This window comes from Eumetopias jubatus, unplaced genomic scaffold, assembly GCF_037043125.1.
Source record: "Eumetopias jubatus isolate StellerSeaLion01/CBP00866 unplaced genomic scaffold, mEumJub1_p1.0 scaffold_12, whole genome shotgun sequence".
NCBI lineage: Eukaryota > Metazoa > Chordata > Mammalia > Carnivora > Otariidae > Eumetopias > Eumetopias jubatus.
Window position 1 is genome coordinate 104,863,001 of NW_028274818.1, and position 141,574 is coordinate 105,004,574.

The 141,574-nt window shown below is 44.2% G+C and overlaps 7 protein-coding genes across 25 annotated transcripts in view; 2 read left to right on the forward strand and 5 right to left on the reverse strand.

Moving 5' to 3' along the window:
- Nucleotides 1-9,213: 9,213 nt before the first annotated feature.
- On the reverse strand, nt 9,214-21,661 carry ZSCAN25 (zinc finger and SCAN domain containing 25). 3 transcript variants are annotated; one of them, XM_028088516.1, is made up of 7 exons: nt 21,606-21,661; nt 20,020-20,129; nt 18,515-18,930; nt 17,134-17,335; nt 16,445-16,536; nt 14,833-14,959; nt 9,214-10,944 (listed from the first exon to the last, which is right to left on the reverse strand). In XM_028088516.1, exons 3-7 carry the CDS (start codon nt 18,899-18,901, stop codon nt 10,112-10,114), a joined length of 1,641 nt encoding a protein of 546 aa, XP_027944317.1. In that variant the 5' UTR covers nt 18,902-18,930; nt 20,020-20,129; nt 21,606-21,661; the 3' UTR covers nt 9,214-10,111. The 3 variants fall into 3 exon arrangements, with proteins under 3 accessions (XP_027944317.1, XP_027944318.1, XP_027944319.1); XM_028088517.1 differs by having other exon boundaries at nt 18,515-18,964; XM_028088518.2 differs by lacking the exons at nt 20,020-20,129; nt 21,606-21,661 and having other exon boundaries at nt 18,511-18,592.
- A 9,242-nt stretch (nt 21,662-30,903) lies between these two features.
- Nucleotides 30,904-62,790, reverse strand: TMEM225B (transmembrane protein 225B). Of its 3 annotated transcripts, XM_028088512.2 has the most exons (9): nt 62,382-62,790; nt 62,019-62,180; nt 44,886-45,079; nt 42,987-43,065; nt 41,466-41,676; nt 39,822-39,968; nt 39,328-39,399; nt 38,864-39,001; nt 30,904-31,256 (listed from the first exon to the last, which is right to left on the reverse strand). In XM_028088512.2, the coding sequence occupies exons 4-9, from the start codon at nt 42,996-42,998 to the stop codon at nt 31,084-31,086; spliced, it is 753 nt and encodes a 250-aa protein (XP_027944313.1). In that variant the 5' UTR covers nt 42,999-43,065; nt 44,886-45,079; nt 62,019-62,180; nt 62,382-62,790; the 3' UTR covers nt 30,904-31,083. The 3 variants fall into 3 exon arrangements, with proteins under 3 accessions (XP_027944313.1, XP_027944316.1, XP_027944315.1); XM_028088515.2 differs by lacking the exon at nt 39,328-39,399 and having other exon boundaries at nt 62,382-62,785; XM_028088514.2 differs by lacking the exons at nt 62,019-62,180; nt 62,382-62,790 and adding an exon at nt 45,976-46,052.
- A 3,166-nt stretch (nt 62,791-65,956) lies between these two features.
- On the reverse strand, nt 65,957-81,272 carry ZNF655 (zinc finger protein 655). 4 transcript variants are annotated; one of them, XM_028088505.2, is made up of 6 exons: nt 81,081-81,272; nt 79,502-79,639; nt 78,223-78,308; nt 77,690-77,816; nt 70,144-70,248; nt 65,957-69,636 (listed from the first exon to the last, which is right to left on the reverse strand). In XM_028088505.2, the coding sequence occupies exons 2-6, from the start codon at nt 79,635-79,637 to the stop codon at nt 68,246-68,248; spliced, it is 1,845 nt and encodes a 614-aa protein (XP_027944306.1). In that variant the 5' UTR covers nt 79,638-79,639; nt 81,081-81,272; the 3' UTR covers nt 65,957-68,245. The 4 variants fall into 4 exon arrangements, with proteins under 4 accessions (XP_027944306.1, XP_027944307.1, XP_027944308.1 ...); XM_028088507.2 differs by lacking the exons at nt 65,957-69,636; nt 70,144-70,248 and adding an exon at nt 75,882-76,706 and having other exon boundaries at nt 81,081-81,270; XM_028088506.2 differs by lacking the exons at nt 77,690-77,816; nt 78,223-78,308.
- A 4,071-nt stretch (nt 81,273-85,343) lies between these two features.
- ZBED8L (ZBED8 like) lies at nt 85,344-90,257 on the forward strand. Of its 2 annotated transcripts, XM_028088509.2 has the most exons (3): nt 85,344-85,449; nt 86,415-86,599; nt 88,340-90,257. In XM_028088509.2, exon 3 carries the CDS (start codon nt 88,490-88,492, stop codon nt 90,158-90,160), a length of 1,671 nt encoding a protein of 556 aa, XP_027944310.1. In that variant the 5' UTR covers nt 85,344-85,449; nt 86,415-86,599; nt 88,340-88,489; the 3' UTR covers nt 90,161-90,257. The 2 variants fall into 2 exon arrangements, with proteins under 2 accessions (XP_027944310.1, XP_027944312.1); XM_028088511.2 differs by lacking the exon at nt 86,415-86,599.
- Nucleotides 90,258-96,400: 6,143 nt separating this feature from the next.
- Nucleotides 96,401-118,775, reverse strand: ZKSCAN5 (zinc finger with KRAB and SCAN domains 5). 6 transcript variants are annotated; one of them, XM_028088499.1, is made up of 7 exons: nt 118,735-118,775; nt 116,996-117,511; nt 112,644-112,782; nt 108,147-108,229; nt 107,731-107,866; nt 101,976-102,584; nt 96,401-98,712 (listed from the first exon to the last, which is right to left on the reverse strand). In XM_028088499.1, exons 2-7 carry the CDS (start codon nt 117,407-117,409, stop codon nt 97,586-97,588), a joined length of 2,508 nt encoding a protein of 835 aa, XP_027944300.1. In that variant the 5' UTR covers nt 117,410-117,511; nt 118,735-118,775; the 3' UTR covers nt 96,401-97,585. The 6 variants fall into 6 exon arrangements, with proteins under 6 accessions (XP_027944300.1, XP_027944301.1, XP_027944303.1 ...); XM_028088500.1 differs by having other exon boundaries at nt 116,996-117,508; nt 118,735-118,774; XM_028088502.2 differs by lacking the exon at nt 118,735-118,775 and adding an exon at nt 117,771-118,278 and having other exon boundaries at nt 107,731-107,863.
- Nucleotides 118,776-124,152: 5,377 nt separating this feature from the next.
- ZNF394 (zinc finger protein 394) lies at nt 124,153-133,727 on the forward strand. The gene is made up of 3 exons (XM_028088543.2): nt 124,153-124,779; nt 127,171-127,306; nt 132,644-133,727. The coding sequence occupies exons 1-3, from the start codon at nt 124,327-124,329 to the stop codon at nt 133,723-133,725; spliced, it is 1,671 nt and encodes a 556-aa protein (XP_027944344.2). The 5' UTR covers nt 124,153-124,326; the 3' UTR covers nt 133,726-133,727.
- Nucleotides 133,728-135,866: 2,139 nt separating this feature from the next.
- The window catches only part of ZNF789 (zinc finger protein 789), a 15,253-nt gene continuing 9,545 nt past the window's right edge, over nt 135,867-141,574 (reverse strand). For all 6 annotated transcript variants that reach the window (XM_028088541.2, XM_028088535.2, XM_028088540.2 and 3 more), the window contains one exon: nt 135,867-140,343. In XM_028088541.2, coding sequence (XP_027944342.1) covers nt 139,340-140,343 — 1,004 coding nt within the window. In that variant the 3' untranslated portion in view covers nt 135,867-139,339. The remainder of the gene's footprint in view (nt 140,344-141,574) is intronic.

Genomic DNA, 141,574 nt, shown 5'->3' on the forward strand with positions numbered 1-141,574 from the left:
GGGTCCTGGGATGGAGCACCAGCTTTGGGGCTCCCTGCTCAGCAGGGAGACTGCTTCTCCCTCTCCCTCTGCCCCTCCCCCTGCTCCTTCTGTCTCTCTCTCAAATAGATAAAATCATTAGCCATCAGGGAAATTCAAATCAAAACCACACTGAGATATCACCTTATACCAGTTAGAATAGCAAAAATTGACAAGGCAAGAAACAACAAATGTTGGAGAGGTTGTGGAGAAAGGGGAACCCTCTCACACTGTTGATGGGAATGCAAGTTGGTATAGACACTTTGGAAAACAGTGTGGATGTTCCTCAAAAAGTTAAAAATAGAGTTACCCTATGACCCAGCAATTGCACTATTGGGTATTTACCCCACAGATACAGATGTAGTGAAAAGAAGGGCCACACGCACCCCAATGTTCATAGCAGCAATGTCCATGATGGCCAAACTGTGGAAGGAGCCGAGATGCCCTTCAACAGACGAATGGATAAAGAAGATGTGGTCCATATATACAATGGAATATTACTCAGCCATCAGAAAGGATGAACACCCAACTTTTGCATCAACAAGAACGGAACTGGAGGAGATTATGCTAAATGAAATAAGTCAAGTAGAGAAAGTCACTTATCATATGGTTTCACTTATTTGCAGAACATAAGGAATAGCATGGAGGATATTAGAAGGAAGGGAAAAATGAAAGGGGGAGTAATCAGAGGGGGAGATGAACCATGAGAGACTATGGACTCCAGGAAACAAACTGAGGGAAGGGGTGTGGGGGGATGGGTGAGCCCAGTGATGGGGATTAAGGAGGGCACATATTGAATGGAGCACTGGGTGTTATACACAAACAATGAATCATGGAACTCATCAAAAACTAATGATGTACTGTACGGTGACTAACATAAATAAATAATCTTTTTTAAAAATAAAATAATTAATAAATAAATCTCTGCCCAGTGATCTGAGATTCCATCTTTAATACGCACTAGATTTCTGTACAGAGCTGGGGCTATTCTCAACCTTTTCTGTTATCCCATTGGTCTATTCATGCGCAAGTCCCACACTGTTTTACCTGCTGGGGTTTTTCCCCAACACTTATTTCCCATTCCTTCCATCAGTGCCTTAGTCCAGGCAGCAGGAACCCTTCGAAATAAAGGCTGGAAAAACCTCGTGAGTATTGAAGTACAGTTAATCAGGCTGCAGGTAACATTCATGCCATACATTTTGAAAAAGCAAATGTTAAAGTAATAACTCCCCAGGACAGACCTTGGGCAGAAAGTTATCTGGTTTTATCACCACCCAAAGGATAAGGACGGGTTTCTCTTACAAAGGTCATACCCCCTTGGCACTCTTCATTATCACATGCAGCCAGCCCTGAAAGTGCACTGTTGGGCGAAGAAATTGCAGACACCCAATCACACATGATGAGGGCTATAAGCAAAGTGACCAAATATCCCCGTTTGTCCTGGAGTCCCAGTTTACAATACTGTCCTGGCATAATTAATAGGACTTCCCCTCACTGTCAAAAGGAGCAGGAAATGTATGAGATGTGCTTGCAACATCTTGTCATACCAGAAAGCAAAGAAGCTATCAAAGATGATTTAGGGTTATGTAAAAGGAATCAGGTGCCAAGTTGAAAAGGCTCCTACTGACCAAAGGTGAAATGATCTGAGCATCAATAAGAAGAACTGCAGCAGACTGGTTTAAATCCATGAATGCACTTTGATTGAAAAAATTGATCAGTTACAGGAAGCAAAGCAACCAGATCGTTATTGTGAAAACAGGCAAAGGAGAGAACCAAGCATTTTCTTTTCTGTATGAACTGTATCTAAAGGTAATTATTAGTTAATGAGGGGAAATTTCTGATACAAGAATCCCAGTTAATAAACGAAGAATCATTTATAGAATTAATGAAATAAATAGATCTAGGCTCTTAACATCATATATAAACAATCAGACATGCCACCATCTCTTTAAATTTTTTATTGTTATGTTAATCACCATACATTACATCATTACTTTTTGATGTAGTGTTCTATGATTCATTGTTCGTGCATAACACCCAGTGTTCCACGCAGAACGTGCCCTCTTTAACACCCATCACCAAGCTAACCCATCCCCCCACCCCTCCCCTCTAGAACCCCCAGTTTGTTTTTCAGAGTCCATCATCTCTCATGGTTCGTCTCCCCCTCCAATTTACCCCCCTTCATTCTTCCCCTCCTTTTTTTTTCTTAACATATATTGCATTACTTGTTTCAGAGGTACAGATCTGTGATTCAAGTCCTGCACAATTCACAGCGCTCACCATAGCACATACCCTCCCCAATGTCTATCACCCAGCTACCCCATCCCTCCCACCCCCCACCACTCCAACAACCCTCGCTTTGTTTCCTGAGATTAAGAATTCCTCATCTCAGTGAGGTCATATGATACATGTCTTTCTCTGATTGACTTATTTCACTCAGCATAACACCCTCCACTTCCATCCACGTTGTTGCAAATGGCAAGATCTCATTCCTTTTGATGGCTGCATAACATTCCATTGTGTATATATACCACCTCTTCTTTATCCATTCATCTGTCGATGGACATCTTGGCTCTTTCCACAGTTTGGCTATTGTGGACATTGCTGCTATAAACATTGGGGTGCACGTACCCCTTCGGATCCCTACATCGGTATCTTTGTGGTAAATACCCAGTAGTGCAATTGCTGGATCGGATGGTAGCTCTATTTTCAACTGTTTGAGGAACCTCCATACTGTTTTCCAGACTGGTTGCACCAGCTTGCATTCCCACCAACAGTGTGGGAGGGTTCCCCTTTCTCCACATCCCCGCCAACATCTGTCATTTCCTGACTTGTTAATTTTAGCCATTCTGACTGGTGTGAGGTGGTATCTCATTGAGGTTTTGATTTGGATTTCCCTGATGCCGAGCGATGTGGAGCACTTTTTCACGTGTCTGTTGGCCATTTGGATGTCTTCTTTGGAAAAATGTCTGTTCATGTCTTCTGCCCATTTCTTGATTGGATTATTTGTTCTTTGGGTGTTGAGTTTGAGAAGTTCTTTATACATTTTGGATACTAGCCCTTTATCTGATATGTCATTTGCAAATATTTTCTCCCATCCTGTCGGTTGTCTTTGGGTTTTGTGGACTGTTTCTTCTGCTGTGCAAAAGCTTTTTATCTTGATGAAATCCCAATAGTTCATTTTTGCCCTGGCTTCCCTTGCCTTTGGCGATGTTTCTAGGAAGAAGTTGCTGCGGCTGAGGTCGAAGAGGTTGCTGCCTGTGTTCTCCTTTAGGATTTCGATGGACTCCGGTCTCACGTTTAGGTCTTTCAACCATTTGGAGTCTATTTTTGTGTGTGGTGTGAGGAAATGGTCCAGTTTCATTCTTCTGCAGGTGGCTGTCCAATTTTCCCAACACCATTTGTTGAAGAGACTGTCTTTTTTCCATTGGACATTCTTTCCTGCTTTGTCAAAGATAAGTTGACCATAGAGTTGAGGGTCCATTTCTGGGGTCTCTATTCTGTTCCATTGATCTATGTGTCTGTTTTTGTGCCAGTACCATACTGTCTTGATGATGACTGCTTTGTAATAGAGCTGGAAGTCCGGAATTGTGATGCCGCCAGCTTTGCTTTTCTTTTTCAACATTCCTCTGGCTATTCGGGGTCTTTTCTGGTTCCATACAAATTTTAGGATTATCTGTTCCTTTTTTTTTTTTAAGATTTTATTTATTTGAGAGAGAGAGAATGAGAGAGAGCATGAGAGGGAAGAGGGTCAGTGGGAGAAGCAAACTCCCTGCTGAGCAGGAAGCCCGATGCGGGACTCGACCCCAGGACTCCGGGATCATGACCCGAGCCAAAGGCAGTTGCTCAACAATCTGAGCCACCCAGGCGCCCCTTTTTTCTGTTCCATTTCTTTGAAAAAAGTGGATGGTATTTTGATGGGGATTGCATTGAATGTGTAGATTGCTCTAGGTAGCATTGACATCTTCACAATATTTGTTCTTCCAATCCATGAGCATGGAATGTTTTTCCATTTCTTTGTGTCTTCCTCAATTTCTTTCATGAGTATTTTATAGTTTTCTGAGTACAGATCCTTTGCCTCTTTGGTTAGATTTATTCCTAGGTATCTTATGGTTTTGGGTGCAATTGTAAATGGGATCGACTCCTTAATTTCTCTCTCTTCTGTCTTGTTCTTGGTGTGTAGGAATGCCACTGATTTCTGTGCATTGATTTTATATCCTGCCACTTTACTGAATTCCCATATGAGTTCTAACAGTTTTGGGGTGGAGTCTTTTGGGTTTTCCACATACAGTACCATATCATCTGCAAAGAGTGAGAGTTTGACTTCCTCTTTGCCGATTTGGATGCCTTTGATTTCTTTTTGTTGTCTGATTGCTGTGGCTAGGACTTCTAATACTATGTTGAATAGCAGTGGTGAGAGTGGACATCCCTGCCACGTTCCTGACCTTAGGGGGAGAGCTCTCAGCTTTTCCCCATTGAGAATGATATTCGCTGTAGATTTTTCATAGATGGCTTTTATGATATTGAGGTATGTACCCTCTATCCCTATACTCTGAAGAGTTTTGATCAAGAAAGGATGCTGTACTTTGTCAAATGCTTTTTCTGCATCTATTGAGAGGATCATATGATTCTTGTTCTTTCTTTTAATATATTGTATCACATTGATTGATTTGCGGATGTTGAACCAACCTTGCAGCCCAGGGATAAATCCCACTTGGTCATAGTGAATAATCCTTTTAATGCACTGTTGGATCCTATTGGCTAGTATTTAGGTGAGAATTTTTGCACCCATGTTCATCAAGGATATTGGTCTGTAATTCTCCTTTTTGATGGGGTCTTTGTCTGGTTTTGGGATCAAGGTAATGGTGGCCTCATAAAAGGAGTTTGGAAGTTTTCCTTCCATTTCTATTTTTTGGAACAGTTTCAGAATAGGTATTGACTCTTCTTTAAATGTTTGGTAGAATTCCCCTGGGAAGCCATCTGGCCCTGGGCTTTTTTTTGTTGGGAGATTTTTGATGACTGCTTCAATCTCCTTAGTGGTTATAGGTCTGTTCAGGTTTTCTATTTCTTCCTTGTTCAATTTTGGTAGTTGATACATCTCTAGGAATGCATCCATTTCTTCCAGGTTATCTAATTTGCTGGCATAGAGTTGCTCATAATATGTTCTTATAATTGTTTGTATTTCTTTGGTGTTGGTTGTGATCTCTCCTCTTTCATTCATGATTTTGTTGATTTGGGTCATTTCTCTTTTCTTTTTGATCAGTCTGGCCAGGGGTTTATCAATCTCGTTAATTCTTTCAAAGAACCAGCTCCTAGTTTCGTTGATCTGTTCTACTGTTCTTTTGGTTTCTAGTTCATTGATTTCTGCTCTGATCTTTATTATTTCTCTTCTCCTGCTGGGTTTAGGCTTTATTTGCTGTTTTTTCTCTAGCTCCTTTAGGTGTAGGGTTAGGGTGTGTATTTGAGACCTTTCTTGTTTCTTGAGAAAGGCTTGTATTGCTATATACTTTCCTCTCAGGACTGCCTTTGCTGTATCCCAAAGATTTTGAACAGTTGTGTTTTCATTTTCATTGGTTTCCATGAATTTTTTTAATTCTTCTTTAATTTCCTGGTTGATCCATTCATTCTTTAGTACGGTGCTCTTTAGCCTCCACGTATTTGAGTTCTTTCCGACTTTCCTCTTGTGATTGAGTTCTAGTTTCAAAGCATTGTGGTCTGAAAATATGCAGGGAGTGATCCCAATCTTTTGGTACCGGTTGAGACCTGATTTGTGACCTAGGATGTGATCAATTCTGGAGAATGTTCCATGGGCACTAGAGAAGAATGTGTATTCCGTTGCTTTGGGATGGAATGTTCTGAATATGTCTGTGAAGTCCATTTGGTCCAGTGTGTCATTTAAAGTCTTTATTCCCTTGTTGATCTTTTGCTTAGATGATCTGTCCATTTCAGTCAGGGGGGTGTTAAAGTCCTCCACTATTATTGTATTGTTGTCAATGTGTTTCTTTGCTTTTGTTATTAATTGCCTTATATAATTGGCTGCTCCCATGTTCGGGGCATAGATATTTACAATTGTTAGATCTTCTTGTTGGATAGACCCTTTAAGTAGGATATAGTGTCCTTCCTCATCTCTTATAAATGTCTTTGGTTTAAAATCTAATTTGTCTGATATAAGGATTGCCACCCCAGCTTTCTTTTGGTGTCCATTAGCATGGTAAATGGTTTTCCACCCTCTCACTTTCAATGCAGGGGTGTCTTTGGGTCTAAAATGAGTCTCTTGCAGACAGCATATTGATGGGTCTTGTTTTTTAATCCAATCTGATAGCTTGTGTCTTTTGATTGGGGCATTTAGCCCATTTACATTCAGGGTAACTATTGAAAGATATGAATTTAGTGTCATTGTATTGCCTGTAAGGTGACTGTTACTGTGTATTGTCTGTGTTCCTTTCTGGTCTTTTAGGCCAGCTGCTTTTAGGCGCTCTCTTTACTTAGAGGACCCCTTGCAATATTTCTTGTAGGGCTGGTTTCGTGTTTGCCAATTCCTTTAGTTTTTGTTTGTTCTGGAAGCTTTTTATCTCTCCTTGTATTTTCAATGACAGCCTAGCTGGATATAGTATTCTTGGACATGCCACCATCTCTAATGTGTTCTTACCAAAATATGAGAAGTGAATCTTGTTACACCTCTAAACTTGTAAGTTTTTAGTTAATACAGAGGGCAGAGAACTATATTAAATAATGTCATGGGTATGCAAACAGCAAAATTCAAAGACAAGAAATTCTACAGGATGAATAATGCAGTTGTTTCAATGAATGAATTTCAAGAGAAAAAGAATAGGAACTAGAGATTATAAGACTTAGAAGACAAAGCAACCAATTGCAACTTACGGATCTTATTTGGACTGTAACTCAAAGACGCTTTTAAAAACGTATGTAGTTGGGGCACCTGGGTGGCTCAGTTGTTAAGCGTCTGCCTTCGGCTCAGGTCATGATCCCAGGGTTCTGGGATCAAGCCCCGCATCAGGCTCTCTGCTCAGCAGGAAGCCTGCTTCTCCCTCTCCACTCACCCTGCTTATGTTCCCTCTCTCGCTGTGTCTGTGTCAAATAAATAAAATCCTAAAAAAATAAAATAAAAAATAAAAAGTACATGGTTTTTAAGAAAACATTAATTACAAATTAAGGAATTATTCCTTTTTATTGGTATGATAATAGTATTGTGGGTTTTCTTTTTCAAAGAGTTCTTACCTTTCAGAGGTACACACTTAAATATTTATAGACAACATTTGGGAGTTGTTTCAAAATACTTCAGTAGGGGTGGAAGACAGGGAGGGGGGGTTGAAAAAAACCAAGACTGGCTATGAGTTTATGATGGGTAAAGCCAAATAATACATGGGGATTCATTATATATGTTTGAAATTTTCTATTATAAAAAAATTTCTAAATAGAAAAACATAGAAAATAAAATATTTAACATTTGAATAAGTAACAAAAGTATTACTAAAATTCCATGGAAATATTTTTTCTTTTGAGGCTTTTTCGAGGCATCATCCATAAATTTTGGTCTCAAAGCAGATAGGGGAACCTAAAAGAAAAAGCCAGCAAGGCCTAGCTCCTACCAAAGCTTCTCTGAAGAGATTCCAACTGGCTGAAAACCTTAAGTCCTATTTGACTAAGGATATGATCAAAGAGAATCTACAAATTTAATTTAGGTAAACAGAAAGACCACTGATGAGCAACTCCCAGCCTGTAGCGGCCCCAGACTCCTTGACTAATTTTGGAATATAGACCTCCTAGAGAAGACCAAACTCAGGCCACATCAGCCCCAGGTCCTACAGACCACAAGCCAGAGACTTAGGGAAAGCCTTCCCCTGGGTTTGGCTGCAAGGTGGCTGTAAGCTTAGCCAAGCTTGTCTGGGAAGTGGGAAAAAAAAAGCTGATTTTACATCTGGACCTCAATATTGCTAGGTAGCAGAAGCCTAGTGTCTCAGACAGTGCATGACATCTCTAATACACTCATGCCCTGACTACTGCAGGCTCATGGGGACGGCTGAGAGGCCAGGAAGTCATCTGCTAAATTAAAATGAAACATCATGGCTATCTACCATGGCTATCTAAGAAACATGTGATAAAATAATGTGTTTCAAAGTAGACTGAGTAATGCAACTCTGTGTTGAAGTCATCATTTATCTTAATTTACAATGAAAAAATGGGGAGAAAAATACTCAGGAAAAGAATCTAATACTAAAAGGCACCACAAAGGACACCTGGATGGCTCAGTCAGGCATCTACCTTCGGCTCAGGTCATGATCCCGGGGTTCTGGGATCAGCCACCATCGGGCTCCCCCTGCTCAGCAGGCAGTCTGCTTCTCCCTCTCCCTCTGACCTTCCCCCTTGCTCGTGCTCCGTGCACACGCTCTCTCTCTCTCTCAAATAAACTTTTAAAAAATAAATCAATAAAAATAAAAACAAAAGGCACCAGAAGGCAAATCACATCTTGTAATTATAGTACTCAGACTCTCTCACTCGGCAGCCAGCATTTGAAGGCACAGCACTACAATGCTGCTGTGTGGTCCACGTTCATTACACAGAATTTTAAGCAGAATATTCCGGAATTTTAAACAGAAAGGAAACTTTTTAGTGATGGCAAAATAAGAAAGCATAAACAGTTACAAATACTATACCTTCTCATTATTATGTATTTTTAAATGCCTACAGACATCTTTATTTTTCCTGAACTGGCACTCATGCAAAACAGATCACTACCACCTCATCATCCATAGTTGGCGACCAAGATCCTCTCAGATGACAAGGAGATGTATCAACAGAGACTATTTAGTAACAAGGGGTAGGTGACGAATGCATTTCAAGGCAAGACACTGACAGGACCAAGAACAAAGGCACAGATCCCAGATCCAGTGTTTATGGGAGTATCCACAGGTTCTACCTTAGATGATTCTGAAGATCAAATATATTCACTAAAATGTAAGCTCTACAAGGTCAAGGATCTTTTCCCCCTATTTTATTAACTGATGTATGGCAAACACCTAGCCGAGTTCCTGTTGGGCCTCAACAAATATGTGTGGAATGAATAAAGAATAGAAAAAAAGGCACCTTATATACTGTAAAATACCATCAAATATAGGGTATTAATACCAGTTCATCTTTTGGATTCATTTAATTAGATCTTTATATAGAACTGAATGTTTTTTAAAATACTTTCATGTTTATTCAGTGATCAATAACAAAATATTAATTTACTAATGGATGGGTGAACAGTTGTTACAGTACAAGGAATAATGGGGAAACTTTACAGATGAGGGTACAATTGTACAGAGACAAAGGGGGTTACAAATAAAGTAAAATCAACAAAGCTGCCTGAGAGATCCCAACTGGGGAGGGAAAGATCCAGGCACCTGAGCAGCAGGGCAGAACAAGTGAGCACCAGAAGACTATCCTCTCACACAGCACTTAGCACAAACATAACTTGGAACGCCTGGATTTATTAATGGTTCTGTGTTTTTCCATTGCTAAATCACAAGCTCCGGGAGGTTCAGGGCTCATGTGTCTTGTTCACCACTGTGTTCCCAGCACCAAGCACAGAGTAGCTGTTCAATAAATATTTGTTAAATGGAAAAGAAGGAAGGCAAAGTCTGAACTAATGATCTTGCAGGTAGATACAGCCCTCGTAACAATGAGGTTTAAGTTTCCAACGTGGGAGAAAATTTTGCTTTAACTACCAGACTTAAGAGGTGGATATGAACATTCCACCAAAGGAGGCTCTGAAATTCAGGATATCCTTTCCCCAAAAGACGGTGAGAAACTGTTCACATCACTTGGATAAAAGACATGAGGAGCTGTGCTCTCTGGAAACTCAAAATAAATCAGGTCTTCCCCTGGTTCTGTTTTCAACAAATGGGAAGAAAATGGGTCAAAGTGCCTTTCTGCACCCCATCACTCTTCAGCCCCCACTTCAAAGCCCTTCAGTGAGTAAAGACGAATGCATCCTCCAATGAGGTCTGCCTCCATTTGTGGTCCTGAAAGGTCCTGCACCTTCCAGGACCTTCCATTCACAAAAAAGGTGCATTTCAGCATGGCACCCTTACTGCACCAGGGTCTCCTGGCGATGCTGAGTTTTCTGGTGCCGATTGAGGATGGACCTCTGGTTAAAGCTCCTCCCGCAGGCAGGACAGTGGTAGGGCTTTTCCCCAGTATGGATCCTCTGGTGTCTGACCAGCCGCTCCCCTTTACTGAACCGCTTCCCACACACCTGGCACCCGTACGGCTTCTCGCCTGTGTGGGCTCGCCGGTGCACAGCCAGGTTTGCGTTCCTGCTGAAGCTCTTGCCACACTCACAGGTGTAGGGCTTTTCCCCCGTGTGAGTTCTCCGATGCACCTGCAGATGCTGCCTCCGGCTGAAGCTTTTCCAGCAGTCACCACACTTGTAGGGCTTCTCCCCCGTGTGACTCCTCTGGTGGACCTCGAGGTGGTGCCTCTGGCTGAAGGTTTTCCAGCATTCACTGCACACATAGGGTCTCTTTCCCAGGTGTGTTCTCTGGTGCTTCATGAGGTACTCTCTCAAGGTGAACCCCTTCCCACACTCGACACACCCATAGGATTTCTCTTCTTCATGAGTTCTCTGGTGTCTGACAAGATTTGAGCTCCGACTGAAGCCTTTTCCACACTCGGGGCACTGAAAAGGCTTCCAGAAGGAGCTGTGGGTCTTGAGGTCATCCGGCAGGGGTATGACGCCATGCTGCTGAGGCGGCGGCCCTGGCATGTTTCCCACAGAACTGCTGGGCTCCTGCTCACAGCTTCTTCCCAGCTCAGGGCTCTGAAGCGTGGCTTCCCCAAACCTCTCTGACGTCACCCGAGCAAGCGCCCCCTGGAGGTCTGCCTGCTGGGTTTTAGACTCCTTTTCCTTGCTCCCAATGCCTACAGGACAAAGGAGATACAGGCTGATTCTACAGCAACTATGAAAGTAAATTTATACGTTAGAATTTGGCTCCTAACGTATCCCCCTAACAATTCCTTCTTTTTCCCTTTGACTGACAACCTCAAAACAGTTTCCTTTCACTGACTCTAAAACCAGACTTTGCTCTACTTCTCTCCATCTCTGTTACTGACTGAATGTTTGTGTCCCCAACCCCCCAAATTCATAGGTTGAAGCCCTATGCCCTAATGTGATGCTATCAGGAGATGGGGTGTTTGAGAAGTAATTAGGTACAGTCATAAGGGTGGAGCCCCCCAAATGGGATTAGTGTCCTTATAAGAAAAGGAAGAGAAATCAGAGCACTTTGCACACACAGGTCATGTGAGCATGATTCCTCATGATAGGATTATTGCCCTCGTGGAAGAGGCAGAGACACAGATGGATCCCTCCATTGTCTGCCATGTGAAGACACAGGGAGGTGGCAGCCAGGTGCAAGAAGAGGAAGAGGGTGTTCTCCAGACAATGAATCTACAGGAACCTTCATCTTGAACTTCCAGAACTCTGAGAAATAAATGTCTGTTGTTTAATCCACACAGTCTATAATATTCTATTGTAGCAACCCCAAGCTAAGACAATCTCTGTACCTTTTAACAGAACAGTCTGCCAAATTTTAACAACCATTCACTTAATGTTCTACTAACTCGGACTTTCATTTCCTTCTAAATCTAACTCAATGATTTCCTTGAAGAAACCAGCCCTGCTTGCTCTCTTCAGTGACTATATACTGAATTAGCACTTTGCTTATCCTGCACTTATTTACACACAATCTTGTTGAAAATGCTATTTTACATTCATCAAGGTGTTCTGCCTTCCCTAGAGATTACAAACCTATTCCAGGGATGGTGAACTACTTGGGAGTTCTCCATATCCTCCCTACACTTGCTCAGCAAGTGGTCCCTGCTCATGCTGCTCCCTCCGCCTAACCAGGTTTTATCAATCTGGGTCTCCTGGAAGCCTGGCATAGGCTTACTGGCTGCTGGATGAATGAACAAACCCACTCTGTCACTGACTTCTACCAGACTGAAATGCCCGTGAATGCTACTGAAATGCCCCAACCTGTCTAGACGTCCTTCCTCTGATCCCTCTTTCATTCTCTCTAAATTAACACAACAATTATTTACAGAACAGGAGGAAGGCGGGAAAAAAAGGGAAGGCTCTAGGGAGCAAAATAGCCAAGACAAAAAAAAAGAGAAACAAGGGGTGCCTGGCTGGCTCAGTCCGTGGAGCATGCGACTCTTAATCTCAGATTGTAAGTTCGCGCCCCAGGTTGGGTATATAGATTACTTAAAAATAAAATTTTTAAAAAACGAGAGAGAGACAACAAGCAGCACTTAAGGATGGAAAGGGTCCTTTCAGGTGACATTGCTAAAATGCAAAAAGAAAAACATGACATGCCTCCTGACCTAAACAAAGATGAAGGACTCTCACCTCTGATGGATTCTTTTGTAAATTTCCCAGGAAAGTAAAACTGCACAAAACATTAAGTATAGAGTTCAAAGAATTTTCATAATGAACACAACCATGTAAACAGCATCCAGCTCAAGAAACATGACCAGCATCCAGAAAGCCCTCCCCCATGCCCTCCAGTGACTATATCCTGCCCCCCTAGGCAAACATGCTACCCGGACTTCTATCGCCATAAAGTGCTTTTGCCTGGTCTTGAACTTTATGCATTGGATTCAGAAATTGTTTATGGCTGCTTCTGCTCATTATTATGCTTTTAAGATTCACCCCCATTGTGGAATATACTATAATTACACTATGTTCTTTTTTGTTAGTGTACGGTATTACACTGTAAGGATGTATTGGAACCTATTTGTTAACTTGGTTGACGTTCATTTGGGTAGTTTCCAGTTTTGAGGTGTTATGAATAGTAAAACTGAAACTAAATGTAAAGCACGAGCTTTACCTAGACCCTGAGGAGATATGAGTATGTGCTAGGTATTACATGTCATGGAATTCTGGTTTCTCAGGCCCAATCCTACACAGCTGTCAATGCAGGAGCCACACATTCATGGGACTAAATCCCAGGATGATCTGAAGGTTGAGACAGCCAGTAGAAAGTATGCGTGGGAAACGGACCTCAGCCCACCAAGACAGCATAAACACTTAGGGAAGTGCTTAGGTTTTTTGAAACAATGAGAAAAGGACAAACATACAGCCAGACTCCCTAGCACAGTCAGAATGGCCAAGGGCATGTAAAAACCCTCTAGCAGTAGGAGGGCAGAATCTTCCAGCACACAGCAGCGTTGGTGGCAGAATTTTGTCCCTGAGGGGAACCAAGGTGCAGGAATGCTAATACCACCACCTGGGGCACACTGCAGGAGCTCCTGCGCTGCACAGTTATGTCCGAGGGTTTCCACGTCCTCTGCCATTACAGAAGTCTTACATCTCTTTGTAACATATGTTGGCAGCCTTTGGCCACTCACATCACTGCCATGGCATGACAACCCTGTCCTGGACCCAGTTCTCCTAATTCCCTCCTCTAAGTGCCCCTTACACTACTCCATAATGACCATTATCACATACACTTGGGCTCTTCATCCGAGCTGCTAAGATCGTAGAGGCAAGGACCTTTAAGACTTCATAGTCACCGGCAGAATGTTGGTCACATAGTAAGTGCCAAATAAATATTTTGGAATGATAAATAAATGAATGTTGACTGACTCACAAAGAAATAATATTTGTAGAGCTAATATATAACACTACTATATTCGCCAAACATTAATCCTCACAACGCCATGAGATTTCCCATTTTGCAACTGAGAAACCAGAGCCCTAAAAAGGTCACCTGTGGTGTCCAAGGTCACAATCAGTAAGTGATGGAACCAGGATGGATTCTCATGTGCTAAAGGCAGTATAGTGATACTCTCACTCATCCCTCAACATGTTTCAAGATGAAAATGGGCCAGATGGGGTGGGGTCAGTAGATGAGCAGTCAGTACATAGAAAGTTATGAAAGGGAAAGAAGCAGAAGGAACAAAGGAGAGAGCCATTCCCAACCACGTTTCTTTTCCTCCCTCCCTCCAGCCCGCAGAGATTCCTCTCCACTCTGGCAGTCCCTAGCCCCCTCCTCCCCGGCTTTCCTACCAGGGCCTCTCCTTGTACTTCCCTGGGCTCGCTCTTCCCTCCTCTCTTGCTGCTCCTCCTCCTGTGGGCTCTTTTCATTTGCATCATGGTCTCACCCTTCCAGCTCCAACCCCAGGTAAAACCTGGCCACCACCTGAGATAGGCCCAGCCCAGGCTCTGCTCGCTCTGTGACATGGGAGCACATGGACCTCTCCGGTTTTTAACATCCTTCTGTCCATCCTCCTGCCATCCTCTGTACACACACCTCATGCTCTGAAGGCTTCCCTGCCATTAGTCCTGCCCCAACACAAAACTGCCAAGGTGGGGCCAGCACCCAGAGGGCACTCAATAAATCCCTACTGAATGAACAAGATCAGAGGATCATCTTTTGCCGCTCTTTTGCTCTCGAGCCTGGGTACTCTTCAGTCACAAACAGAGTAGGTGCTCCAGGAATCCTAATGACCGACCTGTCTCTTCACAGCCTGGTGTTTTCTTGCCCCTTGTCTGCTCCTCTCCTGACAGGAAAGCACATGGCCAGCTCCTTAAACCTGGATCCACGCTCTTTCCTTGGACCCATTTACTCATCTTCTTTTGTCAGTAGTACCAGGTTCTGAAATCTGGGGCAAGGGCAAGAACTCTGACCTGGTCTAGCTAAAACTTTGGGCAAGGTTTATGCCTGTGTCATTTCCTATTCCTGTTTTCAAAATTCCAAAATTGCAAAATTCCTCAGTTTCTTACCTTTGGGATGGAAACAGTCTTACCTGGAGCTGAGACCCCACAGTCCCGGGGTTCCACGTATTCCCCAAAGCAGTCTATCTGAGCTGGGGTCACATGCCTCCACTCCTCCTCGGGGAAGGCCAGGGCCATATCTTTAAATGGCCCCAACCCCTGAAACAATAGGAGATTACTATAGATAGAAAAATAATCCTAAGGTAGGAAGAGTCTAAAAGCAGGACAACAGGGGACAACATTTTATGGAAGAATGGAGCAAGAAAATGGAAGGAACTGAGTCGTTAGTGGTCTTGGGGGCAGAAGGGCCTACCTCTTGACAGTTTAATGACAGGGAAGTAATGGATTCATCTGAGCCCCTGTATTTCCGAGACTTTGCTGCAGCCACCGAGCTGATACCCTCACAACCACAGAACCCAATTCCCATTTTTCAAGTGCCTCCATTCAAGCCTCAGAGCAGATCCACTCAACTAAAACTGATTTTTCCCTCAGAGGTAAGTAAATATTTGGGCAGGCCTTGTCTTAAGAACAATGTTGTGTTAAAATAAATTCAGTATCATTCAACACCATGAAGAACTATTATAGGAGAAGGGGAGGGTCTGGCAAAATTAAAACATGTTGTCATCCTTTATCTCCATCCTAGGAAAACAGGAATAGGAAATGACACAGGCATAAACCTTGCCCAAAATTTTAGTTAGACCAGCCCTGATTCATTTTTTTTTCCTGCCAAATGACAGCTTTCCTTCTACAAGAACTCTTCACTTTAAAACCACTTCCCCGGGGCGCCTGGGTGGCTCAGTCATTAAGCGTCTGCCTTCAGCTCAGGTCATGATCCCAGGGTCCTGGGATCGAACCCCGCATTGGGCTCCCTGCTCGGCGGGAGGCCTGCTTCTCCCTCTCCCACTCCCCCTGCTTGTGTTCTCTCTCTCGCTGTCTCTGTCAAATAAATAAATAAAAAAATCTTAAAAAATAAATAAATAAATAAATAAATAAATAAATAAATAAATAAATAAATAAAACCACTGTCCCCTTCAGAAAGTGCCTTGCTGGAAATCCCCCACCTCCCTGGTAACAGCACCCAGTGGACATGGCAAGAGTGCCCCATCTGTGCTCTTCACCCCCATCTGTGGCAGGCAAAGAAGTGCAAACAAGGCCAAAACTCCTGGTGTAGCCAGGATAGGGGCCAGTGGGACCACTCTGCTCAGTGCTCCAGGGAATCCCGAACGGAGGGTTCAGAGGAAGAGTAGCAGCAGAAGTATCCATAAAGGCTATCTGCAAAGGGTTACTGACCAAATGCCACAGCCTAGATCAAGCCTAGGGGGTTTCTATCGATAAGGTCTTCTTCCTCACAATTAAAAGAGTAATCCTGAGTCAAACAAAAAAAAAAAAAAAAAAAAAGACAGAGCAATAAAAACGAGTGTATTGAGCCTTATGCCTGGACCCTTAGGGTTGACCCATAAGGCTCAACTCAAGTTAACTGAGGATGATAAAGTGGAGAAAACAAAGCTGTCATATCCATCAGAACAAGAAAGGTGGAATAATTCAACCTGTGGATGGCACTTCGTTGTGCAGAGAAACCTTAGGAAAAGTGAACCTCATTCAAAACAATGTCATGGTCCCCAGAAGGACAGAGGTACAGCTCACCTGGGATCCAGCGGTAAGGAACCCAGCTGCCATCTCGTGGTCCCTGGTGTTCACTGGAGGGAGGCCAGGACCAGCCTGAAGACCCGGCAGAGCTAAGCAAAGGGAGAAAAGCATGAGCAAGATTAGCGCTGTCTTGCAGTTAGCTTGTTCAAAGGTGTCCATTGCCTGACAAATAGAACCCTAAGAACCTTAAGGAGACTCCATAAAGATGGGGTTTGGGTACAGCCTACCCTGTTCTCAACCAAGAAGACAATCCCAACCCAATATGTCCTGCCCCTTGAAGACCAGCCATGCTCCCTGGTCACACTCTGGAAATAACCCCCTTTGAGATTCAGTAACACAATGAAGTCACATATTACTTTTAGGGATATGGTTTGTCTGCCCACTTACAAAATATCTCCTACATGTCACCTGCATATTTCCAGGAGGTTTCTAGAAAGGGATGTGAGGGAAAAGAAAAGAAAAGAAACGGAAAGAGAGCATAATCCCAGGCATCCCCTGCAGAAATCAGAGTCAAGATATAGAAAACAATTTCATTTCATCTGTTTCCTACTGAAGTCAAGGAAGTAACCAGGAAAACTCATAATTACAACCCACAGGTCATTTAATTTATCAACTGCTGGACTTGTAAAGGACGGAGTCACAAAGCAGTTTTCTGTGTCCTTACTTCTTTACTGTTTGCATCTTACCCTGCTCCTGGAAGGCTTGGGTCCCAGCTCCAGGATCCTGACTGAGTTGCTCCTCAGTGCCTTGGTCTAGGCCTTGAACTCCTTCCCCATGAGGCATCCCCCACTCGGGCTTGATCTCCACTGGCCCCAGGTGGACACCTGGTTCCCAAGGGCCTCTGCCAAGTGCTGTCTCCTGTTGTTCTCCCTGCACGTGGCATGGAACCTAAGGACAATCCCCAACACCTATTAGAATGAGGCCTGGGTGAGGGATTTGAATTAAAACCTAAAAAGAGAACCAAGAAAAGAACTATTCCAGCTGCAAGGGAGGGGAAGAAAAAGCTGGCTAGGTTCTTCCCCAGGATGTCAGTGGGAAGGTGACAAAGAGGCTAACCTCTTTTTATCAGGCTCTATGCAACTGTTATGTGTCCATGTCATTTTGTAAGGGTCCCTTCAGCCTGACCGAATTCCACCATGAATAATATCACAAAGAGGCTAAATACTGTTTGGTTGAGAACTTTAGCCCAAAACACTCCCTACTAGGAAAAAAAATCCCCCAATTATAAATGCTAAAAGTAAAAAATACAAACCTTGATTCCGTAGCGTATTAGCTAGTGAGAAAAACTTGCTCTAAAAATAGCAAGGAAAATCAGGACAACTCACATTGAGACACAGTCACAAAAACAGGCCCTTTTTGGTCTACTTTAAAGCTCCTGGGTTGGGAGTAAAAAAAAATTCTTAGGGTTATGGAGGAAGTCAGGGGTAACTACAGGAGGAAAAGGAAGGATGAAGTGAAGAAAGATGGTTACTTGCAAGCAAAACAGTTATGTTAAGTCCTGCTCTCTTCCTTCCCAGCCAACAATCAGGTGACTGTACCAAAGAGTCACAGACATGTTGCCAAAGTCCCAAGGAAGCATCTGAGATGCAACTACCTGGTATTACCAGACCACCACCACAGAATCGCTAACGTGAGCCACTTGAGCACTGTGCAGACCATGCTTCTTAGTAAGAACATTCACCCAAGTGGAATTCTCTGCATGGCCCTCAAGAAGCCCTGAGCCCATGCATCTCTGCCCAAAGAGGAATGAGTCTATGAGGGACCTTAAAACTGGTCACAACTGCCTTCTTTAGGCCTGAGGCTCACAAGGGAAATATGGCCAGGCCTCTGTCCTGATGACCAAAAAGGAAGCTAACAGCCCTTCTACAGGCCCTGCACCTTCCCTGAGAATGATTTTTCTTCCTGAAAACTCCACTGCCCTCCAAACAGTACCTCAGGGAGTCTGGGAGCAGATGAAGGAGACTGTCTACCTCATCTACTCCCCCTGCTTCCTCAAACTTTTCAATTCTTTACATCTCCCCTTCCCACACCAATGAAATAAGACCCAGATACCCCCTTCTCACCCACCGCCTTGGCCTCCAATGTTCTCTCTGTGAAGTCCTCCACCATGGCCACAAGAGCCTTGCCACTCTCCAGGCCATGCTCCCGAATCCAGGCATAGAACTCCCGTGGCAGGATGGTTAGGAACTGCTCCAGCACCAGCAACTCCATGATCTGCTCCTTGGTGTGCAGCTCAGGCCTCAGCCACTGGCGACAGAGTTCCTGGAGTTCCCTGAGGGCTTCCTGAGGACCAGCTGCCTCCTGGTAGCGGAACTGCCGAAACCTCAGACGAAAAGTCTCCGGACTAGGGTCCTCCCTTCCCCTGCCCCACGGCAACTCTTTCTCTAGCTTCACCACAGGAACACCCATCTGCTGCTGAGGGTCTTCTGCCATCCTTGGACGCTCCTTAAGCATCTTCACACCCCTCTCAGAAGACTGAAGGTCTGTTGGGAAGACCAGACAAACAAAAATGGCAGCCTAAATGAGACAAAGGAAAAGTCAGTCCATCCCAGTTCTGTGTCTACATCAATGGATATTCTGCTAGAGAACATGACAATTACTTTCAGAAGACTGAACGTATATCCTGAAAATCACGTCAATTCAATTCAGTAAGTATATGTTAACCAGCTAGTATGTGCAAAAAAATGTATAGGATTTACTTTATACCCACAAACACTGCAGGATCTCATTAGGGAGGTAACACTAATACCAGAGAATATAAAATCGGTTATAATTAGATCAGTCATGCCAGCCTACTCTTCCAAAGGTATAATATACCTTCAATAAACACATATGCCAGACCTGCAGAAGCTAGAAATATAACACAGATTGGATGCCTGGGTGGCTCAGTCGGTTGAGCATCTGCTTTTGGCTTGGGTCATGATCTTGGGGTCCTGGGATCAAGCCCCACATCTGGCTCTCTGCTCAGTGGGGAGTCTGCTTCTCCCTCTCCCTCTGTGCTCTCTCTCTCTCTCTCTTGCTCTCTCTCAAATAAAGAAATAAAATCCTTTAAAAAAAACAAGGAAATATAATACAGAACAAAACAAACAAGGCACTTACCCTTTGATACTTATATACTAGTGCAGCAGAGAAAAAATATATAAGCAAATAAATTAATATTATAAATGGAGATAAGTTCTAGAAAGTAAATATGTAGGTAGCTCTATTAATGGATGAACAGCTTGAAAAACCATTTTCTGAAAAGATGACACGTAGGCTGAAACCCAAAGGATGAGAATGAGCCAGTCATTCAGATTTTTCCAGGCACAAGGATTGAGGCCAGAAATTACTCTGTGTATCTGAGAACAAGCCAAAGTGCAGTATGGCTTCTGCAGAGTTAAGTGAGGGACAGAGCTGCACGAGAAGAGGTGGCAGAAGCAGGCAGAACCAGATTATCCAGGAACTGGGACACACTAAAAATTACAGCTTAACCTTACTTCGGCGGGAAGCCACCTATTTTACAAAGGTCATTTTGCCTGTGTTGTGTCAAGGGACTACAGGTTAGAGGGGATAAGAAGGGAAGCAGCACTTACAGTGGTCCAAGCAGGAGAGGCTCGGGATGGTGGCAAAGCAGAGTCAAGACATATTTTGGAGGTAAAACCAATAGACTTGCCAGTGGCTTGGATGTGCCCGTGTGCTCAGCCTAAAGAAAACAAAAGAGTGACACATATGTCATTATAACTGATCAAAAGATTTTTAACCTGTGGGGTGCCTGGATGGCTCAGTCGGTTAAGGGCAGACTCTTCATTTCCCTCAGGTCACGATCTCAGTGTCCTGGGATCCAGCCCGTCTTTGTGTTCCACACTCAGTATGGAGTCCGCTTCAGGATTCTCTCCTTCTCCCTCTGCCCCTCCACCCCCTGCTCTTGCTCTCAAATAAAAAAAAAATTTTTTTTACAGATTTTTAACTTGTGTAGGCTCTACCAGTTAGAAAGCCTTTGAGCACACACTCTCATTTGATACTTAATAACCATTCTGGGGGCACCTGGGTGGCTCAGTCGTTAAGCGTCTGCCTTCAGCTCAGGTCACGATCCCAGGGTCCTGGGATCGAGTCCCGCATCGGGCCCCCTGCTCGGCGGGGAGTCTGCTTCTCCCTCTGACCCTCCCCCCCTCCTGTGCTCTCTCTCTCTCAAATAAATAAATAAAATCTTAAAAAAAAATAACCATTCTGTATAAGGAGTATTACTCCCCCTACTTTTCAAACGAAGAAACTGGAGATGGAAGAGATTAGTGGCCAAGGTCCGCAGCCTAAAGGATATGGCACAGATACAGCCACAGGGGGAGCCAAAATGAGAGAAAGGTTAATGTCGGTGCAAGTACTCATGAAAGAAGGGGCTTACGCTAGACTGGAGGATGAGTACTATTTAATTTCATGCCGGGTTCAGGTTGGGGGTGCAGGGTAGGCTGGGGAGACGGACCTAGGAGTCCAAAGTGGGGAAGGGGCTCAGTTTTTAGAGGAGGGAAAGATCACGCTTAATGCCACAGAGCATAAACTGGCAGGAGGTACTTCCGAAGCTCCTACTTAATATTCTACTGGGCGTTTGTGTACTTATATAACCTTCCTAAACCTATTTTACGTTTTCAGTCGATTCATTTTCTCTGCTGCACCAACTGAGATTTCTCTTTCATGACTTCCCAGCTACTGCATTTATTCACTCCCCTGTTGCACTGAGGGCACTACGGCGCCGATGTTTACCAATGTGTCTCCGACTACCAGATTCCCCGAAGGCGCGAAAGGTCCTCACTCATCTCTCATCCCTGGCACTTGACGAAGAGAAGGCTTAAAGAGAAGCCGTTCTCTCCGTGAGTGTCCCACGTCTTGCTCTAAAATGGCTACTTTCAATTTTGTGAGAGATCCGCGCTGGTTCCAGGTCTCGAGTTCGTGGACGCCCCCGGCGCTGAAGTAACCCTGGCCGGGCCGGCCCAACCCCGCTCCCACCTGAGCCCCCGCGTCCCGCCCCGCCATGGCCTCCGTGCCGCGGGAGGCAGCTCCGGGGAGACGCGCCGCCCGCTGCCGCAGCCCCGCCGCCAGCCCCGCCACCGCAGCGGCCCGCAGCGGCCCCGAAGCCCGGCCCGCCGCCGCCTCCGCCTCGACCTAGCCACCCCAACCCGCCTCTCACCCGCAGTCCCTCAGCAGCTCCCGCCTGGCCCGAGCCCTCAGCGGATCGGAAGTGGGCCACGGATGCTGTCAGACAGGTGCGTGAGGAAAGAGCCCCTTCCGCTTCCTCTCTAGGACTCCCGGAGGTCGGTGTGTCTCTATGGTCGCTGGTCCCCTGGGCCTCTCCCCGGAGACCGAGTGCCTCTTCCCGGGCTAACTCGTCCCTTAGAGGCTCGCGGTCCTCGCGATCGTCAGGCCCTTTGGCGCCTCTGTGGCTTTGCATCTGCTTTGCCTCCGTGAGAAGGTCCCTCCAGACATACTACCCGACGCGAAGCCTGTGTCAGTGGGCTTTAGAGTCCAATCGGTCAACACGTGCTTATTCCGCGCTTCTTGTACTTTGTGCAAGGCGCAGGGGCCGAGGGTGACAGAGGGAAGCACCGAATGCTATAGGTTCGCATAAGAGGGGCCTCCACCCGGGTAGTTGGGAGGAGGGAGTCAGGGAAGGCTTCCTGGAGGAGCCGGCACCTCAGCTCAGATTTGAAGGGTGGACCTTTTAAAAAGTGAGGTGAGTGTCCCTAGTGAGTGTGGAGGGACTGACCTTATTCCCACACCACCCAGGCCACTTGAGCAGACGGTTAAACTAAGTATTTCGGTTGATAAGCTAAAGGCAATGGGAAGCCATGGAAAGGTTTAAAGGTGGGAAGGGACACATTTTGGAAAGATGTTGCTGAGAACCCTTCGAGAAAGACGGAGCAAGAAGGGAGGGAGGTGGAGAAATGAGACGGCTGATTGTCGCATAAAAAGAGGCTTAAAGAGGCAGTCCAAGAGAGAGAGGGTCAGACAGACCTGGGGCATTCGGTGAGAACAGAGATTGCAAGGAGTGATTCAATAGGAAACTTACTGAGGAAGTAAAATTGCCAAGGTTTGAGGACTGATTGGGTCTGAAGGATGAGAGAGAGAAGGTGGAATAATTTAGTAAATGACCAAGGCCACATTTATCGATAAGGATGAACATTTAAAAAGCAGACAACTGATCGGTCGTCTGGAAAGAGATAATGTTGGCCTTATACTGCATCCAGGACCAAGTCCAGCTGGGCTCACGGGATCTCAGATTCTTTTATATTACAAATTACATGATCAATCCACCTTGGGAATAGTGTCGGATAGCCACCAACCACTAACATGCACTCACATCTGAGAGGTATGAGACAACCTTGTCATCTGGGGCCAAATGAAACTGCCCAATTGGCTCAATCTGTCTGGGAAAACTGAACTATTCCTAGTGATATCAAAAACCTTCCTTCAGTTTGTCATGGAGAAGACACAGGGAAGAGAGCATTCTGGCAAAGGCAGGAGGAGATTGGATCAGATCACGGGTTTCCAGGGCAGCTTTGGAGAGGAAAGGGGACTCCTCTGAATTGGAAAGAAAAGATTCAAAGATGAGTGATGGTCTAGGTCGGGGCTCAGCAAACTTTTTCTATGAAAGGCCAGAAAGTAACTATCCTAGGTTTTGCTGGACACATTTTCACATATTCATTTTTGCAATCCTGTAAAAATGTCAAAGCCATGTTTAGCTCACAGCCAGCACTAGATTTGACACAAGGGCTGTAGTTGGCTGACCTCTGAAGTAGATGGTTTTAAAATCGTACTACGGAGGTGTTTGAGGAGTTCTTTCTTGGCCTCTTGCCCCAGTGATATTGCCTGCTGAGAATGCGTGGGACAGTGATAGGCTTAAATAATGGAGTAAAAACTGAAATATCTATTGTGAGGAATGATGTAAGAAAAAATTATATGGGCGCCTAGGTGGCTCAGGCATTAAGCATCTGCCTTCCACTCAGGTCATGATCTCAGGGTCCTGGGATCGAGCCCCAAGTTGGGTTCCCTGCTCAGCAGAGAGCCTGCTTGTCCCTCTCCCTCTGCCTTCCCACCCCCCACTCGTGCTCTCTCCCTCTCTCTCTCAAATAAATTTTTTTACTTTTTTTTAAAGATTTTATTTATTTATTTGACAGAGCGAGAGACAGCGAGAGAGGGAACACAAGCAGGGGGAGTGGGAGAGACTCCCACTGATCACAGAGCCCAACTCGAGACTCAATCCCAGGACCCTGAGATCATGACCTGAGCTGAAACCAAGAGCCAGACGCCTAACCAACTGTGCTACCCAGGCGCCCCCCTATTTGTCTTTCTTAAGGAACTTCATGCACGGCAAAAGATTGTATGTTTTACGTATTCAAATTCATTCATCCTTTTTTATTTTTTTTAAGATTTTATTTATTTATTTGAGAGAGAGAGCATACGCATGCACGCGCGCGCACACACACACACACACAAGCCCAGAGTAGGGGGGTTGGAGAGGAAGGGGCAGAGGGAGAGGGAGAAGCAGACTCCCCGCTGAGCAGGGAGCTCAATGCAGGGCTCAATCCCAGGACCCTGAGATCATGACCTGAGCGGAAGGCAGATGCTTAAGCGACTGAGCCACCCAGGCACCCTTCATTCACTCTTTTTTAAAAATCTCTGTGCCTTCAGAACCCCTCTCAAAATCAATAATAATAGGTCAACACCCCGACATCTAATAGTAAAACTTACGAGTCTCAGAGACAAAGAGAAAATCCTGAAAGCAGCTCGGGAGAAGAGATATGTAACCTACAATGGTAGAAACATTAGATTGGCAACAGACCTATCCACAGAGACCTGGCAGGCCAGAAAGGACTGGCAAGATATCTTCAGAGCACTAAACGAGAAAAATATGCAGCCAAGAATACTATATCCAGCTAGGCTATCATTGAAAATAGAAGGAGAGATAAAAAGCTTCCAGAACAAACAAAAACTAAAGGAATTTGCAAACACGAAACCAGCCCTCCAAGAAATATTGAGAGGGGTCCTCTAAGCAAAGAGAGAACCTAAAAGCAGCAAAGAGCAGAAACGAACACAGACAACAGACAGTTAGCAGTCACCTTACAGGTAATACAATGGCACTAAATTCATACCTTTCAATAGTTACCCTGAATGTAAATGGGCTAAATGCCCCAATCAAAAGACACAGGCTATCAGATTGGATTAAAAAACAAGACCCATCAATATGCTGTCTGCAAGAGACTCATTCTAGACCCAAAGACACCCCCAGATTGAAAGTGAGGGGGTGGAAAACCATTTACCATGCTAATGGACACCAAAAGAAAGCTGGGGTGGCAATTCTTATATCAGACAAACTAGATTTTAAACCAAAGACTGTAATAAGAGATGAGGAAGGACACTATATCCTACTTAAAGGGTCTATCCAACAAGAAGATCTAACAATTGTAAATATCTATGCCCCGAACATGGGAGCAGCCAATTATATAAGGCAATTAATAACAAAAGCAAAGAAACACATTGACAACAATACAATAATAGTGGGGGACTATAACACCCCCCTGACTGAAATGGACAGATCATCTAAGCAAAAGATCAACAAGGAAATAAAGACTTTAAATGACACACTGGACCAAATGGACTTCACAGACATATTCAGAACATTCCATCCCAAAGCAACGGAATACACATTCTTCTCTAGTGCCCATGGAACATTCTCCAGAATTGATCACATCCTAGGTCACAAATCAGGTCTCAATCGGTACCAAAAGATTGGGATCATTCCCTGCATATTTTCAGACCACAATGCTTTGAAACTAGAACTCAACCACAAGAGGAAAGTCGGAAAGAACTCAAATACATGGAGGCTAAAGAGCATCCTACTAAAGAATGAATGGGTCAACCAAGAAATTAAAGAAGAATTAAAAAAATTCATGGAAACCAATGAAAATGAAAACACAACTGTTCAAAATCTTTGGGATACAGCAAAGGCAGTCCTGAGAGGAAAGTATATAGCAATACAAGCCTTTCTCAAGAAACAAGAAAGGTCTCAAATACACAACCTAACCCTACACCTAAAGGAGCTGGAGAAAGAACAGCAAAGAAAGCCTAAACCCAGCAGGAGAAGAGAAATCATAAAGATCAGAGCAGAAATCAATGAACTAGAAACCAAAAGAACAGTAGAACAGATCCACGAAACTAGGAGCTGGTTCTTTGAAAGAATTAACAAGATTGATAAACCCCTGGCCAGACTGATCAAAAAGAAAAGAGAAATGACCCAAATCAACAAAATCATGAATGAAAGAGGAGAGATCACAACCAACACCAAAGAAATACAAACAATTATAAGAACATATTATGAGCAACTCTATGGCAGCAAATTAGATAACCTGGAAGAAATGGGTGCATTCCTAGAGATGTATCAACTACCAAAATTGAACGAGGAAGAAATAGAAAACCTGAACAGACCTATAACCACTAAGGAAATTGAAACAGTCATCAAAAATCTCCCAAGAAACAAAAGCCCAGGGCCAGATGGCTTCCCAAGGGAATTCTATCAGACATTTCAAGAAGAATTAATACCTATTCTCCTGAAACTGTTCCAAAAAATAGAAATGGAAGGGAAACTTCCAAACTCATTTTATGAGGCCAGCATTACCTTGATCCCAAAACCAGACAAAGACCCCATCGAAAAAGAGAATTACAGACCAATATCCTTGATGAACAAGGATGCAAAAATTCTCACCAAAATACTAGCCAATAGGATCCAACAGTACATTAAAAGGATTATTCACCACGACCAAGTGGGATTTATTCCTGGGCTGCAAGGCTGGTTCAACATCCGCAAATCAATCAACGTGATACAATACATTAACAAAAGAAAGAGCAAGAATCATATGATCCTCTCAATAGATGCAGAAAAAGCATTTGACAAACTACAACATCCTTTCTTGATCAAAACTCTTCAGAGTATAGGGATAGAGGGTACATACCTCAATATCATAAAAGCCATCTATGAAAAACCTACAGCGAATATCATTCTCAATGGGGAAAGGCTGAGAGCTTTTCCCCTAAGGTCAGGAACGCGGCAGGGATGTCCACTCTCACCACTGCTATTCAACATAGTATTAGAAGTCCTAGCCACAGCAATCAGACAACAAAAAGAAATCAAAGGCATCCAAATCGGCGAAGAGGAAGTCAAACTCTCACTCTTTGCAGATGATATGATACTGTATGTGGAAAACCCAAAAGACTCCACCCCAAAACTGCTAGAACTCATACAGGAATTCAGTAAAGTAGCAGGATATAAAATCAATGCACAGAAATCAGTGGCATTCCTATACACCAAGAACAAGACAGAAGAGAGACAAATCAAGGAGTCGATCCCATTTACAATTGCACCCGAAACCATTAGATACCTAGGAATAAATCTAACCAAAGAGGCAAAGGATCTGTACTCAGAAAACTATAAAATACTCAGGAAAGAAATTGAAGAAGACACAAAGAAATGGAAAAACGTTCCATGCTTATGGATTGGGAGAATCAACATTGTGAAGATGTCAATGCTACCTAGAGCAATCTACACATTCAATGCAATCCCCATCAAAATACCATCCACTTTTTTCAAAGAAATGGAACAAATAATCCTAAAATTTGTATGGAACCAGAAGAGACCCAGAATAGCCAGGGGAATACTGAAAAAGAAAAGCAAAGCTGGCGGCATCACAATTCCGGACTTCCAGCTCTATTACAAAGCTGTCATCATCAAGACAGTATGGTACTGGCACAAAAACAGACACATAGATCAATGGAACGGAATCGAGAGCCCAGAAATGGACCCTCAACTCTATGGTCAACTTATCTTTGACAAAGCAGGAAAGAATGTCCAATGGCAAAAAGAGAGTCTCTTCAACAAATGGTGTTGGGAAAATTGGACAGCCACCTGCAGAAGAATGAAACTGGACCATTTCCTTACACCACACACAAAAATAGACTCCAAATGGTTGAAAGACCTAAACGTGAGACAGGAGTCCATCAAAATCCTAAAGGAGAACACAGGTAGCAACCTTTTCGACCTTAGCCGCAGCAACTTCTTCCTAAAAACATCGCCAAAGGCACAGGAAGCCAGGGCAAAAATGAACTATTGGGATTTCATCAAGATAAAAAGCTTTTGCACAGCAAAAGAAACAGTCCACAAAACCAAAAGACAACCGACAGGATGGGAGAAAATATTTGCAAAGGACATATCAGATAAAGGGCTAGTATCCAAAATCTATAAAGAACTTCTCAAACTCAACACTCAAAGAACAAATAATCCAATCAAGAAATGGGCAGAAGACATGAACAGACATTTCTCCAAAGAAGACATCCAAATGGCCAACAGGCACATGAAAAAGTGCTCAACATCGCTCGGCATCAGGGAAATCCAAATCAAAACCTCAATGAGATACCACCTCACACCAGTCAGAATGGCTAAAATTAACAAGTCAGGGAACGACAGATGTTGGCGGGGATGTGCAGAAAGGGGAACCCTCCTACACTGTTGGTGGGAATGCAAGCTGGTGCAACCCCTCTGGAAAACAGTATGGAGGTTCCTCAAACAGTTGAAATTAGAGCTACCGTTCGATCCAGCAATTGCACTACTGGGTATTTACCACAAAGATACAAATGTAGGGACCCGAAGGGGTACGTGTACCCCAATGTTTATAGCAGCAATGTCCACAATAGCCAAACTGTGGAAAGAGCCAAGATGCCCATCGACAGATGAATGGATAAAGAAGAGGTGGTATATATACACAATGGAATATTATGCAGCCATCAAAAGGAATGAGATCTTGCCATTTGCAACGACGTGGATGGAACTGGAGGGTGTTATGCTGAGTGAAATAAGTCAATCAGAGAAAGACATGTATCACATGACCTCACTGATATGAGGAATTCTTAATCTCAGGAAAGAAACTGAGTGTTACTGGAGTGGTTGGGGGTGGGAGGAATGGGGTGGCTGGGTGATAGACATTGGGGAGGGTATGTGCTACGGTGAGCGCTGTGAATTGTGCAAGACTGTTGAATCACAGTTCTGTACTTCTGAAACAAATAACGCAACATATTTTAAGAAAAAAGAAAAAGAAGAAGATAACAGGAGAGGAAGAAAAGGGGGGTATGTCAGAGGGGGAGACGAACCATGAGAGATGATGGACTCTGAAAAACAAACTGAGGGTTCTAGAGGGGAGGGGGGTAGGGGGATGGGTTAGCCTGGTGATGGGTATTGAGGAGGGCACGTTCTGCATGGAGCACTGGGTGTTATGAACAAACAATGAATCATGGAACACTGCACCAAAAACTAATGATGTAATATATGGTGATTAACATAACAATAAAAAATTAAAAAAAAAAAATCTCTGTGCCTTCCAGGGGCCCCTGAGTGGCTCAGTCCGTTAAGAGTCTGCCTTCGGCTCAGGTCATGATCTCAGGGTCCTGGGATCGAGCCCCACATCAGGCTCCCTGCTCAGTGGGGAACCTGTTTCTCCCACTCCCTCTGCTCCTCCCCCTGCTCATGCTCTCTCTCTCTCAAATAAATAAATAAAATCTTTATAAAAAAATATCTGTGCCTTCCATAGTCCCAATGGCTAGCAAGTTTTCCTCAACACCATTTGTTGAAGGCTCTATTTTTCCTTGTATAAAGTTGCCTCTATATTTGCACTCCAATTCTGTAATCTACCTGGATCCTATGTCAAGACCTGCCAAATTGTTTAATAACCACAGTTTTATACTTATCTTTTATATTTGGAAGAGCTTTTCTACATCACTGGCCCTTCTTTCCCATGATATAAAGAGAAGATTTTTGAAGAAAAATTAAGAACAGTAGTCTAAAAACTGCAAAGGAAACCAGACAAATTCCAACCTCATGCTCCTGGCCCTGAGAGATCAGAATATAACCAAAGGAATGCTAGGGAAACGGCAATGTCAAAAAGAAGACAGATTTTCAGGGATGCTGAGCAAATGAAGGCACTTCTTCCTAGCAAGGAACATGGTACTAAATGAGTCGAGAGCATCGTGAGGTCCTGAGAGAAAAGAAGGGGAAAAGGGAGGAAGGAAAGAGGGAAAGAGACAGAGGGGCAGAAGGAGAGAGAAAGAAAATTATCTGATAGAAGACATCACCTCTCTGGTTCTTTAATAAGAAAAATGGGTAGAATTATACCTGGCCTATCTTTAGCAGGATAAAGTAAAATGGCAGATATAAGAGTTGCTTTGGCATTAACTATAGAAATGAAGGTTATAGGGGGCACCTAGTGGCTCAGTCAGTTGAGCAACTGACTCTTGATTTCAGCTCAGGACCTGAGATCGGGCTCCCCATACCTGTTTCTGAAGTTGCACTCCTCAAGTTATGATAGCTTTCCCCCCGCTTTGTGTTCCTTACAGAGCAAAGTGGGGAAGCATTGCTGGTGGGTATTGTTCAGATGAAGGGTGGATATGAAGTCTGCAGAGCGCTTGGATCACTGTTCTAGCTGCACCCCCCCCCCCAAGCATTCCTACTTCCCAGCCACACCCATCCTAGCTGTGGGGCTGAGAGCTCCCCAGTCTGTAAGCACCATCAGGACACGTTAGAGATGCCCCTGGCTTTAGTGAGAGGATGGAACACCCATATGTTAGTTGGCTAACTTGCCTCTGCTTGCCCCCAGGGGGTTACAGACCCATTAGGCTCAGACTTCCAGACCTGGGGGCTTAATCCTGAGAAGCATTCACCTTTAACCACTCCCAACCCTTCCCTCCAACACATACTTAAGTTTCCTGTACTGAGTCACACCTTTGTCTGGGGACATCACTTTCTTTTTTTTTTTAAGATTTTATTTATTTGAGAGAGAGAGAGAGAGACACAGCAAGAGAGGGAACACAAACAAGGGGAGTGGGAGAGGGAGAAGCAGGCTTCCCAAGGAGCAGGGAGCCCGATGCGGGGCTCGATCCCAGGACCCTGGGACCACGACCTGAGCTGAAGGCGGACGCTCAAGTGGCTGAGCCACCCGGGTGCCCCCATCACTTTTTCTTTTTAATGTCACTAACTCAAACACCCTCTGTTGGGGTTATATTCTGTTCGGTTTTTGTTTTACAAAAGCTCACTTCACTTGATCTTTTTGTCATATTCCTTCCTCCCCTCCTGTCCTCCAGGCTGGTTTTCTTGAGGTTTGGATTAACATTCAGTAGTCCTTTTATTGAAAACACCTGCAAAACAAAACAAAACACACACACACATTGGGGCGCCTGGGTGGCTCAGTCGGTTAAGCGTCTGCCTTCGGCTCGGGTTGTGATCCCAGGGTCCTTGGATCGAGCCCCGCATCGGGCTCCCTGCTCAGCGGGAAGCCTGCTTCTCCCTCTCCCACTCCCCCTGCTTGTGTTCCCTCTCTCGCTTTCTCTCTGTTAAATAAATAGATAAAATCTTTAAACACACACACACACAAACCACTCAGGAAACAGAATAATTCAAAAAACTTTTAATAAATTGCAAAGACAAGCAAGACAGAATCACTGTGAGTACGGGGAAGGGGAGCACTGATCTGACTCAGGAAGCTTATCAGAAGCCGCAGAGACTGGCTGCCCCTAAGGCCCCCACGCGGGCACTCACAGAGCTGAGGCTGGGTGGAGGACACTCTCCCGGACTAGGTAATCGTTTCTTCCTTCAGCAGTGTCTCCTTTTGTATTGAGCTCAGGTCTCCTCCCAAACTCTCCAGATTCTCCAGGTGGGGGACCCCTTGGGTTTCCTCGATACTCCGGGAATTGGGCAACCGATGGCAGCTAAGGCAGGCTGTTTCTTGAAAGAGGCAGATGGCACCTGGGTAACAGCGAAAGTTTGGGTCAGGCTGGAGAGTGAGGTCAGGAACTCCCTCCTCGAATGTGACCCCCTTGTCTGCACCCGCCCTCCCTAGTTCTCCCCTCCAATATAGAGTATTACAGAGACAGACAGAAAACATAATGCATCACAAGACAAGGCATACAAAAAGATGGATAAAACTCACAGAACCATAGCCAGTGCTGGAAGGCATCTTAGCAACCAGCTAACTATTAATAGGTAAGAAAACAAGGTTTAAGAGGAAGGTCAAACACAAAACCCAGGCCTCTTGATGCCCAACTCAAGACCCCCAGTAAAGTAAAAGAACAGAAAAAGAGAATTAATGTCATAAAACAAATGTAGACTTCTTGAGTGAATAATAAATGCTGTATTAAGGTTAAGGCTAAGAGAAAGAATAACTTCTATGTTCAGCATGATAGCAGACTACATACTCTCCCAATAAAAACAACTAAAATTCTATATAAGATATTTCTTCAGGGGGGAAATCAGAGGGGGAGACGAACCATGAGAGACGATGGACTCTGAGAAACAAACTGAGGGTTCTAGACGGGAGGCGGGTGGGAGGATGGGTTAGCCTGGTGATGGGTATTAAAGAGGGCACGTTCTGCGTGGAGCACTGGGTGTTATAGGCAAACAATGAATCATGGAACACTACATCAAAAACTAATGATGTACTGTATGGTGACTAACATAACATAATAAAAAAAAAAGATATTTCTTCAAACACCTATTTGTAAATACATCATCAAACTGGCATCAGGGTAAGGCATTTTTAGGAACAAAACCCTAGTGAAAACAGAAACCTAGAGAGTTTAAGCAAGCACACAATTAGCCTTCATGTGGGAGACATGCAGTCAACCCAGGTAACTCTGAGTTTCCATTCTGTTGGCCATTTGGGACACAAAATGAGAGGAAAAGCTCGGGGCCTGCTCAAGATGAGCAATCTAAGAAGGGTCTGCCATATGAAGCTAGAACTTTCAAGTTACCTGTATTGACTGAGAATTCATAAACAGAGGCTAGCTGTTCTGTGGGTCTGCAACTAAAATTCACAATACCTGTTGTGATTCTTGGCTAGCTGTGCACCCAAGCACCAAGCAGAAGCAAATGCAAATCCCTTTCTGAAAAAACACTTTAAATACAGGCCTCAAAGAATTTCTACCCAAAAAAAAAAAAAAAAAATCCAAGGAAAATGAATTCACAAACATACCAAGAAACAAGGCACCAGAAGCAAAAGCCTGAAAAACAGCAGCCGATGGACTCAGACCAGCATATCATATCATTCAGTTGTTAAACTTAAAGGACACAGAATGCAAGGTATGCTTAACATGTATAATAAAAATATGTTTAGAGAACAGATTAAAAATATAAGTGAGGGGGCGCCTGGGTGGCTCAGTCATTAAGCATCTGCCCTCGGCTCAGGTCATGATTCCAGGGTCCTGGGATCAAGCCCCACATCGGGCTCCCTGCTCGGCGGGAAGCCTGCTTCTCCCTCTCCCACTCCCCCTGCTTGTGTTCCCTCTCTCGCTGTGTCTCTCTCCGTCAAATAAATGAAATCTTTTTTAAAAAAAATCAGAATAAGAAAGTAAGAGGATAAATTAAACAGCAAATTAGATACAGCAAGAGATAAAATTACTGGATGAGCCTAAGACGGATCCAGAGATATGATTAGAATGCAGCATGGAAACACAGAGGTGAAAAATATGAAGGAAAAAAAAATCAAACATAAAAGACAGAAGGGTGGATGCGTCTAATAATATGAACTTCAGAAAGAAAGACTGAAAAAATGGGGAAGAAGCAGTATTTGAAGAGACAATAGGTAAGAATTTTCCAGTACAGGGGCGCCTGGGTGGCTCAGTCAGTAAGCGTCTGCCTTCGGCTCAGGTCATGATCCCAGGGTCCTGGGATCGAGCCCCGCATCGGGCTCCCTGCTCGGCGGGAAGCCTGCTTCTTCCCTCTCCCACTCCCCTGCTTGTGTTCCCTCTCACTGTGTCTCCCTCTGTCAAATAAATAAATAAAATCTTTAAAAACTATATATGTGAGGGAAAAGAGTATAAAAATACATGAATTAAGGGGAAATATAATTTCCAGTTATAAAAACAGATTGAAATAAAAATTTAATAGGTGAAGCAGCCAACTAGACACAGCTGAAAAGTGAATGGATGAAACTGAAGATACATCTATATGAGTTATTCAGAATGCAGCCCAGAAAGACAAAGAGATGGAAAGCATGAAAAGAGAGAGAGAGACATAGGATAGAGTGACAAAGTCTAACAGATGTCTTCCTGGAGTTCACAAAGGAAAGAAAAGAGAAGGAAAGAACATAGAGATATAAAAGAGATTAAAATGATCGAGAAATTTTGAAAGACATCATTCCTCAGACAGTTCATACCACAAGTCATGATACAAATATCCACACCCAGTACCTAAAGTACCAAAGAAAGTCTGAGAAAAAACAAAGATTGCTTCAAAAAGAATGATATTTTTAGAGTCAACAACAATGGAAGTGGTAAAATAATAATAATAAATAATAATAACAGAATAATATCTTGAATGCTTGGGGATACTGACAACTTAAAAATGTAAGTTCAGCAAAACTAATTTTCATAAACAAAAATGAAAGGAAGATAATTTCATACAAACAAAATATGAGAGAGTGTATCTCTAACTGACCCTAACTAAAACCCATTATAAAGGATGTATTTCAGGGGGCGCCTGGGTGGCTCAGCCGTTAAGCGTTTGCCTTCGGCTCAGGTCATGATCCCAGGGTCCCGGAATCGAGTCCCACATCGGGCTCCCTGCTCAGCGGGAAGCCTGCTTCTCCCTCTCCCACGCCCCCTGCTTGTATCCCTCTCTCGCTGTGTCTCTCTCTGTCAAATAAAGAAAATCTTTAAAAATAAATAAATAATAAAGGATGTATTTCAGGCAGAAGGACAGAAGGTTTGATAAGCAACTAAATTGGTAAATATGTGGGTAAATTTAAATAACCAACAAATATCAAATGCATAAAATAACAATACAATCAAATATATAGAATTAAAAAGAAAAGAGAAGAAACTAAAACGTGCAAAATAGCATATAAATTGGGAAGGCTTTACCTTGTATTATTTATAAAGAAAATAAATATGTTGATGAACTTTCAACTTTGTTTAGTAAGCATGTTAAAATATCAAGAGTAGCTACTACAAGAATACAAATAGACTACATAACTTCCAAACTAAAGAGGGGGAAAATATAATGAGAACTGTATTGATAAAAGTCAATCAATTCAAAGCAATGCAAGAGAGCTTGGGGGGGTGGGGAGCAGAAAAAACTGAAAACAAAAAGTAAGGTGGTAGGAAAAAATAGAAATATATCAGTAGTCACAATAAATGTAAGTCAATAATAAATACTCCAGTTAAAAGACAACAATTATAAAACTGGATGAAAAAAATATAATCATCAGCTATATGATTACATATAAGTAAAAGATTAGAAAGATATATAACAGGCAAATACTAACCTAAAGAATGTAGAAGTAGCTAGAGTAATATCAGATAAAACAGACTTTAGCAAAAGGGATTACTAGAAATAAAAAGGATCACAGCATGCATAATGATTAAAAGTTCAAGTCACCAGTAAAACAGAACAATTCTTTTTTTTTTGCCTTTAAAATCATTTTATACACAATTTTCCCAACTTGTTCCCCCCCCAAGTTAACAGAGCATGAACGGCCCTCCACATCAATACATAAAGACTTACTATACTTTTTAACAGCTACATAGTACTTCGTTACATGAATGTAACATAATTTTATATATTTCCCTTCCTTAGATAATGCTGCTGAGAACATTCTTGTATTTTCCCATACTTGTGCTAGTATTTCCATTTCATTGGGTTTTCAAAGGCTTGTTCTACAGCTATAACTGGTAGACTTTCCTTCTTCATGTTGAACTGAAAATCTGTCAACCTGTGAATTTCTCTGCGGCTGCCACTCCTTTGATGTGGTTTTCTACTTCGCTGTGAGCACGAGTCCAGGCTTATAAAAAATTGTGAATACAATTTCATTATACATATATTTGTCTCTTTTACTGGTAAACTTGAACACATGTGTTTTCTTGCTTTATCCTTGAAGCAAGTATGATGCAATTAAAACGTGAGTTAACTTTGTTAATAACTGAATTTCTGGACAGGTATGCTTTTACAGGAGACTGTGATTTTGTGGATCTTTCCACGTTGCTTCAACTCTGTTTCTTGGCCTGAGTGATGCCAACCACATCTGTGCATTCTGTGGTAGAGCAAGGTCAATTGTTAGGCTGTCATTAAGCTGCTTATGAAGACAGTTTAGAAGAGTTTTGCAGGCAAAAATCAAGAGGAAAGTTTCCATATATGTGTAAGCTCTGCCCCTCTGAAACTGGCATCTGAATTGCCAGGAATAGTTCCTATCCTGTTAAGTTGGAAGTAATGAGAAAGGAAAACAGGGCATATAAGTGAATGAGATTGAGAACTGCCTATAGGAAGTAGGCCCTATGGTACTTTTATTTTTTTTCAGCTTTTTAAAATTAATGTAATTTTCTTTATTAGAAAAATATACTTGGATATCTTTACCATTTCCATTTTTTTGAAAAACAAATTCATTATTTTCAGCTATTGTTTTAATTTTTTTTATTGTGGTAAGAATGCTTAACATGAGATCTACCTACCTAACAAATTTGCGAGTGTACAGTTAGTATTCTTAACTATAGGCATTATGTTGCGCAGCACATCTTTAGAACTTACTTATCTTGAATAACTAAGACATTATATCCATCGAACAACATTTCATCTCACCCTCCTAGGCCCTGGCAACTACCATTCTACTCTGCTTCTACAACTTCAACTATTTTGGTCATCTCATATTGTGCAGTCATGCAGTATTTGTCCTTCTGTGACTAGCCTAAAATAGGACAATTCTAAATCAAGATTAGAACAATATAATGAATAAGCTTGATCTAATGTTTATAAAAGTTGCACTCAACATAAAACATGAAAATGGACCTCAAACTAGGCTATAAAACAAGTCTCAATAAATCTGAACACATTAGGATTATATAGACCATGATCTCTCATCACATTGAAATCAAGTCAAAATCATTTAACACAAAGATACAATAAAAAATTATATGCTTGGAAATGTAAAAGTATAGTTTAAAATAATTCATGGATCAAAAAAATCATAAGGGGAACTAGAAAATATTTGAAATAGAACAGTAACATAAAATACTGCATATGAAAATGGGAGCTACAAATGAAGCAATTCCTACAGGGAAATTGAAGCTTTAATTGCCTACTTAGAAAAGAAGAAGTAGGGGCGCCTGGGTGGCTCAGTCAGTTAAGCGTCTACCTTCGGCTCGGTCATGATCCTGGAGTCCCAGAATAGAGCCCTGCATTGGGCTCCCTGCTCAGCGGGAAGTCTACTTCTCCCTATGCCCCTCAACCCTCTCATGCTCTCTCTCTCTCATCCTCTCTCTCTCAATTAAATAAATAAAATGTTAAAAAAAGAAAAGAAGTAAGCAATGAGTTTAGATCCTGACTTAAGAAGCTGGAAAAGGAATAGCAGAATAAATGCAAAAATGTAGTAGCGAGGGAGGTTCAAAATAAGAAGGAAGAATTAATTAAATAGGAAACAAACACAAAATATGAAGGTTCAAGAAAGCTAAACGTGGGCGCCTGAGTGGCTCAGTTGGTTAAGCGACTGTCTTCGGCTCAGGTCATGATCCTGCAGTCCCGGGATCGAGTCCCGCATCGGACTCCCTGCTCAGCAGGGAGTCTGCTTCTCCCTCGGACCTTCCCCCCTCTCATGCTCTCTATCTCATTCTCTCTCTCAAATAAATAAATAAAATCTTTAAAAAAATTTAAAAAAAAAAAGAAAGCTAAACGCCAGTCCTTTGGAAAGACTAAAAATGTGGTAAACCTCTGACAAGTCTGGCAATGAAAAAAGAAAAAATTAAGTATGAAAAATGAAGCACGTAACTACAGATGCACCACAAAATAAAGTTAAAAAAGAAAACATTTCGAGTAGCTTTATGTCAATAAATTTCAAAATTTAGCAAAATATATAAACTTATAGAAATATATATAAATTACCAAAACTAACTCAAGGAGAAATCAAATACCTCAATAGTCCTATAGTCATTAAAAGAAACTGAATCATGAGCTTAAAATTCTCCCACAGAGAAATACCATGCTCCTTCTACAAACAAGCTTAGTTGTACAATTAAATACTTAAGATGGTAAAAATGAATGAACCCTGATGTAATGTATGGTGATTAACATAACGATAAAACAATTAAAAAAATGAATGAACCCTAGAGTTCCTTGTATTAACATGGAGGTTATACTGTTGTATAAACACAGTATGATCATACAAAGTTTTAAAACAAGTAAAACAAAGTAATAAGTTGTTTAAGGATAAATACACATGTAGTAAATATGATTATCACAAACTTCAGAATAATCGGTTCCTGAGGGGAGACAAGAGAATCAGATCAGGAAGAGCCACAGGGTTGAGGGGGGAAAGACTTCAAAGATACTTAATATTCTACCATATTTCATCAATGTTGACAAGCCCATTCTTTTCACGTTTCTGAAATGAGGATGTGCCTTACGAGCTACAACACCTTATAATTAATTATTCTTGGCATCCTTTTTTCTTTCTCGGTGATACATAAATAAGAATGTAACTTACAAACAGTGGATTCCATGAAAATATGGCTAGTTCTTAAACTAAATGGTGGAAATGGGCAGACAGTTTATTTTTAATTACCTAGCTCATATATTATAAATATTTTTATATATTCAGTGTATAATAAAATCAGGTTAAAATAGATTATGTTATGGGTCAGGTTAATATAGCAGGAAGATGGGGTGCCTGGGTGGCTCAGTTGGTTAAGCGACTGCCTTCGGCTCAGGTCATGATCCTAGAGTCCCGGGATCGAGTCCCACATCGGGCTCCCTGCTCAGCGGGGAGTCTGCTTCTCCCTCTGACCCTCTTCCCTCTTGTGCGCTCTCTCTCTCATTCTCTCTCTCTCAAATAAATAAATAAAATCTTTAAAAAAAAATATAGCAGGAAGATTAGGAAAAAGGACAAAATTAGAGAGTATTGAGGGCTTAGATGGTGATGGTATATAAAGATAAGACAGTAAGGTGAAGGTGAGGTGAATAAGATCATAGATTCCAAGAGAGAGAGATAGGCACCGAAACCTGTAGGAGTCAGGACAGAATAAGATAGAATATGAAACCTGGAGGTTGGTTCTAAAGTCAAGGGGGACAAGGATGAGAGATAGGGCTGAGCTCTAGAGCAGTGCTGTTCAGTAGAGCTTTCTGCAATGACGGGAATTTCTATATCGGCACCACTAAATATGGCAGCTACCAGATACATCATAATGTTACCAAACACCTGAAATGTGGCTAGCATGGCTGAAGAACTGAATTTCTATTTACTTCACTTTAATTAATTAAATAGCCACAAGTAGCTAGTGACTACAGTTTTGGACAGCACCACTCTAGAGCGTCCATGGCTCTTGAATCCAGACAGAGGACAGGGAGAAGGGCACCAGCCCCAGGACACTCACCAGCCACTATGAACAGAACGATGGCAAAGCCAAGGACGTAGTAAGGCCACTGCACGGAGATCTGGGGGGGGGTGGGCTTCATCCTCAGATTCTGGATCTCCAGGGCATGCAGCAACAAGGCCAGGAAGGCACAGACCCCTGCAGGGTCACAGGGAGGCACTCTTGCTCTCTTCCCATGGTTCCCACCTTTGCCCTTAATCAGACAGAGTCACGTGGCCCACAACCAGTGTGGCTCCTGTGTGGAGGCTCTTTTCCCCAGCCCACATCTGTGCCCTCTCAGAGCCCGTAACCTCTACCCCACATGCCTGTCTTTCCCTCCATCCCAGCTCATTTCAAAGCCCATGTGCCTCACCTCCCAGGGGCCCCAAAACCAGAAATCCCTTTCCCGGGTCCCCTCTGTGCCCATGCCATTGGCTGACTCCAGATGGGGCCCCCTGGGTGTGATGCTTTGGGTACAACTCAACCTGATCTTCCCACTGTGAGCGTTCCACCTCCTTCATGTGATGGGAGCCTCCCAGGGTAGGGCCATGGCCAGCCTTTTAAAGTCAAAAGGTTCCAAAGGGCAGAGATGGAGTCTTCCAACCATTTGTCCAAGAAACACTTATATTCCACTTATATTATATATTTCACTTCCGTATTATCATTGTGTGCCAGATTCTGTGACAGTTGCTGGGATAGAGGTTATGGTAAAAAGACCCCCAGACAAATGGCCCCAAGCCAACACAGTGAGTGCTGTGCTAGTTGGAAGTGCAGGGTGTCAAGCGACCCCCGGGAAGAGCGACTGTCATCCTGGAGGGCAGGCTGCCTCAGAGAAGGCAGCAGGAGAGAGGGGCCCTAAAAATTCCCGCTCTCCTGACATCACAGAAACCAACCATCTCCCTGCCTTTGGGTGCCCCTCTCAAACCCTCCCCAAAGCTGAGGCTTGCCTGAGGACAAGGCTTGCCTGCCTGTTCCACACCTGTGAGGAAGCTGATGAAGGCTGACACCAAATTGCGCTTCCGGGTCCTCGGAAAGAGCTGAGATGCAAAGGACACCAGGATGAAGGTGGTGAGGAAAGACAGGATGACTGCAGACAGCAGGAAAACGCGGCCGAGAATGATGTGCACTGTGGGGGAGGGAGGCTGGGCTGCAGCTGGGCACCCTGACCCGTGACAGGGGACAGAGCCCCGCAGAGCCTGCACAGAGAAGGCCCCCGGAGCTCGGCACCCTCAGTCCCACAGTGCGGCCTGGGACCATGGCTCCAACCCCACCACTTTGCCTCCAAGAGTGCTCTGGTCCCAACATTTTGTTCCCTGTGACATGGAAGGGTATGGGGAAAAAAAATTAGATGGGCAAACGGTCATTTTAATAAACAATAAAAATTATAAAATTTGCATGTGAAAACGTGAAGAATTGCATCAGTACTCGTCACACTGAAAAAAGCCGCAGGTGGAAAATCAGAACTTGTGAGGTTAAGATGTTCTGAACTCTGGGGGGAATGCTTGTTTAATTATCCTGGTTCACAGAAGTAATGAAACACACCCAAAATAGCAGAGCCAGGGTCTTGATGATCCCCTACTATTGGCGTGACTCAGACCCATGTTAAAACAAGTTTGTATACCCTCCTAAGCATGCAGAGATGGACAGCTGGTCGTAGGACAAAAAGACAAAGGTGTTGCTAAAGACCCAAATGTTCTAGATTCTACTCTTGGGTTAAACCAATGGTTCTCAATCGGGGGCAGTTTTACACCCCCACCAGGGATATTTGGCAGTGCTAAGAGGTAATTCTGGTTGTCGCAACTGAGGGCATCAATCGGGTAATAGAGGGTAAGGGTGCTGTTAACTGTCCTGCAAGGAACAGGAAAACCCCCACAAGAAAGATTACCCAGCCAAAGTGTCAGTAGTGCCAAGGCTGAGGAACTCCAGATCAAAGAGCGCACACAGTGTGGCCCATCTTCCCCAAAGAGGTTTCTCCTCTTCTATTACCAGGAGAGAGCCCCTAAAGGCTCTTCCCCAAAGAGGCTCACCTCTTTTCCAAGACAGACATCCTCCTGACCCTCCCAAGTCCCTTGTAAAACACGGCCTCGGGTGCGTCCACAGTCCATTGAGCTCATATTCATGTGCATTCCCTTGAAAACGCGGTACTCGGGCCTAAGCACCTTATCTGCAGAGCTGCCACCCAGAGTTGGACAGGTGTTTGGCAGAGGGGACAAGTGGGGGCTGAAATCCAGCCTGCGCTCTACTAACAAGGTTGTTCCCCAGCTGGGAGCTGTGCCCACACAAAAAGGTCCCATGTCGGGGAGCTAACTGCAGCCCTGAGAGGTGATGGGGCCTCACACAGTAGGGCAGGACCCCCACCCCTCCATCCTAGGTGGAGCCACTCCTACCCCAGAAATAAACTTTGTTGCTGACACATTTGCTGCTGACCCTGGTGGTCAACTTGATACTATTAACCTTTTGCTAGCCATATATTTTCCTCTAACCTCCAGAGCAGAGACTCAGAAAATGCCCTTATGGGCTTATTAAATTCTGTCCTCTCTGACTCCATCCAGTCCTCTGTCACCCAAGTCCCTACGCTGGCCCCATCTACCCCTCTCCTGTGCCTACCTCCATCCCTCCTTACCTGATAAGGGTCGAGGCTTCCAGCATTTGATATGGAAGCAGTTCTCAAACAGGCCACTGAAAAACACCTCGTGGGACTCCTCGTTTACAAGCCGCACCCAGAAGGGAAAGATGGAGACCAGCAGTATGAGCAGGTAGCCCAAGGAGGTCAAGGCGGGGGCTATGGCCCACGTGAATCCCTTTACGTCTTTGTCCTCTAAAGTCAGCATCACCTGTTCAAGGGAAAAGGGAGGGGCGAGGAGATGACGCCTGCAGAAATGTTAGCACATACACGAGCCTCAGGAAATGTTGATTTCTCTGCGTGGATAAATTTTACAACCTCTTCAGCAGACCTAAAAAATGCATAAGACATTTTCTGCTGCTAAGTCACCGGGGGATCTTGGGCAAGTAGGGTCCCTTCTCTGAGCCCCAATTTCAGCCTCAATAAAATGAGGTTTAGGTTGGACTAGGCCATCCCCAAACCTCCGCCAACTCTAAAGTTCTCGCCACTGGATTCTGTTAACAATCACCCCACCTACAAAGACCCTCCACACTGTGCTCCACAGGCAGCTAACAGCCAATAGCCCTGGGGTTTCAGGATGACCATAGGGGTGGTAATTAGGCCAGGGTCTGAAGTGTAGAAGACAAGGCCCTCAGAGTGAGTCAGCTGCTCTCTCTGGTCCACACCCTGTGCAAACATCTGTGCTCATGCCCAGGCACTGTGGCCTCTCTCGGTCCTGAGGCAGACCCCCTCACTGCAGCCGGGGCAGGGAGTGTCTCTGAGGTTGTGGGACTTGCAGAGGGCAGAGTGTGGGTGCACTCTTGCAACCCCCCTCCCAAATCTGCTGTTTATAAACACGTGAACAGCTATTCCTCTCTGAGTGCCGTCAGACTGGTTTGCAAACATCCTCATGGGCTCTCACCTCCTTCCTGTCACTAGCTTCTCTTCTTCCCACCTGAATAATCCTTCCCTCCGTCCAAAGCTCCCCTTAGATCTTCCCTCCACCCTCCAGGCCACACTGATGAGTCACCTCAACTGCCAGGTCTGTTTCCTTTGCTCTAAAATGATGGAGTCGGTCAGCCCCGAGAGCAGTCCTAGCTCTAAAACTCTCTGGTAGGAGAGTTCATGGCTCCATCCTGACTCCCATGCTCCAGATGGGACGGAGTTCGCTAGACACTGTCAGCAGATGGTCTGTGCCCCTGTCTGTCCTCCCACAACCTCAACTTGTCTAAAACGGGCCTTCGTGTTTTCCCCCATTTCGGCCATGATCTGTCACCATGCACTGGCCTGGAGCTCACGCTGGCCTCTCTCTCTCTCACCACACCTCCATCTCATCGGCCTTCCTCCCAGGAAGCCCCCAAGCCCCCACCCTTCCTGCCTGACGCCCACAGGTCTCCTTTCCAAGCACCTCCAGCCTCCACACGGGCCTTCCTTCCCTGGGGGTGCCCTCTCTGCCTTCCCTGTAAAGCTCAGCTTGGCCCCGTAAACCACATGCAGCCCTCCCAGCCACTAGCCACTGTCCGTCATTCCCTCCACACTTACTGGACGCCCCATGCCCAGCTCAGGCCAGCGGCAGCGATTCAGGGATGAAAAAAGACAGGAACTCACAGGCTCTTGGTAACTATGGGGGAGAAAGACACATAAACAGGTCACTGGGTACAATGCTTTCCTTCCCCCTGCCTGGGTGACTTCAGGGCCAGGTGCACCCCAGCGCACCACATCCTGTCTGTCATTGTCCCCCTCCTCCACCCCCCTACCACCCCGCGGCTCTCCAGCGAGGAAGACCTTGCCAGCCTTTTGGAACAGCCCTTAGCACAGGGATTGGATGACTGTGCCCCATGGATATACAACTTGGGGGATGCACTGATCCAGGCCAGACTCAAAGGACCCTAGCCATGTTAATACAACAGGGAATCGGGAGCCTGGGTGGCTCAGTTGGTTAAGCGACTGCCTTCGGCTCAGGTCATGATCCTGGAGTCCCGGGATCGAGTCCCGCATCGGGCTCCCTGCTCAGCAGGGAGTCTGCTTCTCCCTCTGACCCTCCCCCCTCTCATGTGCTCTCCCTCTCTCTCATTCTCTCTCTCAAATAAATAAATAAAATCTTACAACAGGGAATCGGCAGATCCCTTTGTACTGCTGAAATGGAGAACAGGAGAGAAAGACCCACCACTGGTCCAGGATCTGATAGTCAGTCAGCGCTGGGGCAAGGACCAGAATCCCACATGGTTGCCCTCCCTCTCACTTCAGGCCTCAGGCCAGGAGTTCAGATTGGTGACTCTCAAATCAGGAATTTAGTGGAACCTGTGAATTCTGCCTACTAGATATGCTCATTTGCATGTGTGAGAGAGGGAGAGTGAATGGGGGGGAGGGAGGGATAGAATTGCCAAAACTTTTTATTTTGCCAAAAGCATTCAAAACAGGGACGCCTGGGTGCTCAGTCGGTTAATCCTCTGATCCTGGGGTCCTGGGATCGAGTCCTGCATGGGGCCCTCTGCTTAGCAGGGAGTCTGCTTCTCCCTCAGCCTGCCGCTCCCCCTGCTTGTGCTCGCTCGTTCTCTCTCTGACAAATAAATAAAATCTTAACAAAAAAAAAGCATTCAAAACAAAACAAAAACAACTGTCAGCAACTATCACACTGTCTTAATTATTATTTAAAAAGACCCAGGAAAGTAAAAGAGTTGCTCGCTCCTGGAGCCTGGACGCCCGGGAGCCACCATGGGCCTGGGGGAGCTTCCTCAATCCCGGTTCCCTCTGGAAGAGGCCCTGAGCCACCCTGCAGCAGCCTGAATGCAGCCCTGTCCCCTCCCAAGGCCCCGCGCAGCCCCCGGGTCAGCAGGGAACTGTACTGGGGGTTGAAAGAGGTGGGCAACAGAAAGTATATCTGGGTCGGAATGGTGGGGGTACCTGTCAGGGCCTCAGGGAGGCTCATTTCCTTTCCCACCAGTGATTCGGGGCAACTTGGGCAGCAAACTGACCCCAATTTGGTCAGAGGATCCTTCCTGCTGACAAGTCTCCTCGGCCCTTCTCTGGCCCCAAAACCACGGGGACATTTTCCAGACCCCAAAATGGACCCAGATCTGACGATCCGCCCCCACCCCGCAGTGAGTCCCAACAGCCCCATAGGGTTCTGTGTGGCCTGGAGGTGGGGGGTTGGGGGCCCTCTCTACGCCCCCCTCTCCGTGGAGCCACCCCACCCCTCCCTCCCCCGTGGCCTCCCCTCCCTCCTTGGGCACCGTTGGGGTCTCCTGGGCAGGACTTCCCTTCAGGAGGGCCCCCATACGGCGGGGCGACCCCTCACCCGCCCCTCGGACCCATGGCCCTGAGCTTCTGTTGGCCCTGGAGGCCCGCAGCGAGAGGATGCGCCGTCCGCCCATGGAGTCAGCGGGGCCCTGCGGAAGCGGTTAGGGACTCACCCAACCTGTGGCCGCGCCCTCCGCTCACCTGGCCCTTGGCCCAGAGGCACCTGGCCTCCGGGGCTGTTCGCGGGGCGGGCCTCGCTCAACGGTGCGCTGAAGGGGGTGGGGGTGGAAGCGATCGGGAGCCGGGCGGAACTGAATTCGAATTCCAGCTCTGCCATTACCAGCAGGGTGATCTTGGGTAAGTTACTTCTCCTTCCTGGGTGTCAGTTTTCTCATCTGTGAAACGGGAATAATAATAGTAACTCTTCCGGTCGGATGGCTGAAAGGGTCTAATGATAAGCGCCTGGAAGAAGCGCCCTCACTTCTCAGGAGCCTGCCAAGTCACTCCCTTTCTCCAACACCCTCACCGCGCCCCGCCCCCGGCCCCACCCCTGCGGCCTCCTGAGCCCCTGTCCTGCGCATGGCCCGATCACCCTCAGGCCTCCCTCATCCTCTGTCCCTCTCCCCTTCTCTGCGCTCCCCTAAGAAGGCTGGCGGCACCTCTGACCACGCGGGCTGGGTTTAAACTGCGGGAAGAATCTTCAAAGAGAGGGCACTGGGTGGAGGTAGGACTGGTCTCCAGCTTTGGGAGACTGGTAGGGGCCGGAGTGGCCACACTTGGAGCTGGATAAGCCACCAGTCCCCACCTAACCCTAACCCCCCCCACACATCCCACCCTGCTTTGAGTCTGCCCTCATCAAGGAAATGCATTTGTAACTCCAAGATTTTAAAAAGCCAGTACCATCTCTGGCACTTCCTCCCACCTTTCCACTAGCCCTGGACATAGTCAAAAACAACAGGAAGGCATGAGGTGGGAGGGACCACTGATTTACCCAATCACCTGGGAGAGGCATGTGACAGGCCCCTGTACTGTCCAAGATTCTATTTGTCATCAGGTTCAGGACCCAATTTGTAGAAGCTCACCAGGGAGAGCCTCTACTGGCTGAGCCGGCAGGACCAGAGCTAGGCCAGGAAGACGCCCCTGGAACACTTTCTGCCTTGATCTCTAGCAGATAACTTTAATCTCCTCCACCCGGTTGGATTTCATTCTCCAGGTGATGGGGGAAACAGTCTGCTTCCAGACTCACATCCCTATATTTAGCCGCCTTGGAGAAAAAGAATGTTTTCCTCACCCTATTCTCACTCCTGCTTGGTCCACGATTTCCCAGGGAAGCATTCTAATAAGCTCAGCTCGGGTCACATGCTCATTCCACTCTGGTCAGAAAAGGTTAAGTCAGCTGTGGGTTAGGGTTTAGGGTTAGGTTTAGGGGTTAGGATTAGGTCATTGAGAAGCCAGCAATTTGGATCACCTATCTGGAGCAACATAAGAACTTTCTTAAAGGAAGAAGGATGGTGTTCTCAGAAGGGAAAATTACAGCAGACCCTGACAGTGTTTTCATATGCACTGTTATATAATACTTTAGATATCATTACACAGTAAATCCAAATGACAGGCATTATCATCCTCATATTGCAGATGAAGAAACTGAGTCTCAGGTTAAGAACTTGCCCAAAAGATCATGGATGGTTGCTAAAAACATTAGCCTGTAGAAGAAAAGATTTGCATGGTGCTAGAATTTATCATCCCTAAAAATTACTAATTCACTAATTACAAAGGGAAAACACCTTTACATAGGAGTGATCTGGCAGTCGCTACCTTTAACAGGTGAACAAACAGCACTACTTAGGGTAGAATAATTTGACGTCAGTTGCCTACTGAGATGATACAGTATGGAGACATGACATGTGAGGTATTCTTGCTAAAAATGCTTAATCAAGCCACTAAACCTTGTTCCAGTTTAGAGGAAATGCAGGGGGTTGGGAAGAAAGTTAAATACCACCACAAGAGGGATGCCTGGGTGGCTCAGTCGGTTAAGCATCTGCCTTCGGCTCAGGTCATGATCCCAGGGTCCTGGGATTAAGTCCCACATTGGGTTCCTTGCTGAGCGGGGAGCCTGCTTCTCCCTCTGCCTGCCTCTATCTCTCTCTCTTTGATAAATAAATAAAATCTAGGGGAAAAAAATACCACCACAGGAAAACAGACAAATCAGTTTTGTGGAAAATTCTAAAGGATAACTGTTCTTGACTCCTCCAAAGTCAAGGTCATTTAAAAAAAAAAAAGGTAGAGGAACTACTCTAGATTAAAAGAAACTAAAGGGACCAAAAAAAAAAAAAAAAAAGAAACTGAAGGGACATAAAGCCAAATGTAATGTGACCCTTGATTTTTCCCCCCCAATTCAAAATAAAATAGCTATAAAACACATTCTTGGGGCAACTGGGGAAAGTCTGAATATGGACTGCATTTTAGACGGTATTAGGGAATTAAATTCTTTTTCTTAGGTATGTTAATAGTGTTGCAATTATATAGGAAAACAACCTTACTCTTAGAGAAGCTCACTTTCAAATAATTCAGAAAAAAAGTATATGGATAGAATGCAGATATGGGAAAACAATAATAATTATTGATCTGAGTAGGGGATATGTAGGGTGTTCATTTATACTATTTTTCAACTTTTTGGTATATTGAAATCTCTCAGATAAAATTATTGTTGAAGAACATATAGGGGCACCTGGGTGGTTCAGATGGTTAAGCATCTGCCTTTGGCTCAGGTCATGATCTCAGGGTCCTGGGATCGAGCCCCACATCGGCCTCCCTGCTCAGCCGGGAGTCTGCTTCTCTCTCCCCACTCCTGTTCTCTCACTTTCACTCTCTCCTCAAATAAATAAGTAAACTCTTGAAAAAAAAAATATATATATACACACACACACATACAGCTGGACCCTAAACTCAGGTGTATCATTCAGCTACACAGTATCTGAGTGCTTTCTCAAATGTCAGATACGGTGTTTGCTGCATACAGTCCTTGCCCTCATGGAGCTTGCAATCTAGCACAGAGACAGGTAACCGAATAAATCTTTTTTTTTTAAGGTGATCAATGCACAAAAGCAGCATAGCATGCTACAAGGATTGCAGAGGACAATTCAGTTCAAAGGAAGACCTGCAAGGAGGCAGGATTTAGACGGAATCTTATCCCCGAAAGGGGGACTGCATTGTGCAAAGGTTTTTACTCGCTCTACAGCAAGCACTACTATACATGACACACACGTGTGCACATGCACACGGAAAAGTCTCACTTACCTTTGCTATGTGCAATGCACATAAATAATTTCTATCCCACTCTGATCCTGCCTACTTTTTTCTTTTACCCTCAGTGCTGGTTCCAACTCACTCAAAAAGATAAATTAATCTTTTTTTTTTTTCAAAGATTTTATTTATTTGACACAGAGAGATAGCCAGAGCAGGAACACAAGCAGGCGGAGGAGGAGAAGGAGAAGCAGGCTTCCCGCCGAGCAGGGCGCCCGATATGGGGCTCGATCCCAGGACCCCGGGATCATGACCTGAGCCGAAGGCAGACGCTTAACGACTGAGCCACCCAGGTGCCTCTATGATAAATTAATCTCATGACCCACTAGCTGCTTTGACCTACATTTGAAAAATACTTTGTTCAAGGACACAATGAATTTTAAAATGACTGGAAGGAGTAGCCCCAAGAGGACGGAAGAAATCAATGGGCAGAGCTGGGACGTGAAGGGTCTTGTAATTTCATCCTATGAGAGGTGAGATTAAAGCAGTCACGTTTGGGTCCCAAGGCCCAAACTTCTCTTCCTCCTCCTATCTTCCCTTTGCACAAGACTCCTACCTCTTTAAGCAGAGCACAGGAAATGCCTCTCACTCAGGGGTCCCAAGGCTGTGTACACAGCATGGCCAGGGACTACCAGGCCCGCCCCCACTAGGACTGCAAATTTTAGAATGTGTGCACAGGTTTAGGTTATAGCCTCCTCTGGAAGCATTTTCATATTTTCCCAGGTCCAGGGTAGAGTTCAGGCAAGGGAAGAGTAACTGCCTGCTGGAAAATGGGGTGGAGTCCCCATGAGCTGGGGCTCTGACTTCCCCTACGCTCTGTGCTTCCTTGGGCCAGAGCTTCAAAGGGAAAATCCAAATCGCCCAAACTGCAGTTTTACCAGGTAAGGAGCTGGGAAGTGAGCAGGTGCCTGCCCACCCCCCCACCCCCAGACCGAGCTTACTGCCCGCAGGGAATCCAATAGCTGGCCCCCTCCCACAGCTCCTTCCACCTGGGACACCCTCTCTCCACTTTCACATAGGAGCACTCCATACTCCCAGCGCCTTCCTCTTGCTAGCCCTTAGTGACTATGCCACAGATCCTATGCGGTCTTTTTGTGTCTTTTTCTCAGCACCTGTATATTGTATAGGTTCTCAACCTTGGGTGCACATTAGAATTACCTGGGAACTTGCAAAATCCCAATATCCAGGCCAGACTCCACACCATAAAATCTGTGCGATTGGAACGGAGGCATCAGTACTTTGAAAGTTCCCCAGGTGATTCCAGTATGCAACCTAAGTTACAAATTCCTGCACTACTGGGTCCTGTTGCAGCTAGGAGCCATGAGGGGGCAGGGAGGTGGGGTTACTATGGGGTCAGGTGACCAGCCATCCTGGTTTACACAGGACTGAGTATTTCCTGACATGGGACTTTCAGTACTAAGACTGAGAAAGTCCTGGCCAACAGCTGGGCTGAGTGGTTGCCCTTGTGTTTACCTGCGGTCTAAGGGCTTGGTCAATTGGCCACTTGTAATACTTGCGCCCAAAGAACCAGAACCCCACTTTAGTGGGTTGTTTTTTTTTTTTTTTAAACATTTTATTTCTTAATCTCTATAACCAACACGGGGCTTGAACTTACAACCCCGAGATCAAGAGTCACATGCTCTACTGACTGAGCCAGCCAGGCATCTCCCCAACTCCAACACACACCAACTTTGGTGCCTTTGATGCTGCTAGACAAACGCTTTTCTCCCCTTTCCTGGTCTCCACAGACACCTCTGCCTTTGGAGCCTGGCACGTGACCCCTGCTATTCTCTGCCAATCAGAATCCCGCCTAGCCTTCAACCCCAACTCATCAAGCCTGCCTCATCCCTGAAGCCTCTCAAGACTCCACAGAAGGAAAGGGCCCTTTCTGTGGTGAAGGGAGTGGGGAAGGACTCAAGGAGGGTTGTGTGTCGAGTGGAGTAAGCAGGCACACTGGCTCAGAGCTCAGGCCTGACCTCACATAGTGCGAGTCCATACTCGGGACATCCAGAAGGCAAGGCGGTCCTTAGAGCAAGGTGACCCTCAGTGCTGATAATCACCTATCGATTACAGAGGAAGAAAAGTAGAGGAGTGCAGACAGGAGATCTGAGACAAGAAGATTTTGGTGTCTGGTAAACAGATTCATTCCAGAGCCATCCACTCAATATCTACTGTGTGCACAGTACCAGACCAGGCTTGGGGGCTACGGGACAGGCAATTTTCAATTTTAAGAGTCCACATTGTAAGTATAATTTTCACTGATATTTTAGATAATCATTAACCCAAACTAACTGGAGGAAAAATAACCTGATTTTTTTGTAAACAAAAATAACCCTTTACTTGGGGCACCTGGGTGGCTCAGTCAGTTAAGCGTCCGACTCTTGATCTCAGCTCAGGTCTTGATCTCAGGGTCATGAGTTTGACCCCTGCGTTTAAAAAAAAAAAAAAAAAGGCAAAAAAAAAGCACTTACAACAAAGTAGGAATTTCTCTCAGATACCTGATCTAACAATATACTACCCAGTAGAGGTACATTTGGAATGTCTTTTAATGATTAAAATATTCATAGTAAATGGGTACTCAAAAGTTTGATGTTTTTTTTTTTTTTAATTTTATGGGGGTGCCTATCTGGCTCAGCTAGCTGGTGGGGAGTGTAACTCTTGATCTTGGAGTCGTGAGTTTGAACCCCACACTGGGTGTAGAGATTTCTTAAAAATAAAAAATCTTTTAAAAAGTTTTATCCATTATGTAGCACACTATTCAACTGCTTTGCTATTCAACATTTTCCTCGATAATACACAGTAATGAAGCTCTGCCTCGGGTTATGATATAATTTTTCTTATAAAGGAGTTTGAACCGTGGCTTTTTCTCAAAGGAAATCTTAAAAATTATTGAGTTTTTTTTTTCAAAAACAGCCAGAAATTAACCACTTCTATCTAAACTTAAAATAACTGCATACTTGTTACAAGAACAGTAAGCATGCATTTGACTAGGATTCAATCAGAGAAGTAAAACTATGAGGAGACACACACACACACACACACACACACACACACACACACACACAGCCCAGCAAAGGCAGAGGATCCAGGGGAAGGTAGACCAGTTGCAGGCCCAGCTGCTGTGTCTCCCTAGTGAGCTGAGTCAGCTGATTAGCAACAACATGAGTGAGCCACAAAATATAGTAACTGCTGCTTTTCTTCCACCTTCCTGGTCTAAGGATCTCCCTCTAGCCCACAAGAACCAAAAAATACAGGAAAGGGAATTATGGCAAATGTAGTTCAGCCTAGTTGACACATAACAAAGCCCGTAACATGTCATACTGAGAAACTGTTTGGTCTAGAAAATCTGCCCATTTATTAAGTTCATTTATGTCATATAAAACAAAAAGAGATTCAATAGTCTGCAGAACACTGAGGGGCGAAATGCTGGCCTAAGACCCAAGAGCCACTTCCATTAATAGTTACAACAAATTGAATAGATGAGATAGGAGAGTTACTGGGTTCAAAGGTCACCCTGCTGCTTTCTTGACCTAGAAGTCTGAATCCAGAATTCCCTGATTCTTTCTTCCCTGGGATGGACCTAACTCATTCCATTTTCAGAGGACAACTATGAAGATTTGGAAAGCAAACCACAGAATCTCCCTCTGATGCAGATCTTCAACATCAAATAAGCAATAGTGCTAACTGAAGGTTCCGCTTAGCCATCACCTTGGTCATGCTGCATTATGTCCCTTTCACGCCCCTCTCTGACACACTCTCCTCCAAAGTGAATCTGCTGATGCTGAAACTCTCATCTAAAGGTTTTTGTGCATTGAACACACCCATGAGATTTGTCTACTATATGGATTTTCAGGTTTTAATAAGAGTTGGACCAGCACTGAAGGCCGTCCACCCTCACAAAACCCAAAGGGTTCTCCCCATTTGCAAGCTCTCTGACATTCAATCAGAGCTGAATTCTGACCAAAGGCTCTACCACCTTCATTTCATTCAGTTTCTCTTTTGTGTGGATTCCCAGATGATTGGAAAGGTATGAACTGTACTTGAAGGTTTTCCCACATTCTTTGTATTCAGCAGCTTTTACTCCACTGTGAGTTTTCTGGTGCTGAATAAGGTGAGAGTTCCGACTGAAGGCCTTCCCACATTCACAACATTCATAGGGTCTCTCTCCAGTGTGAATCCTGTGGTGTTTAATAAGAAGTGAACTCCTACTAAAAGATTTCCCACACTCACTGCAATCATAAGGAGTCTCCCCTGTGTGGACTCTCTGGTGTTCAATGAGGTGCGACTTACGACTGTTAAGTTTTCCCACAGTCACTGCCCTCATATGGTCTCTCTTTGGTGTGAACTCGCTGGTGTTCTATTAGATTTGAGCTCCGGTAAAGGCCTTCCCACACTCGCTACATGCATAGAGCTTCTCCCTCATGTGGATTCTCTGGTGTCAAACAAGACTTGAGCTCCGACCAAAAGCTTTCCCACATTCATTGCACATATAAGGCAGCTCTCCTGTATGAATTATCTGATGCTGGAAGGTTTTTCCACAGTCACTACATTCATAGCGTTTCTCTTCAGTATGTATTCTTTGATGCTGAATAAGGTTCGAACTATGGCCAAAAGCTTTTCCACATTCATGACACTCATAAGGTTTCTCTTGTGTATGGATCCTTTCATGCTGAATAAGGTATGAGTTCCACCTGAGTAATTTTCCACAAATATTACACATTTGGGATTTCTCTTCAATTAAGAATTTGTGGCTGTTGGATAGTTTGTGATGTTACGAAAGTTTTGTCCATATTCACAGAGCCCCTTTTGTTTTGTTCACATTCATCTCCTTCGTGTAGTCGCAGCCCTACTTCAAGAATTTTCTGCTTTATAATTAATTGATCCTCAGTCCAGGTCTCACCATCTGACAGAAAATATAAAAAAGGTAAAATGTAACAAGAAAAACTCCTGGTGGGGAACAGGATAATCAGAGTATCCCAGAAGTATTTGGTTCAAAAAAGTATGAAAAATGGCCTTGCAATATAGGGAAAAGATGGATACACGTTGAACAGATTTGGAGAAAGCGGTGGGGAAACTAAAATTCAGGTTTATATATGAAGTAGCTAACCAGACAGACAGACTGGGATTAGCAGAAAAGGGAAGCAGAGTTTGAGGGAAGTGGAGTCATCTCAGAACTTTAGAAGGGAGATGCTGGGGGCTACATGTGGGGAGGGGCAGGGACCGAATAAAGAGGAGAACCTCACCCCAGAGGTTCTGCCCACATAGCACCCTGGCCACATGATCATCCCTGAGGTAACAGAGAAGATTCCCTTCGTGTAATCAGAGACCAACACCTTCCTCACCAGAGTATCTCTCTCTACACTCAGATGTTCACATGCTCACTCGTGAACACAGACACACTCAGACCTCATATGCATCTTTTAGAAATACTGCAAGTGGGGAAGATCTGATAAAGGAAGAGGGGGGAGAAGGAAAAGTTATTTATAATATGAAGCACAGGGTAGGGTACAGAGAAATATTCCCAAGTCGATTTCGACTCTAAGAGAATATACAAAAACAAATCCTGTACCCTGCGTTCAAGGGAGACAAGATAGAAAAACATCTCCTGTTTAATACATCTCTCCTCTTAACTGAAATACGGCTTACTAACGCTAGAGAGGTTGTTTTGCAATATTATTAGAGAAAGTAGGCCCACTGCTAAGAGGGATCTTTATGAAAGGAGGAGCTGCTGAGAAATAGCCAATGCAGCATTTCCAGCAGCAGTGAAAGCCTAACACAATAAACAGCCCTGATTTTATTTGTCAATGGTCATTTTCTTTATATAACCGTCTGTGATATCTTATCACAGAACCATATTTACACCTGTTCTCCACCTCTAACTATGCCCTCATCCTCTGTATGTTCAGTTTAGATATTGTCTTTTTTTTTCTTCTTTAAATTTTTTATTGTTAGGTTAATCACCATACATCACATCATTAGTTTTTGATGTAGTGTTCCGTGATTCATTGTTTGTGCATAACACCCAGTGCTCCACGCAGAACGTGCCCTCTTTAATACCCAACACCAGGCTAACCCATCCCCCCACCCCCCTCCCCTCTAGAACCCTCAGTTTGTTTTTCAGAGTCCATCGTTAGATATTGTGTTTTTAACAATTTTTTCCTTGTGATAAGAATTTTTAAGATCTTCTCTCTTAGTAACTTTCTAACACACAATACGGCATTATCAGCTATAATTGCCAGGTTGTACATTATTTATCTTATAACTGGAAGTTTCTACATTTTGACCCCCTTCACCCGATTCCCCCACTCCCATCCCCCCATGTCTGGCAACCACCCGTCTGTTTTCTGTGCCTGAGTTGCTTTTTTTTTTTTTTTATTCCACATATAAGTGAGATCACACAGTATTTGTCTTTGTCTGATTTATTTCACTTAGTGTAATGCCCTCAAGGTCCATCCATGTTGTCGAAAATGGCAGGATTTCCTTCTTTTTACAGCTGTACAACATTCCACTGTGCATATTCACGTATATTTGTATGTACACCACATCTGCTTTATCCACTCATCCATCGATGGACACTTAGGCTGTTTCCATGTCTTGGCTACTGTACATAATGCTGCAATGAACACAGGGGTGCAGGTATCTTTTGAGACAGTGCTTTCATTTCCTTCAGATAAATACTCACAAGTGGAATTGACAGATCTTACGTAGTTCTATTGGTAGTTTCACCAGTTTACATCCTCGCCAACACGTGTTACTTCTTGTCTTTTAGGCGACAACCATTCTAACGGGTGTGAGGGATTACTGGCTTAATGTTTTACATCCGCTTGTACATGTGTTTAACTGTTTCTCTTATATGTCACACAAATTGCAAACAGTTGGAGAACACCGACTAGGTCTAAAAAGTTAGGTACCCAAAAAAAAGAGATAAAGGCATCAATCGAGTCTAAATATTAGCTAGGCAGCCAATTCTTTTTAGCAAGATACCATAATGAACTGGTACTATAAATTCGAGTCACTCACGATGCACAGTCCGACAGAACTTTCTGTGGTTATACAGCTGGTCCACATCTGCACTGTCCAATAGAGCAGCCAATGGCCACATGTGGCTACTGAGCACTGGAAATGTGGCCAGTGCAACTGAGCAGCTGAACTTTTAATTGTATTTGATTTTAATTAATTTCAATTTAATTAATGCATGTAGCTGGTGCTACACTAGTGGACAGCACAACTTAAGAGCTTTCTAAATCTGCCACATCTGTCCCCCAAACCTGGGGGCACCTAAACTTAGAAGCCCTTCAGAAAGTAAAAGATCAGGGGAGCCTGAGTGGCACAGTCATTTAAGCTTCCAACTCTTGGTTTGGGCTCAGGTCATGATCTCGGGGTCATGAGATCGAGCCCTCCATCGGGTTCTACACTCAGCTTGGAGTCTGCTATTCTCTCTCTCCCTCTGCCCCTCCCCCTGCTCTCTCTCTCTAAAATAAATAAAATAAAATCTTTTAAAAAAAATTGAAAGATCCATAGCCTGGGAATGCCTCCATTTGGACTTGGATTTGGAATACTTTATGAAGCAGGAGACGTGCTTTCTGTGGTTGGCTTGGGCAAATATTAAAATGAGGGTTTCTTCTACATCTTTCTGACCTGGCCCCTGTCTTCCCAGCCTCATTCCCATCTCCTCCCTTACACGAAGCCTCTTCTCCTTTCTGTTGGACCACACTACTTGTTCTCTCCCAACTTCTGAAGGCTTAAATGTTCTAGAGGATGCGCCTTTTACGTGGCCCACGGACAGAGAACTGACAGCCTGCCCGACATCTTCAAGAATGTAAATCCTACAGCTCTCAGGCCCTGTTCAATATCACTTTCTCCATTAAGCTGAAGGTGATCCTTCTCCCGTAACTCTTGAATCCTTCCCCTTACCAGTCCTGTGACACTTGACTCATTCACATTTATCTTACTGAGCACCAGCAACATGCCAGGAACAGTTCCAGGTGCTGAGATACATCAGGGGGTAAACAGGCAAAGACTCTGCCCTCTAAGATCTTCCATTATAGTAAGGGAGCTGGACAAGAAACCTTGTAAATTACATTCTAGCAGATGACACAGTGGTATAGAGACAAAAGCAAGGAAGGAGGTGTAGAGTGTCAGAGGGAGGGAGAGGGCAGAAGGGTTGCAATTTTACACCCCATGGTCAAAGAAGGACTAAGAAAATGACACTGAAGCAAAGACTTAAAGGAGATAAGGTTCCTGGGAAAGAGCATTACACATAGAAGAATTAGCAAGTGCAAAGGCCCTGGGTGTTCAAAGAGGCAAGTATGACTGGAACACAACGAGCGAGGGGAAGAGTAGTAAGAAATGAGGTCAGAGACATAAAAAGGTAATCAGAGAACACAGGGCCCAATAGGCTACTGTAAGAGGTATGCTTTTACTGAGTGAGATAGGAAGCCATGGGAGGCTTATGACCAGAGGAAGACAAAACCTGACATTTTAACCTGCCGGCTATGTTGGGAAGAGACAATAGGGAAGCAATGCCAGAGGCAGGACAACCAGCCAGGAGGCTACTGCCATAACCCAGGTGAGGGATGATGGCACCCTGGACCAAGATGGTAGCAGAGGTGGTAAGTACTGGGATTCTGGAAAAGAAATGCTGATGGTCGTGTGGACAAGATTACTGATTGATGGGTATGAATATGAGAGTAAAGCTTTCTCTCTGGGTTGAGAGGCTGGAGGGATTGTGTCCCCATCTCCTGAAATGGGGGATATTTATAACAGACTACAGCATCTTCAGTAATCTAAAAAGACATTTCTACGTGGCTCTCACACCAGTCTCTTCAGATCAGTATGTCTCCTCCTCCTGGCGTATGAGTATTTGTTATACTGTTCTTGCAACTCTCCGGTAGCTTTAGCATTTTTCAGAATAAAAAGGGAAGGGGTGACAACGAGCAGTGAGTCCTTTCTCTGCCCCCACATCCACTCAGTAAATAAGTACTATTGCTTCCACCTACAACACATTTCTTGGATTTTGTCCCTACCTTCCTCTTATCACTAGTAACGTCCTAAAGTCAGATCCTAATCACCTCACCTCCCATACCACACTCAACAAATCAGATTCTCTCCCTTGATATACAACGCTCACCGGCTGGCCGCCTATTAAGAAAAGCTAACATAACATACTTCAATATCTGCCAAACGAAAGCTAAGCTCTTTGCCTGGCATTCCTTTCGCACAGTCTTACTCCACTCTGCCTCACCGTCTCATCTCCTGTCACATCTTCTCCACAGTCAATGTGAACAGTTTCCTGAACGTGTATATCCGCACACCTGTACTTCTCTTCCACCTATCAAAATCCTATTCAATCTCCCAGACCCAGTTCAAGGCAGCCTCCTTCCTGAAACCTAACCCTACTCTAATCCCAGCTGGAAGTGAGCTCTCCTTTAAATCTCTAAAGCATTCGCTTCCTGTCTCCTTCATGGCATTTAGCCACATTGTCTTTGGGCCTCTCCTCAGAAGTATTTTTAGTTGTGTGTGTGTTCCCTTCAATTTATGCTGAAAGCATCTCTAGATTAAAAGATGTCTTCCATTTCTTTTTCTCCAAGCCCAGTGCTATGTAAAGAACCCTGCGCACATTCGGTGCTTCAAAATGCTCCTGATTATTTCCCAGCAATCAAGAGAAGAATCTGTAAGTCACTGAGGGTCCCAAATAGACCATTTATAAAAAGTCTTCAGGACTGAGGCTCAAATAGAATTCAGAGAGGTATATCTCCTCATAGGTCAGAGCCACTTACAGAAAAAATATCAAAAACGTGGATTCAAACTTTTGGTGGAGAGCAGGACCCTCTGGAATACCTCAGCAGACAGTGGCTGGTCTGAGACAGAGCTTGAGAAGCCCAAGAAGAGAGCAGCTGCCCCCTGAAATAAGCAAATCAAATGTGTCCCTGTGGTCAAAGGTTTAAAAAAAAAAGTTTCTTCGCTGATCTGCTTCTAATTTAAAGGGAAGGGGTAAAAATCTATGCAGTTCTTCAAGTTTGTTTAACTACAAAGCCATGGGACCCCAAGTATATTTACTTCTAACAGTAGAAGAAATGAGCAATTCTTATTGTACTGGGTCCAATGGTGTCATTTCCCTGCCCCACCCCCACTAATTCATGTCCAACTGGTACCTCAGAATATGACCTTGTTTGGAAGCCAAGTCTTTGCAGAGTTAAGATGAGGTCATAATGGATTAGGGTGGGTCCTAAATCCAATGACTGCCATCTATATAAGAGAAAGGAGAGGAAGATTCAGACATGGAAACACAACAGGAAAGAAGGCCATGTGACAACGGAGACACCGACTAAGTGATGCAGCCTTAAGCCAAGGAGCACCAAGGATTGCTGGGGACCATCAGAAGCTGGGAACAGCCAAGGAGGGATTCTTCCCTACAGGTTTCAGAGGTAGCACAGCCCTCATGGACTTCTAGCTTCCAAAACTGAGAGAATACAGTTCTGCTGCATTAAGCCATGAAGTTGTGGTAATTCGTTACAGAAGCCCTAGGAAACAAATACACTCCCTGTTTGATTTAACCAATCAGGAAACGTACATACCGTCTACTACGTGCAAGATACCGGTAGAGGGATTATAATGGTGCTTCAAAGCACAATTAGGAAGGACAACCCCTACCTAGGTGAGCTGGAGATGGAAGCCTCAAAGAATGACGTTGAGCTGGATCTTGAACTATGATCAGGATCAACAAGGTGAAGAGTATTCCAGACAAAAGTAATCACATCTGCTAAGGCTCAGCAACATAGAAGGGAACACTAAGTTCAAGGAATAGAAAACGAAAAACAAAAACAAAAACTCCATGTGAGTGAAATGTATGCCCCATGTGGGCAGGAAGCAGGAGATATAGCAGAAAAATAGAGTACAGCCAGACGGGGCACGTGGGTGGTTAAATGAGTCAAGCGTCCGACTCTTGATTTTGGATCTTGGGGTCCTGAGACTGAGCTCCACATCGGGCTCTTCGCTGAGCATGGAGTCTGCTTGGGACTCTCTCTCTCTCCCTCTGCCCCTGTCTCTGCTTGCGCTTTCTAGTGCTCTCAAAAAAAAAAAAAAAAAGAAAGAAAGAAGAAAAGAAAAATAGAGTAGAGCCAGATATGAAGAGGCATGTATACCACACCCAGGGCTTTGGACAGAGACTGACATGATCAAATTTGTCCCCAGGGAAATTCATTCTGGCAGCACAGTGGAGGACAGCCTAGAGTAGGGGCATGACCAATAGCACAGGGATGTGTCAACAATCCAAGAAAACTAGGATGGGCCTAAAATGAGGAAATGGCAATCATAGGCAACAGAATCAGGCCTTTCTGAAGAGAAACTGACAGATTTGGTGGCAGACTGAATACGGAGGGAAGGAGAATAGTAGAGTACAACTCCAAGTTTTCTAGCAGGGGGCGCCTGGGTGGCTCAGTCATCGAGCGTCTGCCTTCGGCTCAGGTCATGACCCCAGGGTCCTGGGATGGAGCCCCGCGTCGGGCTCCCTGCTCCGCGGGAAGCCTGCTTCTCCCTCTCCCACTCCCCCTGCTTGTGTTCCCTCTCTCGCTGTGTCTCTCTCTGTCAAATAAACAAATAAAATCTTAAAAAAAAATTAAAATTAAAAAATTAAATTAACCAAGGCAGTCACTGGAAGGTAGGGAGGTGTGGGCCTGACAGAAAACAAGGCGCTCCAAAGCACAACCATGAACATCTAGTATTCAGGACCCAGATGGCGGCAAGAGCAGCAGATAGCGGTTAAGAGAAGTCCTAGAAGGGGATAGGATCACCCACAGGAGTGAAAAAAAGAAGGTTAAGAACGGTCTTGGGGAAAAATTGTTTAAAAACAGATGGAGAAACAGGAGTGGGGAAGGCCCGGAGAAGGCAAGAGGAAGACCAGAAGAAAACGGTGCTTCCAGGGGCGCCTGGGGGGCTCAGTCGGTTAAGCGGCTGCCTTCAGCCTGGGTCATGATCCCAGGGTCCTGGGATCGAGTCCCACATCGGGCTCCTTGCTCAGCAGTGAGCCTGCTTCTCCCTCTCTCTCCCTCTGCTTGTGCTCTCTCTGTCAAATAAAAAAAAAAAAAAAAAAAAAAAAACTTTAAAAAAAAAGAAAAGAAAATGGTGCTTCCAAAACCAAAGAACAGAGGTGCAAGGAAGAGTGATCACATCAACAAAAAATTAAAGCTGAAAAAAATGTGTCCAGTGGCTTCATTAGCTAAGCCATTGGCAACTTGGATACCATCAGTTCTGATGGAGCAGAAGCAGTGCCCTGCATTACAAAAGCAATAGCAACTAGTGATGATTTTTTTTTTAAGAGGTATGACAGTGAAGGGAACAAGGGCGATTTCCCAATTTCCCAATTTCCCCCTAATGCTCCATCAACCACCAAGTCCTCGGGTTTTCGTGTAAATGTCTCTTGCATCTGTTTGTTTCCTTCCTCACGGTTCAAGTCTGTTTCAGAAATTTCACCTCGGAGGCTGCCCTGTGCGGGATGCTGGGATGTGTGGCGTTTGGATAGGCAGAGAATGTAGGGGACAGTAATGTACATGAGAAAAAGGACCAAAGGCACAACGGTGGAGAGTGCAGGGTCTTTGGCATTACTCTGTGCAGACACACCAGTCTTGCTGGTTTGTTTTGGGGCACACTAAGGAAAGACTTTCAAGGTGGGTTGAGGCCACACTGCAGAGGACCCTGGATGCCAGGTTATGGAGTATGGACTGAATGCAGTGGGCACTGTGAACCAACATGAGTAAATGAGTATTTTAGGAAGGTTAGTACAGGCACTTGGCCTTTTAGAAAGACTAACAACAGGGAGCCTATGGTAAGCATCTATCCCCTCTCATTTAAAACTTGACCCCTTTCTGGAGGACCTGGGTGGCTCAGTCAGATAAGCGTCCGACTCTCGATTTCAGCTCAGGTCATAATCTCAGGGTTGTGAGATGGAGCCCCATGCCGGGTTCCGCGCTGGGCATGGAGCCTGTTTAGGATTCTCTCCGTCTCCCTCTGCCCCTCCGCTGGCTCACTCACTCTCTCTAAATAAATATAACAATAGTATACTACTTTAAAAAGGCCAACTTGATTCTTTTCTTACTCTAAATTCTTTCAAGGCCAAACTTGTGATTTTCTAAGACTTCCTGGGCCAAAACCCAGTTCACAGGATCTCCTCTGGTAAACTTCTACATAGTTTACTGTCCACAGCCTCTCACAGGTAACTATTCCAACTCAACTCTTAAGTTTGTGGGTGAGTAGGGGTTAGGTTTTCTTTCAACTTAGTCTCAACACCTCATACTAACAGCTCAATAAATACCTGTCAAGTTAAAAATTAGTCTGAAAACATAGTTTTTACACATAAATGTGTAAAAGAAAATCTCCCCAAATATAAGCCATCTCAGAGTCCATGATGTGGATTATCTAAGCCTTTGTCACCCAATTAAATAATCCAAGTCCATTTTTTTAGAGGCCAGACATACACCAGATAATGGTGGGATGGCAGATTGAAACAAAAATGTTGATACTAATAGTTTAACCTCATTTTCCATCAGCAGGTGGCTGGCTTATCTACTGTACTCCACAGGCAAGGCACCCGCTTGGAGTTTATATGTTGGGTGGTAAATGTATCTTCCCTAAGGATGAAGGAGAGCTTGGGTAGGATGAGTGGAGGAGCCCGCTCTTTTCCTGGCACTTGAGATATGGGACATTCTTGGCTGAGTTCATTTATTTATTCACACATTTACGGAGCTTCTCCAAAGGCCAAGCAAGTTGGCAGGTGCTGGAATGACAAGATCCTCCAAGACTTAGTGCTAGGATAGTACTGTGCTGCAGGTCTGCTCCACACAGTCAAGAGAGGAAACGTTGGTTACAGGCTTTATTTACATGTAATAGAGCCTTGGGGTTAAAAAAAAAAAAAAAAAAAAGTCGTTTTTCACCAGGACAATTCTAAGTGTAAAGTTAATCGTGTCCATCTGATCCGAGGCCGCGGCTGGAAGGACAAAGTTTAGACAAAGAAAGCCAGCTAGGTCAGCTCCTCACCCTTGCTCTTTCGGGGCTCCTGCTTGGAGGATGGGGACAGGGACTCCGGGGTTATCTGCTCAGGCAGCTTCTCCATGGGCTGGATCCAATCCCCAGTGCTGCTCCAAAGACAAGACCTCCTCTAAAATTTCTTCAGAGCGCGGCACAACGGACGGGCAGTCACTGCGGGAAAGGGAGGGGGAAGAGGGCAGATGTAGGGGAAACGGCAAGCGAAGATTTTCCAGGAGAGGCTCCCACTTCACTCTCCCGGGGCTGGGTAGGCCCGCGGCCCCAACCCCACGCCACCGGCGTCCCCTCGGCCCGAGCCCCACCCCCCGCGGCAGGGCGGACCCGCAGCCCCCAGTCCGGGACCCCGATACTCACTCGCGCAGCCGCTCCGCAGCGGCGGCGCCCTCGGTCCCCGGGCACGACTGGAAACTCGGGCTCCCCGGCGCGCACTTCCGGGTCCCGTCTAGGCAGCTCGGAGGTCTCCTCTCGATCGCGGGTTCTGCAGGGGCCGCTGGGGAGCTGCGCCCAGAACCGCGTTGGGATGGCGCCTCCTTTGGCGTTTGTCCTTACCCAAGGAGGCATTGAGGGAGGACGGGGCTAGATTTCTCTATCTGTCCTTCATCGCCCATGTGGACCTAGGATCTAAATTGGTTGTTTCCTTCTTTCTCACCCCCCACTGTCCCATATGCACCTCATTTGCCGCCTCCCTTGACCCCTGCCGTTTTACCACCCATCCCCACCTCCCTCCTTGCAAATCACAAGGCAGGGATGACCCTGCTGGGCCCGAATCCCTTCCCTACGCCCGCAGTCCAGCCTGTCCTCTCCCTAGGTCGCTTCAACCGGACTGGTGTTTTCCCTACATTACTCCATTACCTCCCAATTGTGCCTGAGTATGTAAGTAAGCAGGAGTAACATTGGTACCAATGGGCTAAAAGAAAAAGAAAAGCCTTAGAAATAGGGTCAAGATGTCAAACACTAAACTGTGCCTGGACGAGTTTGCCAGAGATAGCTTTGATATGTTGAAGCAGGAAAAATGTTAGGGAAATGAGTTGTTCATGATGGGCGGGTTTCCTGCTAAACTCAGAAACAGTTACCAGTTTTGGAGTAAACTGGCATTATCTCATTAATTTTCACAACAATCCCATGAAGTTCATACTTTTTCACAATTTTAGGTGCCAAAAACTGCAGACTCAGTAAGCAAGTAAAGGCAGCCTTTAGAACCCTGGCCAGTTCAAACCAGAGCCTGGAGTCAAACTGCGCCTGGGGGGAGGACAAAGGTTAGACCAGGTGGAGATTGGTAATAGGATCAAGTGTGGGAAAGAAAAAGACAGATACTGTCATTACGCCCAAGTTGTAAATTTATAAACATGAATGGGATACAAATATGAGGTTAACTATTTCCTAAAAGTGAAGAGTGTGGGGGCACCCATGTGGCTCAGTCGTTAAGCGTCTGCCTTTGGCTCAGGTCATGATCCCCGGGTCCTGGGATCAAGCGCCCCCCCCCCCCCCCCCCCGCCATCGGGGGCTCCCTGCTGGGCGGGAAGCCTGCCTCTCTCTCCCCCAACCCCTCTGCTTCTGTTCCCTCTCTCGCTGTCTGTCAAATAAACAAAATCTTAAAAAAAAAAAAAGTGAAGAGTGTGAATGGGACGCATCAGCAAAATGAAAAATTCCAGTATTTATTTTCTCATTGACTTGTACAGTACGCTGTTTGAAACTACCCTTCCAGTTTCAGAGTAAACACTGGTTCACTCATGTGCCCATATTTTGAAGGGAGTGTCAGATGTGATGCCAGTGGATACAAATGTTAGCGAGAAGAGACCGATGTCAAGGCTTGCTGACTCCAGTAAGGAGTGCCTACGGAGAGGCAGTTCCTACCACAGTCTAGGATTCCTGATGACCTCTCAATTCGTATTTAAGTTCTCCAAAACCAGAGTATCCCTCCCTGGACAATGCTAGTCCTGCACTGCTAAATGCTTGCTCCTTAATTCCCTCTTTTTTTGATTTTATGCTAAACACTTACATTCTCACTGGTTTTTATATTGGTGTTTATGTTCGTAACTTTTTGGCACTTAAGATATAACCAGTACCGGTGCGCCTGGGTGGCTCAGTCGTTAAGCGTCTGCCTTCGGCTCAGGTCATGATCCCAGGGTCCTGGGATCGAGCCCCGCATCGGGCTCCCTGCTCAGCGGGAAGCCTGCTTCTCCCTCTCCCACTCCCCCTGCTTGTGTTCCCTCTCTCGCTGTGTCTCTCTCTATATCTCTGTCAAATAAATAAATAAAATCTTTAAAAAAAAAAAGATATAGCCAGTACCTTTTACATTACCTCATTTAATTTTCATGCTATTATTAACCATCGTATAGACAAGGAAACTAGAGGCTAACATGCCCAAAGTCACACAGCCAGTAAATAGCGAAGTTCAAACACAGAAATGTCCAATTCCAGTCATTGCTGTGACAACTACTCTGTTTTAGTCTTCATCACTTAATAGATGGTCTGATTTATGTTAACTGTGCCCATGGGCTGGCACTGAACATCATTGCATCTGGCAACTGTACTACTGAATGAATGAAAAGATAGATGAGGTCACATTTTCAGAGGTGGGGATTCCATTGTGCTTTGCCATTATGACACCCGAGGGGCCTCCTTTCAACTTCATTCTTAAACTTCCTCAGTGGCCCACATACTACTTCCTAGGGTGATGCATTCCTCTAGAGAGCTTATTACCTTGAAGATGCCAAACTCTTTCATCTGAAGGCCTTCTGATATGTTCTTTTGCCTGAAATACTCTCCCTGCTCCTCTTCCAGTGGTCCCCATCTCTCCAGTCTATGTCTATCCACGCTTTTGCTCAAGTCAAAAACCTACGAATCAAACTTGATTTTCCCATTACCCACCTTGCTCCATTGCTGTAATTTAGTCAGAAGTGATGGGAAATCTAATACATGTCCATCAATCAGCAAGTTCCAGTTAGCAGGGAAAAAGAGCACATTCTGGGCATTGAGAAGTGGAAATGTAAACCTAGTAATAGGAGCTGGGACAGCTAACAGGAGGTAAGAATTTGGGAGCTCTGACCTGTGGCATGTCATTGTCAAAATCATCTAAGCCTGTTTCAGGGAGCAGGATCTCTGACTAGCTCCCAAAAGATACTGGGATATTTTCTCTCTAGTATCCCAGACAGCTCTGGGAGCATTCAGATTAATTGCAAACTGGTAATAGCCAACCACTGAGGATATAACAGGGAATGAAGAGCTATTAAAGAAAACTTCTCTGGGTTCTGGGATGTGTCTAATAGCAACATCATGATGATGGAAAGCCTGGGAGTCAGGCCTGACTTGAGTCATTAACTTGCTGAGTGACCCTAACAGATTCTTCAACCTCTCTACACCTCAGTTCCTCTGTAAAACGGAGCTAGTTCCCTTGCAGAGGTGTAAGGATTAAGTTTGAATATGAACATACATATGCATGTAGGTAGGTGGATAGAAGACAGACTAAATTCGGTGTACCTCAACTATTACATTTCTTCTCTTCCCTCCCTTTAATCTTCAAGATTAAAACACTAAAAACACAAACTCACATTATATTGGACTGATTAAATATTGCAAGTTTAAAGAGACAAGTTAATTGTCCTCCAGGATTATTTTGGTTTCTCATTTTTTAAAATGTGTTTTACTTATTTTAAAAACACACACACACACATTCTGCCTAGTTCTACTGAAACCTCAAACTATTTATGTGCCAACAACATCCCAAATGAATAATCCTTAAAACCTTAAACATTCAGACTTTGTTCCCGAAGTCTGTGGAAGAGCAAGCTTTGTATCAGTGTGAAGGAGAGTGATCCACTCCTGTTGTGAAGCAGGTTTCTGGAAGAAACGGGAGTCGCAGCCAGGAAGGTGATTCCAAGATTTCCAAATGCTTCTGGCTGAGGCCTTTAGATATTTTTTGAAACAGATTCTGAGTATCAAACACACCTTTATTCAAGTGGAAGTACAAAAGCACATTCCTAAAACCAAATGCATACATGTGATTTTTACATACTCTGCTATTTAGGGATTAATCTGTTTCATAATCACCAGAAGTGACCATTGGTCTCTGTACATAAGGGCATACACATGGGGGAAAAAAAAAAAAACATGCATTTTTCATTTGCTTTTACATTTAAATCAATGCATTTAGATCTCTACTTTGCCCTGATAAGATCCTATGCTTGCTGATGACTAAAAGGCAAAATACGGTGGTAGAACTATCTTAGAGCTTAGCCATAAGAGGATTACAGAATAAGCAGTAAATTGTTATATATTTGTTGAGAATCCCTAGTGAATATTATAACATCTGAACTATGAAGGCCTCACTTGCTGGAATGACAATAAGAATTTTAAGTAACACCTGTCTTATTCACAAAGTGTTACGAAACTTAAGATGGAAAAATATAATAAAATGCTTCGACAACATCTAAAGAATCATGAATTCTTGGCTAGGTGTTGACAGTGACCCCGAACTCTGGACATCCTGACATCTGTGATCACTTTTATCAATCAAAAAACCAAATTCTTTTATATGGCCTGTAGACTCGTAAAATACAGAAAATGCGATGATGAACAAACAATTATACACAAAGCCCCCACACTTCAAATACTGTCCTGGATTGACGGGAGAGGGGGGCAAAAATCCAAACAGATAAAGAAGCAATCGTAGCAGTTAAAATTTTACCAGGAAGACCTGCCACTCTCTTGAAATACTCTCTCCAGAGAGATTACAGAAGAACAGCTTTTGTTTTCTTTTTTGAAAAGCTGCATTCCCTTATGAAGTTCTGACTTTTCTGTGTATGTTCTTTATATTTTGCCCTATCAAAAGCAGACCTGAGCATTTTGCTGTCCTTCAACAGAAGTATATAAAATAATTCTAAACTTTGACATGCAGAACAGGCGCTGAATGAATGTAGCTAGACCATCAGGAGTCTTGTTGGCTCCCTGATGTCCTTATCTCTTTTGGAGGGCTGTGGATGCAGACAAGACAGCTATTGGGTGGGGTGTCATTTGAAAATGTTTAGCTGCCTGACGCAAACACAGTAGAGATGGAATCCTTCAAACTCATGGATGGACAGAATGTGGAAATCCAATTCTTTTTAAAGGTAGATGCTTCACTTTAGGAAAGAAGACACCAGAACACGAACATCAAGTAGGGACGGCAAACCTGCTGGTGAGAAGCTTAAAACTAGAAAACATCATTTGAAGATACTAAGAAAATGGAGAAATTAACAGGAATCCAAGTGTTGTGGCTGGAAAACAACAGGAAAGTAGAATGCTCAGAAAACAGCAGACCTAAGAGTCTGTTTTGGAGAGAACTTGGGCTGAGAACAGCAGAAAAATCTAAATGAGCTGCTTTCCAGAAGTTATGTTTTTACATGGGTGTGTTAACAATATCTTAGAGAAGCTATAACAGGAACCAAATTTCAGGAAAAATAAAAATGTTCATAGGCCATAAATGAGTTCCATAAATAAAGTTTATATACCTACCTACACCACCTATTAAATAAAAGAATGCCATGAGGAAACAGCATTGCATTCACCAAGTCACTCCTCAGACTATCTTCTTCTGCAATGAAAAAATCAGGGCTATATATTAACAATTTTATATAAAATTTTCTCTCCAGTATTTTGATGTTGAGTAAAGCCTGAAATGTGGAGGTACATTTTTTCCATTTGCATTATATCAGATTCTGGTCTGGTGTGGAGATTCTAATGATGAAAAAAGACTTGAACTCCCACTGAAAGATCTGTCACCTTTGCTACACTTGAATGGCTTCTCCTGGGCACAGATTCTTTGACGTTGAATAAGGGGTAGAATATGACTGAATCCTCCCATGCACATACATGCTTATTACATTCATAGGCTTTCTGCATGGAATGAATTTGATGCTGAACAAGGTAGTTTCTTTGACTGAAGGCTATTTCACATTTATTACAGTGATGGAATTTTATTCCAGTAAGAATTCTCCAATGGTGACTAAGGTATGAAAATAGCATGAAGCATTTACCACATTCAATATATTCATAGATTTTCTCATTGGTATGGGTTTGCAGATATCGAAGTTTAACACTGACAAAACAGTTTTCCTACATTCATCACATTCAGAGGGTTTCTCTCTGGTGTGGATTCTCTGATGCTGAATAAGGTTGAGCTATTGACTGAAGGCTTCACCACCTTCAGTACATATATAATTTCTCCCTGGTGTGAACTCTCAGATGTTGAATGAGGCCTGACTTTGACTAAATGTCTCCCCACGTTCGTCACATTCATAAGGTTTCTCTTTGGTATGAATTCTTTGATGTTGAACAAGGTGTGCTCTCTGACTGAGGTTCTTTTCCCATGCATCACAATCAAAGGCTTTTTCTCTGGTGAGGACTTCTTGCTGAAGAACAAGATCTGAGCTATGATTGAAACTTTCCTCATAATCATTACACTCATAAGACTTCTCTTTCCCATGAATTTTGTGATGCTGAATAAGGCATGAAGTTTGACCGAAAGCTTTTCCACACTCATTACATTCATGTGGTTTCTCTCCTGTGTGAATTCTTTGATGCTGAATAAGATGGGAATTCAATCTGAAGTCTTTTCCACATTCATTACACGTATAGGGCTTTTCTCTGAGATGAATTCCTTGATGTTTCATAAAGGTCAACCCACAATCATTGTATTCATAGGCTTTCTCTTCACAGTGGACTTTCTGATGTTCGGCAAGGTATGAGGTATGATGGAAGTCACTGCCACATACTGTACACTTACAGGGCATCTCTCTGTGAATCTTCTGATGTTGAGTAAGATGTACACTACGACTGAAAACTCTTTCACAATTACTACATTTATAAGACTTTGCTCTAGTGTGAATCCTCTTATGTGGAGTTATGTCTGAGCTCTGACTACAGGATTTATCAGATGCTTCACAGGATTTATCAGATGCTTCACATTTATAGGGTTTTTCTCTAGTGTGTATTCTTTTATGTCGACTAAGACTTGAACTCTGACTGAAAGATTTTTCACATTCTTTACATTTGTAGGGTTTCTCTCTAGTATGAATTCTCTGATGTCTAGAAAGGGCAGAGCTCTGATGGAAGACTTTCTCACATGCATCACATTTATAGGATTTCTCTGTGGCAGGAATGCTGTCACATTTACTAAGGTGGGAGAGATCCATTAAGCTTTCCTTATATTCACTACTCTGAACATCCTGTATGAGATTTATTTGTTCTTGTTTACCAGCAGCTGAATTCTGGTTCACACCCATGTCATACTTATCAGTATCATCAATATTCTGTATTCTAAGAACTCTCTGTTCTGTATCAAGGGTAGAGTCCAGATTGAAGCTTTTTTCAGGTTCATTACATTCATTGTCACTGGTGAAGGCTTTCTTGCTGATTGTTATCTGCCTAAATTCTCTCTCCAGGAAGAGAAATTTCCTTAGGATTTCCTGAAGCCTTTCTAATCTGTCCTCAGGTTTAGACACTTCTCTAGTCCCAGGAACTTGGGCAATATCCTTTTTGAGTCTTCCTACTCTCACTTTGTATGAATGTACTTCTTCCAGAATTTCCTGCTTAGGAATCAACAGCTTGTTCTCTTCTCTGGTCTCTCCATCTGATTCAACATATAAATAGAAAATGCAAATGTAATCTGTACCCTGTGCTTAGGGGGGAAAAAAAAACCTCAGAGAGGAGAAAACTAAATAATCTACAATCTACTAATATGAGAGTTTATTTACTCTGAAGCACAGGCACAAAATCTCAACAGCAGATGCAAGGACATGAATAGGAGCAGTGAGGTAATATACAAATGGTTCAGGGTGTGGTAGAAACAGAGGACATTTTTGGCAAAGAAGATAACCAATTACGGTGTTTCAAAGCAGGTAATAGGGAAGTAGTTCAAAAGAATTATAGATAAGCAACTTGAACAGGGACCCAGTACAACTTGTGGATGGGGGATAAAGTAAATGCAAAGAATTCATCAAAACCGAAGGGAAAAGGAAGGAGCTCGCCATCTAGTATACAGACCGAGCTCTCTTCATTCTGACTGCCAAAGCAGCTACAATGTGGCTCAACAACTTGACTCTTCCTAATTCCATCTGATTGATTCTACCTTACTCACCTGAGCAGTCATCTCTTAAGACTTCTCTATTCTTAGTTTCCAGATCAAAGACCTGTAGATCTTGTTCCCGCTGGGAGATCCCATCAGGCTTGGAAATTGGAAATCCTGCTCACAGAGAAGGAAATGGGATGTGGCGATTTATCCCCAGACACTAGACAAAGACACTTCTTCTTCTCTTAACTAACAGTTAATGGAGAGAGAAAGTAAATTCTTAGAAGACATTAGGGAAGGGCTGGAGAGTGAGAAGGGCAAAGATCCTCTACAGAGAGCTCCTACCTGTGCTCCAGGAAGAGGTGTGTTACGGGGCAAGTTGATGACTTTGGGAGAAGTATTCATTTAAACATTACTCAGACAAGGGAATTGGTGCTTGAGTGTGTACCTGTCTTCACAGAAGTGATCATTTTCACTCTTCAGCTGTTGCCTATAGATCAATCTTTGTATTAGACCTGGTCTAGAAGTATTAGACCAGGTCAAAAGGGAAGTCATCAAAATATAACTTCGCTGGACTGGAGGAAGGTGAATACTCAAGCACCTGTTGTGTGGTGAGCTAAACTGCAGCAACAGAATCAGTGAGGATTGATATTCCAAGAACCAATCTCAAGAAACTTCAATCTCAATTCGCTTCAGTGCATATGAGGAAACAAAAAATAACATAACACATTCATACCCATTAGGAGTTACACTCTTGTTTATTCAACAAACATCTACCGGGTCGCCTCCCATGTGGAAACTACGTAGAGACAGATATAAACAACTAACTATAATACGATACAGAGAGACAAGTGCAATGAAAGTGCACCTTCACATAAAAAATGGTCTTTCTTGGCTTACATAATGGACTGCTACGATCTAATCTCTTTTAAAGCAAAAGCAAGAAGCAGTCTGATCCTGAGGGGGGCAGAACTATTATAGTATCAAAGGGGAAGTTTTTATACGTCTTCAGACCAGAAATCTTCTAGTAGCACACATCCATGGGCTAGCTCAAGCCCGTCAACTCCAAAAGCCTTTTTCTCCACTTACTGTCTACATAATTTATTATTTGTTCCTCTTACGCTGACACGTCACTATATAATGGAGTTTATAGATTTTTATTTAACTGGCTTCAGGAATTATCATCCCTACTTCATTTATAAACTCTTACTAGCAGGGACCATGTATCTTATATCTTTTAATTTTTTTGACTTATTTACTTAAGAGCTACTTAACGAGTGCCAATTTTGTGTCCTAACGTCAACATATAACAGATAACCAGTTTATAAGAGGGCATTGGGCCTGTAAAATACGACAAACCAACAGCCATCCTCTTAGGATTCCATGTGAGAGCCTATGAACAGGCAGATACAGAACAGATAAAAGAAAGGCATTTACTGTGCTTCTGAATTCCTGCTGGGCATTAATAGTCTATTCCCCCCTTTGGACGCTTATTTAGTTGAGGTCCTCCATGTCAAATGAAATAGTTTTCAAGTTAAAAAAAAAAAAAGGCATGGCATGAAGCAGCAAATATCCTCAGAATTCTGGTAACAGAATTTGTTAACTTTTAGCTCAGATATCAAAGTGTTTCTAAGTATTTGATAACTGAAGCAAATTTTGCTTATTTATTCTATATCTATACCCACATCACCTATACACAACAAAAAAGACTGTCTCCATGTGGAAAGAAGGGTTTGACTGTGGATTGTGTTTAAGTTAATGCAGTCAGGAATAAGAGAAAATGTTTAGTAGGCAGTTAGAGATAAAATACTACAGTTCTGGGGGCACCTGGGTGGCTCAGTCGGTTAAGCGTCTGCCTTCGGCTCAGGTCATGACCCCGGGGTCCTGGGATCGAGTCCCACATCAGGCTCCTTGCTCAGTGGGGAGCCTGCTTCTCCCTCTGCCCACCGTTCCCCCTGCTTGTGCTCTCTTTCTTTGACAAATAAATAAATCTTAAAAAAAAAAAAAAGACTAGTTTTGATGAGACAACAGGGTTCAAAATATAGACTTAAAAGTTATCTGTATCACCAGTATCATTAAAATATTAAGCTAAGGTTTACTGCACATTTGGTAGGTGCAAAGTACCACACCAAGGACTTTACAAATTTTCACTAATTGAATACTCATCATAATTCATCATAAGCGAAGTCTTTCAGAACCTGGCTTTCACATAATCTGCTAGTAAAAAATAATGACTGTGAATGAAATCTGTCCCTTCCTCCAACATATGTACAGAAAGACAACAGGAGATCAACACACCGACAATGGAGTAAAAGGTGAAAATAAATAAAAAAGAACAGAGAGGGGCGCCTGGGTGGCTCAGTTGGTTAAGCGTCTGTCTGCCTTCGGTTCAGGTCATGATCCTGGAGTCCTGAGATTGAGCCCCACCTCGGACTCCCTGCTCAGTGGGGAGTCTGCTTCTCCCTCTGCACCCGCCCCCCAACTCCACTCCTGTTCTCTCTCAAAAAAAAAAAAAAAGAACAGAGAAATAGTGATTATAGAGTAATACATGGAGAGCCAGGATCCAACATATTTGGAGTCATGGATATTCTAATTAAAAGCAAACTAAAAGATCACTTAGTGTCAAAGAAATGAAAGTCTCTTTAAAATAAAAATCCAAACTCTTTTACAAAAGTATAAGCAATATTCAATCGGAGGAAATTCCATTATAAAGAAATAATTTAAACATACTCCTGATATTTGTTTATATTAAAAAATCTGGTCTGGGGCACCTGGGTGGCTCAGTTGGTTTAGCATCCAACTCTTGATCTCAGCTCAGGTCTTGATCTCAGGTTGTGAGTTCAATCCCTGTGTGGAGCCCACTTAAAAAATTTAAAAAAAAATTTTTTTTTTTTTTTAAATCTGATCTATAGCTCTTATCACATGCAGTCCTTTCCAAAAAAGCATTTAAGTAACTACCATGAGCCAGGTACTTACACCCACAACATAATTTAATCTAATTTAATCCTTGGCATAAACCCAGAAAGGCAGACAATTATTTTTCATGTTTTATAGTTGAAGAAAATAGGTATCAGTTTAAATAATCTGCTCAATGTAGACAGTTGATAAGATGAACCCAAGTCTGATTCCACAGTTTATATTCTTTCTAGTCTAACATTCTAAGGGTCACAGGAAGCATTAAGGCAGATTTTCTTGCCATTGGCCTGAATGCCTTTTTCCTAAATTTTAAAGTCAGAACTCTATGCTTTCAAAATATGCATTTGCAATTAATTTTTCCTATCCAAAATTATTTAATCTTTTATTGAAACCTTTTAATTTTTTTATTTTTCTTTTAAAGATTTTATTTATTTATTTGACAGAGACAGAGACAGCGAGAGCAGGAACACAAGCAGGGGGAGTGGAAGAGGGAGAAGCAGGCTTCCCGCTGAGCAGGGAGCCCAATGCAGGGCTCGATCCCAGGACCCTGGGATCATGACCTGAGCCAAAGGCAGACGCTTAATGACTGAGCCACCCAGGCGCCCCAAAACCTTTTAATTTTTTTAAATTTAAACCTTGACAGTTCTCCAATTAGCTTTATTTTTAACTTAATCTGGTCTTTAAAAATAACATTTAAAATTCACCTCATTATTTGTTTTTTCGCCTACACCAGTTATGCTGAGATTTTAGCCACCTGGAAGCTTTATGCCCTTCTTCTTGGTCCTTAATAGACGAAAGAAATCTCTCCTTAGTAATACTGTTCTTATACCTATTTTTTTTAATTTTATTTATTTATTTGAGAGAGACAGTGAGAGAGAGCAGAGCAGGAGGGAGGGGCAGAGAGACAAGCAGGCTTCCTGTTGAGCAGGGAGCATGACATAGGACTCGATCCTATGACCCTGGGATCATGACCTGAGCCAAAAGCAGCTGTTTAACCGACTGAGCCACCCAGGCGCCCCAAAACCTTTTAATTTTTTTAAATTTAAACCTTGACAGTTCTCCAATTAGCTTTATTTTTAACTTAATCTGGTCTTTAAAAATAACATTTAAAATTCACCTCATTATTTGTTTTTTCGCCTACACCAGTTATGCTGAGATTTTAGCCACCTGGAAGCTTTATGCCCTTCTTCTTGGTCCTTAATAGACGAAAGAAATCTCTCCTTAGTAATACTGTTCTTATACCTATTTTTTTTAATTTTATTTATTTATTTGAGAGAGACAGTGAGAGAGAGCAGAGCAGGAGGGAGGGGCAGAGAGACAAGCAGGCTTCCTGTTGAGCAGGGAGCATGACATAGGACTCGATCCTATGACCCTGGGATCATGACCTGAGCCAAAAGCAGCTGTTTAACCGACTGAGCCACCCAGGCGCCCCTAGATACCTATTTTAATGGACTGTATTCCTACACAATTTTATTTCTTCTTGAATGCCTGTTCTTTCTGCTCCCCAACTGTACAACCTAATGCCCATCTGTCCAATTTTTCATGGCTTTTTCTAATTGTCATCAGAGTATAAAGCCATTAAGAATATAAAAAAACCACATGTGAGGTCCCTGGGTGGCACAGTTGGCTGAGCATCTGACTCAGTTTTGTCTCAGAATGTGATCTCAGGGTCGTGAGATCAAGCCCCGTATCGGGCTCTGCGCTCAGCACGGAGGCCGCTTGGGACTGTCTCTCCCTCTGCTCCTCCCCACCACTCTCTCTCTCTAAAGAAATAGATGGATAAATCTTTAAAAAACAAAAACAAAAGCTAAAAACATCATATGTGGTTGGACTACTTGTCCTAAGGGGCAAAACAATGAAAAAGAACATGCGCTTCAGGTTCAGACCTGAGTCCTATGCCTAGTTCTGACCCTGAGTGGATCACTTAACTTTTGAGCCTCAGTTTCCTCAGGTATAAAATAGAATAACATTTGCTCACAGGGTTATGGCAAGTATTAAATGAGATATGTATAGTACCTGCTAACACATTGGCTCCTCAATAAATAGTAAATAGCCATGGCAGTAAGACATTCTATACAAAATCATTTTTGTCCTCATGACATCAACTTCAAAAAGCAAAGGGTATGTGCCAAACATTTCCTGATTTATCAACTTAACAACCAGAATTCTGATAGGCATGTTTCTAATGATGTCATCTAATAAGGCACCTGCCACACTGACCCTGTGGGAAATGCAATCCAGACCACTTTCCTGGTCTTAACCTCCGGCACTAAGTCACAAGTAACTTCCCTTTGGGTATGACCCTCAAGCCAGTAATTCACTCGCTGTCAACAGAACAGCAAGTTAATTTGGTAATGAAATTCTTTTTTAGAATTAGATTTGGTAATGAAAAATATGACTTTTTACTTACTTTTTTATTCTTTTATTCAGCCATTCATACTCTGTATGTTTACTACTATATAGTAAAAGCACTTACCCAAAGGAAGAAAGTTTTGATGTCTGTGACAACTGAGCTACTGCCGTGGGGAAAAGATGTGAACTTGACAGTGGGGCTGCTAAGTCCGTATTTTACAACACGAAACATTAAGCTAATTAAGTGTATAAACTTACATTTCAGGTGGAGTCTGCTGAGCCCACAAATACGAAAATGATTTCCTGAGAACTGTAAAAAATAATTAACTAAAAAGATGCTGCTGACTTGGTCACAAAAGCAAGGTGAACAGGAGAGTCTGTTGTGTGCGTCTGTAGCCAGTATGCGTGCGTGTGCATGCATGTCCTGTACTTGTGCAGAGGTGACACAGGAAATGGGATAAAATTCAGTCTAATAGCACGCTGTGCTACTAGGCTGACTAAAGTGCTAAGAAGTTTGTTTACTCCAAAAAGTAGACAGGTTAACTGTTGGAAATTATGTAATTATTAGATAAAATTAACAGTTTACAATTACATCACTTTACAGTTTACAAAGTTGTTAAATATACATTCAATTTGATACCCTGAAATAAAGAAATTAAACTCTTTTGCCCTCCCATTTCCCATCCATCAAGGACAGAGCTAAGGAACACTTGATTAGAAAAGGTCATTTAAATGCATCAAACTGTATAGCACCACAAAGAATAAAGGGGACAAAGTCAGGGCCCTGGAGCGGGCCATGGGGACTTAAAGGAGAAGACAAGAGTGTTAAACATGAGGAAAGCCTAGGGGGTCACTGAAAAGTCAGACAACAGAAGGGGCTGGTCATATTCACTACAGAAAAGAGAGGTGCACAGCATATGTTCCACATTCTAAAATAACATGAAAAGATCATAACTGAGGAGCTGCAGTTGAACTTTGTGGTTTCTCAGAACACAAGTAGATGACCACCAACCGTGGCTTATGAATGAACTCAGAACTCAAGTTCAAAATTCATCTGGCTGCAATGGAGGACCTCCTTGGCCCTTCCGAAATTTAACAAAGGTCATCTGAGGAGCTGCAATTTTACATAGTGGTGGCATCCTGAGAGCATCAATCAAGTGTAATATCTTACAATCGTGGAAAAGGAGTTTCCGAGCGGGGACGAGCAATATCGATGGGAAGCCGATACTTGGGCCATCTCTTGGAGATTCCTGCTGAAAGAACTGCAAGTGTTTCTCCAGAGAAAGCACTTGCCTGGGTATGACTCAGGGCCGGGCAGGAATTCACACTATGAATCCGGGTGGTAGGAAGGCGGAGAAGTATGCCTACAAAGATCAAAGAGCCAGGAATGGGAAACACACTAAAAACCTTCCCAGTGGGCAGGCTGCCTCCCCACAGGTAAAAAGCCTTCTTTAGTCCTGAGCATAATCAAGGAGACAAAGGAACACCCTGGATGCCACCAGCATAGGCAAAGCCAAAAAAAAAAAAAAAGAGAGAGAGAGAGAAAAGAAAAAGTGTGATTAAATACATACATACAAAAGATTAAAAAAAAAAAAGCAGAAGCAGAGACTGGCAAAAAAAGAGGAAAAGGAGCAATGCTCACATCAAGGGGGCTGCCAACAGCCCCACTGATGCTGCTCTAGAGCACTACCGGGTGCCTAATCCAAACCATCCAAACAACAAAGGAGAGACTCGGTTTAAAGCTGAAACTTCTTCTGCTCCGGGTGAGGTTACTTAGGACTACCATCTGGATGACTCACTGAAATAGACTTGCAGTGAGTCATGTCTTTAAATGAAGTCTCTCAAACTCTGCCTCTTGGAGATGAATTTAGGAATGTTAAGAGGTGAGGGATCATTCAACAAGGATTTTAGCCTATCTTTAAAAAAAAGATTTCCTCTTCCAAGGAAAATGGAAAACTTTTAGATACGGGGGCACTGAATTACCAGGAAGGAACGTGTCTGGTTGTGGACTGGGAGGCTCTAAAGTCCCCCTCATAAAAAAAGGAAAAGATAGAGAAGGTGAGAACTTAGGCAAAGCACAAGCAAGTTTCCCTTTTCTAACAGGAAACAGATGCCCCATGAAAGCAGCAATCGTTATTTAAAGATAAGGAGGAAAATGTCTCCTCTTGAACCCCCCCGCCCAAGAAAACCCACTCCCAGAGGAAATGATCTTGAAGATGGAGGATTCAGAGGTTCTAAGACCTGGAATCTGAACCAAACTCTACTTTCTCAGAGACCTCGCACCTCCTCAGAAACAAGGAAGTAAAGAAATCCTAACAGGTAAACTGAATAATAAGAAAGTCCTTACCCAGTGAGACCACGTTCCCATAATTCTCTAACATCACTTCTCTGTAGAGATCCCTCTGAACAGGGTCCAGGCATCCCCATTCCTCTCGAGTAAGGTGCACAGCCACATCCTCGAATGTCACAAACTCCTGAAATAACACAGCCTGGCTGCTCTGGGGAATGAGGCCACTATAGCATCGTAGCCAGAAAAAAAGGAGAAGACACAGAGAGGGTGTCGAGGGTGTCCAATGTGTAGCAAAGCTGGGGAGGAGGGAAAACAGACTAGAAACTAGGGAATCAGTTCCATAACCTTTAACATCTAACAAACACCCATCACAGCACCAGGGACAGAGAAGGAACAGTGTTTACTGGTGGAGGTGGGGAAATGGGAAGGTGGTTTCTGTGAAGTCCAGGTCTCTGAAGAGGATCAATTCCCAAACTGGGGTCTGCTATTGAAAAAAATTCGAGGCAGGGTTTACGGATGGGATGAGGGAAGGGCCACAGTCGATCAGTAGCAACAGTCCCTGAGGAAAAGCAGAGGGTTCCTCAGCTCACCTGGTACCTGGCTGTCAGGAGCGTAGCTGCCTGGTCTCCTGGGCTTCCCTCATGGGGAAGAGCAGGCACCTGGGGAACAGGTGGAGCTGAGGGAGGAGAGAGGAGCCAAGAGTGAGAGCAACCCTTCCCCAGGGCTCCCTGACAGAAGAGGGAGTCAGTGGGACCCTTCTTCACATCAACATTCTAGTAAAACCAATGAACGTTTATCAGGTACTGAGTGCATCTACTCTGCTCCTTCTCAGCATCAGCATGCCCTCCTTGCCCATGTTTAGACCCATGATTCAGGATTTTCTTATAAAATCTCGATTTGACTTTATTCCCATGACAGGACATTCCTCTAACAGGAGAGTAAGCACTATACCTGTTTTGCAGATGGGCAAAGCAAAGCATAAAGACTTGCAGTGACTTGTCCAGGGCAATGACTATTTAGTTGACTTCTGAAGCTTTCCCGGACACTGTTCTGTAAATTTCAGTAAGCCTTCATGTGAAAAGGCACTGTCTCTGCAACCACTGTGTAAGGCTCCCAAGAATAAGGAATGGTCATCTGTTTCCTCACAACCTTTTCCACACTCCCACAACACCCCACAGCACTCTACACACGACGGCACTCAACTGATGTTGCTGACACATAAGTTATTTCAGGCACTGCAGTTGGCCACAGCAATTTAAAACAAGGTTCTTACAAAACAAAAAAAGTACAAGACATGTCAACCTATCTATACGATACATAAAGATGTTACTGTTGAGTCAACATGTGATATGTATACGCTCGTACAGGCGTTGTGCTCGACCAAGGAATTAAATGGTTGCTTTTTTGGCCAAAATTAGATTAGTCACAAACACTGCAGCTGCAACAGAATGGCAGGTGGCAAAGCTCGCAAAGTCATCAAGGAGGGAAGGAACTAAGTAAAGGGAACAGGGGGAGAGAAGGGCCCTAAATCTAAGAGGAAGTAAAAGCGAGGCAAGGATTTTGAGATGCAGCAAAAACAGCATATCTTAGAAATTGTTCTGGATGTGAAACCAGGATAAAGTGAAGGTTGTATGAACGAAAAAAAGCCAAAGCAGAGTGAATGACCACCACTCTGCCTATTAAGAAAAGATGGGCTGTCCTTAATAGAAGAGCCCAAGACCAGGACTGAACTGAGTCACATCTGACCCTCCCTTCCAGACCTCCCCTAGGGGCCATCTTCTTATTGAAGTTCCCGGCCTCTCTCATACCAGGCCCGGGAGCCCCACTGCATCCCCATTCTCTTGGATTTAAGTGCTCTCTAGGCCTTACCCCCGTTGAGCTCCTGTTCCATGTCGGTGTCCTGCACGAACGGAGGCTCTGGGGACAGACCCTCAGACAGGCTCTCCAAAGACTGAAACTGGACAACTGGTGATCCTGCTGCTTCCTGGGCGGATATTTCCTCCATCCCTGTTATGGAGGACAAGGACCATCACTGCCCAGGGAGATTGCGAGAATTTATTGCACTAAGTTAAGCCATCCCATTATTTTACATCCTCAGGACTTAGCAAAGTATCTTACACACTGCAGGTACTCAATAAAAACAGTTAGTAATAACCAACCACCTAAATAAAACAACAGAAAGAAAAATGGAAATTATTCAGTTTCAAATATTTAAGAACCAAATCATATGGTCCAAGTGTGCAACTTTAAACTCCACAAATTCAGAATTTGTGGTATTTCAAGAAAAACAAAAATCAAGAAAGCACAACTTAAAGATTTCTGAGGAAAGTTTAAAATATTTGAAATGTAGAGGGGCGCCTGGGTGGCTCAGGTCATGGTCCCAGGGTCCTGGGATCCAGCCCCACATCGGGCTCCCTGGCTCCTCAGGAAGCCTGCTTCTCCCTCTCCCACTCCCCCTGCTTGTGTTCCCTCTCTCGCTGTTTCTCTGTCAAATAAATAAAATCTTTAAAAAAAATTCTATTTTTATTTTTTTTTTTAGAAATAACTTTTATTTTTTTTAAAGATTTTATTTATTTATTTGAGAGAGAGAGAGAGAGCACATGAGAGGGGGGAGGGTCAGAGGGCGAAGCAGACTCCCTGCCGAGCAGGGAGCCCGATGCGGGACTCGATCCCGGGACTCCAGGATCATGACCTGAGCCGAAGGCAGTCGCTTAACCAACTGAGCCACCCAGGCGCCCTAAAAAAAATTTTTTAAATATTTGAAATGTACAGACTTCTTTCAAGGGTCAAGTTTGTACCCAGAAAAACATGCTGGTTATGATTACCCTTTTTTTCTTCTTTTAAGGCAGGCCCCCGAGGAATTACTTGGCAAACACTCTGCCCACTCTGAATTCCTAAATGGGCTTGCCTAATGACAAAATTCCCACTCGGTCGGGGTGGGGTGGGGTCGGGGTCAGACCCTTCACCAACGCAGACGAGGTGGGCAGGCCGCTTCCCACGGCCCTGACAGTGATCCAGGGAAGAGCCGCGCCTCAAACAGGTTTGGCTCGTGTCCTTCAAACCCAAGGACGCCACAGGGCTCCGTCCCGCTTCCACAACCCTCAGAAACGGCCCTGGCGCCCTGCCCTCGGAAGGCCTCGCCCGGCGCTGCCCTCCTCCCACTTCCCTGTTTTAGGCGAACACGCGCTCCCCGAAGAGCAAGGCAGGCCACAGAGACCCAGCTCGCACCAGGGCAGGGTCACCGGGCCCCGGCGGCGAGGCCCTCAGTCCGCGGGGTGTCAGGGTGAACCCTGACTGAGGAGAAACAGGCCCTCGCAACCCTGGCCCCGGAGCGCTCCTGGGGACGGGAACCGCCGTCGGCCGGAACCGGGCGCCTCCCCCTCCTTCCCGGGAGCCTAAACTAACGACGACGCCCACCGCGACCCCAGAACGGCTGCCAGGCACTCACCCGAGCGGAGGGGCAGGCCAAGTGGCCGTCCCGTCGCGGGCACCCTCGCTCTAGGAGCAGCCCCAGGGTTTCCGGGGTCGCTCTAGACCGCTTGGAGGCCGGCGCTTCTCAGTGGCACTTCCGGAGGCGGAGTCCGACGGCAGTCGGCCAAAGGCAGGACCCGGATGAGGGCCCCGTACCGCGGGGTTCTCGTGCTTGGGTTCCCTCCCCCCCGCCCCCCCCCCCCCCCGTATACTTCTCTGGGTCTGACCTCCCTCGGTGCTGACTCCTCTGGCAGCCTCTGTAGCCAGTATACCAGTAATGACCGCGACAGCCCCGGATTTGGGAAAGCGGCCCCGCTGGCCCTTCCCTGGTTCCAGCCACCGCTCGAGCCCCCGCTGGGTGGTGGCCAGCCCACGTGGTGCGTGTCCCGGGGGTGAGGAGGCGTGGCGGACCTCATGGTCCCACTTCCTTAAGTCCGCGGGTGGGGAAACAGCACAGGGGTACAAAGTACACTGATTGCTTTTTTAGGATTTATTTATTTTAGAGAGGGAGATGGGGGGTAGGGGCAGAGGAGAGACAGAGAATCTCAAGCAGATTCTGCTCCGTGCAGAGCCTGCTGTGGGGCTCGGTCCCATGACCCTGACATCAGACCTGAGTTGAAACCAGGAGTCCCTCCCCTAACTGTGCCACCCCAGGCACCCCCAAAACACACCGACTAAAGCGAGGGTGGAAGGCGTTTGGGTGGTATGAGGACCACAGAAAATCGTGGGATCAGAAACTATTAATGTTTTGGAGGAAGGGACAGGGCATTGAGGAAGATGGAGTTTGTCAGAGAAATTGATCGTGGAAGACAGCTGCGTTCCTGGTGGAAAGACTGGACTCTACAGAAATGGATAGGTAAAGCAGGGCGCATGAGGACAGGCAGGCCGGGCGCTAGAACAGAAGCCCTGAGGGCATTGTGACTTCCCAGACCCTTCCAGAATGGGATGTCTAGTGGTGGAACCGGATTTGCAAGGGGCTTTAGATATTAGTCCTTTAAGTTTACAAATCAAGTACGATCCTGTAATGACATTTGACATTTCAAATTAAATATAAGAAAAATCAGAAGTATAGTATTCTACGTGCTTTTTCAAATTCCATCAGCCTCTCAGAGATTCTAATATGCCTTCCCTTTCTTTCCTTCTTGAGTGTCATCGATCTAATGCAACTTCCTACTACGACACAATCTCTAATCTACAGTATCCGGCACAGTGGAGTCAGCATCACAGAAGATGCACCGCTTAGTTGCTTGCTGTACAGCTCCAGTTAGAACCTTTTTCTTGTGTTGAACAAAAATATACCCCCTGGTGATGTTTGTTGTTCCTGTTGAGATCCTGGGACAGTAGATGGCACCATTACTTCCTCCTCTTCATTAATAGCTCTTCTAATATTCTAGGATCGCTATGAGTTTGGGGTTTTTTCCTGAGTTGCCATTTCCCCACAAGTTGTACCAATTAGACTGCTGCAGTTCTGCAGGAGAGGTGAGCAAACTGTGCCAGTGGTGCATTTGTGTCTTAAGTTTTAGCTGACTCAGGCCGTTTACTCCAGTGAGAGTACCTTAGGAGGCTCTCATTTAAGAGTCCACTTCTCGGGGGGCGCCTAGGTGGCTCAGTCGTTAAGCGTCTGCCTTCGGCTCGGGTCATGATCCCAGGGTCCTGGGATTGAGCCCCACATCGGGCTCTCTGCTCAGCGGGAAGCCTGCTTCTCCCTCTCCCTCTCCCCCTGCTTGTGTTCCCTCTCTCACTGTGTCTCTCTCTGTCAAATAAATAAATAAAATCTTTAAAAAAAAAAAAGAGTCCACTTCTCGGGGCACCTATGTGACTCAGTCAGCTGAGCATCCAACTCTTGGTTTCAGCTCTGGTCATGATCTTTGGGTTGTGGGCTCCGACTCTGCACGTTGAAGAGTCTGCTTGTCCCTCTCCCTCTGCTCCTCCCTCCGTGCTCTCTCTCCTCTCTCTTTAAATAAATAAAATCGTAAAAAAAAAAAAAAGTCCACTTCTCTTCAGTAGGCATCAATCCCTAACAAAAAGTAGTTAGAAACTAATTTTGATTTTGAGCAAAATTTTCAACAGTTCTTCAGATGACATAGGTGGCAACAGTTAGCCAACTCATAAAGTTTGTCGTTTTTATCTTACACTCTATTGCTTCAAAGAAAAAATATATGAACAACTATTCCCAAGGGATTGAGCACTTCCTTGGTCTTTCCCATATGCCCACCATTGCACTAGGCATGGATAGTTACGAAAGAAAGAAAATATTACACCAGAATTGACACAGGCTCTAAACAAGGGTTTGTTTTCCCTGACTGCTTTATCTCCACCAGCACCATCATCTGAGGGTTTATAGGATGCCTTATCCATTAGACATACCTTAAAATGAGGAACCCACTTTATGGTCAAGGAGGTCTGACAATGAGCTTGTAACCACAGAATTCATGGTGCTTACTCATCACCCAGAAGCAGCTATCCGATAGAACTGTGGAATGGCAGGGGCACCTGGGTGGCTTAATTGGTTAGGTCTACTTTTGGCTCATGTCATGATCCTGGGGTTCTGGGATCGAGCCCCGTGTCGGGCTCCCTGCTCAGTGGGGAGCCTGCTTCTCTCTCTCCCTCTGCAGGTCCCCCTGCTTGTGCTCTCCTGCTCTCTCTCTGTCAAATAAATAAACAAAATCTTAAAAAAAAAATGACAACTGTGGAATGGCATATTGAAGACTCAGCTAAATTACAACCTGCAAAGTTGGGGAGCTGTCCTCTAGGATACAGTATTTGCACTGATACTTATTGAACCAATAACATATATATGATATTTTGTCTCCAATAGAAAGATTAAGTGGGTACAGGAACCAAGGGGTTGAAACAGGAGCAACCCCTATTACTATCATAGGCAGTAACTCACTTGTGGAATTTGTGCTTCCTATCTCCAAACCCAGAGTCTCCTTGGTTATGGTTCTGATTCGCAGAAAAGAACATTTCTTCTAGGAGCTACATTAAATGTTCCAGTGAACTGGAAAGTGAGAATATCACCAGGCCACTTCAGGTTCCTTGTGCCAGTAGATCAACAGGCAAAGAATGGAATTGTTATAAAGGTCCCCCACAGTCTCTGCCACACACGCTACATAAATACAAAAACATACCGGCCATCTGCATTCAATAACCTACGTTCTTGAACCTTTTAGGCACTTTAGTGTAGGAATGAAGGGGGGGGTGGTAGGGATGAAAGGGTTTAGACAAGAAAAACAACGCATAACAATGTGATGGCTCTTGGAGATGACTTGGAACACTGGAAGGAAATTTGAGGAAGTTTGTAGAGGAAGAAGTTCTAGGACTACAAGGTCTTCAAGGAGGACCATAGTTTAGTGAGCCAGCCAGGGATTAAGAAGCAAAAGATCTACTCAAGTGGTTTATTGAAGAGTCAATGAGGAAGTAGAAAGAAAACAGCGACAACCACAGCAAGGTCAAACCTCATAGGGAATGGGATATTATTTAGGGCTTGGAAGGTTACTCAATCGACTGGTCATTGGTTGCCTCCGTAGCATGTGGCTCTAACTCTGGTGGGCTTTCCATTGTGCTCAGACTTGTCTTGGAATTTCAAGCATGTCAGTCTTTCAAGGTCTTGCTTATGGTTTTATAAAAGGTGAGGTTTCTTCATCTTCTCCTCAAGTAATGGTAAACGCCGTATAACTATTGTGCTAACATTTTGACAGCAAAATTGGATTTACTGTAGTAATTACATTATTATGAGGCCGAAAACTCCCTGGTAACTTTAGTCAAGCTCAGACTCTCACCACTATCTAGTACTAAAGAAGTTTATTGCCCATAGAAGAAATTTTTGAAAATACTGCCCATTCAAATGGCAGTACATAATCAGGGTCCCCAGAGAAGCCGCCACTTTGGCTTTGTGAAACCGTTCATTCTTGCCTTTGATATTCCTCAATCTACATTTTTTCTGATACAGACACACCATCACTAAGCAGTATTGTTTGATAAGAACTAGAATTCTTATGATTACTGCCATCAATAAACGTGTAAGTAATTGAGCAGGATGGTATCAAAGGAAACTTAAGCCTCCTTTTTCGAGGAGGGAAAAGCTGAGCTGAGGTGACAGATCCCCAAAGCCAGACTGGCGATTGGAGAACAAGGCCGCAGTCCTCCCGCGTTCCTAGAGAGAACCCCGAAGGGCAGCCCGGCCCCGAAAGGCCGGTGTTGACGCACTTCCGGCTTCTGTGAGCCAGACGGACGTGCGCGCGCATTGAGGGTTGTGGCGAGCGGAGGCCTGCGTGCTCTTTTCGACCGCCCCAGACTCACTTCCCTCTTCTGTCCCAGCACCCCGGACTTCTCCGGGGTTCACGGTGAGACGTGGGTCCGGCCAGGGAGGATGGGCGGGGACAGAGGTGGATGTGTAGAGCCGTGTTCCGCGACTCTTTCCCTCGCCAACGACCGCCCCCGACGGGTGGAGGAGGGTCCACGTTCCCATCCTGCATCCCAGCCTCGGCCGGAGGACGCGCAGTCTCCCAGCAGAGAACAGCCCCGGATCCGAGCGGGAAGGGAACGGCGTTTTGTTTTCCGGCTAGGATGAGGTGCCTCTGGGACCGGGAAGAGGCAGTCCGCTGCGTGCCCCGCCTGGGCTCTCTTGTCCTCGGTTTTCACTCCGGGGGTAGCGGACAAAAGGAACCTGGGCTAATGTGTATTCCCCAATTGTCCGCCTTTGCTTTCCTTCTGGTGAGGGCTTTTTTACCTGAGTTCTTAAGGACCCAAAAATGTAAAATGAGGAAGACCCACCAAGCTCCACGGGTTTTTTTTTTTTTTTTAAGGGTACAAGTTTGCTAAGCCTCATGAATGTTTGCAGATCATGTGCTCACCCCCAAACCCATCACCAATAATGGTGGTGATTAGTGTTTGAAACCTAGTGAATAAAGTGATTTTGGACGCAGTAGGAAAAGATGATAGACACTTCACTCTTTTCCTTGCAGTTTCTGAACTTTCTGATTTTTAAATGTCTGATTTCAGACATCAGGTGGATTTTTCAGTTGTGCAAGGTAATTGTGCTTGACCTCAAGCGGTGAGTGGTGAAGGGGATTTGTGAGGATGCCGTGGAAAGTGTGTTGGGCTAATAGGAGACCATTTCCAGTGCTCTCTGTGCCACTGATTAGCAGGATGATCTTGGACAGAACATCACCAGGTCTCAATTTTGTCCTAAGTAAAATTAACTAGATTATCTCAAAGGGTCCTTCCAACTTGGAAATTCATTGATAAGTGAATTTAACTGAAAAATCCACCTGGGCCAAACCTAATGTCCCATCTCCATTTCCTGCAGTGCCACCAGAAAGATACTTTTATTATTGAAAGTGGCAAAGGACCAAACAAACAAGAAAACACAACACAGATCAGTGCTGAAAAGATTGTATGCAACTAATCAATCAGTTGCAGAGAATTCATTGAAAGCATATCAATGAAACCTATTTGCTGGAGAAGTAGGTTGGTTACACAGTGCAATGGGAGGTAAGTAACTTACCCATGGACACATAATTTATTTCTGTACTTTAAACCTGTGCTATTATAATACTCCTCCCATTCTTATTCACATGTTTTACAAATAACTTTACAGTTTAATTTATAAATGGCATGCCCTTCCAAATGTTGAAATCCCAGACCTATAACAAATTTGTTGATCTTTCTAAAAATAGGCAGCAGATACTGACCTTGTATTCAAATGAGTGTTTTTTAAATGTCTATGAGTTGCAAGGAACTACATAGAATGACTTACAAGCAACGATAAGAGCAAAAGCGCAAAGGGGTAGTCTAGTTGAGATAAGGCATGAAACCATTACAAATGAAATTTCAGGGTAAGAGCCATAAAAATATTATACATACCAAACTAGGAATGGAAACAGTGAGTCTGAATTTGAGAGAGGACTGGGTTCTGGGATCATTCAAGTAATCTAAAGTAAAACCCTGTCTTTCTGCTGCCCTTGCCCAGAATATTAGCACCACCACTCCTTGCAGGCCTACAGGTCAGGGAGGAGTGACTGTGCCCCTGACCTCAGCCCTGTATCTTTGGAGTTTCACTTCCTCCGTGTCCCTTCATTTTGATTCATACTCCCACTATGAGGGAACGCATCTAGGAACATGTGATCTGACTGCCCCTTCCCCGCCTTTAAAACTTTGACCCAGGGGCGCCTGGGTGGCTCAGTCGTTAAGCATCTGCCTTCGGCTCGGGTCATGATCCCAGGGTCCTGGGATCGAGCCCCACATCGGGCTCCTTGCTCGGTGGGAAGCCTGCTTCTCCCTCTGCCACTCTCCCTGCTTGTGTTCCTTCTTTCACTGTGTCTCTCTCTCTGTCAAATAAATAAATAAAATCTTTAAAAAACAAACAAACAAAACAAAACTTTGACCCAGATGTCAAAGACTGAGATGCCTTTTCCTTCATCTTAAAAGACCACAGACAGATGGGATTTTTCAGAAGATCTGTCACTAAACATGGAGAGAAATGAGCAAAGAAAATTTAATAGTTGGAAGGTGAAGTTCAGCAACACAAATGGTGACAGAATATAAGTGCTGTGAGATGGGGACCGAAGCAGGGGGGGCTATCAGGAAAGGTTAAGTGGGTTTCGGTATTTTTAAAATACAAATACAGGTTTTTTTTTTTTCCTCTGTGCCCCAGTGGGTCATCCTGTACACCCCACTCAGATGGTCATTTTAAGAATGACCAGATCACTCTTTTATAGTGACTAGATTAACAGTGTAGCAGCACAGTTAGGACCCTGGGCTTAAGACTTGGGTTTGAGTAGTGGATCTACTACACTGTGGTGTTAGACACATTATTTAATCTGAGTTGTTTTTTTTTTAAGATTTTTTTTTATTTATTCATTCGAGACACAGAGATAGAGAGCATGAGCAGGGGGAGAAGCAGGCTCCCAGCTGAGCAGGGAGCCCAATGCGGGGCTCAATCCCAGGACCCCGGGATCGTGACCTGAGCCGAAGGCAGACGCTTAACCATCTGAGCCACCCAGGCGGCCCTCTGAGCTTTTTAAAATAGGAGTAATCATGTACTGCGTAAGGTTTCCGTGGGCATTAAATGAGCTGTATACAAAAACATTATGTAATGAAGTGAATTTGTCTGCACATGGATACCAAGACATTGGATTTACTGAATTGTCTTCATGACTACTCACATGAGGTGTCAGCACTACACTACAATGTTACTTTTTCATACTGCTATTAAATTTTTCTACTCTGCAGGATAGCAAAAACTGGTCTCCTGAAACATCTAGGACAAAAAGGACAGTCCTGCAGACAGACCGTGTTTGGATCAAGTGAGCCAGTTCTTTGAACCTGAACACTGCTGAGTCAAGGCACACCGCAGATTGGTCTCCCCAGGCCACCCAGGAGATGGAAGGCATAGTGATCGTGAAAGTGGAGGAGGAAAATGAAGATGAGGAAGACCATTTCCAAAGGGAAAGAAACAGCATAGAATCATCCCAACCATTTCTTAGTCGGTCCACAACCATGAATGAGAGGGCCTTGTTATCATCATACTTGGTTGCGTATCGAGTAGCAAAAGAAAAAATGGCTCACACAGCTGCTGAAAAGATTATTCTTCCAGCGTGTATGGATATGGTACGGACAGTGTTTGATGATAAATCAGCTGATAAATTAAGAACCATACCCCTTAGTGACAATACGATATCACGTCGAATCTGTACAATCGCAAAACATTTAGAGGCGATGCTTATTGCGCGGCTACAGTCTGGGATAGATTTTGCAATCCAACTTGACGAGAGCACTGATATTGCAAGTTGTCCAACTCTCCTGGTTTACATCAGGTATGTGTGGCAAGATGATTTTATAGAGGATCTGTTGTGTTGTTTAAGTTTAAATTCACACATAACTGGATTAGCTTTATTTACTGAATTAGAAAAGTGCATTGTTGGTCAATATAAATTAAACTGGAAAAATTGTAAAGGAATTTCAAGTGATGGAGCAGCAAATATGACTGGAAAACATAGCAGGGTTATTGAAAAATTGTTAGAAGTAACATGTAATAGGGCTCTTTGGAATCACTGTTTTATTCATCGAGAAGCTCTGGTGTCCAAGGAAATTCCACCGAGTCTAATGGATGTATTGAAAAATGCAGTGAAAATTGTTAATTTTATTAAAGGAAGCTCACTGAACAGTCGACTTCTTGAAATATTTTGTTCAGAGATTGGAGTTAACCATACCCACTTACTGTTTCATACGGAAGTTCGTTGGTTGTCTCAAGGCAAAATACTGAGCAGAGTATATGAACTCAGGAATGAGATTTACATTTTTCTCATCGAAAAGCAATCTCATTTGGCAAGTGTTTTTGAAGATGACATTTGGGTAACAAAACTGGCATATTTAAGTGATGTTTTTGGCATTCTTAATGAGTTAAATTTGAAAGCACAGGGGAAAAACGATGTATTCCAGTATCTTGAACATATTCTAGGATTCCAAAGGACATTATTGTTGTGGCAAGCAAGACTTAAAAGTAATCGCCCTAGCTACTATATGTTCCCAACTTTGTTGCAACACATTGAAGAGAACATTATAAATGAAGACTGCTTAAAAGAAATAAAATTAGAGATACTGATGCATCTCACTTCTTTGTCTCAAACCTTTCATCATTACTTTCCAGAAGAGAAATTTGAATCATTAAAGGAAAATATTTGGATAAAAGATCCATTTGTTTTTCAAACCCCAGAATCAATCATTGAGTTAAACTTGGAGCCTGAAGAAGAGAATGAATTATTGCAGCTCAGTTCATCATTCACACTAAAGAATTATTACAAGACGTTAAGTTTATCAGCATTTTGGATTAAGATTAAAGATGAATTTCCATTGCTAAGTAGAAAGAGTATATTGTTGTTACTACCATTCACAACTACCTATTTGTGTGAACTAGGATTTTCAATCTTGACACGATTAAAAACAAAGAAAAGAAATAGGCTCAACAGTGCACCTGACATGCGTGTAGCCTTATCCTCCTGTGTTCCTGACTGGAATGAACTTATGAACAGGCAAGCACACCCCTCACATTAAATCCAATCTCCATGAAATTTTGGTTTTGTACTCTTTTAAGGGCTTTTTTTTTTAGTAGATTGTATTTAAATATTAATAAAATTATATTTGGAATTTACTGTGTTTCATTTTCCTATGTAGTATCATTTCAGGGTTCCACTTACACGAATAAGATGTATATGTATCCAGAATAATGATGTGAAAATACATTTCTGCATATTACTGTCAGTTTTGAAAAACAGTACTTTTTTTTTTTAAGATTTTATTTATTTATTTGACAGAGACACAGCGAGAGAGGGAACACAAGCAGGGGGAGTGGGAGAGGGAGAAGCAGGCCTCCTGCGGAGCAGGGAGCCTGATGCGGGGCTCGATCCCAGGACCCTGGGATCATGACCTGAGCCGAAGGCAGACGCTGAACAACTGAGCCACCCAGGCGCCCTAGAAAAATAGTACTCTTAATACGTAGTCTTATACTCAGATCTGTCCCCATCTTCACCGCCACTGCCTTGCTTCTTCCTTTCAGGCAGAGCCCCATTCAGGTTCAGTTTCTCACCATCTATGTACTTACGTGTTCTTCCTTTTTTCTTCTCATTCCAGGAAGTGAATCTTGATGCTAATCATGGTTTAACACCATTCTCACACTGGGTTTATTTAAGCATGGGCACGTGTTATAATTCTAGCTAATGAGATGCCCATGTAGAACACTCTGTCAGGATATTTTTGTGAAGGGGTCCCTTGCTCTCAAAGGGACACAAGAGAAGACAGTGTTAGGGGCATAGTTTTTGAATCTCCCCAAGTCCCTCCTTAAAAACAGAGCAACCAGGATAGCCAAACGGAAAGTCATGGACATCATCTACAGTAAAATCAGGTGACAGGGTACTACCAACACTTAAAAACTAACACGGTCTCATGCCATTGTGTAAAAGGAAGCAGAAGAAACAAGCATCTGATAGATTTGAAAGCTGCAAAATAAAAGGTACTCATGCAAAATTTCAGTGAGCTGTATTAAGACCAGCAGCTTAAACCAAGAATAGCTTGCCCACTTCAGTAGAGGGTGAGTTTTAGGGATTAGTGATAAACGCTTGAAGCAGGATGGACCCTGTGAAAATAGAATCCAAACTGACTAAGACGGGGACAGGGGAGACCAAGTCTTATCTCTGTGTCCTTGAGGATTGTTTGGTTTCCTTTGCCCACAATCAAGATCTTTTTGTCTCCTGATTAGTGACAGTTGACCTTTGGCCAAATTCCAAGATACAGGTTTGCCTGAGCACCATCCTCATGGGCTGTGGCAGTTCATGATGGGTCTTTTCTACTAAAATCCTGCCCCTTCTGGATCAAATACCTCCTTCCTTTGTGTTCTCTCATGATGACATAACTAGTACACATCTCACCAGCACCATTCAACCAGGGGCAATTTGGAATTGCATTGACCCCTTTGGGAGAACACACATGCACATCCCAGTCACCCATCTTTATCTGGGAAGATATTGGAATGGGGAGTGAAGCTCACACAATTTGCTGCCAGAAAGAGAAAGCTGTGAAAACATCAGATACAGGCCGTTTCTCTCACTGTAGTGTGGAGCACTGTCTACGTTAGGACTGAGGAGAGCTGAGGCTCCAGGCTCCATTTCAGAGGTAAGTTATGGTCAAGTCCTATCTCTGTGCCTCCATCAATTCATCTGTAAAATGAGGACTGAACTGCTTGCTTTCCCTGCAGAGCTTTTGAAGACCATAATTAAATGTCGTCGAACTTAAAGCACTACATAAACAGGGTGTAAATACAGAGGGGTGCCTGGCTGGCTCAGTCATTAAGCATCTGCTTTCGGCTCAGGTCATGATCCCAGGGTCCTGGGATCAAGCCCCACATCGGGCTCCCTGCTCAGCAGAGAGCCTGCTTCTCCCTCTCCCACTCCCCCTGCTTGTGTTCCCTCTCTCGCTGTGTCTCTCACTGTCAAATAAATAAAATCTTTAAAAAAAAAATACTCAGAGAAATACATAAGAAAAAAGATATGCCACATGCTGCCAAAGAATTCAGGCTTCAGAACTGGACTGACGAATTCTGTCTCTGATCCGTACTACCTATCTGACCGTGGAAAATTTATTAATTTTCTGAAGCTCAGATTGCCCAACTCTAAAATTAGGACACACATGGGACGCCTGGGTGGCTCAGTCGTTGAGCCTCTGCCTTCGGCTCAGGTCATGATCTCAGGGTCCTGGGATAGAGCCCCACGTCGGGCTCCCTGTTCAGTGGGGAGCCTGCTTCTCCCTCTCCCAGTCCCCCTGCTGTGTTCCCTCTCCAACTGTCTCTCTCTGTCCAATAAATAATAAAATCTTTTAAAAAAATAAAATTGGGACACACTACTAAGTAGTTATTATAAATGCATTGTATTGTAAATCTACATGTGTTGGAAATACACTGGAAGCCAGTACGTTGTAAATACACTCCTAAGTAGGACTGAATTGTGTCTCCCAAAATTCATATGTGGAAGCCCTAACCCCCAATGTGACTGCATTTGGAGACAAGGGGGTAAAGTTAAATGAAGTCACAGGGTTGGCCTCATCTATAGGACTGATGTCCTTATAAGAGGAGGAAGAGCTACCAGGAGTGCGCACACACACAGGAAAGGCCATATGAGGGCACAGCAAGAAGGCAGCTGTCAGCAAGCCAAGGAGAAGGCTCAGTAGAAACCAACTCTGCTGTCATCTGGATCTCTGATTTCCAGCCTCCAGAACTGCAAGAAAAACCTCTGTTGCTTAAGCCACCCTTTCTGCAGCATTTTGTTACAGCAGCAGGAGCACATTGATATACCACGCAAAGTACCCAACACAGAAATAAACACATTATCAAATGCACAACAAATGTAACTTTTTTTCTTAGAAACAAGATTATAACCCAAAAGGTTTAAGGTTGCTTATCTAGACTGAGTGATGGCTTTGTCCTAACACAGTCCTATTTTCTCCTGGTCGCACTCACAACCAGTGATATATACTGTACTTATAATATTTCTGGCCAAGGATAAAACAAAGCAGTTGCTATACTGCACCAAACTCATGATTTATTATGCTCAGAGGTACCAAGAGACAGATGTAAAGAGGTAAAACTGTCCCTGACATCAAGTCCAAAACATGCTAGTTTCTCAATTTTGGTCTTCATCCTTGAATGTTCCTAATTTTTTTATCTGCTGCATTTTCTGTATCTCTGTAGGTATTTCCTTACTTTCCTAACCTTACTTTTTCGCCCTGTGTCATTCTGATTTCAAATAGTGTCTCTTAGTTCTACTTACATGTGATCTGACAGGTTCAAATCTGTGGTCCCTCTGATTTGTGTAATTTCCTTTTTCTGGACCTTCTCTAGGTTATGTCCTTTCTCCTTAGGCCCAAGCCACCAGAACTGCACTTATTGGTGAAGTCATTCTACGATTCTGTACAAGGGCAGAAAAACGCTAGTTGTACGTTTTGCCTCCCATGCCTTTTCTAATGGGTCCCATCATTAGGTGTAAGTCAAAGCACAAAGCTGGGCTGGACAGGGGCCGAGGGCCCCGTCAGGGAGGCGCTTCCCTCCACATCCTGCTGGGGCCAGACGCCACGGTGCTGACGATGCATCTCATGACCCCTCCGCCACCCGCACACCAGAACTCAGAGCCGCGGGGTCGACCCGGAAGAGGGAAGATGAGCAGAACCCCAGACCTTCAGGACAAATACAAGTCCCAGAAAGCCCACCGGAAGTGCCTCAAACCACCCCCCCCCCCCCACCTCATTGGTGTTCTCCAGGAATCTGGGAGGTCTCGCCGTCTCGGTGGTTCCTTGAGCCTCCCTAGTCTGGGAAAAAGACCAAATTAGAAGCATTTCCTCCCCAATGAGAAAGAAATAAGGGAACTATGGGGAGAGGTGCAGGTCATGAGTTCCTTCTGCAGGGAAAGTACCTCAAGCTAATGACCGGAGCCTAGTTGCACTCATATGGTTCCAGGACTTTTGTAAAAACAATAGAAAAATTTTATAGAGTCAATCACAGGCTTCCTCTCAGCCCCCAGTACCGTAGCAAACATTTCTATACAATTTGACCAACATGCTCCATGCACCCATTTACTGATGTAATTAATTGGAACATAGATTCTACTGTTCTGTTCCTTTTGCCTTAGTCCCCTCCAACTTTTTTAATATTAAAAAGGACAAGGAAGTAGTGTCTCGAGCCAACAAATCTTGCTCTAACTTGCCCAAACTCGAGCAAATAAAATGTATGAGCCTAATGTTTTGTTTCCCTTTCCTTTTGGAGGTTTGGAAGAGAAGGTATGATGGATGTGGTGACTAACAGCAAAAAGCTTTCAAACATTAAAATCATAAAACTTTTTTTTTTTTTTGGTCTTCCTGCACCTAGGAGCAATAAAGGAAAGCTGTAAGACTACAGATCAACATAGTTTTCAGCTCAGGAAGATGTTTCTGGCAATCAGAAACTGGATAACCAATGGCCAGGAAATGTTTTCTCCAGTTCAACATGTTTATTAAGCATTTGTTAGATAAATGTGCCTGCAAACTGGGGATTCCTCCATCAGGGTGGGAGGTTGGGTTTGAGAATCCCATGGGACCTGTTGACAATTTTAAGATTCTGTAACTATGATTTTATGGTATCTTGGATCAGAACTATTTTTCACACAGGTGACAAAAACAGTTTCACCACTTTGCAATGTCTGATGTTTAATAATAAAAGACAGGTGTGCCTGGGTGGCTCAGTCAGTTAAGCGACACTTAATTCCAGCTCAGGCCATGATCTCGGGGTTGTGAGATAGAGCCCCGAATTGGGCTCCATGCCTAGGGTGCTTAGGATTCTCTCTCCCTCTCCCACCCCCATCCCAGGTCAGGTGCCCGCACGCGGGCAACTCTCTCTATAAAGAAAAAAGCTTTAAAAAAATAATATAAGGGGAGGAGGGTGGGGGGATGGGTTAGCCTGGTGATGGGTATTGAGGAGGGCACGTTCTGCATGGAGCACTGGGTGTTTGTTATGAACAAACAATGAATCATGGAACAGTACACCAAAACAAATTGTGTAATATATGGTGATTAACATAACAATAAAAAATTAAAAAAAATAATATAAGACATAATATAGTTTAGTGCCTAAGAGCTTAGCTTTTGGAGGCAAAGTGGAACGTGGTCTGGCTGGGTTCAAATACTAGTTCTGCCACATGCTGTGTGACTTTGGGCAAGTGAATTAAATATTGTAAACTTCAGTTTTGAAATGAGGGTGTTAAGTAAAACCACCTCATAATGTTGTAAAGATTAAGTGAGATGATCCACATAAAAGCATATGATGTTTAGAACGTGGTAAATGCTCAATAAACATTAACACCAGTCTTCACTGAAGTTTTCATTCTCCATTAAGTCTTGCAACTAGTGGCTTTCAGCAAGAGCCACCCAATTCCATAACCTTTCCATTATTTCATTTCCCCCCCAAACCTTACATAAGACAGCAGCACATCCCTTTCTACCTGTATCCCATCCCAGTTCACCACAGTGAATGTCCCACAACTGAACAGCCACCTCACACCAGAAACCACCATTACTCCGCCCACCATCAGTGATGGGGGTCCTCCCTGCCTCCTGGTTGAGTGGCCAACTCCACAATCCATTCTTACAGTCAGCCTCCTAGGACCACTCATGGCACCAAATGTCTTAGATCGGGGATTTCCTAAAGCAGAGCCTGAGAAAGGGATTCAGAGCCATGTGATCTGTTGAGGAAGTGCTCTTCAGGAAAAGTTTTTTGTATCTTTTTTTTTTTTAAAGATTTTATTATTTTTTTAAGTAAATCCTACGCCCAACATAGGCTTGAACTCATGATCCCAAGACCAGGAGTCGCACACTCCCACATCTGAGCCAGCCAGGCATCCCTTCCAGAAGTCTTTATGGGAAGGAATGAAACAGGATAGAGAAAGGCAAGAACCAAGCACGGATGTAGTCTCAAATATAGTCCTCAAAGGGAGGGTTCTGGAGCATAAATGCACCACAGTTCCCCCTATCCCCCACTGAGACAGACCTAGTGAATCAGCCTTTTGTACCCCCCATATCAACCAGCCACTGGCTGGGGGGTGCGGAGGACAGCTCCCATCCCAGCTGCGAGGCAGCCCCCATCATCTGAGGACAACTTTCCAGAGTCTCTGGAGAAGGGGGAGAGTTGTGAGCACTCAACAGCCAAAACTCAGAGTAGCTGGGGGATGGGCATGCCAGCTTGATAAAGGGGATCTGGGCAGGGCACCAATGTACAACACATACAGTCAACAAGTATTTATTGTTTATTGTAAGCCCAGCAGTCAGTAGAAGCAGTTCCCAGAAGCACTCTTTCCCTGTCTCTAGAAAAGAGGCTCAAATTAACCCTCTTATCCATGTCATCTTTCCCCCCGACCTTCCCACAAGACAGCACTAACCAGAACACGAACCCTTCTGCTCCTGGTTACAGTTTACTTTCAAATCCAACTGCAATCCAAACTGACACTTATTCTATACGCCATTATCCTATGGAGGAGGTCTATCTCCAGGGCCACTGGGAGTTGCTAACACATCCTCCTTGGACCAAGATTCTTAATTCAACTTGGTCTAATTTCTTCCATGAACACAGCTGCCCTCATTCTTGTGGGTGACGGACTGAAAACCAGCCCACAGTTTGGCCTATTTTCTCTTCACTATCTCCAAGGTCCCTCTCTCTTCTCCTTAAGATGTGACTGACCAACAGTTTCTCTCCTGGATTTACACACTTAACTCCTCTTGGTACTAGCCAACTTTGTTGCTAACAGAATCAAAACGAAAACAAGGTAGAGAATGCTTCATGGAGAAATTAGAGACCATATAATGCAACGGAAACACATACCATCCAGTCTCTGAACCCCGATTTTGCCAGGATATAAATACCTTAAGTCGATTTCTTTTCAAAGGCTTTAATACTCAAGATGGGAACAATAGCTGGAGCATTCTAGTGGCTGGGATCATCGTTTCTAGAAAAGGTTCATTGCTGAGGTACCAAAACAGGTATCATGCTGAAGAGTTCTCTCTTCCTTTCACTGTGCTCTTCCCTGAATAAGCTGTCAAACGAGGCAGAAACTACAAATAAAGCTTATTTCTACTGCATTAGTGAGGCTTTTCTCAGTGTCAATGTTCTGAGATTCAACCAAAGAATGAGTGCCACCTGAAGGCTCTCCTTCATCCACCATATCCATAGGTGCTCTCTAGATTCTTAAGCATGAAGAAGCATTTCTCGATGGGGAAAGCAAACAGATATCTATTCACTGTGGATTCTCCAGTGTTCCTAAGTTCCAACTGAAGGATTTCAACATATCTGTAGGTTTGATGGTTACGTTGGAGAGAATGCTGGAAGTTGTTATTACATTCATTATAGGAGGAGGGTTTCTCTTAGGAAGGCTTCTCTAAAATTGAGTAAGAGCTGTTCTCCAACAGAAACATCTATACACTTAAGGTATTTATGGGATCTGTCCTCTCGTGACTTCTCAGATGTTTGAAGAGGCTACAACTCCAACTGAAACTCATTCCACATTCTTTACATTGAAAGGGCTTCTCACCAGTATGGATTCGCTGATGCTGATTAAGATGTGACTTCAGAGTGAAGCCTCTGCCACACTCATTACATTGATGCGATTTCATGTTGGAGAAGGTTTTTTGGTGTTGTTTTACGTGGGAACACTGGCCAACACTTTCTCTACATATATCACATTTATTGGTTTTCTCTGCAGTGTGAGTTCTGTAATGCTGGATAAGGTCTGAACTATAACTAAAGGCTTTGCCACAGATATCACACTTATAAGGCTGCTCTTGTAACTCCATCTTCTTATCTTCAATCACTGTCAGGTTCCAACTGTAAGCTTCCTCACAAATGCCATTTTTTTCATTTCTCTGACCCATATGGAGCACCTGATGTTCAATGAGGCTAACGTACTGAAAAAAGATCTCTCCACACTCATGACACTGATGGGATTTCTCTCTAGAGTGGAGTCTCAGATGCCCCGCAAGGTGGGACCGCCTCCCAAAGCCTTTCCCGCACTCATTACACTTAAAGGGTCTCTCCCCACTGTGCACACTCTGATGCTGAACAAGATGGGACCGCACTCTAAACGCTTTCCCACACAAGTGGCAGGTATAGGGTTTCTCACCAGTGTGGACTCGCTGGTGCTGAGTCAGATGCACCCGCTGATTGTAGCTCTTCCCACATTCGTCACACCGAAAGGGCTTCTCCCCTGTGTGGATTCGCTGATGTTGAATCAGATGTGCACTCTGAATAAAGCTTTTTCCGCATTCATTACATTTATGTGGTCTCTCTCCTGTGGCTGATTTTTTGTGCACATACGTGACTGCATTGAAATTTATCCTCTTTGAAGAGGGCTGTCCTAGTATCTCTTTCATAGGAACTCCCTGCTTTCTATCCAACTTGCCTGGGTGCTCATGGCCTTCTCCAAAATCCTGACCTTGAGAAACAGTTCTTTGGATTCTTCCTGATAGTTCCACATCGGCTTCTGCAAATTCTGAAATTTTCTTCTTAACATTCAATTTTGTATTCTTACTTCTTTTGTCACTGCCTGAAATAAAGAGGAAATGCAAATGTCACCAGTTTGTTGTGGGGTTTAAGATTTTATTTGAGAGAGAGAGTGAGGGAGAGAGAGCATGAGCAAGCGGGGGGGGGGGGGCGGTTAGGCAGAGGGAGAAGCAGGCCCGCCACCGAGCAGGGAGCCTGACGCGGGGCTCGATCCCAGGACCCCAGGATCATGACCTGAGCTGAAGGCAGCCGCTCAACTAACCGAGCCTCCCAGGCGCCCCTGTCACCGGTGCTTTTCCAGTAGAAACCTGAACCGTCAGGAGAAAGGACAGTCGGGTGAAAGCATGAAGTGCAGGCAGTAACAAAGTGGAGGGAGGATGCCTGCACGTGCCTGATGCCGGCGGGAGCCAAAAGAATTTGTCTCGTGAAAAGAATGAGATGAAGAGGCTCGCTAAGCAGGATGGTGAGAGTGACTGAGGCGAGGCAATTGCTAGACAGGAGCACCACACTTCCACCATCCAGGAAGGAGGGAGAGGACTCCGAAGGCAAACAGGACTGAGGCAGACAGGCTGAGTCAGAACAGAAACACAGCTGGATGGAGAGAGCAGGTAAGAACTGAAGGACAGGAAGCACAGGACTCTGAGGGGGACAGGCAGTGGGAGGGATACGTGATGAGCACCCAGGACCAAGGAGAAGTGAGCCAGTAAAAACTACTGTCGAGAGGGTGGGTGATAGGCCCATCTCTGCTCTCGTCACTCTTCGCCCTCACCTGAGCTTGTTTCCCCACCCGGGCATCGAACCTCTGAATGCTCACCACCCTTCCGATCTGCTCCTGGGCCCAGACCACCAGCGCCACAAGGGCACACACTGCGTGGTTCTGTTTACTGCTCTACCCCAACCACCTAGCGCCACAGGCTCACGACAACGAGGGCTGCGTGAGCGCACAAAAGATCCCTCTCTTGATCCAAAAAAAAAAAAAAAATGGCGGGGGCAGGACAGGTGAGTGTTAACTAGGAAACTAGTCGTAAGAACAACTGTCGAGAAGATAGGAAAGAATAGAGACTACTTTAAAGTAATTGCTTCCCCAGGTCCGGAGTGCTATTGGATGCGTTTCCCCAAGGAGGCGGCCACCAAGCAGAAGGGACAAGACTGGCAGAGGAGAAAGCTCAGCTCCAGCCAGACTCTAAAGGCCTTGAGAACTTCATAACCTTCTATTCCATGATAGGGAAGGTGCTAGTCACTGTTAATGAGAATGACAAGTAGCTGGGATTGGGGACGTCAACGGCAGATTTTAAAAATAAATACTTTAAAGCCAGTCTTAAGAGTTATGTGAAAAATATTAATAAGAGCCTCTAAGTTCACAGCATGATTGACTGTGATCTCTTCCATACATAAGTTTAACATCACTTGAACAGCTAAGAAAATATAAGTAAACGAACAGAGAAAATTGTTCTCTGTTCAACCTTACTGATAACCAAACTAATGAACTCAGATGTTCAACCTTACTGATAACCAAACTAATGAAAATGAATACAGAAAAGACATCTCTTCTGCTTACCCCATTTGTGGGAAAAAAAAATGTCTGGGGCACCTGGGTGGCTCAGTTGTTAAGCCTCTGCCTTCGGCTCAGGTCGTGATCCCGGGGTCCTGGGATCGGGCCCTGCGTCGGGCTCCCTGCTCTGCAGAGAGCCTGCTTCTCCCTCTCCCGCTCCCCCTGCTTGTGTTCCCTCTCTCGCTGTGTCTCTCTCTGTCAAATAAACAAATAAAATCTTAAAAAAAAAAAAAAGGTCTGATCACCCTGGGAGAAATATAGGAAAACTAATATGTGGTGACTTTAAAAGCAATTTGGCAGTAGGTATCAAGACCCATAAAAGTGTTTTTGGCGTTTCATCCACTAATCCCACTTCTGGGCATCTATTATAAGGAAATAATCCTACTTTTTTTAAGGCATAGGTTTGTTTTTTTTTTTTAAGGCACAGTTATCAGGACAAAAGAGAAAAAATTAGAAGTTCAACCGAGGGGGCACCTGGGTGGCTCAGTTGGTTAAGTGACTGCCTTCGGCTCAGGTCATGATCCTGGAGTCCCGGGATCGAGTCCCGCATCGGGCTCCCTGCTCAGCGAGGAGCCTGCTTCTCCCTCTAACCCTCCCCCCTCTCATGTGCTCTCTCTCTCTCATTCTCGCTCTCTCAAATAAATAAATCTTTAAAAAAAAAAAAAGTTCAACTGAGGAACAATTAAGTGTTGATGTCTCCAAACAACGGCAGGTTGTCAGAAATAACAAACAGGAGAGCCAAGCCACACCGGACAAAGCGTGTCTAATATTTAACTGTACCCTCTGAATACACCTACATAAAAATAAGCTTATAATAAAAAAGATAGAAGGAATATGCTAAATAATAACAGTTCTATTAGGATGGTGGGATTGTGGGTCTTTTTTTTCCTCCTGCTTTCTTTCCTCCAAACTTCCTGTTCTAGTATTATTTTATCATTTTAAAATAAAATGTGAGTTAACAAAATTGAGAAAAGGAGAAAGAGGGAGGGAAGCATGCGAGAGAGAGCCAAAATCTTCATTTACTACAACAGAAACGCAAGAGATAATGTTTAAAATCGGTTAAGTCGGGCAACAGATATATTATTGACAAATAGGGAATTAACAGGGATATCTGGGTGGCTCAGTTGGTTAAGCGTCTACCTTTGGCTCAGGTCATGATCCCGGGATCCTGGGATTAAGTCCCACATCGGGCTCCCTGCTCAGCGGGGAATCTGCTTCTCCCTCTCCCCACCGCTTGCCCATGCTTTCTCTCTCAAATAAATAAAATCTTTAAAAAAAAAAGGGGGGGGGATTTACCAGAAGAAACATGTAAGAGAGCTGAAAGTACGTGCCTCTGCCAAGAGGGAAGCTGTGGGGAGGGTGGAGAGGGCATAGGTTGGCCTACTCACTGGACCAATTAAAGTATAAAACAACAAGGGACACCTGGGTGGCTCAGTCGTTGGGCGTCTGCCTTCGGCTCGGGTCATGATCCCCGGGTCCTGGGATCGAGCCCTGCATCGGGCTCCCTGCTCCGCAGGAAGCCGGCTTCTCCCTCTCCCACTCCCCCTGCTTGTGGTCCCTCTCTCGCTGTCTCTCTCTCTGTCAAATAAATAAAATCTTAAAAAAAAAAAAAGTATAAAACAACAAAATGGACTGTGATCTCTGCCCCTTAGCTACTGCTCCCAGTCAGCACAACCCATCTGTCCTGCTGCTCTAAGCTCATAAAACCATTTTCGCCTCCATCTATTCTCTGAACACAAACTCCCAATACCTACATCTTTGGGATTTCTCTCTGAAGTGGCGTTTCAGGTGCTCGATCAGATGGGAGTGCCGACCAAAGTTTTTCCCGCACTCGGTACACCCGTATGGCCTCTCTCCGCTGTGCACACTGTGATGCTGGACGAGGTGTGAGCTCACGCGGAAGGTTTTTCCGCACACCTGACACTTGTAGGGTTTCTCACCAGTGTGAACTCGCTGGTGCTGAGTCAGATGCACCCGCTGATTGTAGCTTTTCCCACATTCACCACACTTAAACGGTTTCTCTCCAGTATGGATTCGCCGATGTTGAATGAAGTTTGAGGCTTGAAGGAAAAATTTACCACAATCGTTACATTTGTGACCTCTCTCGCCACTTGTGTTGTGCTTACGGTTAACATCCGTGATGGTACCAAGATCTCTTTTCTGGGAAGGGTTCTGCCTTGATTTCCCCACTGCGGGGTTTACCTGCCACCTCTCTACCATGCCATGAAGGTCACTAACTTCTCCAAACCCTTGACTCTGGGGAACATTTCTTTCAGGGCTTCCTGATGTCATCCAGTGGGGTTCAGCGTCATCGGAAATCTGCTTTACAGCGAGTTCCACGTTGTCATGCCCAGATTCGTAATCTGAAATAAGAGAAGGAAAACGGATTAGCTATTCCCCATACTGGAAGAAACAAAAAGACTCAGGACGTGGGTAATTATGAAGCCGACATGTGCTAGCACCACAGGACTTGGCAAGGGGGCTTTATGCTCCTGGGAGAGGACAAAGAATCCTCCAGCAGAAACAGGCAGGTTGGGGACAGAAGAGCTGGCAAGAATGTGTCAAACGGATGAAACTGGGAGAGCGGTCCTTCTATTTAGTGAAGGCGATGTCCTCTTGGTGGGGTACTTAACAGTACCTGTTTGTGCACACCTGTGCAATATCAAATTCTTCACAAAATGTGGTATCGGGTTGTGCAGCTAACCCAATTTTCACCTTCTTCTTCCTGTTCATTCATAGCCTGGAGAAGAAAGATGATATTTCCAGCTTTTTTAATCCCCCAAGAATCTCAGTTTGGTATGAATAAGTCTAAAGGAAAAAAAGTATTCTTTCTATACCCAGAGAAGAATCCAGTACTGACAAGAGCTAGCTTAACACCCAATAGTCATTGATGAATACAGACGCCGGACAAACTGCAATCATCTCCCTATGTAACTGGATCAGCAACCTACATTTCACTTGAAGCACAGACACTTAATATGCTTTGCAAAGACAAATCTTCAGTAATTAAAAAATACAGAATATTATTTTTTATATGCTAGAGAGAGAGAGACCAGGGTCTATTGAGAACTTTCTAATAAGATTTTGGGGGGGGGGGCACTTGGGTGGCTCAGTCGTTAAGCGTCTGTCTTCGGCTCAGGTCATGGTCCCAGGGTCCTGGGATCGAGCCCCGCATCCCTGCTCCGCGGGAAGCCTGCTTCTCCCTCTCCCGCACCCCTGCTTGTGTTCCTTCTCTTGCTTTGTCTCTCTCTGTCAAATAAATAAAATCTTAAAAAAAAAAAAACAACCTTTTGTAAACAGCAAGGTTGTTTTCAAATATTACAGAATAATGGCAATGAAAGCTAACATTTGCTGAGTGCTACGATGGACCAGTCCTATAAGTGTTTTACGATTTTATGGCATATAATCCTAACAATGACCTTTTGAGGTAGATACTGTTACTAACCTTTTTTTTTTTTTGACAGAGTGAGAAGTTATAATTCTTATTCCATCAAGAAAACTTGAATTTTAATTTCTTAAAACTCTTTGACCTTAATTCTCTTCCTAAAAAGACATCTTAGTAGTAGAAACAAACATATAATCAAAAAGAATCGTTTTTTCCTCTCCCATTTAAGTAGGCAGGTAATCTCTGTCATCACAGGATTTCTTTTTCTCTTTTACTCACATCTGCTTACGCCCACACATTTTATTCTTACTAGAATTCTCTCCCATCCAACAAGTCAAAAAAGCACATGGTTTTCTTTTTGCAGGGGTGAATTCGAAAAAAAAAAAAATCGGATTGGCCCAGTGCACCTCTTTGGTTCTATTAACAATTCCCCTTTTCCTGATAAGGCGATTATATAGGTTGTCACACCAATGGGTTTACAGATTTGCTTTTTCCCTCTTTCCCCACCTCTTTACCATGTACGTGACAAGCTTTCTGTTGATTCTCTTGGTTTATCTGTGTATCTGACAGAAGACTATGCTTCTTGCTCAATGCTCTGCCCAGCTGGTTAGTAATGCAATGGTGGGGGGCAGGGGAGACAAAAACAAATCAGGCAGATTTGGTGCTTTAAAGATTCAGGCTCTTCAACCTCACTGCTGCCCTGTTGGCATTCTATGTTCCTACAGTTGGCTCCTTTCCCCACTCATTTTTCTCATCAGCTATGTCAAAATATCTCCACTATGGCTTCCAAGATATATCACTGTTATTTTAAAATTCCACTAGTGTATGGCATGTTATCATGTTATCATGTTTTGCAAAAACGTGTGTATACAGAATATGCCTAGAGATACAATCCAGAAACTGGTAAGAGTAAACAGAAGATTGAGGAGCAGGGTAGGTGACTCAATTTTCACTTTATACCCCTTTATACTATTTGAATATGTTTCACTATGTGCATGTACAAGGTTCTCCAACGTATTCGAACCTCTTCTCTGCCACCTACTTCATCACCTGCTCATTCTCAACAGGTGACTGTCTCCTATTTGAAAGAAAGGCAAAGCTCCTTGAACATCCTACAGACCAACCAAAGACTTGCTGGCAGCCTTCCTCTGTCATCCTCCCCTCACCTCATGGTGGAAGAGCTGTCTCTGACCAAGGCCAAGCCTCCCTCCCGGACCCCCGACCTCCCCATGCAATCCTGTTTTTGAGGGATCACCCTCATCAATGATCTCCTCTTCCTTGCCCCAACATTTCAAGCTCACTCTTTACTAGTTCTTTTCCAGTAGCATTTAAGTAGGCTTAAAACTCTCCCACTGAAAAAGAGAACGTACAGAGGTGCCTGGGTGGCTCAGTCAGTGAAGCATCCAACTCTTAATTTTGGCTCAGGTCATGATCTCAGGGGTGTGAGATCAAGCCCCATGTCGGACACCACGCTCAGCGGGAAGTCAGCTGGAGATTCTCTCTCTCTCTCCCTCTCCCTTTGCCCCCCCCCATAAAAAAGAAAAGAGAGCATACAAAACCAATCTAGCCATCTAAGCTATGTACCCTTATAGTGATAAGCCCCCTTTCTCATTTCCTCCACAGTGTTCTTGAAAGTTTATCTGTGATGGCTTTCTCAAATTCCTCTCCTTTGCAATCTTCAAAGAAACTGTCTCTTGTTCCCCAACGTCCTGGACACTCCACTGAAATGGCTGTCTCCAGGATACATCTGTTTTTCTAAAATCTCATTTCTGAATCTGATGGATATTTTTAAAATTCTGACCTTCTCTCTCTTTTTAAAAGATTTTATTTATTTAAGAGGGAGAGCATGAGCAGGGGGAGGGGCAGAGGGAGAGGGAGAGGGAGAAGCCCCACTGAGCAGGGAACTTGACGCAGGGCTCAATCCCAGGACCCCAGGATCATGTCCTGAGCCAAAGGCAGACATTTAACCAACTGAGCCACCCAGGCGCCCCAAATCCTGACCTACTCAATGCTATTAGGAACACACAGGCATGAAAATATAATCTATTGTGGCCTTCCCAGAGAAGTTAAGGGGCAGAAATCATCAAATGTGTTCTTAATGTAGGAGTACACTAGAGTTGTGAAAAGAGGTTGTAATGAACAGATGGATTTTTTAAAAAATCGGAAAGGACAAATTTAAAACTGCTTGGAAAACAGTATAAAAAAGAACTGTGCCAAGTTCTGAAAGCCTGACACCCATTAAATGCCTGCAAAGTAACTGAAAAAAAGGAAATACTACCAGGCTCAAATTAGACAAGTGAGGTATTTGAAATTCATTTAAAAAAAGAATGAAAAAATATCTTCACTGCATATAGCATTTGTGCTACATAAGTAATCCCTTGAGATGAAATACCACCAAGATCCCCACAGATAAAGCCGCAGAGAACACGTACAAATAAATCGAAGAAAAGGAAATACAAATATGTATCACTAGTATTAAAAGAAATGGAAAATTTCAGAGAGTAGGAGTCAATTTTATTTTTTAAATAAAAGCCTGCAAGTGAACTAAAACTCTTCAGAACAATGTAAATTGCTATAATGCTTAAAAGAAATTTGGCATTATATGGGGTTGGCTGGCTCAGAGGAGCACGCGACTCTTAATTTCAGGGTGGTGGGTTTGAGGCCCATGCCTGGTGTAGAGATTAATTAAATAAATAAACTTAAAAAAAAAAGACAGATTTGGCATCATATATGTATTTCATCTAAAGTCTACCAGAGTGCTTGGTATGTGGTGGTTCTTTTAAGAAAATTCATTCAAAAGAAGCTAAAAGCCATAAGCTCCAAAATATTTGCTATGGTGCTGAGATTTTTTTTTTAATTTTTTATTGTTATGTTAATCAGGTGCTGAGATTTTTATTAATTTGCTCTAGGCACATAATCGAGTATGAGTTTCCAGGATCATAATTCAGAAACAGGTTCAAAATCTCATTTGGGGCACAAAATTCAAGAAGGGATGGGACATGTAAAATGGAGATGGCAAGGCAAACGTCATGAAAGAAGCACCCATGATCTGAGAATGGAGATGGAATGAACAACCAGCCACCCATGCACTGGGGAAAAGGGAGATCCTCTAATAACACAGTTGCCCCTTGAATAACATGAGTTTGAACTGCGCAGGTCCACCGACACACCGATTTCTTTTGATACATACGGCCCTGTAAATGCAATTCTTCTTCCTTACTATTTTAATAGCACTTCCTTTTCTCTAGCTTACTTTCATGTAAGAACACAGTATATGACACATATACAAACTATGTGTTAATCGGCTTCATGGTTTTTCTAAAATTTTTTATTTTTTTTTTTAATTAAAAAAAAATGGGGGGGCTCTATGTTACCGGTCAACAGTAGGCTATGAGTAGTTAAGTTCTGGGGGAGTCAAAAGTTATACACAGACTTTTGACTGCATGGGGGGGTTGGCACCCCTGGCCCTGTGTTGTTCAAGGGTCAAATGTACTCTAATAAACAGTTACTCAGTGAGGTCGGAGATGCTTTTGCAAGTGAGAATTATTCAGTCAAGAATTACACAATTTGTCGGGGCGCCTGGGTGGCTCATTCGTTAAGTGTCTGCCTTTGGCTCAGGCCATGGTCCCAGGGTCCTGGGATTGAGCCCCACATCGGGCTCCCTGCTCCGCGGGAAGCCTGCTTCTCCCTCTCCTACTCCCCCTGTTTGTGTTCCCTCTCTCGCTATGTCTCTGTCAAATAAATAAATAAGATCTTAAAAAAAATAATTATTCAATTTGTCAAGGAATAAAATCCAATAACTACTACGAATCTGTTAAAACCCAAGCCTGTTAGTTCTGAGCTCTTTTATCTTAAAGCACTAAAACGAGAACATATGCTGGATTGCAAATACTATCCCCCAAGTATCATCAAGACGTCAGTCATACCCTGATGATGACGGAAATGATCAGAATAAGCTGAATAAGAATAAAAAAGGGAATGTCGATTTACTCTTTCACAGAAAAAAAAAATAAGCAAAGTCACAGTAATTAAGTCACATACATGCTTTTATCTGATGTGCCAGAAATACTTTTTATAACAAAATTAAGAGGTCCTAATCCAAGCACAGATGAAATCATTCTTACCCACGGAAGTAATACTCCCATAATTCTCCTTCCTGTCATCCCTATAGAGGGACTTCTGGGACTGGTCCAAATGTCCCCATTCCTCCAGGATGAAGGATACAGCCACATCAGCCACATCTTCAATTTTCACCAACTTCTGAAACACGAGATCGCCACTAAATTTCCATTCCCTAGGTTCAAATTTGGAGTGAGGGGAACAATTGGGAGCATGAAGGGAAAAAACAGGAGGGAGGGTCTGTGCTTTAAAGAGGAGAGGGGAGCACTGGGTAGAAGGGAAAGCAACATTCAAGTAGGAACCCCAGAAGGGCCCAGTGTGCAGTGAGAGACAGAACTCCTAGTGGAGATTCAGGATTAGGGGAGCTACTTGTCCAAGAACAGATGTGGGTCCTCACTGCGGGCATGGGACACCGGCTCACCTGGGACCCAGCCGAGAGAAGTGAGGCTGTCAGCTCCTGGCTGTCCTTCCGGGGAAGGGAAGGAACTTGGAGAGCAGGTAGGGCTGAGGGGGGAGAAAAAGAGGTGTCAGTGAGAATATCTTTGCCCAGTTCCGATTGCCATCATGTTCCACTTTCGCTCAAGAATCCACGATGGCGCCTTGCTACAGCAAGGCCAAATTTTTCTGCTTGGCTCTCAAGGCCCTCTGCGTTGTGACTCCTCCCCCACCTAACTACACTCACTCTTCCCGCCGAAAAACTAGACTCCCTGCTTTGGTCAGGCTAATCCCTGCCAGTGACCTCAAGACTGTGACAGTCCCCTGTAAAGGATGCAATCTGCTCTGCCAAGATCAAATCTAGTCATCTCAAAGATTAACCAGTCCTATAGCTTCCACGAAGCTGAAGCGCTACTGAGAGCCCAGGGCTTCTCAAACTTTAATGTGCACACAAATCATGTGGAGGGCTTGGTACAGGGCAGATATGGCTCAGCAGGTCTGTGGTGGCCCCCATATTCTGTACCTCTAACAAAGCCAGGTGATTCTGGCGCTGCTCCTTGAGCCACGCTTTGACTAGCAAGGTCTTAGTCCACATTCTCTTCCTTCCAGAAGCTACTATGGTTGATGGAGAGTCAGGCAATTAGTAATGCACTAAATCTACATTGTGTGTTATAAGAACAGGCAGATAAAGCAATTCTTGCCTTTCAAAAACTTCACTGTCTAGTGGGGAGAGCAGACATGTGAGCCTCACTTACTTCCAGCACAGGGAAAGGGTAATATACTTGAAATTCACCCAAGTTCCCACAGGAGCACGGAAACAGGGGCACCTCCAGGGTGGAGAGGGGGAGGTGGGGGCATCGGCAAAGTCTTTCCACAGGAAGTGACTCTGGTAAGTAGGGTTGGGGTGGGTTGGGGGGGATGAGGGTGCTCTCTGGGCAGAGTGAATGGCATGTGCAATGCCTGCAGGGTCTGATCTCTAGATGTTGGTGACCTACTGACCCCTGCTGTGTCACCTCCGCTTGTTCTTTGTGTGAGACTGGTGCTGCATACGGTCTCATTGTCTATATATGCCCTGATCTGGACAGATCCACCTGGTATTAATCTTTAACCTGACAGTTTAGGATGTTGCTATGGTTTCCCTGGTCCTGAAGATGTATGTTGTTATGCAGCGTGCTTCTGTCCAAGAACTAGGAAGTAATTAGCAATGACACAAAAAGAAAGACATCATGGTTAGAGACGAAAGCCAGAAACAGAGATGGCAGCTGAAACAGGACTCAAAGAAAGGCACGAATGTAGTCTGTACTTAAACAGTGATTTTGATTTTGAGTATAGACTACATTCCAATTACAACTGGAATAATTATAATAATTACACTCCAAACAATACCACTTATTTTATGAAGTTCCTGTAAAACCTTTGGTTTCTTTAGCTTTTCTGCCAATGACTTCGCCCTTCCCACGCTGGAATTAGTCCCAGAGACAGAAAACCAGCCTTCGGTGCTATGAAGGGCACGAGGAATGCAGCCTTCCCCAGTGCACAGAAATTAAAAACTGAAACAAACCTCGTAATTTGGTTGGAAGAAAGGAACTGGCTGGGTCTAGCTAACAGGGCAGAGAAGAGCAGCAGCACCTAGGGACAGAAGGAAGAGCAGCCTGGCATGAGGAGACCCCGGCAGCAGAGGTAGGAGGACAGAAGTCTGCACTTGGGGGGGCTGCAGGAAAGGCCAACGCAGCACAGCTCGGACTGGGGTAGAAGGATAAATGCAGAGCTGGATTGCTGGGCTTACAATCCCAGCTCAGTCACTGACAGCTCCGTGACCTTGAATGAATCACCTAACCTGACTAGGCCTCAGTTTCTTATTTCTAACATGAGGATAACAGTAGTACCTATTCTATTGGGTCAGTGTGGGCATTAACCCTTGCTATGCCGACTAAGTGTATTAGACACAATTTGGGGTTTGGCGTTTCTTTTTTAAACAGTGTTAACTCGGGATGCCTGGCTGGCCCAGTCATTAAGCGTCTGCCTTCGGCTCAGGTCATGATCCCGGGGTCCCGGGATCGAGCCCCGCATCGGGCTCCCTGCTCAGCAGGAAGCCTGCTTCTCCCTCTCCCCCTCCCCCTGCTTGTGTTCCCTCTCTCGCTGTGTCTCTCTCGGTCAAATAAATAAATAAAAATTTTAAAAACAAAAAAAAACAGTGTTAGCTCTTTTTTTTTCAGTGTTAGCTATTTTTAAAGGCTGGAATTACATGACTTTTATCCCTTTAGAGATCTTCTGAAGAAGAAAAAGAAAATTTATTTTAGTATTATTAAAAAATAGAGTACGACTCATTCTGTCTTGTCATTTCTATATGGATCCACTGGCCTCTTCTACACATGTAGGGTACATTTTGAGATCTGAGTGATCTTATTTTTCCTGTATCATAAAACATTTTCCTAATTCATCATCCTAGGAATTACCACATATTTACCAATCATTACTCGTTAATTATTCCCAATGATAGCAGAAAAAACTAAAATAGTAAGAAAACAGGAGAATAAAATAGTAAGAAAACAGGAGAATAAAAAACTAAAATAGTGAGAAAACAGGAGAATAAAGGAAATAAATAAACAGCAGAATACTTAGGATGATGATGTAAGAGTGAAATAAATCATCGTTCTTCACTAGTCTCCAAGTGTTAAATTCATTGCCCAGAGTTTTGCATCATCTTCAAGAAGGTATAAGACTATTGACACCTGCTTTTAGCTTTCATTGAGCATAGTTGTGAATTCAGAATTTTTCATTTTCCACCCCTATTAGCAAAGAGAAAAAAATGTGCAGGAAAAGACACTTCACTATTACTAGATTAGTAAGAAGACGATGTGAAGAGACGGAGCAGTGGATTCTACACGGTAATGATGAGACTGAAGCCGAAGGGCAAATCTTTGAAGGAGTCTACAAACAATATCAGGGGTAAATTTTCTCAAACATAACAACCAACGATAAACACTCTGATTTCTAATTTCAAAAAGGAAATATGACATTCTCATCCACTGAATTATTCAACAGGAAGGACTTCATGAGGCAAGATTTTGCAACAAGATTCTGGACCATCCCATTTTGTGAAAAGGACAGTATTCATTTTTCTAAAGGGAACAGGGACAGTACTGTGTAACGGTATTCTTTCATTTTTTTACAACGTTTCTATTATCAAAATGTACTTGCTATAAAGAGGTTCTTATCAAAATTTCCTTGAGAATTATTTTTTATTATCCTTTGATTCTTCCGTAAATGACTCATAAATAACATACACATGATAACATAATAAAGTAAAATAACAAATAATATAATAAAATAAAAGAGTAAATATATATATATAAAATAAAGGATCCCTTGGCCCCGGGTGGTAAACAGTGAAGACTATTTTTTCTGGTACACTGAGGGCTTAATGAATTCCAACAAGTAAAGCACCTGGGACACTTGCCGACACTCAGTAAACTCATATAAGTAACACTTCTGTTATCGTTACCACAGTGAAAGGAAAGCTGGAGAAGGTCAGAGCCGTGGGGCATGTGAAATGGAAGGCCTGACCCCTAAGGGGAGAACAGAAGCAAGACTGGGGGCGAACCTGGAACACAGGTTCTCCACATTCTGAAATCCCCAAGCTCTCAATACCAAAGGCCTTCCTCTCGTTAAGTTACACACTGAACTAATTTGACAGCAAAACCTGACCAGAACTGATGGGAAGCTCTCTAAAGTTGTTATTTAATCCACTCACTGTACAGCTGCATACATTCCACTAATGTGTGTCACTGTGGAGTCCCACCTCAAATCCTGCTGGTACTGTACTATATGGTATATAAATCCTATTCCCTTAATAAATCTGAAAATTTCTGAATCCTAAGATATATCTGATAGAGTTTCTGATGAGGATTGAAGACCTGTGGACATGTGCGTCATAAATAAGGTACGCAGTTCACTTTCTCCCTTCCTGTGTCTAATCCAAGTTAATAAGGTGGAGAGGCGGGTAGGGGACGAGAGAGAGAACAGTCGCTCTAAAGGTCACTGTGAGGCACTGTTTGAAATAAGATTTCAAGGTGAACGACTGAGCAGCCAGAAACGAGCACAACCGGGAACGGGAGTGCTCTTCTTACACCAGCCGTAAGACGACAAAATCGACGAGGGGGAGCCGGATGGCTGTCGTAAAGCAAGTGCGACGCTTTTGTAAAGGACTCCCGTAGGTCTTCTGACAGTCCCTGCGCTTAGAGCTGTCGTCGTCACGACAGCTTTGCAACGGAACCACGGTGCACAGCCTAGCCTTCCTACAAGCTGACCTCTCTCCGAATGCCAGGGACTCGATGCCAAGGCCCCAGCCCTTCCCAAGCTCCCGATACTGCTGACTGCAGAGTGGCTGCCCAGCCCGAAGTCTCACACAGATACCGCTTACCCACGTGGCCAGGGCACCCACTTCTAGCCACATCTGTTCCACCGAATCACACGTCCTCACCGTTTTCCTCCAGGAGATGAGGCTTCTGAGGCTCCTGTTCAGACTGGGGGTCCGCGGACAGGAGCTGGTGGCTGAGGGGCTCCTGCACAACTCCAGGTGGCACCATCTTCTGAGGAAGCACTTCAGGACACACCACGATCTAACAAGCACAACCACACCAATCAGCACATTGCAGGGAGGGCTATGGAAGAATCCAGTAAATTCCCATTCTTCTTCCATTCACTCTTTTGCCAAATATTTAATGTGCATCTACAATGAGCCAAGCAAACTGACTACACAGTGGCTTAATAAACACAGTTTCTTTCTAGGTGAAGATGGCTCCCATTAAACATATCCACGCACAAATACGTAATTACAAACTGTTATACCTCAGAAAAGAGAAGAAAGCAGTGCCTTAAGACAGAACAGATGAAACTACTTTAGAGAGGGTGGCCAAGGCAGGCTTTTCTGAGGAAGTGTCGCTTTAAGTAAACACCTAAAGGGCCAAAGAAGCCCTCAGAGAAAAAAGTCAGAAGTGTCCAGGGCAGAGAGAACGACATAAGCAAAGACTCTCAGGCAGAAACAGGTATCTGGTACAGTCAAGAAACCATAAGAAAGCCAGGGTGGGCCAAGTTTAGTGAAGGGGGAGAGAAGTGAGAAGGGAGGTTGCAAAAGCCAATATAGGACACAGGAAGCCATACTCAGTTCATAGTGGACCCCGTTCAAGGAGGACAGACCAACACCAAGACCAGAGCTAGTTCTTGTCTGACCTGCTAAGTACTCCATCTTTCTGTTCTGGGCTCTCGGTCAACCCTAGGGGACACACAATTACTCTGCCACAACCAGTCTCCACAATCTGTCTTTTCTGGAAGGTACTAGCTCAGCAGCATCCTAGCAGATACTAAGATCCTGCCCTGAAAGAGAATTGCCATCCCCCTCTTCCCCTCCCTTATGTTTCAAAGCACTTTAAATCTTAACCCTCTTAGCACTGGCAGAAGTGGAACAGGAGTTACATCAACAGGTGGCTGCAAAACAGTTGCGATCATTCTGCATGGAAATTTGTGTGTCCTTGTGGACCCGCTCAGGATAAGAGTTAAGATGATGCCAAGTACGTCAAAGGGCACATTGGCACGGAAAAGCAAAGCAGCCTTGAGGTCCCCTGACACTAGGACAGAGAAACCAAGGAGGAGGGGTAAAGGATAAAGCCTGGGAAAAGGCCTGCCAGAGACAAAAACCGCCTGGAGATAAAGCTGAGGAACAATGTTGGGGATATAGATGACAGGCAGAGAGAAAGGCAAACAAAGTGAGCTGTGGAGGCCCTTAAGAAAATCCCCTGTATGGGCCTCAAATCCCTGACTACCACTAAGAATTATTTTTCTCTGTGTCCCTTCGAAAGATGGGCTGCATATCACAATGAGAGAGATAAATAGCAGCTGTAAATCCTGTTTCAAAAATCCTGTTTTTAACTGTACTTTTGAATATTTATTACTATAAAAAAAAGTAGGGAGGGCGCCTGGGTGGCTCAGTTGGTTAAGCGACTGCCTTCGGCTCAGGTCATGATCCTGGAGTCCCAGGATCGAGTCCCACATCGGGCTCCCTGCTCGGTGGGGAGTCTGCTTCTCCCTCTGACCCTCTTCCCTCTCGTGCTCTCTCTCTCTCATTCTCTCTCTCTCAAATAAATAAATAAAATCTTTAAAAAAAAAAATAAACAAAGTAGGAAAAAGTTTGTTCGTTAATGTCCCAAATTAGGCTTAAAAAAGGAATAACGAGATGTCACCATGAGCCTTTACTTTCTGTCCTGATGGAGGCAATAGAAAGGTTCAGACATTCCCATCTGGAAGACAATCATTTGGTCTGGCTGAGGGTCAGCAGCAATTCCCTCTGCTGCCCACTTGCCTCATGGAGTGAATTAAACTAGCTGAAGAGCCTAATGATGTTCTGGAAGGCTGAAGTACCCCTTACCCAGAGATGAAGAATAATGAGACTGGGACCTTACAATGAAGTGCAATGGCTCTCAAGAATGAGGGAAGGGCACCTGGGTGGCTCAGTTGGTTAAGCATCTGACTTTGGCTCAGGTCATGATCCCAGGGTCCTGGGATCGAGCCCGATGTCAGGTTCCCCGCTCAGCAGGGAGTCTGCTTGTCCCTCCTCTTCCCCCTGCTCACGCTCTCTCTCTCTCAAATAAATAGAATCTTAAAAAAAAAAAAAAAGAGGGAAATTCTCCAACTAGCTTCAAACTCTTGTGACCTAAGCTCTCATGATTTTGTTTCTTTGCTCAAAAAAAAAAAAAAAAGGCTTAAGAGAGTGTGACCCTAGCAACAAAAAGGTAGAGGGTCAGGTTATAAATGAGAAAAGACAAGACAAGAAGATATAGCAACATAAAGACATCGATCCTCTCTAAATTAATACATGATTTACTGGATCCCCCCTCCAAAAAAAACTAACAGGATTTTTGGAGTGGTGAAAACTTTAATAAGTAATTCTAAAGTTCATAGGGGGGCGCCTGGGTGGCTCAGTTGTTAATCGTCTGCCTTCGGCTCGGGTCATGATCCCAGGCTTCTGGGATCGAGCCCCGCATCGGGCTCCCTGCTCCGCGAGAAGCCTGCTTCTCCCTCTCCCACTCCCCCTGCTTGTGTTCCTTCTCTCGCTGTGTCTCCCTCTGTCAAATAAATAAATAAAATCTTAAAAAAAAAAATAAAGTTCATAAGGAAAAAAGAAAATATTGAAAAAAATCTGGAAGGGGGGAGGGTAGCCCTATCAATACCAAAACCCTTTACAGAGCTCAAGTAATTCAGATACTGACATATTAACAGGTAATAAGGTCAATAAAACAGAAATAAAAGGACCATAAATAGACCCAAATACATGCAGAAATTTGGTATGTAATAAAGATGGCATTTTAATCAGAGACGAAAAAAGGGATTACTATAAGTTGCTGGGCCAACCGGATAGACATCTGGGGAAAGAAAGTTATAACCGTATCAAACACCGTGCACCAAAAAAATAAATAAAAATAAAAAAACTGAGAAGAGACTATTAGAAAATTTTCTTATAATATTGTAGTGGAGAAGACCTCTCTAAGTATGGCACAAAACCCAGAAACCATAAATTAAAAGATATAAATGGACTACATAAAAATTAAAAACCCTGCAAAATAAAAATCTCCACAAGCGAAGCCAAACAACAAAGTGGAAAAATAAACTTGCAACTCGGATGACAGACACACTGCTTACTTTTTTCAAATAGGTAAATAATGTAAACAGATAATTCACAAAAAAAGGTAGACACATAGGGCGCTTGGCTGGCTCACTCAGTGGAGCATGTGACTCTTGATCTCAGGGTTGTGAGTTCAAGCCCCACACTGGGTGTAGAGCTTACTTTAAAAAAACAAAACAAAACAAAGGGTACACACATAGCCCTTTAAAATACATACTGAGGTCAAACTCACTCATAATATGAGAAATGCATACTAAAATTGCACAGAAATGGAATATTGCATCTTTCAGATTAGCACTAACAAAAAGTTGGATAACATCACATTATCAGGCTGTGAGCAAAAAATTCTCTCACACCCTGCAGTAGGGAGAAAAAACTGGAATAAGCTCTACCAAGGGCAATCTGTCAACAGCTGTCAAAATTACAAATGCATATGGCCCCCGAGCCAACAATCTGACTTCTTCTCAGCATTTATTCTATAATTAATAGTGTATGTAAAAGACAGTCATTGCAGTTTGTTACAGTAAAAGTTCAGAAACATCCTAAAGGAATGACTTAAATGGCTTTCAATGGGAGTTAAATTACGGTACATCCATCCACACAATGGACCATAACACAGTTTCAGAGAGTGAGGCAGGTTGCTTGCACGGACATGGAACACACCAAGATACGAGAAAAAAGCAAGAGGCAGAAGCGCACAGTGATTTAAACACATCTGTGTTTTCTTAAAGCATGTCATCTACACGTATGCTTATAGAGAGAGAAGAGAATCTATCTCTGTAAAGGACATACAGGTATCAGGTGACAGTGGCTGCGTCTGAAGAGAACTAGGCAGCCGGGGAATTGGGGGCAGGAGGAAACTTACTTTTCATAACAACCTTATGCACCTTTTGAATTTTGTATCATGTCATTCAAAAAACAGAAAAGAGTAATTTTAAAAAAATAAATAAAATCGCTGACTGTCTTCTCCAGATTAACACACTGGACACTGCTTCTCTTTGCTGGAGTGGCAGGAAATCTCCACAGTGTACCTAATCCCAGGAGAACAAAAGAATATGGATGAAGCACCAGAGCTCAGAGGATCTCACCCCTGCTCAGCAGCACTAACTCTCTTCCTCTCCTTCCTCATTGCTCCGATGTCTCCCCCTTTCGCTCACCTGTTGTCTGCGTTCCTCCAGTTCTCTCTGTATATTTTCTACCACAGCCACAGCCTCTTCTCCACTCTCCGGGTGATGTTCTCTCACCCAGGCCTGGAACTCTTCAGGGAGGATGGTCAGGAACTGCTCCAGCACCAGCAGCTCCAGGATCTGCTCCTTGGTGTGCAGCTCGGGCCTCAGCCACTCGCAGCAGAGCACCCGGAGCTGGCTCAGGGCCTCCCGGGGGCCGGAGGCCTCATGGTACTGGAAGTGCCTGAAGCGCTGGTAAAAAGTCTCAAACACTGGAGGATTGTACTCCTGCATCCACGTGCAGTCTTCTTCTTCCACCTTCACTATGAGAAAGTCTTCTTGCTCCTGTGAAGTCTCAGCTGGAGGGTCTAAGTCTATAACTTCCCCAGACTCTGTCATTATCATTCCAACTCAGAGGGAGGTCTCTCCAGGTTAGCTGTCACAGATCAAATCTGTTTTCTGCCCTTTAAGATCTTCTGAAGGGCACTTCCATTAGTGTGCAACCTACTGATATATTGGAAATCATTATTAGCAAAGAGATGACAAAGAGGTCATCGACACTAAAGACCACTCAACAGTGCCATTTACTTTAAAATATAGACTACAAGACAGCCATCATTCCACCCATCACATTACTAATAGAGAATATTTCCAACATTTAAAAAATGTAAAGAAGAGCAATAAAAATCTGACATCACGCCTAACCGAATACAATTTTAATGGTGAGGAACATGACATTTCATATAAATAATAGGACAAGACTTACTAACTAGTCCAGACGCAGTCCTTGCTTTTCTCTACCACAAGCCAAACTTAAGTCAAAACAGGGGTCAAAAACATTACAACGGCCAAAACGGGTCCTGTCCTTCATGACACAAGAGCATGACAGACCAAGAGGAGACTTCATTAGTCCCGAAGAGAAGCACAGTTATAAGTACAGATTTGGACCTGGATTCTTCAGAAGCGCCCCTGGCCCCATAGTCACGGAAACCGGGCAGGTCAAGGTTAGAGACAGGACCCCCGTCTGGACACAAAGCCCATCCCCTTTCCTCCAGGCACCAGTCCCGGGAAGCTCTCCTGGAGACCAAGCTCCTGCAGCCACGCTTGGGAAGATAGGTTTCTTCCCGCAAACGGAGAGAAAACCGAAGCCGACACTTCGCAACACTTCCTCGCCGGAAGTAAGCAAGTCCAAGCTTTCCCCGTCCAACGGGGTCGAGCCATCAATCCCACCGCCGAGAGCACTTCCGAGTCCTCTCTAGGAATCCCGGAGGTCCTCGCCCCGCAGCGGGCGGGAGCTGCCCGTCCCAGACCCCGCCCCCGAGGAATTGTGGGCCAACCGGCGGGGAGTTTGGGGTGCCTCCGGGACGCGGCTGTTCCCCGCCCACCGAGCCGCCGGTTCCGCGCCACCAGAGCCGGGAAGGAAACGGAGCCGGCTTCTCTCCACCCGAGCCCAAAGCCATTTAAACAGCCCGGGCTCCTCCCCTTTCTTTGGAGTGGGGGCAAGGGACCGGGCCTTAGCTGTCCGGAGTGGTTGCTAAGGCAAGAGTTGCTAATGTCTGATTGGCCGTAGAACTTGCGCTCCCCCACCCCAACGCTCTGTGCCCCACTTCCAAGTAGGTTCGCCCCTTCCTGAGGGCCCGCAACCCTAATTTCTCTTTAATTTTAAATCCTTCGTTTTTTTCCACCTGCATCCTCGTCCCTCTCAGCACCCCGTCTCCAGACACACCCACCTCCTCTCACCACCGCAGTGCTCACGGGGCCGAAATCACCGACGTCAGACACCGAGTCGCAGGAGCCTACAACTCCCGTAAAGCCCCGCGCAGGCCACGCCCTCTAGCCAATAGGACCGCGGGTCTCTTTGCGGCCTCGGTCTCGAGAGCCTATCAGAATGCGGGAGGGCAAGGAGGCGTTTCCTCGAGCGCCTCCGCCGGGAAGGCCGATGGTGGCGGAGTGGGTTGCTCTCCAGGCTGGGGAGAGTGGAGTTGGGAGCAACGCATTACTGCGAAGTAGAGGGCTCGTCTATGCAGGGCTTCTCTAGCCAAAGGGATGCCCTTCTTAATAACCTCTCGTTTGTGTATGTGTTTACAAACGCCTAAATTGACACTGCGGTATGTCTGCTGTGGTTTCACTTTTTACATTTACTTTGCGTATACTCACTTTTAAACACTGAGCCTTTGGTCCGTTCAAAATTATCTTGGTGTATGGTGTGAAGTATAGCTCTAACTCTGTCTTTTTCCAAATCGCTACCCAGTTGTCTCATCATTTATGACAAAGTGTCTTTACCTCCCATTGATTTGTGATGCTGCCTTTATCATACACTAAATCCTCGTGTTTTGTGGTCTATCCCTACATTTTCTATTCTGGTGCAATGTTCTATCCCTGTGATAATATGATGTTTTCATTTATTGAGAATCAGTCGTTGGTTTTAATATCTCTCTTTTTTAAAGATTTTATTTATTTGACACAGAGAGAGAGAGCACAATTAGGGGGAGCGGCAGGCAGGGGCAGAGGGAGAAGCAGGCTCCCCACTGAGCAAGGAGCCACATGCGGGGCTAGATCCCAGGACCCTGGGATCATGACCTGAGCCAAGGCAGATGCTTAACCGATTCAGCCACCCAGGCGCCCTTGGTGTTAATATCTCTTAGGGCAAATGTCCCCAGTTCTGTTTCTTCTTCGAGATATTTTTGCTTCTTTAGTTCTTTTCCAAATTTAACTTTAGATTCAGTTTTTCTAGTTCCAGAGAGAAGTCTCTATTGGGATCATTTTTAATTTATATTCACTTAGAATTGACATTCTTATAAAGTTGATTTTCCTGTCCAAGAACATGGTATGTTTTTCCGTTCGTGGGGGAAGAAAGCCTAATTTTGGATCCTTCAGGAGTGTTTTAGTTTTCTTCATATATTTTGGACATAGCTTGTTACGTTCATTCCTAAGTATTTTATCTTTTTTGTTAAAATTGTGAATTGAGGGGCGCCTGGGTGGCTCAGTTGTTAAGCATCTGCCTTCGGCTCAGGTCATGGTCCCAGGGTCCTGGAATCAAGCCCCGTATCGGGCTCCCTGCTCGGCGGGAAGCCTGCTTCTCCCTCTCCCACTCTCCCTGCTTGTGTTCCCTCTCTCACTGTGCCTATCTCTCTGTCAAATAAATAAATAAAATCTTAAAAAAAAAAAGAATTAAGAACATTTTTAAAAAATTGTGACTTGAGTTACTCTGGTTTTTAAAAGTATGTCTGTTAGTTTTTGTTGCATAAATAAACCACATCAAACATAGTGACCTAAAAAAGCAACCACTTATTTTGCTTATGACTCTGTGGGCTGGTGATTTGGTCCACGCATAGCTGGGTGACTTTTCTGCTGGGCTCCTTTTGTCTGTGGTCAGCTGTGGGTGAGATAAGCACTTCTCCTTCTGGGGATTGGCTGATTGTCAGTTGGAGTGCTAGGAGGCATGTGGGCCACACGTTTTCCATCACCTGGCAGCCTAGCTCAGACTTGTTCACTTGGTGGTGGCAGGTTACAACAAAAGCAAGAGACCAGAAGTTGCAAAGGTTCTTGATCCTGAGGCTTGAAACTCAGACAGTGTCACTTCTGCCGCATTCTGTTGGTCAGATCACGCCACAAGACCAGCCCAAATTCAAAGGGTGGGGAAATAGACTCCACTTCTATTCAACGGAAATAGACTCCAGTCCCTCAGGGAGGAACTGCAAAGTATATTTCTATACTTTTTGTTTTACTTTCTTGGCCATTTTTGCAATATACTGCAATAAGATACTATCAAGAGGAGAGAAAAGGGTGATGATCCAGTTAGTACTGGAAATGGACTTTTCACATAACCATCAGCCTGCATGGCAGGGTAAAAGGTCTGGAAAGAGCTGCGCTTTGAATTTTGTCTTTATATTAAACCAGACCTTCAGAGAGCTGAATCTTAAACCACATTCTTTTTCTTCCTTCACAGAATTAGCTCTTTTGAATTGTGCTTTAGTACTTGTCATCAGCTAACATTGAAAGGGCATTAAAATCCATTAATTTTATCTATTACAGAGATCTTAAGACACTGTCCACTATGTCACACAGTGTCCTTTTCCTGGGCAGTCATGGGAAATTTCTCTTCCCACTTGGTATCAAGAATAGCTGGATTTCTCCTAAGCTACTATTAATAGTTTGCTTTTACCCAAGGCACGCTGCATATCATGTAACTGATCTTGTTTTCCTCTTGCATTGGCAGCTGAGGCTTTTCGGAGCCAAATTGTGAGCTATCTTTTGCCAGTACACAGGAGTTTACAGTAGGCAACTTGTAATCTCATTTTATCCCTGGCCCCATTTATCCTTGCCCTATTTTTAAATTATTTTCCCAATTCTTTTTTTGAAGGTGAGACAGTATGTCATGATTAGAGCCCATAGTCACATGACCCAGAGGCAGGAGCTGGTAGAACCTGACTAGTAATCAGCTGGTGAGCAGACCACCTTGATGGGAGGGGATGAGATATGCTTGTATTGCCCTCACAGTACTTGCTATTCACTTCCAGATTCCATAATTAGTTATATAAATGGATATTTTCTGAAGCTAGGTTTGCCTGTACTTAGGAATTTGCATTCTGTCCTTAATTCCTTTGCCCATCCTTGGCCACGTGGCCCTACTGGAAGCCTCATCCCGCAATACTGGGAAAAGAACTTTTGACTTCCTGCTGGATTGTGATAACATTCCCACAGAGATGAATAAGTAGACTCATACAAAGTTTCTGCCTTCCAGGGACTTTCAGACCATTTGGAGAGATCAGATATAAATGTGGGACCAGGGGTGCCTGGGTGGCTCAGTTGGTTAAGCGACTGCCTTTGGTTCAGGTCATGATCCTGGAGTCCCGGGATCGAGTCCCACATCGGGCTCCCTGCTCAGCGGGGAGTCTGCTTCTCCCTCTGACCCTCTTCCCTCTCGTGCTGTCTGTCTCTCACTCTCTCTCTCTCTCAAATAAATAAATAAAATCTTTAAAAAAAATAAATGTGGGACCAGTTATGTCATTAAATTATTTATATATTGCTCCAAATTTCTAGAATGACAAACCTGAGCCTTGAGAATAATGAAGTTGTTTTTCTAGAGGTGGATTTGTCATAAAGATAAATCCTGAAAAATCTGCCTTTGCCTCTTTCATGGCCTGTTAATGTCTAACCAAAACAGATCCCAAACAGACTAGTACAGCCACTTACCTGCTAAAGCATAAAGTAGGGGTTGACTCCCTGTGCTTTTGCACAACTTTTGGATAAATCATTAGCTTGTAATTTAAACTTTAGTCCATAGAGATGTCTTATGGAATTCTGACCTTGCTTGGGACTTGGCATTCATAAATCAGGATATTAATTGTACTCATTTAAATAGATAAATTTTTAAAATGAATTTACCTACAACATATAATTTGGATAATTCTTCACTTGTTAAATAAATAATGCAGATGATTTCATGTAAATGTTAAACCAATGCACAGTATTTTTTCATTTCAATTGCATGATTTGTCTTCTGAACGTTGTTAAAGTATAAATGGATATGAAACATGTAAAACATGACTATTGTATTTTTATTATATATTGTTTCTTGAAGCAAGAAAAAAACCACTAGAAAAATCTTTCTCTATTAAATAGCTAGATTGTTTTCTGCTTCTGACTTTTCTGACTACATGGGATCCAAAGGTTTAGCTCTTTCCACGATACTTAAATAAGTCTTCGGTTTTTATATTTTCAAACACACTATAATGAGCTGCAGTCACATAATAGAGTCCTGGAGTCAAAATCATATCATCATAAAATATTTTTTTAAAGATTTTATTTATTTATCTGAGAGAGAGAGAGAGAGATAGAGAGCACGAGAGGGAAGAGGGCCAGAGGGAGAAGCAGACCCCCCTGCTGAGCAGGGAGCCCGATGTGGGACTCGATCCCGGGACTCCGGGATCATGACCTGAGCCGAAGGCAGTCGCTTAACCAACTGAGCCACCCAGGCGCCCCATCATAAAATATTTTTAAATAAAGTTTAAAAATGACCAAATTTCCTGTTGCAAACTGAATTAAAGTTTAGTGCAAGATACCTGCGGTGGATCTCCATTCCTTCCACAGTTTCCCCTGAAATACAACTCTGCTTCACATTGTCACACAAAATATTTATGTGTCCCGATAAGGACAAAGGTAATCTATTTACACACACTATTTAAATTTTGTACTGGTCAGAAATGTTCATCTGATCACTGCTTCTCAATTCATGTGTATACAAATCACCTGGGGATATTTTAAAAATACAGATTCTGAGGTGCCTGGGTGGCTCAGTCCGTTAAGCCTCTGCCTTCAGATCAGGTCTTGATCCCAGGGTTCTGGGATTGAGCCCAGCGTCAAGCTCCCTGCTCAGCCAGGAGCCTGCTTTTCCCTCTCCTGCTCCCCCTGCTTGTATTCCCTCTCTCGCTCGCTGCCTGTCAAATTACATAAATAAAATCTTTAAAAAATAAATAAAATAAAATATGTCTTCAGCCCACATGGACATTTTAAGCTTTAATCTCCTAGGTGAAGTCTTTCATCGTACCCTCGCCATCAGCCATGACTGATTATTTCCACCCCTGGTCGTACAAATGTACTGTTCATACATGCCAAAGTGTTGCATTTACCACCGTGTCCTGTAACGATCTAAGTGTCTGACTCTCTTAGGAGACTGAGGATAGAGACTATGTTCACTCAGTTTTGTAGCCGTAGTGTCAAGCAGGATGCCTGGGAGTGTAGCAGTTACTCTACAAAGCTTTCTTGTATAAATAAATACCATATGGATGGATGATTGTTTACCATTCACTGTACAGTTGGGAGTTTTATCTTTTCCTGCAACAAAATTTACAAAACTTTACTCACGGACAATGTGTTTAAAAATGACATTCAAGTTGTAAAATAAGAGTATCATTTAGTTCTGTCGCGCTCAACGACCGTAAGCGCCTCCAGGAGGGTACACACACAGTATCTCTGGAAGTGACGGGACGGCAAACCACCGAGATGGACCTCACTCCTCCAGGGCGCCTAGAGAGGCCCCGGAAATGCCCGGGAGGGGAGGGCACCGCAGGGAGTCGGTCACGCACTTCCGGCCTGATTTTTTAGTACTTTTTGTCACCGGGCGTAGCGGGTTGTGGGGGGAATACCTGCGGGTGGGAGGAGTATCGGAGGGGTCGGGTAGGGTAGGGCCCTGCTGGGGACGGGATAGTCGGGAGCCGCTGCTCTGGGGAAGTCTGATTAGTTCCGCTGCTTTTTGCAGGGTTTGCTGTCTTGTCCCCTGAAGGCAGAACTCCGGGAAAGTCTGCAGGCGCCAGAGGAAGATGAGTTCGAGCTTGACCGCGAGTCAAGTCACTGACGCTGAGGCAGGAGCCTGGATGGCAGCTGCGAGGTCCAGGGTCGCCGCGCCGTCTCTGCGTGATGGACTTTTGATAGTGAAAGTGGAGGAAGACTCTCCCGGAGGTCAGGAGCCCGACGCGCCTGGGGACTGTCAGGATCCGGAAAAGTCGCGACAGCATTTTAGGCGGTTCCGTTACCAGGAGGTGGCTGGACCTGAAGAGGCGCTAAGCCGGCTCAGGGAACTTTGTCGCCGGTGGCTGAGACCCGAGATGCACTCGAAGGAGCAGATCCTGGAGCTGCTGGTGCTGGAGCAGTTCCTGAGCATCCTGCCCCAAGAACTCCAGGCCTGGGTGCGGAGGCACTGCCCGCAGAGCGGGGAGAAGGCTGCGGCCGCGGTGCGCGCTTTTCAGAGAGCGCTTGATGGGGCCCCACCCCAGGTGAGGAGTGAAAGTATTCTGGTGGCGGGGGTGTAGGGAATAGAGGTGTACGGGCTGCTGTGAGTTTCAGGCCTTCTTTCCTTACTACATTTTGTCCTAACTTCGGGATGTGCATGAAACTTTCTTTTCGTTGGAAACAGTGACAAGTAAATCTATCCAGGAAATGATCCTTGAGTTATAGACCTCTGAGCACAAAACCAACGTGGGAGCATTGTTTACCCATCGCAGGACACCCTGTTTAACTAGATTATTTGGGGAAGAAAGGTGACGGGTGGAACGTGGCTTCATGTCGTTAACGACTTGGGCTAGAACAGCAATTCTCTACCACTCTGTTTTACATTTTAGAAGTTTAGCGACCCCCGTCCTCCTACAGTTGGTAACGGTATTCTGGAGAGGCGAGAGGGGCTATAATGGAGTTTACTGATCATGCCTATGTGGTGAAGCCTCCATAAAAATCCCAATAGTGTGAGATTCAGAGAGCTTCCAACTGGTGAACACATCCTTGTACCCAGAGGGTGAAAAACCCCAACTCTTTGGGGACAGAAGCTCATGTGCTCCTGACCGCTCAGACCTCACTATGCATTTCTTCATTTGGCTGTTCATCTGTATCCTTTATCATATCTTTTTGTAATAAACTGGCGAATCTAAGTGTTTCCCTATGTGCTGTGAGCTCTTCAGGCAAAGAGTCGAATTGGGAAGGGGAGGTCATGGGAACCTCTGATTTGTGGCCAAGTCAGACAAGAATTGTGGGTAACCTGGAGACCTACTACTTGTGGTTGGCTTCCAAAGTTGGGAGGGGAGGATAGTCTTGTGGGACCGGGCCCTTAACCTGTGGGATCTGACTCTATATCCAGGTAGATAGTATCAGAATTGAGTTAAACTTTAGGACACCCAGCTGGTATTACAGAATTGCCTGATATGTGAAAACCCCTACATCTGGTGTCAGAAGTGAAGTATTGTAGTGAAAATATTCAGAGTATTGAAAGTAGAAGAGACACACAGGAATGTGATTTTCCTTTACAAGGAAGCGGAGGCAAGGCTCAGGAAAAAACAAATTTTATTATACTCAGATCTTAGAAAGAGGAGGCACATCATGGCCCTCAGAGCTTCCTAGGAAGGACACCTGGGGTGGTCAGGAGGCAGAAAACTGGAGCAAAGGGGAAAGTTTAGGCCAGAGCCTGTACTGAGGTTTCCCAGGGAAAGACAAGGCAGGGTAGGGGGAACAGTTTAGGATTGGTTGGTTTGAATAATTTCAGCAGGCTCTAACCTATAGGGTTGGTCCCTAGTTGGTTTGATACCTGATCCTAGAATGAAGAAGATACAGTATACAGGCCAGGTAGAGGAGGTATGGCTTGAGATTAAATAGTCTTGGCTGAGCCTTTTGCTCTCTCTAAGAATTGACTAGCTGTGGGAAGGGCAGTCTCCCTAGCCAGAAAGATTTTTTTTTTTAAGATGTCAAAACATAGGGCGCCTGGGTGGCTCAGTCGTTAAGCGTCTGCCTTCGGCTCAGGTCATGATCTCAGGGTCCTGGGATCGAGTCCCACATCGGGCTCCTTGCTCTGCAGGAAGCCTGCTTCTCCCTCTCCCACTCCCCCTGCTTGTGTTCCTGCTCTCGCTGTCTCTCTCTCTCTGTCAAATAAATAAATAAAATCTTTAAAAAAAAAAAAAAAAAGATGTCAAAACATAACATATAGAAAATTTAAAAATATATTTCCCTTTCCTATCTTTTAGTGAGAGATCCTTGGAGTCCATTTGTGACCCATCACTGAAACCTAGACTGACATCTCTCCACACTAGTGTTAGAACCTTCCCTTTCTAAGAACTATGGCTTTACCTTCTGTGAATGGTCAACTTACATTTAAATAAGCTACCTCAAAAGATCATCTTTCTGGATAATTATCTTATTATGCAATGGTCAAGGGAAGGGAAAGTAAATTTTATTGAACACCTGCTGTCAGTGAGCTACCTTCATCTTCTTAAATTATTTGTATGTGTTTCACACATGAGGTAACCGAGTCTCAGAGCCAGCCCTGCAATTTGGGACTTCCTGCTTACCTGTATATTTTTAATCTAGATCAGATTTCCTATTTGATAAATCTCAGTGATACAACTCAGAGATTTTGCTCTTTCCCCACATTAGTGTGGACGGTCCACAGAAAAGCTTTTCAGGATTGCAAGAGAATTTCAGCCTCTGTCTTTGTTCCTTTGAAACTCCAGTCAGTACAAGACTCACTGGAAAAGACTCAGTAGCCATGGTTGTTAACTTGATTCCCAGGGCTTTCTGCTCAGTGTTTGCAGATTCCTCTGGAGTCTGGCCTCATCCTGAGATGAGTGGTCACTTATGCTGTCCTGGGACAGCAGGCACTGAGTAGAGGTCTCATGTTGTTTCAGGAGTTGGTGACGGTTGAGAATATGGCTGTGTCTCTAACCTGGGAGGAGTGGGACCGTCTGGACCCAGCTCAGAGGGACTTCTGCCCGGAGAGCGCACTGAAGGACCGTAGAAACACGGTCTCGCTGGTCTCGCTGAGTAAGTGCTGACTTTGTTTCAAGCTGTGTGTGATTTGTGGAGGGCCAGTCACACACCCAGGTTGAGATCCGTTAGTGTCTCTTTTGTGAGCCAACAGGACCTTGCTGTTCTATATTGTTAGATGATAGATTCAGCTTTTTATTTTGGTTCATTTTGAATAAAATAGATACAGAAAAATATAAAAAATATAATGGGCACCTGTGTATCTACCACCCAGGTTTATCAAATTTTAATATTTCAATATTTTAATATATTCCTGTATGATTCTTTTGCACCTTGCCTTTTTTTTCCCAGCATTACATTTTTGAGATTTATCCATGTCGACACATGTAGCTCTCGTTTATTCATTTTAACACTTGTCTATTTCACTGTATGAATAGTCCAGAATTCATTTATCCACTGTCCTATCAGTGGACATCAAAGCTTTTAGGTTTTCACCATTACAAATAGCATCACATCAAACATTCTTGAATCATTCTGTGTTCATTTATAGGAACTCCTAAAGAGAATAGACTTAGACATGTTTGCCCATCTTGCTATTCAGGACTGTAACCAGTTTGGGCTCCTACCAGCAATATGTGAGAATTCTTTCTCTGCATCCTTGTCAACATTTACTGTTCAGCTGATGGCGTGATGTCGTAACACAGTAACTCACGTATTCCTTTTGAAATACTACATTACATCACACATATGCTCAGAACCTGCATTGGTTCTCTGTTTCACGCAGAGTAAAAGCCTAATGTGACAAGGCCCCGTCACCCTGCCCACTCCTCTCCTACTCTGCCCCTCACTCACCGTGCTTCAGCCCACTGACCTTGCTGCTCCTTGAACATGGTGGGCATCCTGCCTCCTGTTCTTTCTCTATTTGATCCCTCTGCCTGGAATAATCTTCCTCCAGATCTCCACTAAGCAAACTCCCTGACTTGTTTCAAGCCTTTGCTCAGATTTCAGTCTTCAGTGAGGCCTGACCTGACCATCATGTTTAATACTGCAGTTTGCCTTTTTTGTTTTTTTTAAAGATTTTATTTATTTGAGAGAGAGAGAATGAGAGAGAGAGCACATGAGGGGGGGGAGGGTCAGAGGGAGAAGCAGACTCCCCGCCGAGCAGGGAGCCCGATGCGGGACTTGATCCAGGGACTCCAGGATCATGACCTGAGCCGAAGGCAGTCACTTAACCAACTGAGCCACCCAGGCGCCCTGCAGTTTGCCTTTACTGTCTCCTTCTCCCACACTGCTGACTGATCCCTTAACTTCCTCGACTTGGTCCATAGCATTTGTCACCCTCTGACTTCTTGTATAATTTATGTTATGTTTATTTTATTGTCTGACCACCCCTTCTAGAATGTAAACTCCACAAAGTGGGGGGGATTTTGTCTGCTTGGTTCTAATATATCCCAAGACCTTGGAATAGTGCTTGGCACACAGTAGGCGCTCAATAAATACCAGGTGGATTAATGAATGAATGGTATCTTATTGTTTTAACTTGCATTTCCCTGATGATCCCTACTGGGCTAAATATCTTTTCAGATTTTTGTTTTGAACATTCTATGAATTGCCTGTTTATATCCTATCTCCCTTCCTTTCCCTCTGTTATTTTTTTAATTGTTTTGTGGAAGTTCTTTGTATTTTTGTTATTAACTCTTTGTTGTTTTACTGGTTATATAAGTGGCTTTTCTTTTCACAATGACATCTTTAGTTATGTAGAATTTAAAAATTTTAATATACAGTTGACTCGTACATGCAGGGGTTAGGGGTACCAGCCCCTTCCGCCCCAGTCAAAACTCCACATACAACTTTTAACTCCCCAAAAACTTAATTACTCATAGCCTACCATTGACTGGAAGCCTTATGGATAACATAAACAGTCGATTAACACATATTTTGTATGTTACATGTATTACCTACAATGTTCTTAAGAAAATCATAAGGGGGGCGCCTGGGTGGCTCAGTCGGTTAAGCGTCTGCCTTCGGCTCAGGTCATGATCCCAGGGTCCTGAGATCGAGCCCCGCATCAGGCTCCTTGCTCAGTGGGAAGCCTGCTTCTCCCTCTCTCACTCCCCCTGCTTGTGTTTCCTCTCTCGTCGTCTCTCTCTCTGTCAAAAAATAAATTAAAAATCTTAAAAAAAAATGCATTCAACATGCACAAAAAAAATCCTTCTTAAAGAAAATCATAAAGAGAAAATACTCTTACAGTATTGTACTGTCTTTCCCAAAAAAACCCTTACATGAGTGGGCCTGCACAGTTTAAACACTCGTTTGAGGGTCAGCTATGCTCAGATTTTTCAATCTTTTATTTGGTGGTTTGTGTTTTTCCAATCTTAGGAAAATACCAGACCCTTCTCAGTCCTGATTCCAACTTTGCAGAGACAACAACTTTAAAATCATTTATTTGTTTTTCACTAGTATTTATTTTCATAGTTCTAAATAGGATGCTTATTGGGCTATTTTTTCCCCCGATTTCAGGCATTATCCCTTGACTGTCTCCTGAAGAAGACAGGAATTATGCCTCCCAACACACACACACACATTTAGCCATCTGTGATTCTCTCATTATAGTTAAATCAGTCCTTTTGTATATCGATGTGTAATGTTTCAGTGTTCCAGCTGTGAAAATATTACCTGTATTCACTCACGTAGCTTATATGATTATATGTCTTATTTTACAACTTTTAGTTTTGCTTTTCTAACTATTGAACGTGAGTTCACGCACAGGCTCCCTGTTAGAAATGTAAAACTGTATGTTCAGATGTATCAGATACACCATCAGTTTCATACTCCCCTTGGAGGAATCCTCCAGAAGCTTCTTCTGCTCCAGTGTGAATGGGCTTCTCTCCAGGCTTGTTACACAACTGTTGTCCCCAAAACCTTCTTTCACTGTCACCCTGGAATTCCTTTTCTCTTTCCTGGACCATTTTCATCCTTGGTTTACCTACCTCAGTTTGATGGAGGACATCTTCTAGTATCTTCTAGAGAACATATACTCAGGAGCTTAATTTTTTGAAAGTTTGCATGTCTGAAAATGTCTCTATTCCTCTCGCACATCCGAATCATAGTATGGCTGGATTCCCCATTAGAAATGATTTTGCCGACAGGGTTAATGGGTGGCTCAGTTGGTTAAGCATCAGACTCAACTTCGGTTCAGATTATGATCCCATGGTCGTGAGATCAAGTCCCACGTCAGGCTCTGGGCTCAGCATGGAGTCTGCTTGGATTCTCTCTCTGCCCCAACCCCTGCGCACACTCCCCTCACCCTCTCTCAAATAAATGAATGAATGATTTTACATTTTGAAGACTGAATATTCTGGCTAGCTTGCCATGTTGCTAGAAGAAATTGGATGCCATTGTGATATTTTATCCTTGGTGTGTGGTCTGTTTGTTCTGCATAGAAGCCTTTAGAATCTCCTCTTTACTCCTGCTAGCATAAAGTTTCAGAATGAAGTGACTTAGTGTGAGGGTTTTTTTTTTTCATTCATTTTCCTTGTAACATAGACACCCATGTCTTTGAGTTGCGAGAAAATTTTTCTAGTATTTTTTTATATACTTAGCCACCTGTTTATTTTTACCTCATTTTTTTCCTGTTTTCTTTCTGGGATTTCTTTTATTTGGATGTTGGAACTTGTGGACTGATTGCATCAGCTTCTTCCCTGCCCCTTCTTATTTCTTTTTTTTAAGGTTTTATTTTTAAGTAATCTGTACACCCAACCTGGGGCTCAAACCCATAGCCCTGAGATCAAGAGTCACATGCTCCACCAAATGAGCGAGCTTGGTGCCCTCTGCAAAAGCTCTTTTTATTCTGATATAATCCCAATTGCTTATTTTTGCTTTTGTTTCCCTTGCCTCTGGAGACATATGTAGAAAACAGCCAATTCAGAGAAATTACTGCCTGTGCTCTCTTCTAGCATTTTTATGGTGTCAGGTCTCACATTTAGGTCTTTAATTCATTTTGTGTTTATTTTTGTGTACGGTGTTAGAAAGTGGTCCAGTTTCATTCTTTTACGTGTAGCTGTCCGGTTTTCCCAGCACAGTTTATTAGAGAGACTGTCTTTTCCCCCATTGTATACTCATGCTTCGTTTGTCATCAAGTAATTGACCACACAAGTGTGGGTTTATTGCTGGGCTCTCTATTCTGTCCCATTGATGTATGTGTCTGATTTTGTGCCAGTACCATGCTATTTTGATTACTACAGATTTGTAGCGTATCTTGAAATCTGGTGTTGTGATATCTCCAGCTTTATTCTTTCTCAGCATTGCTTTGGCTCTCAGGTGCTGTTTTATTTGGGAATTCCCATATGTTAGGCCTGGGCTGGCAAGTTTTACCTCAGAGAGATTTATTCAACAAATATTTTGAGTGTCAGCGATAAGCCAGGTGCTCTTCTAGGTGTTGGGGACATAATAGGGAATAAAACCTATGAAATCCCTGCCATAAAAATCCCTTCCCTTTCTGCCTGGAGGATGTCAGCTTCAGAGCTCACAGTTTGGGGCATGAGCAGGGAACAGTGCACTGAGCTTCTCCCAACTGTGTGTCCATTTTCACTTGATTCTCCTGATAGGAAATGGTCCCTGTCCCCTGTTCTCAGCTGTGCCTGACATCCCCAACCCAGAACTTATCTAGTTCAGTCTCCCTGGAGTGTAAGCTGCAAAAATTCTGGATTGGGGTGGAATCTGGTGGCTTGACTGCTCCTCTATAGACTCTCAGTCAGTCTGAGATTTGTCTCCCACCCAGACCCTGCCTCCAGACATTGGAGGCACGTGGTATCTGTTACGATAACTCATCATGTGACTAGAATGTCTCTTGTTAAACCATCCTTCATTCATGGGGTACAGGATGTCCTGCCCTACTTTCTTTCTTTCTTTTTTTTTTTTTTTAAGATTTATTCATTTGACAGAAAGAGCACAAGCAGGGGGAGAGGCAGAGGGAGAAGCAGGCTCCCCGCTGAGCAGGGAGCCCAACGCGGGGCTCGATCCCAGGACCCTGGGATCATGACCAGAGCCGAAGGCAGACGCTTAACCAACTGAGCCACCCAGGCGCCCCTGTCCTGCCCTTCTTGACACCCCTTCCAGATATGCCTCTGTCATGACATTGTGCCTCCTACAACAGTGGAGTGGAGCAGGGGGAAAAGAGATGGGTTTGTGGGTGTAGGCACAACATAAAAAGAAAGAAATGGGGTTCATACTGGTAAATACGAGCACATCTGGCAGGTTGATTCAAATAATTTAACTTGGGGAGTGGTTCATGGAGAATATTTTGGAGGGTCATTTTACTGCAGGCACTTGCGTGTTTCACTCTTGCAAAGGGGTGAAATGTCAGCCATTTTATGTTTCTTTTTAATGTTTCAGGTTTGGAAACCAGAACCGAGAACAAAGAATTTATTCCAAAGCAAGAGGTTTTAGAAGAAGTAGAGCCGCAGGGGCAGCTACAAGAAGGGTCCCACTGGAAGGCTCCCCCGTTTTCTGGGTGTGGTGATACCCATGAGAACAGGGTAGAAAAGCAGTCAGGAAATCCCTCACCGCTGAAACTTGAAAATTCTCCTGAAGAGGAAGGACTCTCCAGCACCACTGATCTCAAGAATGGTCCCATGGAAGAGGGAGACTCCAAAAATAATGAATTTGGGAACACTGCCCCGAGTTCAAACTTTGTTCCTTATCAGCACATCCGGACAGTGGAGAGGCCCGTTAACAGGAACCAACAGGGGGACAGTTGTAAACAGAGTCGAGACCCAGTAAAACGTCAGAGGGTGAAACCTCACAGCTCTGTTGACAGTGAGGAACATTCCCGCAGGGCGGGTTTTTCTGAGACCCGGCGGCAGTTCCGTGAAGAAAGGCCTTATAGATGTGACCACTGTGAGAAGAGTTTCAAGCAGCGTTCTGACCTTTTTAAACACCAGCGAATCCACACGGGGGAGAAACCCTACGAATGCCAAGAATGTGGGAAGAGCTTCAGTCAGAGCGCCGCCCTGATTAAACACCAGAGGACACACACGGGCGAGAAGCCCTACACCTGCCCCAAATGTGGGGATAGCTTCAGACAGAGCTCCCACCTCAACCGGCACCAGAGAATCCACGTGGGAGAGAAACACTTCAAGTGTAACGAATGTGGGGAAACCTGCCGCACTTCCAACCGCTTCAGACACCAGAGGATACATAAAGGGGAGAGACCCTATACGTGTGAAGAATGTGAGAAGAGCTTCAAACGGTGCTCAGACCTCTCTAAACATCAGAGAGTCCACACCGGCGAGAAGCCATATGGGTGTTCTGTGTGTGGGAAACGCTTCAGTCAGAGCGCAACCCTCATTACACACCAGAGGACCCACACTGGGGAAAAGCCTTATAAATGTCTTGAATGTGGGGAAAGCTTTAGGCAGAGTCCACACCTTATCCGACACCAAAGGATCCACAGAAATAAAGTCCCCCTGTTCTGACATGGCTGCTGTCTGGCTATTTTGGTTGGTTGGTTGGTTGGTTGGTTTTTTCCCATTGTCCAGAAACTACATTCTTTGGTATTTGGAGTATTTCAGTCAATTGTGGATCGTATTTCCATGGGCATCACACCCAAAACAGTCAGTCTGACTTGAGTCTTGAAGTGCTCTGACAAAGCATCGAAGTGAAGCAGGAATTCGTAAATGGGGCACCCTTCCCAAGGATGGTCCCATGGAAGGGTCTTCTGACATGTGACAGTGCTGTCCTTGTCTCTTCTTACCTCCACTTTCGAACCCAAACCTTACCCACTCCACTTACTTCCCTGAGAAATATTTTAGTCACTTAGAGTTGTCTTTCCTTTCCTTTTTTTTTTTTTTTTTTAATTATCTTTCTACCTCGATGGTGGACAGGATTTCAAATACACAATAATCCAAAACACCGTGTAAAGTTTGGTGCATACAAGAGGCATTCTACATTTTTTACCTTTTTAAACATTAGTTTTGCAGAGTTTCTCTTTCTTTGCTCGGGTCATGATCCTGGAGTACCAGGATCGAGTCCCGCATCGGGCTCCCTGCTCAGCGAGGAGCCTACTTCTCCCTCTGACCCTCTCCCCTCTCTCTCTCTCTTTCTCTCTCATTCTCACTCTCTCAAAATAAATAAATAAATCTTTAAAAAAAAAAGAAAAAAATAAATGAGAAGCAAAAGAAGGCCCCACCCAACCCCCCCCAATTCCTGTCACTGTATTATTTTCAAAGTTTGTTAAATTAAGGGCACTGTATTTGAAAACTTTGGGTTTTTGGTGAAAGTCCTCCCTAAACCTTTCAGTAAGCTTTGTGTGTTGGGGAGAGAGGGAGGCTTTTGTGATATCAAATAGCCTAAACCACGTTTTTTTCTGTCAGGGCTTCTTTATGGGACATAAGGAAGTGCTCTGGAGCGTGTTCCGCGAAAGGTCACGAAAGGCAGAAGCTCCTTCAGCTCTTGCTTGTTTTGCTACCAGTATTCACTGACATTAATACTCTGTTCATAAAATGCACCCATAGACATTTTTCCATTTGACTTCTAGCAACCCTATGAGGTAAGTAGGGACTTACATCATTCCCAGGTAGAGAGGAAGAAATGAAGGCTCACAGTTGACGCTTCAGAACTTAGGTGAGCAGGGGCACCTGGGTGGCTCAGTCAGTTAAGCACCTGACTCTTGATCTCAGCCCGGGTTTTGATCTCGGGGTTGTGAGTTCAAGCCCAGTGCTCCATGCTGGGTGTGGAGCCTACTTAAAAAAAAAAAAAGGAACTCAGGTGATCTGACTGCTTGTCCAGTAACGTGAGTTTCTTCCCCGCAGTTAGCACTGAGCTCCCACCCCACCATGCCTTGCCTCTTCTCCCCGCCCTGCCTCCCCTCTGCCCAGCTGGAGCACCTCTGTGGTAGTAATGGTGGAGGGCCATCGGCTTGTGCACATGCATCATGATGAGAGACACCAGCTCTAAAAGGGTTTCAAATTTGATCATTCTTTAACTTCCCAGAGCCATCTTTCCACCCATGTGACTGGTGAGGGAAGGATATGGGGTTGGCTTTATTTTTATTATTTTTTTTAAAGATTTTATTTATTCATTTGAGACAGAGATACAGAGAGAGAGCATGAGCAGGGAGAGAGGGAGAAGCAGGCTCCCCACTGAGCAGGAAGCCCGATGTGGGGCTCGATCCCAGGACTCTGGGATCATGACCTGAGCCGAAGGCAGACGCTTAACTATCTGAGCCACCCAGGCGCCCCTGGGGTTGGCTTTATTGTCCCTGGTGGATTAAACGAGGCATGCCACAAAGCCTAAGCCAATCTTATCTTTCCACTTTTTTAAAGATTTTATTTACTTGAGAGAGCGGGAGAGAGCACAGGCAGGGGGAGCGGCAGGCAGAGGGAGAGGAAGAAGCAGTCTCCCTGCCCAATGTGGGACTCCATCCCAGCACCCTGGGATCATGACCTGAGCCAAAGGCAGATGCTTAACCGAGTGAACCACCCAGGCTGCCCCCTCCCTTTTTTTCAAGATTTATTTATTTGCGAGAGAGAGCACAACCAGAGGGAAGAGGGAGAGGGAGAAGCAGATTCCCTGCTGAGCAGGGAGCCCGACTCGGGACTCAATCCCAGGACCCTGAGATCATGACCTGAGCCGAAGGCAGACAGTTAACCAACTTGAGCCACCCAGGCGTCCCTTACCTTTCCACTTCTACACACGAGCCTGTATTGTATCTAAGTTCTTTTTTAACCTGTTTGGGGTTTTTTGTTTTTGTGTTTTTTGTGGTTGTTTTTTAAGATTTTATTTCTTTATTTGACAGAGCGCACAGGGAGGGGGAGCGGCAGAGGGAAAGGGAGAAGCAGGCTCCTCGCTGAATAGGGAGCCTGATGTGGGGCTTGATCCCAGGACCCTGGGATCATGACCCGAGCCGAAGGCAGTCACTTAACTGAGCCAACCAGGCGCCCTTTGTTTTTGTTTTTAATCAAGGGAATATAAGGACATTATTGGATATTTGGGAAAATAACAGGAAAAGAAATTACCCATAATCCTCCCACACTGATCACCCGTTACTGGCATTTTGTCGTATTTCCTTCTGATTTTTTTCTCTGCATACTTATATAATGAAAATCATAGTGTTTATATTTTACATCTTTTTAATATTATGTCTTGAGGATTTTACATGGTTTTCATAACCTTTACGCTTAATGGCTGCATCATTTTACATCAAGGGGACATAATGATGGAGACATTTTCCTTTTATTGGACATTTCAGGCATTTCTCCTCATTGCAAGCAGTGCTATAGTGAATGTCATTGTGATCTGGATTGTTCTTTAGAATCTAAGGTGAGATTCCCAGAAGTAGAATTCCTTGATCAGTGTGTGAGCTAATACACTGTCCTGGTTTCTTTCCCCCAAAGCGAGTACCAAATTACATTCTATTCTGAGGGTCCTACTCTAGCCTTGTCACCTCACCTCATCTTAATTTTCTTTCCTTAAATGTTCAAAAACCAAAACTAAATTATTTGCCTTCCAGAGCTCACTTCCTTGATCCTGGGTGTGATGGAACAGTGGTGCACGTCTTCTCCTTGGACCCTCCTTGAAACCAGCAGGAGGGACTGTGAGAGGGCTGGGCTGGGTGCCTTCAGGCTTTGGGGTGTAGACAGCCCTCTCACTAACCCCACCAGAGAGTGAGGGACCAGGGGGTCGTGAGGCATCTGAGGTTAAGGGACGTGGGGCAGGGCCATCTTCTAGGCACACACAGTGGGGTGGGCCAGGCTGAGCAGGTGAGCCCATTTCCCATTGTGCTAACCTGGCAGGATTCTGAACAGTCTTTGGCAACCATTGGTGCCCCAGCAGGTGTCCAATGGACTGTGGGATCTTATGGCACAACATGGCTTGGGAGCCTCCGTGGCCACTCATCGTGGATGCCCACATATCCACATTGCCACTTCAAGTGGTCCACCTAGAACGTCTGTTATCTTCAGAATCCACCCTGATTATTCTGGTGGGCAGAGGGCTTATCATAATTGGGCTCCCCACTTTGATGATTATTTTTAATTGTCCAAGGCCCACTTGCCAGACTGTAGGGCTTAGTTCAGCTATTGGCCACAGCCCAAGAATAGCCTTTAGGGCATGCCTCCAGTTCTCCTACAGCTGAGTGTATGCCTGTAACAGACTCCCCAGACCAGATCGCTGATTTCCAAATCAGTTCTCATCCATGCAATGGAGAGCTGCCATCAGGAAACCAAGGTGCCATTTTTTAAATGTATGTATTTCTTTTCAAGATTTTAAGTAATCTCTATACCCAACATGGGGCTCAGACTTGCAACTCTGAGATCAAGTCACATGCTCCACCGATTGAGCCCGTCAGGCTTATTTATTTATTTACTTACTTACTTACTGCTTTATTAGGGAGCTTTATGGCTCCCACTTAGCAGTGGAGGGAAGCACTTTTCAGAGGTCCGCATCTCCCTAGGTTGTTTTAAGTGGGACTTATCTCTCATTGGCTTATTTTCCCCTCAGTCAGAAGTCAATTTTGTTTAGGTTCTTCTAGCCAATTCATGCTGACCAGTACAAAATCACTGCTTTTTGAACACAATATACAGTCTATTACTATTTTCCTCCTGCAAGGCTCAAGATTCCTTAATTTTCTGAGGTGCCACTTCTTTTTTCTCAATAGATCTTTATTTTTATAGGTTGGGTGAGAAGTCATGGAATTGGTAGGAGCAAGAAAATAAAACTAAGAAGAAACTAGAGGGGATTTATAGGAGAGCGTCCAAATAGCAGTTTATATTGCAGAACTAAGATGATGCTTAGGAATGGGTTTCTTGTATTGGTGAGCTGTAGGGAAGAGTCATATGGTCAGTTCAACCTATGTAACCTGAGGCTCCTTGAGGACTACAGTCGACACTTTCTGAGCACAAGCAACTCACTTGTGGGGAGAAGAAGTGTTGAAATACTGGCAGGGGAGTATAGAAGAGACAGAGCAGGGAAGACTGCTAATAAAGCAGCTGCCAAGGTGAGTGACTGTGTAATCCCATGGCAAGACCGAAAACAAGTGTAAAACACATGCTTCAGAGATATTCCACCCAAGGGGAGAGGATCCTATTTGTGAAATTCCCATCAAGCATTAGTTGAGGCCTGCTCCCACGATGTAGTTACCCTACAGAGCAGTGGCCTTCTGTGGTTTTAGAAAAAGCCTGCAGGCCGAGACACACAGTGCAAGTCAGATGAAGCCCAACAGAGGGAGTAAGCACAGGACAGGCAGGCCAACAGCATCTGGTAACAGTTGACTTAGAACTCCGAGTAGAAATCTAGTAGCACGCTAATTTTAGTTTCTGGGTACATTTTAGTAATTTTTTAAAAGCAGGCTCCACACCCAAAGTGGGGCTTGAACTCACGATGCCTCAGCCAGGCGCCCAAATTTTAGTAATTCTTAATAGTTACTTGAGAGTAGCCCTTATTTTACTTTTAAAAAGTCAATGTAGTATCAGGTAATTTTTCTACATACAACCAAGAAAAGTATCTTTTCACATTCTTTCTTTGCCTTAAAAACATTTTTCCCCCAGTTGTACAGGAAATAAAAGTATTCCTACTTCGTTCATAATCCATCAAATGGTCTCCAGCCTAGGGAACCACAAAGTTTTTATGGCTCCCTTCCACCTGGACTTGGGACAATGAAGGTATGAGGAGCTCAAGGGAGACTGAACATGACAGCCTATTACATGTTCTATTAATTCTTTTTTTTTTTTTTTTTTAAGATTTTATTTATTTGACAGAGAGAAAAGACAGCCAGAAAGTGCACACCAGCAGGGGGAGCGGGAGAGGGAGAGGCAGGCTTCCCGTGGAGCAGGGAGCCCGATGCGGGGCTCGATCCCAGGACCCTGAGATCATGACCTGAGCCGGAGGCAGACGCTCAACGACTGAGCCACCCAGGCGCCCCACATGTTCTAGTAATTCTTGACTCCAGCAAGAAGGCTTAGCCACAAAAAGAGGGTCCCCACCGCAAAACCACTTCAATTCCTGTTTATGAGTTTTCATAAAACAATGGAGTTACACATAATTACAAAAGTGGTAAGTTCTCATCTTTAAATGGTCTTTTTCCAGTTAGTATCACATTGATACCTGTTCTCTGTGAGTACCCTGATGCTTGATAAAGCTTGTGCGCCAGATGAAAGATTTTCCACATTTGTCACATCTGTAGGGTCTCTCTCCAGTATGAATGACCTCATGGCGATGAAGATTTGCCTTAAAACTAAAAGTTTTTCCACATTCTCTACATTCAAAAAATTCCTCCTTGGTATGGGTTCTTTGATGCTGAATGAGATCCACATTCCGGCTAAAGGACTCTCCACATTCGCTGCATTTGTGAGTGTTTTGTTTAGTATGAATCTGTTGATGGCTCAGAAGGGTCGAATGCCGACCGAAGGCCTTTCCACATTCGAGACATTTATGGGGTTTTTCTCCACTGTGGGTTAACTGATGTCGAATAAGGGTTGAATTCTGACTAAACGTTTTTTCGCACTCACTACATTTATAGGGTTTTTCTTTGGTATGGATCCTCTTATGTTCAATAAGATATGCCATCTGACGGAAAAATTTTCCACAGTCATGACACTTATATGGCTTTTTTTGAGGGTGACACTGTTTATGGACAAGAAGAGTAGACTTATGTTTGAAGGCTTGCCCGCATATGTCACATTCAAAGGGATCCTCTGATGTGTGAATTCTTTGATGTCGAATGAAATTTGCCTGACGCCTGAAGACTCTTCCACATTCACTGCATTCATAAGATTTTGCGTTTGTAAGAATTTGCTTATGCCGCAAAAGCAACGATCTCTGACTGAAAGGTTTTCCATACTCCTCACATTTGCCCTGCTTCTTCCTTATTTGAGCACTGTGATCTTGAGTAAGTTGGAGGTTTTGAAGGAAGTCCTTGTGGCATTCATCACCAAGAGTGGGGAATGCAAGTCTGTAAATGTCCACCAATTCATTACATTTATGTAACTCTTCTGCAGATCTGTTGGCTGTTGTCTGCTTCACCACTGACGACTCTAAATCTTCAGAAATTTTCTGCTTTGGAGTTGGCTTTTTCATCTTGCATCTGGCTTCAGAACCTAACCCAATAAAAAGAAAACACAGAAATGACCTGTGCACTGCAGAAGGAAAAAAAAAGAGAGAAGCCAACTGTGTGTGCTATCAGACACCCAAATGAAGCTACGAAGTGCCTGCTTAGTTACATCATCCGGCTAAAGAGGCCAAAACTCTGATTTTCACAGGGCTCCCGGCTTCAATAGCAGAAAAAAGTTCTGGACATCAACTAGCCGACAGATAAATGCCCAAGTGTGTGCCCGAGAAGTGAGAATCGCATAAACCCATCACGACTACCGGGAAAGTAACTTACTCTGGGTACTCAGTAGTGTGATGTAATGTAGGAGAGGGAGCATCTTATACTTTCTCGATAAGCAGGTTTTCAATAGTTCTGGGAGAAACAACTCCTTAAAATGGGGAGTGTAAGACAGAATAGGAAAGGAACCAGATGGAAGTAGGCACAAAAGCCAAGGGAATACAGCAGTGGTTCTCAACCAGGGGTGATTCTGCCCCCTGGGGGACAGCTGGCAATGTCTGGAGACACCTTTGGTGGTCACAACTGGGGTGGTGCTACTCAAATCTAGTGGGCAGAGCTAAACATCCTACAATACACAGGACAGCTCCCCACAATGAAGAATTATCCAGCCCAGCACGTCAATAGAGCAGAGGTAGATAAACTCTGGAGCAGAGGATATGGAAGAAGGTAGAAGCAGCAATCAGGACATAGTAAGTAGGAAAAAGCAGGTACATCAAGAAACACTGTGGGACTATGGAAAGCAAAGGAACAAGAGAAAACAGAGAGGAAGGATAAGTAACGAGGGTAGAATAAAGAATATCTAGTTTGGCATAAGAACTGTCAGACCGGCTGCTTCAGAGAAGCATTCTACTGCAATGGAATGAGGCTGAGCTTTGCAGACTTGAAATCGAATCCGAACTATTAATCTACTGTGTGACAGATACCTGAATCTTTTCAAAGTTTACTTATTCATTTTTAAGTAATCGACACCTAACGTGGGGCTGAAACTCATGACCCCAAGATCAAGATTCGCATGCTCCACCCGACTAAGCCAGCCAGGAGCCCCTGAATCTTTTAGTTTCTTCATCTGGAAAATAGGGCTAATGGTCACATGTACTACTTTCAGAGGGCAGCAGGGATGAAAAAGTGGGAGGAGATACACCAAACCCCTGGCTCAATCTCTGGGGCAACACAAGGGGCTTCATTAATGTGGCTTTCCTGCCTCCTCAGGATTTCCACTC

Coding starts and splice junctions, on each gene's coding strand:
- TMEM225B (XM_028088512.2), bottom strand. Junction 39,969..41,465: donor GAAGCCTCGACCCTTATCAG/GTAAGGAGGGAT, acceptor CCTCCCCCACAG/TGCACATCATTCTCGGCCGC. Junction 39,002..39,327: donor GCTCACAGTGGGAAGATCAG/GTTGAGTTGTAC, acceptor GTGACCCTGCAG/GGGTCTGTGCCTTCCTGGCC.
- ZNF655 (XM_028088505.2), bottom strand. CDS start 79,637: ATGGAGGAAATATCCGCCCAGGAAGCAGCAGGATCACCAGTTGTCCAG. Junction 78,309..79,501: donor GGAACAGGAGCTCAACGGGG/GTAAGGCCTAGA, acceptor CTCCTCCCTCAG/CTCCACCTGTTCCCCAGGTG. Junction 70,249..77,689: donor TGGGAACGTGGTCTCACTGG/GTAAGGACTTTC, acceptor CTCTGTGAGCAG/GATTTCCAATTTCCAAGCCT.
- ZKSCAN5 (XM_028088499.1), bottom strand. CDS start 117,409: ATGATAATGACAGAGTCTGGGGAAGTTATAGACTTAGACCCTCCAGCT. Junction 102,585..107,730: donor TGGGAGTATTACTTCCGTGG/GTAAGAATGATT, acceptor CTCTTATTTCAG/ATTACGAATCTGGGCATGAC. Junction 98,713..101,975: donor CAGAGAGAAATCCCAAAGAT/GTAGGTATTGGG, acceptor TCTTTATTTCAG/GCAGTGACAAAAGAAGTAAG.
- ZNF394 (XM_028088543.2), top strand. CDS start 124,327: ATGAGTTCGAGCTTGACCGCGAGTCAAGTCACTGACGCTGAGGCAGGA. Junction 124,780..127,170: donor TTGATGGGGCCCCACCCCAG/GTGAGGAGTGAA, acceptor ATGTTGTTTCAG/GAGTTGGTGACGGTTGAGAA. Junction 127,307..132,643: donor GGTCTCGCTGGTCTCGCTGA/GTAAGTGCTGAC, acceptor TTAATGTTTCAG/GTTTGGAAACCAGAACCGAG.
- ZBED8L (XM_028088509.2), top strand. CDS start 88,490: ATGGAAGGCATAGTGATCGTGAAAGTGGAGGAGGAAAATGAAGATGAG.
- ZSCAN25 (XM_028088516.1), bottom strand. CDS start 18,901: ATGCTTAAGGAGCGTCCAAGGATGGCAGAAGACCCTCAGCAGCAGATG. Junction 17,336..18,514: donor GAACATTGGAGGCCAAGGCG/GTGGGTGAGAAG, acceptor GATTGTCCTTAG/GTTCCATGCCACGTGCAGGG. Junction 14,960..16,444: donor TCCTTACCGCTGGATCCCAG/GTGAGCTGTACC, acceptor CTATTGTTTCAG/GGGTTGGGGCCATTTAAAGA.